This window comes from Oncorhynchus keta, chromosome 17, assembly GCF_023373465.1.
Source record: "Oncorhynchus keta strain PuntledgeMale-10-30-2019 chromosome 17, Oket_V2, whole genome shotgun sequence".
Taxonomy (NCBI): domain Eukaryota; kingdom Metazoa; phylum Chordata; class Actinopteri; order Salmoniformes; family Salmonidae; genus Oncorhynchus; species Oncorhynchus keta.
Window position 1 is genome coordinate 25,220,629 of NC_068437.1, and position 112,892 is coordinate 25,333,520.

Here is a 112,892-nt window from a genome sequence, read left to right on the forward strand (position 1 = left end):
GCTGAGGGCTTTTTTAGAGGGGCTGTTTTAATGAGCCTCAGATAAGTGTTATTTCAGAGCTGCATGGCCAGACCAAGGTCTCTGAAAAATGTGTGACACAGGGAACTTTGTGATGTCCTAATTTACAAAGTAAACATCTATTTCTTTCTTCAATATCATATACCAGATCAAACTGGACTCAAATGTACTGTCTGAGGGGTATTTTCTTCAATCCATTTTTTAATTGGGAGGAAAGTCTCTGGAGCTATTTGTGGTCTGGTGCAAAGTTGGAAATGCCAGCTGTCTCCCATCAGAGCTCTGATGGAACCAGTTGTTATCTTTTGTGTTATTGCGACTTAATATTCATGCCAAATGCATGATTTGATATTAATACATAATTCATGCATATCCATATTTTTTATAGAAATGTAACTTTGTTAACAGACTTTTTTCATACTTCATGATAATATGCTTCCTGTGGAAGAACCGACTGAGTTGAAAGGTGTTGCGTCTACTGCCGTGAGGTAGAGATGAAGGATCTCTTTCCTGAACCTTACATTAAAAGTACTGTAAATCATGTTTATGGGTCATTTTATTGACCAAATAGCCTTTAATCATCAGCTCATGAATACACTAGAGACACTTTTTATCAGGAAAAGTAATTTTTACTTGATAAGTCATGATGTTTGCCTGTTGAGTGTACAACACATTAAGAACACTTTCCTAATATTGAGTTGCACTCCCTTTTGAGAACAGAACAGACTCAATTTGTTGGGGCATGGACTAGAAGGTGTCGAAGGCATTCCACAGGGATGCTGGCCCATATTGACTCAAATTTTTCCCACAGTTGTGTCAAGATGGCTGGATGTCCTGTGGGTGGTGGTCCATTATTGATACACACGGGAAACCGTTGAAGGGGAAAAATCCAGCAGGGTTGCAGGTCTTTACACACACAAACTGGTGTGCCTGCACGTACTACTGTACCATACCCAGTTCAAAGGCAATGAAATCATTTGTCTTGCCCATTCACCCTCTGAATGGCACGTACACAATCCATGTCTCAATTATCCCAAGGCTTAAGAATCCTTTAACATGTCTCCTCCCCTTCATCTACACTGATTGAAGTGGATTTAACAGGTGACATCAATAAGGGATCATAGCTTTCACCTGAATTCACCTGGTCAGTCTATGCCATTGAAAGAGCAATATGTTGTACACTCAGTGTATATGAATCACAATAACACACTAAGGAAAACCTCCTAACACCTTCTGTGCCCATGACTGACAGCTGTGGCTGGTCCAGAGAGCCCCTGAGCCAATCCCTGTCAAACAACGCATGCCTGGCATGTCTGCGTCCATCTGGGGTCCTACCCTTCAAATTGCTGTCGCCCCACTCCCTCCCGGCAGAAAGACCAAGGGACAGGAGGAGGCAGAGGGTGTGAAGTCAGGCCTCTCAGGGGCAAGAAGGAAAGCATCCAAAGCCAGCTGGTCTGGCTTTGAAGTACAAAAGAGAGAACGAGTGATACAAAGAAGAGAGACCGAAAGATAAAGAGAGGAAATATGAGATATAGAAAGTGAATCCTTGCAGGAAAAAAACGGAAGACCCTTTACAGCAGGTTCTGTGAAGGCATTTGTGCAACAACTCAAACAGGTGAGACACGCAGTGACAGGCCTTTGTGTTACACAAAGGTTGGGGGGTGTCATGAGTGGCATCTTTGTCTTGACTTATGGAAGAGGAAGGTTGTATATGAGAAGTGTTACCCAGGCAAGGAGCATTGATGTGGACTCAACAGTACTATTTAGTAGGTGATGAAAGCAATGATGGGTGAGCAACATCTCTTTCTACTGAGAGGTCATTCCCCTGAATCTCTTTAATTCACAAACAAACATGGTGATCATAAGATAATTAATTATATTTATTGTTATGCCTCAATCATGTGTTGAAATGCTGAACAGTGACTTCACACAATGATGTAAATCGTATAACCTGGTTGATGATATTTATATAATCAAAGAAAAAACTATTTGAAATTGGTGATATGCATAGTTAAATCAATTGTTATGACATGTTATTGCATGAGCACACTGTGAAAGTCTATATCATGTTATAGCACAAACACACTCTTATAGAGTACATACAAAAATATACAAATCCACTTCCACAAACTTAGTAAATTATACTGAACAAAAATATGAACACAACATGCAACAATTTCAACGATTGTACAGAGTTACAGTTCAAATAATGAAATCTGTCAATTCAAATAAATTAATCAGGCCCTAATCTATGGATTTCACATGACTGGGCAGGGGCACATCCATGGGTGGGCCTGGGAGGTCATAGGCCCACCCACTTGGAAGCCATACCCACCCACTGGAAGCCAGGCCCAGCCAATCAGAATTTGTTTTTCTCCACTAAAAGGCTTTATTACAGACAGAAATACTCCTCAGTTTCATCAGCTGTCTGGGTGGCTGGTCTCAGACAATTCCGCAGATGAAGAAGATGGATGTGGAGGTCCTGGGCTGGTCCTGGTCTGCGGTTGTGAGGCTGGTTGAAAGTACTGCCAAATTCTCTAAAATGACGTTGGAGGCGGCTTATGGTAAAGAAATGAACAAAAATGATCTGCCAACAGTTCTATATGCTTTCTTATCAAGCTGGGGCCGTGGAGCAATACACTTTTTATTCATTAATATCACCAGTAACTGTGTACATGGTGAGGTTTTCAGGGGTACATGGGAAGGTTTTCAGGGGTACATGGGGAGGTTGACAGGGGTACATGGGTAGGTTGACAGGGGTACATGGGAAGGTTGACAGGGGTACATGGGAAGGTTTTCAGGGGTACGTGTGGAGGTTGACAGGGGTACATGGGGAGGTTGACAGGGGTACATGGGAAGGTTTTCAGGGGTACATGGGGAGGTTGACAGGGGTATATAGGTAGGTTTTCATGGGTACTGTATATGGGGAGGTTTTCAGGTATGGGGAGATTTTCATGGTTATATGGGATGGTTATCAGGGGTACTGTATATGGGGAGGTTTTCAGGGTTATATGGGTAGGATGTCAAGGGTACATGGGGAGGTTTTCAGTGGACCGGGGATAACAAGTGTTTGTGAAACAGATCTACAGAATATGCCTCGCCATGGCAGGACTATTTTTGCAGGTGGCTTGTGCTTTGTCAGGACCAAAGTGGAGCTACCGAAACGGATTAATAAACCCACTATAATCAATGATAGTACTGCCATAGGAACAATCTAATGTGGGATTAAGGAGAGCTTAATTTGAAGGATTCATTACTGTGACACAGTTGCTGGAATTTGGAGATCGAACATGCCTGAGATGTAACTCTGTGTCTGTAGAGGCAGGTCTACTGTGTAATGTACACACCCTGTTTCTATGCAGTCACTTGGTGCTGCTCACTTGTGCTCCTAACACACACACTAGTCTGACATAAGGCCAGTATTTTCCTGATTCCTGTATACAGTCATTTTAAAGAAGAGCAAGAATTTGATACCCCAAATACATTGAGGGTTGTTCTTCTAATGAGTTATAGCAATGGACATCCAAATGTTATTATTATTATTTTATTTTTAACCTCATGGGTAAAACTGTATAACATTCATGAATAGTCTTCAATAAACTATACTAAATATATAAACTATGAATATCCTAACTTACTAATAAATAAGAACTTAATTATTTGTAACTTGTAATCATGTATAAAGGTTTTATAAACATTGAATAATTCATAATGGCTTATGAAACTGATGATAGTATTAACCAGCTCATAACAGTGTGTGCAGACTGTGCACATTGATGAAAATAGTGCCAGATCATTTATTTATTTTATAGGTGTTTCCTAAACCCATTCTTGTAAGGTGCAAATGCAAAATCTCATCACAAATTGTCAAGTTACAATAGCGTTACTTTATTTCCACATGCACCTGTTCCTTTAAATCCTGGTAAAAACAATGTGAGCCCCGCACCACTCCCCTTCCTCAGATCCTGCACTTACACGTGACTTTGCCACATGCCAGCTATTCAGATCCCACCTCCCTTCTGTAATTGGTTACTGACCAGCCGCTGAGTATTTCAATTGGATCAGAAACATGTCCTTTCAAAATCGATGTTCCCGAGTTGCTGTTGTCTTTGAGACATATGACGTCAATCGTAGGGAGTGAAGTGAAAGAAGCCAACAATCATAATTAGAATAATTTTTAAAAATGTATTGCTGAGATTTCCATTTATATCGTCATTTGAATGAATTTGAGTATAATTGCTGCCACATTTACACTGTCAATCAGTGTAAATTGTGTACAGTGTACATTGTTGTATTACACTTCCTATGTCTCACTAACTTACTTGCCTCAAGACACAGATGTAGCAGATTTAAATTTTGACACTGGAATACAAGGGCAGGGGTGCTATGTTGACACCAAGACTTGCAATTATCATGTAGCAAGAATGCAATTACTATGTTATTATCATTGTAAATTTGATACAAATCATATAAAGTTTACCAAACTGTAAATAGCATACATAGGCTCGGCCTACTTGAGTAACATAGAGCACATCTTACTAATCATGTCATCAGATCAGATCATTTGACATTCAATTTCACTGTAAAAGTCACATTTATCGAGGTATATAGGTAGCCTACGATGAAAGTTAAACAAGTTTGGGTATAGTTTTTGTAACGATAGACATGAGCGGGAGGAGGTTGATTTCTAACTCGTCTGGTGTTCGTCAGATAAGGGGAGGAGTCTCACTGACAAGAAACTGGCTCTACTGAGTTTGGCTGCTCCCTAAAATAGCAGTTGTGTGTAAATGTGACTGAAATTACGTTAATGTTCCACGCACACGGTATCCATTGGAGGCTCTGATATAGAGTATCTATATACAGCGAGGGACTTGAGAGACAAGGTGAGTAATAAAAATAGCAACAATATTGCACTCGTGTGAGAGAGAAAGCGCAAGAGGGAGACGTAGAGTGAAAAGCCATCCCATACTGTAGCGCTTTTATATTATGTCAGTTTCTGTGTCTATGCTGGATAAAAACATTTTTATTTGTATGCCTATGAAAAAGGCTACAGTTATTTAATATTCATATCGATCATATGAACGTGCGTCTTTGTACTTATTGACCCAATCGACTCAGTGAAGAGTTCCGCTATCTTTATCTTATTTAATTTGATAGTTTACGGTTAATTTGATAAACTTTTTCGGAGTCTGTCATTTTAAGGATATTTTTTTAGAATAATTAGCTTTTATCAATCGTCTTGAATTACTAATGGCTATGACTTTACTGGAACTAAGTTACAGTGGCTACAATAAGCTCTCATAGAGCGCGCAATAACATTTGACAGTCAGTGTCGGGGACTTCTCATACAACGGGAGGCATACCTTTGCTAATTCAATTTAACTTTGTTTTGTATTACCGACATTACACATGTATTTTACATTCACATAAATGCCTTCACATCATCACTATAGTCTACATGCTATCAAACGACTGTTTGGATTTTGAATACATGGATTGCTTTGAAATCCATTATAATTTTCTGTGCATACTATAACTGCATGACGTACACTATAATGGCCAGCTGATTTAGATGTCTGAACCACTAAAGATTGTGCGATTAAAAGTAAGGATATTGCCTATATCCATTCCATAGGCTTCTTGCTGTCACTGTAAACTCGAATGCATTTTCTTGGTTATGGACCTGTAGATTTTCTTATTTTAATAGGTGACACAATACCAACTGGTAGCCTAAGCATGCAATGACATTGTTAAAATCAAAGAGTATCCATGTTGAAAGTGTCAGTTTATTAGTAATATGCTTTGTATTGAAGTCCTGAAATGTATATGGTTCTGGTCAGCTAATGGCCACTTTGCATTTCCACCTCTGCTGTGGAGAAATGTATGTTTTCCACCATTGTCTCTCTACTCTCCTGATATTGATTGCACGATTAAGGTGAAAATCTATGTTGTGTAGGACATGCCGATACACGTAATCTGAATGTAGGTTTTGTCACTCACTCCTGGCTGAATTAAGCTTCCTCTAAGTGAAGAATAAACTAAATTATACAGCAACACTCCACAATGGAATTAGTCCCTGCACCTGTTTGTAGGTTTTAATATCTAATTACAAGCTTGATGGGAGGCAGTCAGGTCATGGGGAATAGTTAGGAGAATGACCTCAACATGTGTGTCTGCTGTCCTGACAGATTTTTAACAGGTAGGAAGGAGGCATTGATTTGTTTTGATAATTTATCTGCCATTGAAAATGACCATAAATAGTTACCAGTAAGTGAACGTTCAACATTATAATAAATTACACTCTGCTCATTTAACACATTTGTTAAGTCCACATGCCATATTGCACCTGTCAGTGTAAATTGAGATTTTTTTGTTTGTACCAATTGTGCATTTTGAACTTGTTAATGAAACATATTGTTTTGTAAACTCACAAACTGAGAAAGTAAAATAATAATCCTGTCCTTAGTATAGTAGATAATTAACTGTCTCAGTCAGTTTAAGGACAAACGTTTATGGCGTCTTCACTTAACCCCATTGTTTATAAATCCAGATGAAGGTAAAGAGTGTGTTTGGCCGAGACTGACTGATAAATGTCTAACGTTCCCTATGGTCTCCCCAACCATGAGGTATTCCTGGCTTGGCACTAAATGAAAATAGCAAAGTTTTTCAGGGACAGCCGTCTTGGCAGCAATATAAAGGCATATCTGTGTGTATTTTTATTGAGTATCTATTTTGGTCCCCTCTGGAGGAGCCCCCCCGTTGCATTTACATTACTTCCCCAGCAGACCGATAGTGACTATTAATGCAGCAGAGCAAAGCACCCTCCAATCCGCCAACGTTAGGTTCTGAGACGCCCAAGGCTTAACCAATAATGAGGCCCTGTTGCTCCTGATGCACTTCATGTGACCTCTTATGTCTAGGGTGTGGATGAGTTACATATAGCAAGTCAGACAGCTTCCACCCATCTTACAGAAAAGTGTTGTGTTGAAGTAGAGTAAACTTATTTAAGAACATGCAATATGCTACTGCAATCACCCATATCACCCATAACCACCCATTACTTGTCTGTAATCGTCTACTGCAACATGAGCTGCATTTTTACGCTCTAGTGTTATGTCAGGGTGCAGTAGAGCAAATTAATAAAATGAATTTGACCTTTACCAGGTCAAATTAATTTTACTTTTACCACATTACATCATGGGTGTGTATAGGCCTAAATGTATCTTTATAAATTGATAGATGTGTAAATACAGCCTTTGGTTTGAGTGGAGAAAGTTGACCCAGGTAAAAGGGTACGTTCTGAGGTGGTGATTGGTGCGATAAGTGTGGGCCTGGAGGGTCTCCCACAACAGTCCTCTTCATAGCACCAGAATATCACAGTCTGATCTCAGCTCCTTCCAGGAGACACAGGAGAAATGTGGAGTGTGTGGGCGAGTCTGATCTGCAATTAATGCTGGTTGTCAGAAAAAGAATGCTGCCGTTGACACCATGTCTCTGAATCACTGAGCAAAACACTTTCTCTCCTCTCCCCCTCCCAGGACATTTTTCCCAAGGAGGAGAAATCTGCAGGAAGCTTAACGCGAGTGAGGGAAGCATTGAAGGCTAAAAGAAGAGACAGACAGACAGACAGGAGCTGGATATTCTTGGTCCGATAAAGAGGTTATCACTACTTTGATAGTTGGGTGAGCCACATGTTCTTTTCCCCCTCTTTCTTGTTTACCTCTTCATTTACTCTGCTGTTTATTTATGTTTGATATACTTACTTTTGATTGTAATTGACATGTATCTCCATTCATGTTTCATGTTTTATTTGGTCCTTTTGGTTAATCTCTTTATATACGTTGGGGGGAAATCATTAAGACCATCTGGTTACATGAGAGTTTTAGCTATACATGGATTTTGTAGTGTTCACCATGTTACATCAGTGTACTGTAGGCACAGCACTTCCCCTACAGTACACTGGAGAGTTGAACTGTGTCAACTGCAGCTGGCTCACAGGCACAGATTTATAGCAAATGACATAGCCTTTGTTTGAGAGTTCTACAAGACTAGCTAAATGTTTGTTAAAAAGAACCAGTAGCTAACATGATGAGCTATTTTCATCTTCTTTAGATAGATCGATAAAATAACAAAGAAGACAAGCAAAGAAGAAAGGTTGTGTATTACACAACCTCGAGACAAAAAAACAAGTATCTGCAAAGGTCATGATATGAACTTTTTTTCATCAAAGTATGTGTGTATATTAGTAGTTGTTTCACTGTTTCTCTCTCATTATTCCCTAGTGTGACTGTGACCTTATGTAGCAAGTCCTCTCTTCTTCTCAATGTTAGGTGTGAGGGCACTTTGGCTATTACGTTAAAGATATTTCTCAGTTCAACAACGGGGAGAAACTACTCTTGTTCTCTATGTCCACTTTGCTTCGTTTTTTTTGTTACAAAGCAAAGCTCTTTGCGCATGCTTCTCTGCAACATGATTCATTGTTTTTTGGAGCTCCATCATCGAACTGGAGATTCCAGCATTCTCCCGTGAGACCTGGAGGCAGGATGCAGAATCTTGAGCCCTGCGGATAATGTTTTAGGCCATATTTTGCTTGTGTATTCACTAGACTCTCAGTTCTAAAGGAAAGCCTTCTAAGTACCTTTAATAAATAAAAGGGTATAAATGAAGTTCTTCTATCCCAGAATGACCAAACCATGAATAGCTGTGTAACCCAGAGGAATGCGCAGTGTCCTAGCAGGGTTACCCAACCCCACAATCCGACCCAACAGAGAGCTGAGCTCCAAACTCAGAAACCCCTGGCTGCCTCCTGTCTCACCACCAGGCCACAGAGCCTCACCTTTGATGCTAAATGCGTTAGTTACCCCAGGATACCAGCCAGTGACATGTTTGACAAACATACAAAATCATAATTTAAAATGTGTATCAAAATATTTGCTCCTTGTTAGTTTTTTTCTCTCCTTCAATCTCACAAAACTGAGTCTGTGTTATTGTGCAAATACGTTTCTGTGGAGTGTGCCAAATCAAACTGTCTATCATGTTTTAATGCAGCACAGTTATAACTTTATTAGGCAGGCCCTTAACGTGCTGTGATGATGAATTCCAAACCTTTAGCCTGGGGATCAGGGACCAGCCCTGGCACAGGCTAGTATACCACATATACACTTCATAAATATGGCTTACTTTCCTACATGGCAGTGTGGTTTTCAAGTTAATGTAATTACAATATTTATCAAATCATATTCAAGCACTTATTATGCCAAATTCATATATTTTTGAAGAAAAGGCTCATATATATATGTATGTGTGTGTGTGTGTGTGTGTGTGTGTGTGTGTGTGTGTGTGTGTGTGTGTGTGTGTGTGTGTGTGTGTGTGTGTGTGTGTGTGTGTGTATACACAGTACCAGTCAAAATTTTGGACACACCTATTCATTCAAGGGTTTTTCTATATTTTTTTCCCTACATTGTAGAATAATAGTGAAGACATCAAAACTATGAAATAACACATATGGAATCATGTAGTAACCATTAAAAAAAAAATCAAAATCTATTTGAGATTCTTCAAAGTAGCCACCCTTTTGCTTGATGACAGCTTTACACACTCTTGGAATTCTCTCAACCGACTTCACCTGAAATGCTTTTCCAACAGTCTTAAAGGAGGTCCCACATATGCTGAGCACTTGTTGGCTGCTTTTCCTTCACTCTGCGGTCCAACTCATCCCAAACCATCTCAATTGGGGTGAGGAAAAACAGACAGACCCCTTACGGCAGGGTAGCATAGTGGGAAGAGAACCGCACCAAATCTCCCTCTATGCCTGCCAAACTTTAATCAGTCCACTTCCTACTGTACAGTGCTAACAAGGCACTGCAGTTGTGTCTTACGTCAAAGTTGTTCTGTGCTTGTTTGCTTCTGTCACTTCTAAACAAAGCAGAGCACATTGTGAAAAATAGCTAGGACTAAGAATGAAAGTTGGGGAGGTACAATTGAAGTCGGAAGTTTACATACACTTAGGTTGAAGTCATTAAAACTCGTTTTTAAACCACTCCACAAATTTCTTGTTAACAAACTATAGTTTTGGCAAGTAGGTTAGGACATCTACTTTGTGCATGACACAAGTAATTTTTCCAACAAATGTTTACAGACAGATTATTTCACTTATAATTCACTGTATCACAATTCCAGTGGGTCAGAAGTTTACATACACTAAGTTGACTGTGCATTTAAACAGCTTGGACAATTCCAGAAAATTATGGCTTTAGAAGCTTCTAATAGGCTAATTGACATCATGTGAGTCAATTGGAGGTGTACCTGTGGATGTATTTCAAGGCCTACCTTCAAACTCAGTGCCTCTTTGCTTGACATCATGGGAAAATCTAAAGAAATCAGCCAAGACCTCAGAAAAATAATTTTAAACCTGATTAAAAAGTCTGGTTCATGGGTGATTGTGAAGGCCAGGTCATCTGATGCAGCACTCCATCACTCTTCTTCTTCACCTGGCCTCCACAATCACCTGACCTCAACCCAATTGAAATGGTTTTTTTGTCTGGTACTGTATATATACTCATATATAAATATATACATTTACAGTTGAAGTCGGAAGTTTACATGCACTTAGGTTGGAGTCATTAAAACTTGTTTTTCAACCACTCCACGCATTTCTTGTTAACCTGTTAAGTCGACCCTCTACTTTTTCGAACATTCTGTTAAAAATCGCGCAACATTTCAGCGCCCTGCTACTCAGGCCAGGAATATAGTATATGTATATGATTAGTATGTGTGGATAGAAAACACTCAGACGTTTATAAAACTGGTTAAATCACGGCTGTGACTATAACAGAACGTGCGTTTCATCGAAAAGTGCAGGAAAATCTGATCACTGAAAATGGAAATAAATATCCTTGCGCTACTTCCAGGAATTGTTCAAAGTGAACCGAATTAAATGAGGCCGAGGTTGCAGTGCCTACAGCTTCCACACGTTGCATAGAGTCTTGTCATTTGATTCAGCTTTGATTCTTGGTCTAACCGAAACCAAGGGAATCGATTCCCTCCGGTCTCCGACCGGATGTTTTGGTCGAGCTCTCTCCAGACATTTTTTCGAGACGGACACCGATAGAATTGACATCGCCTCCTGATGAATTGTATCGCTTATTAACGTGTACTAATACCTAAAGTTGCATTACAAAAGTATTTCGAAGTGTTTTGTGAAAGTTTATCGTCAACTTTTTAAATTTAATTTAAAAAAATGACGTTACGTTATGAAACGCAATTTTTTTCCGTTTATCACACAGTCTTCATAGATCGATATCTAGGCTATATATGGACCGATTTAATCGAAAAAAAGACCCAAAGATGATGGTCAAAGGTAATGAATGTTTTATATTTTATTTGTGCGGTTTGTGTAGCGACGACTATGCTAATTCTTTTGTTTACGTCCCCTGCGGGTCTTTTGGGGTGTTACATGCTATCAGATAATAGCTTCTCATTCTTTCGCCGAAAAGCATTTTAAAAATCTGACTTGTTGCCTGGTTTCACAACGAGTGTAGCTTTAATTCAATACCCTGCATGTGTATTTTAATGAACGTTTGAGTTTTAACTAATACTATTAGCATTTAGCGTAGCGCATTTGCATTTCCAGAGCTCTAGATGGGACGCCTGCGTGCCAGGTAGGAGCAAGAGGTTAACAAACTATAGTTTTGGCAAGTCGGCTAGGACATCTACATTGTGCATGACACAATTAAGTTTTTCAACAATTGTTAACAGACAGATAATTTCACTTATAATTCACTGTACATACACTAAGTTGACTGTGCCTTTAAACGGCTTGGAAATGTCCATAAAATGATGAGACATCAGACAAAAAAATTGTAGACCTCCACAAGTCTGGTTTATCCTTTGGAGCAATTTCCAAACACCTGAAGGTACCACATTCATCTGTACAAACAATGGTATGCAAGTTTAAACAACCATGGTATTACGCAGCCGTCGTACCGCTCAGGAAGACGAAGTGTTCTGTCTCCTAGAGATGAACGTACTTTGGTGCAAGAAGTGCAAATAAATCCCAGAACAACAGCAAAGGACCTTGTGAAGATGCTGGAGGAAACAGGTACAAAAGTATCTATATCCACAGTAAAACGAGTCCTATATTGACATAACCTGAAAGGCCACTCAGCAAGGAAGAAGCCACTGCTCTAAAACCGCCATAAAAAAAGACAGACTATGGTTTGCAACTGCATGTCGGGACAAAGATCATACTTTTTGGAGAAATGTGCTCTGGTCTGATGAAACAAAAATAGAACTGTTTGGCCATAATGACCATCGTTATGTTTGGAGGAGAAATGGGGAGGCTTGTAAGTCAAAAAACACCATCCCAACCATGAAGAACGGGGGTTACAGAATCATGTTGTCGGGGGTGCTTTGCTGCAGGAGGGACTGGTGCACTTCACAAAACAGATGGCATCATGAGGATGGACAATTATGTGGATATATTGAAGCAACATCCGACGACATCAGTTAGCAAGTTAAAGCTTGGTCGCAAACATTTGACCCAAGTTAAACAAATTAAAGGCAATGCTACCAAATACTAATTGAGTGTATGTAAACTTCTGACCCACTGGGAATGTGATGAAAGAATAGAATAGAATAGATCATTCTCTCAACTATTATTCTGACATTTCACATTCTTAAAATAAAGTGGTGATCCTAACTGACCTAAGACAGGGAATTTTTACTAGAATTAAATGTCAGCAATTGTGAAAGACTGACTTTAAATGTAATTGACTAAGGTGTATGTATACTTCCGACTTCAACTGTATATACTAATAATGTACAGTGGTGCGACCCAGGATTAAAGTGTACTCGGAAAAGGAAATGGAAAAAACACCTTTATTTCCTATAGGCCTATATTTTCTTATCACATCTGCCTGTTATGTCACTGTAGTATATCAGCAAGGCAACTCTGTTGACAATTAGCCCCCTATCATTCTGACCTAGATATCAATATCCTGAACTACAGTGGCTTATAAACCTCTGATGGCCAGAAAAAAAATTCTAACACAGAAGCACTAATGAACCACTCACTAACATACTGTTTGTCTAAGGGAGCAGCTAACAGTGACCTTTCAACTGCCCTGCCCTTGGCTGTGACCTCTGGTAGTAAGCAGCCCCATACGGCCCACTCAGCACATGTGCTGCTGAGCAGGGCAGAGCGGCTTAAGGATCGACAGCCTCTTCCTGTCTTCTTTGCCCTTCCCCTGCGAGCCCTCAGTCAGACGGAGGTGTCCTTACCCCTCAGCTTTCTCTGGCCATACTGGAGAATCAGCAGTAAGATCCTAAACCAAAGTGGCAGCCTCAATCTGCAGTTAATCCTCTTTCACAACTATCATCCCTGTCTCTTTCTCCCCCTCCCCTGTATAAGTGGCCCACACAGGGTTAAGAGTGCAAGTCAACTTTGAATGTATATTTGTATTTTTTAAAGTAAACACTAGAGAAAGTTTGCATAGTGTAAGTTGAGTTAAGGTTTTATAATAACCTTACCCTTTTAAAGCTATTAATCATCACAATTATATATTTGAGAGTTTTAAGTACATTCTGATCCATGTGTCTCTCTATACTGTATTGATTTGGACTGTCTCCTGTAGGCTGGTTTTTCAAAGCATTCTATTCTGATGACAGAAAATCCCACCTCTGATAAGAGCGCTCATATTTGCTTAATTTCATAATTTTCAATCAGTTTGTCCTTTTAAAGGCTCAGCAGTAGCAGAAATAACTTCTTCTCCAAAGCCAAATTGACACAGGCCATATTTTGATTCCCCATGTACAGTAAATGTACGAGCTTCGCTTCTACAAAGCATTGTGTTGGAATGGCTTATGTGAAATGGCCTATGTGAAATTGACTAGAGCTGTTTTCGTGTTGAGTCATGTTGGATCAACAGTGCACTCCTATCTTTAGACGTATTTATTTATGAGTGTTTGTTTGACAGGCTATCTACAGATGAAAAGAAAGCCAACGCAGTGCCACTATGGTACACATGATAAACAAACCAGAGGGCTAAACTGACATTGTGTCATAGAAAGAAATTACTGGCCATGTATCATGTGACACACTTAACTTTCAGGTGTACTATTATGTTACTTAATTGGCGTAGGACAAGAACCACACAATTAAGTTTAATTTATTCACCACTCCCAAGTCAAGTGTAGTGACTTGAGTTATACTGGGGCGGCAGGGTAGCTTAGTGGTTATAGCGGTGGACTAGCAACCGGAAGGCTGCAAGTTCAAACCCCTGAGCTGACAAGGTACATCTTGTCATTCTGCCCCTGAACAGGTTAACCCCCTGAACAGGTTAACCCCCTGAACAGGTTAACCCCCTGAACAGGTTAACCCCCTGAACAGGTTAACCCCCTGAACAGGTTAACCCCCTGAACAGGTTAACCCCCTGAACAGGTTAACCCCCTGAACAGGTTAACCTGTTCACTGTTCCAAGGCCGTCATTGAAAATAAGAATTTGTTCTTAACTGACTTGCCTAGTTAAATAAAGGTACAATTTTAAAAAATCCTGAGGACTGACAGCAGATATAAAGTGAAAAGACAGAAGTTGTAGATACATGCTTCTCTAGCTGCAGTGTGGCTTCTGGGGTTAATCTGTGAAAGCTTCTGCTAGGTGGAGTAGAGATGATGGCTTTGACCAGAGTCACACTGCAGCTGTGAGATGTCTGGTCTCTCATTCTATAATATTTGTGTCACTATTGATATGTTATCAAAAATTAGGGTTACTTGCATAACCCAAGTTATATTAGAACAGTGGTTCCCAAACTGTTTATAGTTCTGTACCCCTTCAAACTTTCAACCTCAATACCCCCTCTAGCACCAGGGTCAGCACACTCTCAAATTATGTTTTTTGCCATCATTGTGAGCCGGCCACACACACAATACAATACATTTATTAAACATAAGAATGAGTGTGAGTTTTTGTCACAACCCGGCTCGTGGGAAGTGACAAAGAGCTCTTATAGGACCAGGGTACAAATAATAATATAATAATCAATAATTTTGCTCTTTAGTTAGCCATCTTACATATTAAACTTTATTTGTTAATCGAACATTGTGAATAACTCACCACAGGTTAATGAAAAGGGTGTGCTTGAAAGGATGCACATAACTCTGCAATGTTGGGTTGTATTGGAGAGAGTCTCAGTCTTAAATCATTTTCCACACACAGTCTGTGCCGGTATTTAGTTTTCATGCTAGTGAGGGCTGAGAATCCACTTTCACATACAGTTGAAGTCAGAAGCTTACATACACTTAGGTTGGAGTCATTAAAACTAATTTTTCAACCACTCCACAAATTTCTTGTTAACAAACTATAGTTTGGGCGAGTTGGTTAGGACATCTGAAGCAAGTAATTTTTCCAACAATTGTTTACAGACAGATTATTTAACTTATAATTCACTGTATCACAATTCCAGTAGGTCAGAAGTTTACATACACTAAGTTGACTGTGCCTTTAAACGGCTTGGAAATTTCCATAAAATTATGTCATAGATTTAGAAGCTTCTGATAGGCTAATTGACATAATTTGAGTCAATTGGAGGTGTACCTGTGGATGAGTTTGAAGGCCTACCTTCAAACTCAGTGCCTCTTTGCTTGACATCATGGGAAAAAAGATATCAGTCAAGACCTCCACAAGTGTGGTTCATCATTGGGAGCAATTTCCAAACGCCTCAAGGTACCACATTCATCTGTACAAACAATAGTATGCAAGTTTTAAAAACCATGGGATCACGTAGCCGTCGTACCGCTCAGGAAGGAGACGCATTCTGTCTCCTAGAGATGAACATACTTTGGTGCGAGAAGTGCAAATCAATCCCAGAACAACAGCAAAGGACCTTGTGAAGATGCTGGAGGAAACAGGTACAAAAGTATCTATATCCACAGTAAAACGAGTCCTATATTGACATAACCTGAAAGGCCACTCAGCAAGGAAGAAGCCACTGCTCCAAACCCGTCATAAAAAAGACAGACTATGGTTTGCAACTGCATGTCGGGACAAAGATCATACTTTTTGGAGAAATGTCCTCTGACTAACTCCTATGACTAATTGGGAATGGGACGCAAGCGTAGGATTGATCACCCTGTCGCTGGCTGCCTTTGGGGAGGGTGTATAGTGTGAAAGGCCGAAACACCCTAGGAACCAAAGGTACACTACTGACGATGCGCTCCCCAAAATTCACCAGGCTCACTGTTCATGTGTTTCTCTTGGAAGTGCTTGCACAAAGGATAGTAACATCTCATCCTGTGTTCTTGGAATCTGGTCTGATGAAACAAAAATAGAACTGTTTGGCCATAATGACCATCGTTATGTTTGGAGGAGATAGGGGGAGGCTTGCAAGTCAAAGAACACCATCCCAACCATGAAGAACGGGGGTTACAGCATCATGTTGTCAGGTGTGCTTTGCTGCAGGAGGGACTGGTGCACTTCACAAAATAGATGGCATCATGAGGATGGACAATTATGTGCATATATTGAAGCAACATCTGATGACATCAGCCAGGAAGTTAAAGCTTGGTCGCAAATGTGTCTTCCAAATGAACAATGACCCCAAGCATACTTCCAAAGTTGTGGCAAAATGGCTTAAGGACAACAAAGTCAAGGTATTGGAGTGTCCATCACAAAGCCCTGACTTCAATCCTAAATTCATTAGGATTGAAGTCAAAACTCCAAAAGTTGTGGGCAGAACTGAAAAAGCGTGTGCGAGCAAGGAGGCCTACAAACCTGATTCAGTTACACCAGCTCTGTCAGCAGGAATGGGCCAACATTCACCCAACTTATTGTGGGAAGCTTGTGGAAGGCTACCTGAAACGTTTGACCCAAGTTAAACAATTTAAAGGCAATGCTACCAAATACTAATTGAGTGTATGTCAACTTTTGACCCACTGGGAATGTGATGAAAGAAATAAAAGTTTGAATAAATCATTCTCTCTACTATTATTCTGATATTTCACATTCTTAAAATAAAGTGCTGATCCTAACTGACCTAAAACAGGGAATATTTACTAGGATTAAATGTCAGGAATTGTGAAAAACTGAGTTTAAATGGTTTTGGCTAAGGTGTATGTAAACTTCCGACTTCAACTGTAGGTGTGTGGTTGCAAAGCACATCAGTGTCTTAACAGTGAGATTTGCAAAGACAGGGTACTCTGAGCACAGCCCAATCCAGAAATCTGTCAGTGGCTTCTGATTAAATTCAATTTTCACAGAACAGCTTGTTGCAATTTCGATGAGGCTCTCTTGTTCCTGTATCGGTAAGTGGACTGGAGGCAGGGCATGAAAGGGATAACGAATCCAGTTGTTTGTGTCATCTGTTTCGAGAAAGTACCTGCATAATTGCGCACCCAACTCACTCAGGTGCTTCACATTTGACATTGTCCTTCTTTTGCACACAAAAAAATCATACAATGATGGAAAGACCTGTGTGTTGTCCTTGTTAATGCAGACAGAGAAGAGCCCCAACTTCTTAATCATAGCCTCAATATTATCCCGCACATTGAATATAGTTGCGGAGAGTCCCTGTAATCCAAGATTCAGAAAACGTCTCCCAGATAGGCCCGTTGTGTGAGAAACTCGTCATCATGCAAGCGGTCAGACAAGTGAAAATTATTGTCTGTAAAGAAAACTTTAAGCAAGTTCTTCAATAAAAAAAAAACATGTCAATACTTATGCCCCTTGATAACCAGCGCACTTCTGTATGTTTTAAAAGCGTTACATGGTCGCTGCCCATATCATTGCATATTGCAAAAAATACACGAGAGTTCAGGGGCACGGCAAGTGGTACCGGAGCGCCAAGTCTAGGGCCAAAAGTCTCCTCAACAGCTTCTACCCCCAAGCCATAAGACTGCTGAATAATTAATCAAATTGCCACCGGACTATTTACATTGACCCCCCTCCATGTTGTACACTGCTGCTACTCGCTGTTTGGTATCTATGCATAGTCACTTCACCCCTACCTACATATACAAATTACCTCAACTAACCTGTACCCCCGCACACTAACTTGGTACCGTATATAGCATTGTTTAAAGCCTTGTTATTGTTATTTACTTTTTATTACAATGATTTACTTTAGTTTATTTGGTAAATATTTTCTTAACTCTTCTTGAACTGCACTGTTGGTTAAGGGCTTGTAAATATTATTATTATTTCACGGTAAGATATACACTTGTTGTATTCTGCGCGTGTGACAAATAACGTTTGATTTGATGAAGCTGGTCGAGAGAATACCGAGAGTGTGCAAAGCTGTCATCAAGTCAAAGGGTGGCTACTTAGAAGAATCTCAAATATAAAATATATTTTGATTTAACACTTTTTTGGTTATTACAGTACTTGATTCCTTATGTGTTATTTCACAGTTTTGATGTCTCCAAAAAATAAAGAAAAACCCTTGAATGGGTAGGTGTGTCCAAACGTTCTACCAGTACTGTATGTGTAACACACACACTACATGTTAATGTTTTTATAATTCTGTACATTGTAAAGTCTCAGGATCTCTGTATTTCTGTACATTGAAATTGCCATTGGTAAAATGCAATTGTGTTCATTGTCCGTAGCTTATGCCTGCCCATACCATAACTCCACCGCCAAACTGGGGCACTCTGTTCACAACGTTGACATCAGCAAACTGCCACACAATTCATAGTTACATATAACTAACTATCATTGGCTAACATATATTAACATTGATTGACATCATGTTTCTGTGGTTTTATTTCTATTTGTCAGTATGGGATTTTGTTAAGGGGCTGATCACTGGCTTGAAGTACCCACCAATACTTGGTTAACCAATACTGCAAGGCTTTAGCTAACTAGGTTAGCCAACGCCTGAAGGCTTTAGCAAATTTGGCTAGCTAGCTGTAAAGCAAGCTAACCACACCAGCATTACACAGAACAAAAACCTGAGCGCAACATGTAAAGTGTTGGTCCCACGTTTCATGAGCTGAAATAAAAGATCCCAGAAATGTTCCATACGTACAAAAAGCTTATTTCTCTCAAATGTTGTGCACAAGTTTTTTACATCAGAGTTAGTGAGCATTTATCCTTTGCCAAGATAATCCATCCACCTGACAGGTGTGGCATTTCAAGAAGCTGATTAAACTGCATGATCATTACACAGGTGCACCTTGTGCTTGGGACAATAAAGGGCCTCTCTAAAATGTGCAGTTTTGTCACACAACACAATGCCACAGATGTCTCAAGTTTTCTAGCAGCGTGCAATTGGCATGCTGACTGCAGGAATGTCCACTAGAGTTTTTGCCAGAGAAGTGAATGTTATTTTCTCTACCATAAGCTGCCTCCAACTTTGTTTTAGAGGATTTGGCAGTCCAACCAGCCTCACAACCGCAGACCACGTGTAACCACAGCATCCCAGGACCTCCACATTCGGCTTCTTCACCTGCAGGTTCGTCTGAGACCAGCCACCCAGACAGCTGATGAAACTGTGGGTTTGCATAACCTAAAAATGTCTGCACAAACGGTCAGATACCGCTTTAGGGAAGCTCATCTATGTGCTCATTGTCCTCACCAGGGTTTTAACCTGACTGCAGTTTGGCTTTCTAACTGAATTTAGTGGCAAATGCTTACCTTCGATTGCCACTGGCATGCTGGAGAAGTGTGCTATTCACCCATGAATCCCGATTTCAAATGTACAAGGCAGATGGCAGACAGAGTGTATGACGTTGTGTGGGCGAACGTTTTGCTGATGCCAACGTTGTGAACAGAGTGCCCCATGGTGGCGGTGGGGTTATGGTATGGGCAGGTGTAAGCTACAGAATGGACAGATATACCGTGACAAGATCCTGAGGCCCATTGTTGTGCCATTCATCTGCCACCATCCCCTCATGTTACAGCATGATAATCCATGGCCCCATGTCGCAAGAATCTGTACGCAATTCCTGGAAGCAGAAAATATCCCAGTTCTTCTATGGCCTGCATACTCACCAGACATGTCCCCCATTGAGTATGTTTGGGATGCTCTGGATTGACGTGTACGACAGCGTGTTCCAGTTCTCACCAATATCCAGCAACTTCTCACAGCTATTGAAGAGGAGTGGGATAACATTTCTGATCCACGCCCGTACCTTTTTTTGGGGGTGTCTCATGTGAAATCCACAGATTAGGGCCTCATACATTTTTTGGAATTGACTGATTTCCTTACATGAACTGTAAGTCAGTAAAATCTTTGACATTTGTGCATGTTGTGTTTCTATCTTTGTTCAGTGGTTGACATAGGTAAAGTTTTCAGAGCAAAGACGTTTAGGGACCGGGGAGGGAAAAGAAACGGGAAAGATTATCTATGCAAAATTTCCAAATCATTTTTACCAGTTTGAAGGTAATAGAAAGCTGTGAAAACGACCTAAAATGTTTCTGATAAGATTTCAGTTTTGCTTGGATGCAAATGTGACTCGTTTCAGGAAACCTGGCATATGTCGCGGGTCACTACTTCACAGGAGAGCGATTTGAACGTAAACTTTAAAATAAATAAATCAAAATGTGTTTTTTTGGAAGAAATGCCTTCTGCAACATGTGAACTTTCATTTGCCTTAACAACAAACTTGTATGGCATCTGTAAATAAAAATAAAATTGTTAAATTAAGCGCCTAGTTGATTTAGCCACAGAAAAAGACACCAATCTTCCCGCTGGCCATGATTGGCTAACATAATGAGTGGGCTGGACATGCCGAGAGATGAGTTCGGATTGGTCTGCCATGTAGAAAGCTTCTGTCTATTTGAGCTGGTCAGTATGTGTAGGTAATCCTTTCTAACACAGCTTTTGTCAATTATATATCACGTAGTAGAACTACATAAGTGTTGCTCTCTACTTTCTGGAGGACCGAGTTTTGAAATCAGTGGAATTAGAGTAGCATAGCTAAGGAGGTGGAGAAAACACCTGTCTCCAGATTACGTCTTCAATCAAACTGAGGGCAAACATGGCATCCGTGAAAGGGAGAAGCATCCATCCATGATCTAGCTAGCTACATTTTCAGATATCACACGTCTCTAATTTTGACAGAAAGTCGTTGTCATTTCAAGTTAACGTGTACTGTTCGCTAGCTTGCTAAAGTTAACTGGCTGGTTCGCTAGCTAATATTACGTGTATAATCTGTTTAGTAATATTATTTGTATCTCAAAGCCATTTGCTTTGCTAGTTGTAGGTAGCTAACATTGAATCTGGTTAGCTATCTGCAGATTCATGCAGGGTAGTAACGTCATGAGTTGGGATTATGGTTTATTGTTTACCTAGCTAGCTACATGTCAACAAAATACTCCACTATGCAAGTAACAATTTCATTAGAATGTCACTGTGACAACTGTTGATAGATGTAGCTGTTAAATTCACTCTAAATTCACTATAAACTCAGAAGGCCGGAATCGTGGTTGCAGGCAATGGTCAAACACAGGTAGGCAGTCAAAACCAAAACAATACCTCACAACCATACAAGCAGAAATAACTTAACTAAATAGGGAGCTGATGAGACCAGGTGAGAAATGAACACAGGTGAAAGAAATGAACAAAAATGAAAGATAGGGCTCCGTTCCAGAACACAAAGAAACAGTGCTACGTTCCAGAACACAAAGAAACAGTGCTACGTTCCAGAACACAAAGAAACATTGCTACGTTCCAGAACACAAAGAAACAGTGCTCCGTTCCAGAACACAAAGACACAGTGCTACGTTCCAGAACACAAAGAAACAGTACTACGTTCCAGAACACAAAGAAACAGTGCTACGTTCCAGAACACAAAGAAACAGTGCTACGTTCCAGAACACAAAGAAACAGTGCTACGTTCCAGAACACAAATAAACAGTGCTACGTTCCAGAACACAAAGAAACAGTGCTACGTTCCAGAACACAAAGAAACAGTGCTACGTTCCAGAACACAAAGAAACAGTGCTACGTTCCAGAACACAAAGAAACAGTGCTACGTTCCAGAACACAAAGAAACAGTGCTACGTTCCAGAACACAAAGAAACAGTGCTCCGTTCCAGAACACAAAGACACAGTGCTTACGTCCCAGAACACAAAGAAACAGTACTACGTTCCAGAACACAAAGAAACAGTGCTACGTTCCAGAACACAAAGAAACAGTGCTCCGTTCCAGAACACAAAGACACAGTGCTACGTTCCAGAACACAAAGAAACAGTACTACGTTCCAGAACACAAAGAAACAGTGCTACGTTCCAGAACACAAAGAAACAGTGCTACGTTCCAGAACACAAAGAAACAGTGCTACGTTCAAGAACACAAAGAAACAGTGCTACGTTCCAGAACACAAAGAAACAGTGCTACGTTCCAGAACACAAAGAAACAGTGCTACGTTCCAGAACACAAAGAAACAGTGCTACGTTCCAGAACACAAAGAAACAGTGCTACGTTCCAGAAGACAAAGAAACAGTGCTACGTTCCAGAACACAAAGAAACAGTGCTACGTTCCAGAACACAAAGAAACAGTGCTCCGTTCCAGAACACAAAGACACAGTGCTTACGTTCCAGAACACAAAGAAACAGTACTACGTTCCAGAACACAAAGAAACAGTGCTACGTTCCAGAACACAAAGAAACAGTGCTCCGTTCCAGAACACAAAGACACAGTGCTACGTTCCAGAACACAAAGAAACAGTACTACGTTCCAGAACACAAAGAAACAGTGCTACGTTCCTGAACACAAAGAAACAGTGCTACGTTCCAGAACACAAAGAAACAGTGCTACGTTCAAGAACACAAAGAAACAGTGCTACGTTCCAGAACACAAAGAAACAGTGCTACGTTCCAGAACACAAAGAAACAGTGCTACGTTCCAGAACACAAAGAAACAGTGCTACGTTCAAGAACACAAAGAAACAGTGCTACGTTCCAGAACACAAAGAAACAGTGCTACGTTCCAGAACACAAAGAAAAAGAACACAAGGTTGACTAAGAAAAGAAAAGCAGAACCTTACAATAGCGCCTCAAAATCATCACACATAGCATAGCCGGCATTGCTATCATCCTCCTTCATCACTTCACCAAATCTTTCCCAAACATGACTTTTCTCGCCATGCATTCTTTTTTTTTAACTCCATTTCGCAGCTTTTCTCTTTTTGAATGATACTTTTTCAATTGCCTCCATGGATAGACATGAACTTTTTCTGTCCCTTCCCAAAAGCATTTTGCGATTGGCTATTTGGCGAGCGTACAGTTAGGCCCTAAAGCTTAGGTTTACGCACTAATGCCAGATAGCCAAAAATAATGAAAGAAAAACTTAAATGTTGCCTATCGATATAAATTGCACAAGAAGGTTACTACTACTACATTATTGGATTTTATAAGGTATTGTTTTCGATTGATTTAACCTGCCGGCCACCCTCCCGCCATTCATCCACACAATATTTCATTACCCTTAACCCGCCCTCCCTGCGGATATAATCGTGGGTACTGCGGGGTATGTGTCAAACTGTGCGTGCAAACTGCGAATCAAATCACTTGCCCACACACACATATTATGCGCACACATGCATACTTATGCCACAAGCACACACATATTATGCGCACACATGCATACTTATGCCACACACACACACACACACACACACACACACACACACACACACACACACACACACACACACACACACACACACACACACACACACACACACACACACACCCTTTTAAAAATCTTTATCTTTAACTCTGCATTGTTGGAAATGGACCCCTAAGAAAGCATTTCACTGTTTGTCTACACTTGTTGTTTACAAAGCATGTGGCAAATAGAATTTGATTTGGATACCTACAGTATCATAGATCAAAATTGTTGTATTCATTTTCCCTTGAAGTACATCAATTTATCAATTTGCTGAGTTGCACTTTGACTGAATTTCAATGAGACTTTGAAAAGCATAGTAGCATAGTACAGTATCAAAGGAATACATTATAATCTAATTTGCCAGATCAAAAGATTTCTTGTGATCGCTAATATGCTCCCCTGTATCACATTTAAGACGCAACCGCTTAATCTTAACATAAAAGTCTGGAGTCCCCATGAAGACCTGATTTCTCTTGCTGAGTTGATGTATTTTGAGAGTACTATATATTTACAGTATGCATAGACAAGCAGCTTATAACGCCTAAAACATTTCCCTCAATCTGAATAGTACACTGTCTTGCACTTTAAGCTCCATGCATGTTATACAGGCAATACAAAGGCAAGGTTGCTATGTGTGTGAACATTTTGTTTCTAATCAATGTCACTGATAAACATAGTGTATGCTGCTCCTGTTGAGAAGGCAATCTGATAATGAGTTCCACAGCTGCACCACTGAGAGCATCTTGACTGGCTGCATCGCCGCTTGTTATGGCAACTGCTTGGCATCCGACCGCAAGGCGCTACAGAGGGTAGTGCGTAAGGCCCAGTGCATCACCATTTAGGACCTCTATACCAGGTGTTGTCAGAGGAAGGACTCCAGCCACCCAAGTCATAGACTGTTCTCTCTGCTACTGCACGGCAAGCAGTACCGGTGCACCAAGTCTGGAACCAACAGGAACCTGAACAGCTTCTACCCCAAAGCCATAAGACTACTAAATAGTTAGTTAAATAGTTAACCAAATAGCTCTCGGACTGCATTGATCCTTTTTGCACAAACTTTTTTGACTCATCACATACGCTGCTACAGTTTATTAGCTATCCTGTTGCCTAGTCACTTTACTCCTAGTTATATGTACACATCTATCTCAATTACCTTGTACCCCTGCACATCGACTCAGTACTGCTACCCTGTCCATGTTATCATTACTCGTGTATTTATTATTACTTGTTTTATTATTTGTTATTACATTTATATTATTTCTATATTGTCTTTCTCTCCGCATTGTTGGGAAGGGCCAGTAAGTAAGCATTTCCTTGTTAGTCTACACCTGTGGTTCACGAAAGTATGTGACAAATAGAAATGTGATGTTAGAGGATCAGCAGGATTATACGGTGGAATCTGTGAGCTATTCTTATAGGCACTAGCCATGGTCACAGGGTTGTGTAAGATATCCCAAAGCATTTGGTAGAAAACTATGGTATTTGCTCAGACAAAAAAATATATACAATAATATAGAATTGAATCCCACCAGGGGTCTTCTGAATAATAAACAGATTTGCAGGTGTTTGTTTGGGGATCTGGAAGTCATAGTCCCTAGTGTGATCCCGTGCAGTCAGTAAGTACAGTAGCTGGTGGTGGGAACAATCAGGCCTCCTGCAGCTGGAGCGAGTCAGGCAATGTGGGCTGGAGGAAGAGCCTTGTTTTTCTGCCTGTCTGTGAAGCACTCTGAACCTGGACAGCTGGAGGGATGTCGTAATTCCCCTTATCCTGCAGCACACAACATGTCTATTACCAGTGAAGGGAAGTGACTTAACACACTCTTCTGGTCTGAAAGGGGTTCGGGTCCACCAAGGGACTCAGCCTAGAGTTCAAGTTCCACCACCACCATCTCTCTGCTGTGAGGGCAGGATGTCTTTACTCACCTTTGCTTTGACACTGTAAAATGATCTAAGCTAGTGTTGGGCGGTATACCGTATGTACCGTATACCGGGGTATTTGGAAATACCGATGGGATGGTTTTCATATACCGACAATATCGTTGAAACTATTTCTTTGAAGTACTTGTAGCTACTTGTTAAGTACTCTGAACAAAAATATAAACGCTACATGCAACAAGTTTTACGATTTTACTGAGTTTCAGTTCATATAAGTAAATGCCTTAAAACATATTACAGATGCCTTAAAAAAATAGGTAGGGGCGTGGATCAGAAAACCAGTCAGTAGCTGGTGTGACCACCATTTGCCTGATGCAGTGCGACACTCTCCTTCGCATGGAGTTGATCAGGGAAAAGATTGTGACCTGTGGAATGTTGTCCCACTCCTTTTAGATGGCTGTGCGAAGTTGCTGGATATTGGCGAGAATTGGAACACGCTGTCGTACACGTCGATCCAGAGCTTCCCAAACCTGCTCAATGGGTGACATGGCTGATGAGTATGCAGGCCATGGAAGAACTGGGACATTTTCAGCTTCCAGGAATTGTGTACAGATCCTTGCGACATGGGACTGTGCATTATCATGCTGAAACGTGAGGTGATGGCAGTGGACGAATGGCTCCACAATGGGTCTCAGGATCTCGTCACAGTATCTCTGTGCATTCCGTAGCTCATGCCTTTACCATAAACCCACCGCCACCATGGGGCTCTCTGTTCACAACATTGACATCAGCAAACCGCTCATCCACACAACGCCATACATGCTGTCTGCCATCTGCCTGGTACATTTGAAACTGGGATTCATCTCTGAAAAGCACACTTATCCAGTATGCCAGTGGCCATCGAAGATGAGCATTTGCCCACTGAAGTCAGTTATGATTCCAAATAGCAGTCAGGTCAAGACCCTGGTGAGGACAACAAGCACGCAGATGAGCTTCCCTGAGACCGTTTCTGACAGTGTGCGAATTCTTAGGTTGTGCAAACCCACAGTTTCATCAGCTGTCCGGGTGGCTGGTCTCAGATGATCCCGCAGGTGAAGAAGCCAGATGTGGAGGTCCTGGGCTGGCATGGTTGCATGTGGTCTGCGGTTGTGAGGCCCGGACGTACTGCTAAATTCTCTCAAACGACGTTGGAGTCGGCTTATGGTAGAGAAAATTCAATTATCTGGCAACAGCTCTGGTGGACATTCCTGCAGTCAGCAGGAAAATTGCGCATTCCTTCATATCTTGAGACATCTGTGGCATTGTGTTGTGTTACAAAACTGCACATTTTAGAGTGGCCTTTTATTTTCCCAAGCACAAGGTGCACTTGTGTAAAGATCATGCTATTTAATCAGCTTTTGGATATTTCACATCTGTCAGGTGGATGAATTTTCTTGGTAAAGGAGAAATACTCACTAACAGGGATGTAAACACATGTGCACAAAATTTGAGAGAAATAAGCTTTTTGTGCATATGGAAAATGTCTTGGATCTTTTATTTCAGCTCATGAAACATGGGACCAACACTTTACATGTTGTGTTTATATTGTTCAGTATCAATACCAACACTCAATGTGTGCAAGGAGATAAAGCAGATTGCATTCTTCGTTTCGCCTGTCACATAATTTTTTAATTATTACCGTAGTTCCCCTGAACATCAGCCAGTCACATGTTTGTTGTAAACAGCACAACAGGAGAAAGCGGGACCTGATATGTCCATAGCATTCTATTGGTGAGTCTCTCTCTGTTGTACGGCTGATATGAAGTTACATGTGTATGCTATCCGATTACACCAAGACAGTTGTGAAGAGGGCACGACTAAACCTATTCCCCCTCAGGAGATTGAAAAGATTTGGCATGGGTCCTCAGATCCTCAAAACGTTTTACAGTTGCACCATCGAGAGCATCCTGCTGGGTTGCATCACTGCCTGATATTGTAACTGCTCGGCCTCCGATCCCAAGGCACTACAGGGAGTACTGCATACGGCCCAGTACATCACCGAAGCTGGATTTGTCTTTATAATTACTTTGTTGGTTTGTGCTTGTTAGCATTCAGCTAAAAGTTTCCTTGACATTTTTTTATTACTTGTGCAAAATTTTTAAGCATTCTGGTAAAAATGCCCAAGGCGCTTTTTTTGAGTTTTTAATGCCCCCTTGTGTGCTATGCCGGTAATACTGTGAATCCTGGGAAGAACAGTATGAAGGTACGAAAAACTGGATACCGCCCAAGCCTAATCTAAGCACTAGGTACAGCCAATATTTCTCCCCATCAATTTCCCCTACGATGTTCCTACGCTAGTGTAATGAAAGAGACTTGACCCCTGCCTTATTAGGAGAAGTGGAAGCCGGGACGGGGACGTATCACTTTTACTGGGCTGGGCATGACATCATCCCTCTGCCTTTACAGCCCTGGCAGCATCCAACCAGGGAAAACATTACACCACTCCTGTATGAAAACATGTAGTCGCACAATCTCGCTGGGAGCAGTAATACAGTACAGGTTATCGCCTGGAATGTAAAACCAAAGTTTTATATTAAGGCACTCATTTTCTTTCTTCATTGCAAAAATATATATTTAATTTCTGTCCTGGCTGCAGTAGTTGTACCCTAATTTCAGTCTCCAGAGCCTGGCTCTCTTAAGCCTCTGTGTGAGAGTTTGTTGAGTCTGCCAGCTGTCTCTGCCCTCCCTCTCTCCTTCTCTCTCCCAGTCCAGTCTGTCTCTGCCTGGGACCAGACTGTGTGCAGTGTGTGGCGCATGTGCGCTGCTGATCCAGGTGAAATAGTAGACTGACTGATCCCACTGGTGTATCAGCTGTTCTCTGGATGTACTCGGCCAGTGTCACACTCTCTGCTCCCCAGCTTGTTCCTAGTCCCCTCCCTCTCTCCCCTCGGCCCCCCTGTCACTGACCAAGCTGCCAACAGTGTTCAGACCATGCATGGGGGGAGAGGCATCCGTCACCAGCAACTGGGCCTCAGTCAGGGCCACAGGCTATCACAAAACAGTCGGGTTGGAAAGATTCCTGGAGAGGCAGGCAGCAGGGCCAGTGGGTTTCTGTGTGTGTGTGTGTGTGTGTGTGTGTGTGTGTGTGTGTGTGTGTGTGTGTGTGTGTGTGTGTGTGTGTGTGTGTGTGTGTGTGTGTGTGTGTGTATGTGTAGCACACTATGTATGTATGGATGGGAGGATATGTTTGTATGATGATCTGTCAAACAGCTTTATTTTGTGTTTGATCCATCTGTCCTATTGACTTTGAAAAGAATGGGTTTCATTTAGTATAATATCGACTCAGAGGACATTTACGCAATTCCAAAAGGCAGAGCTGTGCTTGTAAATCCCAAAGTACAAAACAAAACATGCAAATTGTGTTAAAGATAGATTGTATCAGCTTTACATTCTCATCCATACATAATTCCTTGTTGTTCTCTAGCACTGCTTCTTTATGGAGGTACTGAATCATTATGCAAACTAAGCCAATTCTCTCTGGAATGCCTGGAAATATTCATAATATCGTTTATTTGATGTTGAGCCCGTGGCATAAGAAATACATTCCTGGATCATTTACAATACATTATTCTTGATCTTGGGACATATTTGCTGGAGGAAAGTTCTTATGTTTGGTTCAGATTTGGTGTTCTGAGCAACAAACAACAAGTATTGATAGAGTAGATACTTTAGAATGACACATTTTCTGTTCTTTTTGTCCTGTACAAGCATAAAGCTTCCAAGGATATGCCCCCATTCAAACGCTGGTTGCATAAGCGCCAGTCATGCACCAGGCAGACAGCGTTTATATAAGAGCACATCTATATTTCAAAGTGAAAGTTGTTACTCAGCTTTGGCTTGGCATTGAAGCAAAACAACTCTGAGCATTCTCTCTGGTGCCTATATGATTGTTTAATATTATCGCTACTGTACATCTTTCCTCTTTTCCCTGCCGTTCTTGACAAGCACTCCTTTACAATAAACGGAAGAGTTTTATCATGCCAAAAAACACGAAATAACTAATTGAAACCAGTGAACAGAAAAATGAAAATCAGGGCTTTTGTTGCAATGGAAATAAGTGGTTTCACCTTGCCAAAGTGACATGGATTTATTGGCTGTATATTGAGATCAATCTATTCAAATTGCAATTCTGTTATTTAGCATTATATAATCTTCCAACCTCTGTACCCTTTCCTTACGGGATTAGTGTTCTATTTTGTGATTTCCGCGATCATCCATGTAGGTATGTGTTGAGTCATCCATTTTCTTTGTTAAAAAATCTAATCAATGTTGAACCTTTCACAGTTTTCATGAGTCATAATGGTCCATGCTGCTTGGGTTGCATAAACCTTTTATGTAATGGAACACTGGGAAACAGAGGGATGGAGAGCAAGAGAAACATAGAAAGAGAAAATCTAATATTTATTCTAAGCCATTTTTTGAAGAACAAAAAAATCCATTAAAAGAAGCACCAGTGCTCTGTTGGTCAAGACAGGACTTAACACACTATCAACCAACAGAAACAGTGTGCACATGATGTGTAACACAACATGGTAAACTCAGAGTAGTTTCATTTGTTTATATGGTTAAATCTGCCTGCTGTTGATCAAACAACATATTTGAAGAATTACCTATCTAAACTGTATCAGAATGTTTCATCTGGATGTGCAGTTCGTTTAGGTGGGATGAGAGCTGGTAAATGTAGTGGTGCCGAGACACATTAATTCAATGCGTCCCTAATATCCTTACACAGCGTACTCCCCCAGGAGGAAGATCTTGATTCATCTGTGCTGTTTACCATTTTGGATTTGCGGTCTGTGGAACATCAAAAGGCTGCCATGCCGCTGAACACAGTTTGCAGGGTGCCTTGGGGGCTGAGGGTAGGGGGGTGTCACACCCCTCTGTGTTGGTGTGATTATCCTCCCTGGGGAGAAGTCCCTGTGATGATGGACAACCATGCAAATGGACACATAGCATCACATCACACAGACAACAGGTCCACAGTCCAACAAGGCTGCCATGCTAACCTTTAGGATGCAGGAATCTGGTTGTGGGTGCATGTATGTTAATAGGAGACTCTGAAAATGGGCTCTTCCTGATATCCCTGAAAAGTTCAGATTATGAAGGATGAAGAAAGTGTACAGAAATGTACAGAAAACTTTCTGGAATGTTCGGCTTGTGCATTTCTTTTAGACCTGTGTCATCTGTGACTCTATCAGATTGATTTAGAAAATAAGAACTTGGGTGCGCTGTGACACTTGAAGTGCTCATCCATAGAGAATGTCAGATTCTGATGCTGATTCGTGTCAGGAAATTCACTGGTAAAATTGACATACTGTCATAAGGGATGTTGGTGATTAAATGTTTTTGGAGAGAGGTTTTGGCTCAGAGACAGTGATGTTGAGTGACTGTGTTTGGCCGTTACTCCTAATTTGATGTGAGTGCTTAGACACTTAGTCAGTTTCATTTTGGCAGTAGAATATGACATTTTGGTTGATTAGAAGTGATTTGTGACTGTCACATAACACGGTAATACGTTTTGGGATTCATCCAAAAACAGCAAGATGCTCAAATTAAAATAGTTGCATATCATTTGGATTTAGCTTGTGGGTTGTTCACCAACCAGCGGGTTTCTTTTTTTTCAAATCTGAATAACCGGCAGTATAATTCCTCTAAATGTATATCATGCATTTCTCAACCAGACCTTTTTAATGAAGAAAAAATCATTACTCTAAGCTTGCGTCCTTTTCTTCATGCTAAAGCTTTGTACTACAATTAGGATCTGTAGACAAACCTTGAGAAGGAGAGTGGCCTCTGCACATGAAATGGATACAACAGTTAGGATAGGGTCATCGCTTTATCCTTGAGAAACTGAAAATCCATTCATCGGCTCGGCTCGAAAACCTGACTGACGCAAATGGATCATTGGGAATAGAGGCGCCCCAGCAGTAATTATGTTACAACGCTGCTGCTACCGCACACGGCAAGAGGGCTGGGGCTGGGGGTGGGGGGGGAACTCTTCCATCTCAAGGTTTTATTCCTGTTTCCTCTCTATTCCCTTTAAGTTCACACACAAACACACATGCGCTCACATACTCACACTCATACACCAGCTCCAGCACAACAACATCTGTTTGGACTATGACGCTTATCGAGCTCTGTTGTCTGAACTTCAATGCACTGTTCCATGCCTGTAGAAGATACATGAGCAGTCAGAGTAACTGGCTGTCTGCTAAGCCAGTTAGGTTGTACATGTTGGCAGTGATCACAGTACACTGTGTCTCCTGCTTGTTGCAGGTGACTTACTGGCCTCAGATTCTTCTTTACTGTGCCTTCAAGCCAAAGGGAATATGTGTTAATGCCCTCTTAGTTTCATCATACAAGCTTTTAGGATTTAGGATGGTGATAAGTGAGAAAAATATGCCACAGTCAAGTCAATGTCTTTCTGTCATGGACCCCGGGCATTTAGTCAAAGTCACCTTGCATAGTCCTCTCATCCCCTGACATTACTGTGTGACTGAGAGTGAGGGTGTCTGTCTGCTTGCGCTCAGTTTCACTGTCAGCATCTCATGTTGTGTTTTTCTGTCCTTCTGGATATGTAGTCTATTATACAGACATTACCATACCTTGAAACTTGCTGATTTCAGCATGCAATAGGAATACATTCAAAAGTAACAATAATACTGTATATCCGTCTTGATTGGCAAGGCTGTAAAGCTGTATGTTCTGTTATTGACCTCTCTCCTAAAGAGATTCGTTTTTGCAGTCGTCTATTTCTCCCAGGTTATTGATGGATGTTATATGATGGTGGCCTAAAACTATTTTCACCAAGAGAAGAGCCACTTAATCCACTGGGGTTTTCCTGATGATGTCATTGTGGAGGTGATAAGTAGCTTAGTCCCTGTCTGCAACTCCATCTTCCCATCCAGAGTTAGGTGCTAGCAGGATGGATGATTGTTTGAACTTGCATTGATCCAACGTGGGATTACAGCTGGGTCAGTGGAGAGTTGAAGTGAGGTAGCAGTCATCATTGGGAGAGATTAACCACTCGCAGCCTGGCCTGCTCTGGTCTGCCTCCTCAACACAACCACTCTGTAGTCTGTGAATACTGCATCATTGTCCCCTACACTTCATACTCTCATACATGTCAATTGGAGAAAAAATATATATAAACTTGAGAAAAATAGGCCAACAACTTCAGGCTTCAACTTTTGGTCTGATTAAGATGCGCGCTAAAATAGTTATACAAGTGAAGAAGCTTTGTCATGTCCCAGTAGCCGTAAACTCAATTAACCATTATTATTTGCTATGCAAGCTATACAGAACATGCTTTGGTCACTGTCTAACCCTTGTTGTACTCTAACTTAAATTGCCAATGTACGTCAGGGCCGGATCCACTCAAATCATATTAATGTACGTCAGGGCCGGATCCACTCAAATCATATTAATGTACGTCAGGGCCGGATCCACTCAAATCATATTAATGTACGTCAGGGCCGGATCCACTCAAATCATATTAATGTACGTCAGGGCCGGATCCACTCAGATTTATATCAATGTACGTCAGGACCGGATCCACTCAAATCATATTAATGTACGTCAGGGCCGGATCCACTCAGATTTATATCAATGTACGTCAGGGCCGGATCCACTCAAATCATATTAATGTACGTCAGGGCCGGATCCACTCAAATCATATTAATGTACGTCAGGGCCGGATCCACTCAAATCATATTAATGTACGTCAGGGCCGGATCCACTCAGATTTATATCAATGTACGTCAGGACCGGATCCACTCAAATCATATTAATGTACGTCAGGGCCGGATCCACTCAGATTTATATCAATGTACGTCAGGGCCGGATCCACTCAGATTTACATCAATGTACGTCAGGGTCGGATCCACTCAAATCATATTAATGTACGTCAGGGCCGGATCCACTCAGATTTATATCAATGTACGTCAGGGCCGGATCCACTCAAATCATATTAATGTACGTCAGGGCCGGATCCACTCAAATCATATTAATGTACGTCAGGGCCGGATCCACTCAAATCATATTAATGTACGTCAGGGCCGGATCCACTCAGATTTATATCAATGTACATCAGGGCCGGATCCACTCAGATTTATATCAATGTACGTCAGGGCCGGATCCACTCAAATCATATTAATGTACGTCAGGGCCGGATCCACTCAAATCATATTAATGTACGTCAGGGCCGGATCCACTCAAATCATATCAATGTACGTCAGGGCCGGATCCACTCAAATCATATTAATGTACGTCAGGGCCGGATCCACTCAAATCATATTAATGTACGTCAGGGCCGGATCCACTCAAATCATATCAATGTACGTCAGGGCCGGATCCACTCAAATCATATCAATGTACGTCAGGGCCGGATCCACTCAGATTTATATCAATGTACGTCAGGACCGGATCCACTCAGATTTATATCAATGTACGTCAGGGCCGGATCCACTCAAATCATATCAATGTACGTCTGGGCCGGATCCATTCAAATCATATCAATGTACGTCAGGGCCGGATCCACTCAGATTTATATCAATGTACGTCAGGGCCGGATCCACTCAAATCATATCAATGTACGTCAGGGCCGGATCCACTCAAATCATATCAATGTACGTCAGGGCCGGATCCATTCAGATTTATATCAATGTACGTCAGGGCCGGATTCACTCAGATTTATATCAATGTACGTCAGGGCCGGATCCATTCAAATCATCTCAATGTACGTCAGGGCCGGATCCACTCAAATCATATCAATGTACGTCAGGGCCGGATCCACTCAAATCATATCAATGTACGTCAGGGCCGGATCCACTCAAATCATATCAATGTACGTAAGGACCGGATCCACTCAAATCATATCAATGTACGTCAGGACCGGATCCACTCAAATCATATCAATGTACGTCAGGGCCGGATCCACTCAAATCATATCAATGTACGTCTGGGCTGGATCCATTCAAATCATATCAATGTACGTCAGGGCCGGATCCACTCAGATTTATATCAATGTACGTCAGGGCCGGATCCACTCAAATCATATCAATGTACGTCAGGACCGGATCCACTCAAATCATATCAATGTACGTCAGGGCCGGATCCACTCAGATTTATATCAATGTACGTCAGGGCCGGATCCACTCAGATTTATATCAATGTACGTCAGGGCCGGATCCACTCAGATTTATATCAATGTACGTCAGGGCCGGATCCACTCAAATCATATCAATGTACGTCAGGACCGGATCCACTCAAATCATATCAATGTACGTAAGGACCGGATCCACTCAGATTTATATCAATGTACGTCAGGGCCGGATTCACTCAGATTTATATCAATGTACGTCAGGGCCGGATCCATTCAAATCATCTCAATGTACGTCAGGGCCGGATCCACTCAAATCATATCAATGTACGTCAGGGCCGGATCCACTCAAATCATATCAATGTACGTCAGGGCCGGATCCACTCAAATCATATCAATGTACGTCAGGGCCGGATCCACTCAAATCATATCAATGTACGTCTGGGCCGGATCCATTCAAATCATATCAATGTACGTCAGGGCCGGATCCACTCAGATTTATATCAATGTACGTCAGGGCCGGATCCACTCAAATCATATCAATGTACGTCAGGGCCGGATCCACTCAAATCATATCAATGTACGTCAGGGCCGGATCCACTCAAATCATATCAATGTACGTCAGGGCCGGATCCACTCAAATCATATCAATGTACGTAAGGACCGGATCCACTCGAATCATATCAATGTACGTCAGGACCGGATCCACTCAAATCATATCAATGTACGTCAGGGCCGGATCCACTCAAATCATATCAATGTACGTCAGGGCCGGATCCACTCAAATCATATCAATGTACGTCTGGGCCGGATCCATTCAAATCATATCAATGTACGTCAGGGCCGGATCCACTCAGATTTATATCAATGTACGTCAGGGCCGGATCCACTCAAATCATATCAATGTACGTCAGGGCCGGATCCACTCAAATCATATCAATGTACGTCAGGGCCGGATCCACTCAGATTTATATCAATGTACGTCAGGGCCGGATCCACTCAGATTTATATCAATGTACGTCAGGGCCGGATCCACTCAAATCATATCAATGTACGTCAGGGCCGGATCCACTCAGATTTATATCAATGTACGTCAGGGCCGGATCCACTCAGATTTATATCAATGTACGTCAGGGCCGGATCCACTCAAATCATATCAATGTACGTCAGGGCCGGATCCATTCAAATCATATCAATGTACGTAAGGACCGGATCCACTCAGATTTATATCAATGTACGTCAGGGCCGGATCCACTCAAATCATATCAATGTACGTCAGGGCCGGATCCACTCAAATCATATCAGTGTACGTCAGGACCGGATCCACTCAAATCATATCAATGTACGTCAGGGCCGGATCCATTCAAATCATATCAATGTACATCAGGGCCGGATCCACTCAAATCATATCAATGTACGTAAGGGCCGGATCCACTCAGATTTATATCAATGTACGTCAGGGCCGGATCCACTCAGATTTATATCAATGTACGTCAGGGCCGGATCCACTCAGATTTATATCAATGTACGTCAGGGCCGGATCCACTCAAATCATATCAATGTACGTCAGGGCCGGATCCACTCAGATTTATATCAATGTACGTCAGGGCCGGATCCACTCAGATTTATATCAATGTACGTCAGGACCGGATCCACTCAGATTTATATCAATGTACGTCAGGGCCGGATCCACTCAGATTTATATCAATGTACGTCAGGGCCGGATCCACTCAAATCATATCAATGTACGTCAGGGCCGGATCCACTGCAATCATATCAATGTACGTCAGGACCGGATCCACTCAAATCATATCAATGTACGTCAGGGCCGGATCCATTCAAATCATATCAATGTACGTCAGGGCCGGATCCACTCAAATCATATCAATGTACGTCAGGGCCGGATCCATTCAAATCATATCAATGTACGTCAGGGCCGGATCCACTGCAATCATATCAATGTACGTCAGGACCGGATCCACTCAAATCATATCAATGTACGTCAGGGCCGGATCCATTCAAGTCATATCAATGTACGTCAGGGCCGGATCCATTCAAATCATATCAATGTACGTCAGGGCCGGATCCACTCAAATCATATCAATGTACGTCAGGGCCGGATCCATTCAAATCATATCAATGTACGTCAGGGCCGGATCCACTCAAATCATATCAATGTACGTCAGGGCCGGATCCACTCAGATTTATATCAATGTACGTCAGGGCCGGATCCACTCAAATCATATCAATGTACGTCAGGGCCGGATCCATTCAAATCATATCAATGTACGTCAGGGCCGGATCCACTCAGATTTATATCAATGTACGTCAGGACCGGATCCATTCAAATCATATCAATGTACGTAAGGACCGGATCCATTCAAATCATATCAATGTACGTCAGGGCCGGATCCACTCAAATCATATCAATGTACGTCAGGGCCGGATCCACTCAAATCATATCAATGTACGTCAGGGCCGGATCCACTCAAATCATATCAATGTACGTAAGGACCGGATCCATTCAAATCATATCAATGTACGTAAGGACCGGATCCATTCAAATCATATCAATGTACGTCAGGGCCGGATCCATTCAAATCATATCAAGGTGTATGTCACGTCTGCTCCCTCTCCGGCCTCTAGGTCACCAGGCTGCTCGTTATGGCGCACACCTGTCACCATCGTTACGCGCACCTGTGCATCGTCAGACTCACCTGGACTCCATCACTTCCTTTATTACCTGTCACTCCCTTTGGTTCCTTCCCCAGGCGTCATTGTTTCTGTTTCATGTCTGTGCTTGGGTCGAGGTTCTTGTTTTGTATTATGTTTATTTTATTAAAACACTCCCTGAACTTGCTTCCCGATTCTCAGCGCACATCGTTACAGCGTACTTGAGTATAACTACTGTATTATGTGAAATAAAGGAGGAAGACACTTTCTGTTGTAATCTCAATATCATTAAAAAAAACTAATTTTTAACATCCCATCTGTCAGTAACATAAGGCACTTACTCAATGTAAAATGTTCATTATGAGATTTTTCACTTGGCTTGTAGTGGTTCAAAGTACCCCAGCTATTTCCAAGGGTGTGGTTTATCATGGTGCTAATATAGTAATCGTCTTAAATTCTCATAAATGTTTTTGAAGTCATTGTCTAGGAAGATAATGTCACCCCAAGCAATGATCTACAAAGAAAGTTAACAAGCTGTAGAAAGTCCAATATGCACACACATTTAAAGGAGTTTCTTTAGCTCACTAGGCAAGCAGCTCTCTCTCTTTCTCAAGGCTTCTTTCTCACTCATTTCTGTTCACACACCCCTTTGGTAGATCTTATTAATTATATCTCATTAGTTGCCTTGGAAACAGAGGTGAGGGAATGTACAGAGTTAGAGTGAGAGAGAGAAAGAGAGAGACTGAGGGGTAGGAGGGAGAGGTGGAGGGAGAAAGAGAGGAATGGAGAAAGAGAGAGCTGGAAAGTGGGAGAGAGGAATGGAGAAAGTGGTTGTTGCAGGATCAGCCGTGTGTCAGATTAGCATCAGGAGACATTAACACTAGTGATGCTGCTTCTGGGGCCACAATCCTACCTCTCCCTGCTGGAGTGGGAGATAAGGGTGCTCTCACAAAGGGAAGTGTAGGAGCAGGAGAGAGAGAGGCTGGCTCTCCTCCACTCCCCCCCAGGCCAACAGCCCCATTCCCAGGTACAGCAGAGCATGATGATAGGAAGAACAAAGAGTTGGGGTGTTCATTTCTTAATGCACTTATGTCAGGGTCTCATTGAAACGAAGCAGCAGAATCATGAGGGTTTACTTTGCTCCATGTCCCCACACCGCTTAAAGCCTAACAAACTGGAACTGAGCCATTTCCTTCCACTTTCAAGTTTTGGGATTATATTGCGACCATTTTGCGCTGCTGTTTTCTTGTTAAGTGTGAACTCTGTTTAATCAGTATTTTACTGCTCATTAGTTTAGTGTGTGATGGAGTAGTTATTCATCATTATGTAGCTCCGGAAATGTTTCAAGTCATTATCAGTCCTGGCCAAAACAAGGAAAGGCCTGACATCTAACTGAATAGAAAGTGGTGCAGTGCTTGGTGTGGCAGCATGTGCCTGTCCAGCCTGTCTAATGGCTCTGTACTGTAAACATAATAAACACACAGAAAGAATGAACAGGAGATGGAGTCCTGTTGTTGTTTAGTCTCAGAGTTACAGTCAGGAAGGCAACACGTGGAGGAGATCAGAGAGTAAGGGTGTCCCCAAGGCACACTCCCTCCCTTTTTTCTATCCCTCCCCTGCAGTGGGCATTTAGAAGTGGTCCTAAAAACAGGAAGTGGAGAGGCAGGAAGTTGAGTCTTGTCTGCCCACTCCGTGACCTGGCCCTGTGGTAGGATAGTCAAACTGAGCTCTTCACACACAGGAAGCACAACTGTCATGGCTAAGCTCAGGACTTTGGCTCCTGTCCATGACAGTCAGAGTAATAAGGGAAATGGGTTAGGCTTTCCTCACATTAAACACTCACTTAGACAGTACAGTACACACATTTGAATGTATAGAGTCTTTGAAGAAAGTAAGAGCTAAACATTCAAAGCATTAGATGTTCTTCTTGGCTTTAAGATATATCATTCTAACCACATCATGCTCTGAATGTAGTATGGCCAATAACAGGGTCAACAATAGATGATCTGGTCTCATCCTTTAAATTACATGAACCATATAGGATGTCGTCTTTTGTGTTGGACAGCAGTGTAAGATGTAATATGAGGTTAAGTAATACTAGGCCTACAGCTCTGTGACTACGTGCAGAGCTTATTCAGGCTTACTGACTGAGAGGGAGTGAGGGAGTGAGGCGGATGTGCTGTGTTCAGTAATTACATGGGAGTGGAGCATGTTTTATTGAGTGTGAAAGGGCCGACCCCATCACCAACCCTCCCCATCTCCCAGAGGCCTGTCTCACGGGAGGGAGGAAGGGACAGAGAGACAGAGAGCGGCTGCTACTGGGCCTGTCTCCGTGGCCAGAAATCACTCTTAATTATATTAATTCCAAGAATCTAAGAGGACTTTTTAACCTAAATAACAATGCTCAAAACATCCCACTGTATTTACACTCTTGGTTCGTATGGTTGTAAATGAGGCTTGGTTTGGTCTACACATTCTGTGTGTCATGTAGCTGGTATTGATTTTGATGTCAGCCTGATGTGGTCTCTCCTATAGAGACATATTCTCTGTGCATTGATCTCTGTGGTGCAAATGTTTGGTAAGCACCTTTACGAAGTGCTGGACTGGTTTAAACGAAAGGCTAAGTGGTGCAGGTGTACATTATCAAGTTCTTCTAAAGAGTACATGGTGAGATGTATACATTCTTACAAGCAAGGTGAAATGGACAGAATAATCCTATCAAGTGTGATTAACATAGAGTAAAGCTTTAAATGTATAGCTCAGTTAACATCACCTTTAAAACACCATGGTTGTATGGACCTGGAGAGTCAGTGACAGTTTAATCATCATTTAGTAGAAACTCTTATCCAGAGCAATTAGGGTTAAGTGCCTTACTCAAGGGCACATTTGACAGATTTTTCATATAGTCAACTTGGGGATTCGAACCAGTGACATTTCAGTTACGGCCCAACCCTCTGAACAACTAGGCTACCTGCCGCCCATTGAAATCAGTTATGTTACTTAGCTGCAGTTTACCATTGGCATCATTGAGCGCTAAACAATGGAAGTGTTGACTCATGGTAGCATGCTCTAGTTAGCGAGCCTTGTGGAGGGTTACGTACATCCACCTGTATAGAGGCGTGCCGTGCCGAGGCTGTGACTGGTGACACGCTGCAGTGCTGGCCCGTCTCCACGTGCTGCAGTAATCCACCAGGATTTAGTGTAACTCTGCATCCCCTCTGCTGCCCCGGCACTGCCCTGCTCTCCTCTGTCACCCAACGAGATTAGGACACAACTCACAGCCAGGATTACAACTCTGCTCTCTACATACAGTGGAAGTCGTAAGTTTACATTCAGCTAAGCCAAATACATTTAAACTCCGTTTTTCACATTTCTTGACATTTAATCCTAGTAAAAATTCCCTGTCTTAGGTCAGTTAAGATCACCACTTTATTTAAAAAATGTGAAATGTCAGAATAATAGTAGAGAGAATTATTTATTTCAGCTTTTATTTCTTTCATCCCATTCCCAGTGGGTCAGAAGTTTACATACACTCATTTAGTACTTGGTAGCATTGCCTTTACATTGTTGAACTTGGGTCTAACGTTATCGGGTAGCCTTCCATATGCTTACCACAATAAATTGGGTGAATTTTGTCCCACTCCTCCTGACAGAGTTGGTGTAACTGAGTCAGGTTTGTAGGCCTCCTTGCTCGCACATGCTTTTTCAGTTCTGCCAACACATTTTCTATAGGATTGAGGTCAGAGCTTTGTGATGGCCACTCCAATACCTTGACTTTGTTGCTTAAATATATCCACATCATTTTCCTGCCTCATGAAGCCATCTATTTTGTGAAGTGTACCAGTCCCTCTTGCAGCAAAGCACCCCCACAACATGATGCTGCCACTGCTTCACAGTTGGGATGGTGTTCTTCGGCTTGCAAGCCTCCCCCTTTCTCCTGCAAACATAACAATGGTCACTATGGCCAAACAGTTCTATTTTTGTTTCATCAGACCAGAGGACATTTCTCTAAAAAGAACGATCTTTGTCCCCAGTTTCAAACCGTAAGTTGCAAACCGTAGTCTGGCTTTTTTATGGCGGTTTTGGAGCAGTGGCTTCTTCCTTGCTTTAGCGGCCTTTCAGGTTATGTCAATAACCTGTGGATATAGATACCTGATAGGTACCTGTTTCCTCCAGCATCTTCACAAGGTCCTTTGCTGTTGTTGTGGGATTGATTTGCACTTTTCGCACCAAAATACTTTCATCTCTAGGAGCCAGAACGCGTCTCCTTCCTGTGCGGTATGACGGCTGCGTGGTCCCATGGTGTTTATACTTGCGTACTATTGTTTGTACAGATGAACGTGGTACCTTCATGCGTTTGGAAAAAGCTCCCAAGGATGAACCAGACTTGTGGAGGTCTACAATTTTTTTGTCTGAGGTCTTGGCTGATTTCTTTTGATTTTCCAATGATGTCAAGCAAAGAGGCACTGAGTTGGAAGGTAGGCCTTGAAATACATCCACAGGTACACCTCCAATTGACTCAAATTATGTCAATTAGCCTATCAGAAGCTTCTAAAGCCATGACATCATTTTCTGGAATTTTCCAAGCTGTTTAAAGGCACAGTCAACTTAGTGTATGTCAACTTCTGACCACTGGAATTGTGATACAGTGAATTATAAGTGAAATAATCTGTCTGTAAACAATTGTTGGAAAAATGACTTGTGCCGTGCACACAGTAGATGTCCTAACCGACTTGCCAAAACTAGTTTGTTAACAAGAAATTTGTGGAGTGGTTGAAAAACGAGTTTTAATGACTCCAACCTAAGTGTATGTAACCGATTTAAACTGTAACTCTTACACCTGTGAACAAGTTGACTTCACATCCATCAAGCAGTTAACCCACAAGCATTTATTTTAGTTCAGTTATGGATTTACTTTGACGTACTTTTTACTTAGACTTTTGTTATGTTTAGGCAGCTATGTGAAAAGGTTTAGTAATCGACACATGCTACAGATGTACTGATACATAATGCATCAGTGAAGAAGAAAATAAAAACAGTACAGGTGTTGATTGTCTGTCTCCCATCTGCTGTCTCTTTTGAGAACCATGCTTTAACATTCACCAGTTGTTATGCATAGATTTATAACACCTTTTATTATGCTAAAACTGATCTGAATTTGTGTAATGGAAATCAAACTTTTACTGTGTTAAATGTTATTCCTACCCAACAAAAATGATCCAACTACATCCTGTATATAGCCTGTATATAACCTTAATATTGTTATTTTATTGTGTTTAAAAAAATATATAATAATAATAATAATTGATTTAGTAAATATTTTCTTAACTCTTATTTTTCTTAAAACTGCATTTTGGGATAAGGGCTTATAAGTAAGCATTTCACGGTCTACCCATTGTATATGGTGCATGTGGCAAATAAAATGTGATTTTTGATTTGATTTACAGATAGAATAAGGAAATCTATTTCTGTGTTTTCTTCAGATAGTAGCTGTACCAAGCAGAGTGCGGTAGCAAACCTGGTGTCTGAGGGACCTCAGCTTGTCACCTCATATTTACGTAACAGAAATGTCATGACACAAGGCATTATGCCACAAGAACCTGCACTGTACTAGACTGCTATGACAGATCCTCTCACAGTTTAGAGACGAGGTGGAATGTGTGTGGTTCACTGTCTTCAGATGTAGACCTACAATTGTACAGTAGTGTCAAGAGAAGCAAGTCAACTGCTCTTCAAAGCGAGAGAGACGGACAGAAATACACACTCATACAGACACACCAGTAGAAAAAGTGTCAGTAGGAGTATTTGGAAACAGTGAATGAAAAAGAACACTGTCGTTCTCACCGACTTGTGATGTGGTTTAGGGAAATTCTTCAAGGGGGTTTGCGTAGTTAGTTTCCTTACTGTGGACAGCCGTGCGTGGGTTGGGGGTTGTTGGCTAGGTGATCTCATGTTGAGTTTGCCTAACAGTGGTTAGATTCAGACAGCCAGACACTATAATGCCAGTGTCTCAAAGCCTAAAATTACTGTGTGCCACTGGAACTGGCCATTTCTGGTCCCATGATGTTAGTCAGCTCTCACTGCTTTTTGGTCTATGGTGCTAACTGTATCTCTGCTGGACCGAGGCTGAATACTACAATGTTAACCTTGCCCAGAGGTTCTTTTCTAAAGGAAATATAAGCATTTTTCCATTTGCTTGTAAATGATATCCATGTGTCAGTGATGAATGCTCTTTCAGGGAGATATCTATCTCTCATAGAACAGAGATCAAAGTTCACCGGGCCTGCTGGAGTCTGAACCAGTGACCAGGTTGGCAGGTTACAGAGTACCTCACGTGGGAACTACCTCACCCACCTCAGAGGATTTAAACCTGACTGGGTGTACTCTTAATCATCTGAAGAGCATAGCTGGCAGCGGCCAGGATCAGATGAGGAATTAAAACAAATATGTTTTATTTATTTAACCGTTATTTTTAACTAGGCAAGTCAGTTAAGAACAAATTCTTATTTACAATTACTTCCTACCAAAAGGCAAAAGGCCTCCTGCGGGGACAGGGGCTGGGATTAAAAATAAATCAAATAAAAATAAAGGATAAAACACATCATGACAAGAGAGACAACATAACATTACATAAGGAGAGACCTAAGACAATAACATAGCATGGCAGCAACACATGACAACACATGGTACAAACATGATTGGGCACAGACAACAGCACAAAGGGCAAGAAGGTAGAGACAATAATACATCACGCAAAGCAGCCACAACTGTCAGTAAGAGTTTCCATGATTGAGTTTTGGAATGAAGAGATTGAGATAAAACTGTCCAGTTTGAGTGTTTGTTGCAGCTCGTTCCAGTTGCTAGCTGCAGCGAATTGAAAATACGAGCGACTTAGGGATGTGTGTGCTTTGGGGACCTTTAACAGAATGTGACTGGCAGAATGTGTGTTGTATGTGGAGGATGAGGGCTGCAGTAGATATCTCAGATAGGTGGGAGTGAGGCCTAAGAGGGTTTTCTAAATAAGCATCAACCAATGGGTCTTGCGACGGGTATACAGACATGACCAGTTTACAGAGGAGTATAGAGTGCAGTAAGGTGGCCTATAAGGAGCATTAGTGGCATATCTGATGGCCGAATGCTAAAGACCATCTCGCCGCTCGAGAGCACCCTTACCTGCCGATCTATAAATTACGTCCCCGTTATCTAAAAAGGAGTCGGATGGTCATCTGAATCAGGGTTAGTTTGGCAGCTGGGGTGAAAGTGGAGTGATTACGATAGAGGAAACCAAGTCTAGATTTAACTTTAGCCTGCAGCTTTGATATGTGCTGAGAGAAGGACAGTATACCGTCTAGCCATACTCCCAAGTGCTTGTATGAGGTGACTACCTCAAGCTCTAAACTCTCAGAGGTAGTAATCACACCTGTGGGAAGAGGGACATTCTTCTTACCAAACCACATGACCTTTGTTGTGTTCAGAACAAGGTTAAGGGCAGAGAAAGCTTGTTGGACACTAAGAAAGCTTTGATGTAGAGCGTTTAACACAAAATCCAGAGAGGGGCCAGATGAATATAAAACTGTATCATCTGCATATAAATGGATGAGAGAGCTTTCTGCTGCCTGAGCTATGTTCTTGATGTAAATTGAGAAGAGCGTGGGGTCTAGGATCGAGCCTTGGGGTACACCTTTGGGGAAAGGCAGTGTCTGAGACAGCAGATGTTCTGACTTTAAACACTGCACTCTTTGAGAGAGGTAGTTAGCAAACCAAGCCAAAGACCCCTCAGAGACACCAATACTCCTTAGCCGGCCCACAAGAATGGAATGGTTTACCGTGTCAAAAGCTTTGGCCAAGGAAGAGTGGAGCTCTGTGCTCGATCTTCACAGGCATCTTAGGAATACTTTTGACTGACTACTGGTGTACATATGAGAGTAAGACAGACACAGAGAGCGAGAGAGAATAGGATACATTTTTTGTTGTTAAAGCTCTGTAATTCTGTCATCCTGCTACTGGTTGTTAGGCTTAAAGATCAAAGCCAGATATACCCAGTAGACATTGACTTGGTTGGGAGTCAACACGAGCTCCACATGGCAACTTGTACTTCAGTAAGAGCTTAATGCAGTCATTTCTCACATAAAATGGAAAAGATAATTTCACACTTATGTATGAAAAGCTCTTGAAAGGCACTTTTATCATTGGTTCTGAATCAGGCCTATTCAACACTAAAGAGCAGATGAACTTGTAAATTGCGTTTAGCATTTTCCGAACGGTTTCTCCTTTAAGTCTGAAGTGTTCTGACAGTGGCTCCAGCTGCTGTGGAAGTGCAGGTGAGGAGATAAGGTGCCATCATGTTCTCCTGTCTGTCTCATAACCTCTCTGTATGTGTCAGGGAATGGAACACAGAGCCATTGGGTGCTTTGTTGTGCCTGAGAAGAGATCACTGGGTGTCATGTTAACTCTGTTTCTCTCTCTCTCTCTCTCTCTCTCTCTCTCTCTCTCTCTCTCTCTCTCTCTCTCTCGCTCTCTCTCTCTCTCTCTCCCTGCAGATTGTGGTGTGGTCACGAAAACGACAGAGTCAGAGAGAGAGAAGAGAGAGAGTGTTGTACAATGTGCTAGGAGATAAGGAAGAAGACGAGCTCGGTAGTTTTTCTGATATTCTTGAGGTGTCAGAGAGACCGAACAGAACGCAGAGATGGGACGGAAGAAGATACAGATCACCAGGATCATGGATGAGAGGAACAGGCAGGTCAGTGTCACCCCTCTCCCCTGCCCTCCACTCAGCATAAAGATAAACCTCTCTCCACACACAAGCCAATGGCAGCAGGCTACTCCCACTTGTCTACCTGAGGCCTACAGTGTTGTTCCGCTTGGAGTTGAAAACAGGAGTTGTCTTCTCACCGCTTACCACCTGTGGTGAATTCTTGACAGGGACTCAAAGTGCCCACTGACTTCACAGGATTGTATGTTTTCATATAGCAACCATTTCTATTTGAGGGCGCACTTTTCTCTGGAGTGAATTGGTGACTCAAGTATTTTCAATCCAATAAACACCATTTATTGTTTGTAATAAATTAACATTATCCAGTCCTTTAAGAGAAAGTATATCTCTCCAGTTTAAGGGTTGGAGTAAAATGCCCTTTTTATATTGGGTCATATTTTGGATAGGATACCTGTTCTATGGAACTGAAGCTGCTGTCAGTGACAATATGAATCTGAATAGAAAGTTCCCAGCCGGATAAACAAGAACCATGACATTTTTTTGTCAGTGCAGCGTTATTTACAGACATGATTCCCCCGCTACCCTGCAATTTCAGCAGGAGAAGTTGATGAGGCAGCAGCAGTAGTATAGCAGGCTGCAGTTGGGGCTGCTTGGCGTGGGAGTGAACCCAGAACACTGAGCAGTGAGCGGGGCGAAGTGGGGCGACTGCGGCCTCTCCACACTGGAGGGCTTGTCCCTTGGCCTGACAGGGCCCCTCGCTGGGTTCCGCGCGGCTCCATGCGGTTGCAGCTGCTTGGTAGTAATTAGGAGCAGCCACTGCACCACACCACCCTCTCATTAGTAGGGTGGGTCAGTTAGCCGGACACAGAGCACCCTTCTCTCCCTCAACTCTAACTGCCATGGATCTGGTACTGGCCAGCCACAGAGAGGAGAGGCCTGCCCTGGAATTCACTCTGTTTGCCTGCTCACGCTAAATATAACCCTCTTAAACAGTACAGTACCGTCCTGTCTGCTCAACCACTGTCTGAGGCCGACTGTATCTGTGGAGAACCGAAATCCCTAGAGTTTTCTTATCTTTGCATTACATATGCAGAATATGTAGATATATGTCAGGTAGTAGGTATTCCTGTGAACAGCGATGTGTTTGATATTTTGCATTACCCATGATAAAGTATGGAGATGTGGTCTTTGAGCCCGATCCAATAGGATTTATCCTATTCGCACCCTCTCAAAATATAATTTGCACTCTCTAGTGGGTGAAACAACTTTTATGCCATGCACACAGAAAGCAAATTGAGGTTTTGCTCACCCTCCTGAGGGTGATAACATGAGACCTCATGCCCCTTCTCCTCAATGCTGCTCCCGCTCCCTCCGTTTCTCTTACTGTTACTGTGCAGCTCAGCCAAGTGAGAAACCAAAATCTACATGATGGGCCAATTATCAGCATAACACCTGCTTCTGGGTGGGATCCAAATAGCAGTCCAGGTGAGAGCAGGCTCCTGCCAGAGCTTTATTATCTGCACCATCTGCACTGACCTGTGACATCAGCAAAAAAGGAAAAGGAAGAAAGCGACAACATCAGTTCAGGTTATTTCTGATTGCTAAAGTGGCTGTGAACCCTCAGGATAATCAGTCTAGCTAACCAACGCGATATCTCAGATACCATTGGCTAGATTTTGATGAAACTTGCGTGAATGATCAAAACACATCAAAGTTAATTTGTCACATGCTCCGAATACAACCTTACAGTGAAATGCTTACTTACAGGCTCTAACCAACAGGGCAAAAAAAGGTATTAGGTGAACAATAGGTAAGTAAATAAATAAAAACAACAGTAAAAAGACAGTGAAAAATAACAGTAGAGAGGCTATATACAGGCACCGGTTAGTCAGGCTGATTGAGGTAGTATGTACATGTGGATGTGGTTAAAGGGATTATGCATATATGATGAACAGAGACTAGCAGTGGTGTAAAAGAGGGGTTGGCGGGTGGTGGGTGGCAGGACACAATGCAGATAGCCGGCTAGCCAATGTGCGGGGGCACTGGTTGGTTCGGCCAATTGAGGTAGTATGTACAGTGGTGAGAACAAGTATTTGATTTTGCAGGTTTTCCTACTTACAAAGCATGTAGAGGTCTGTATTTTTTATCATGGGTACACTTCAACTGTGAGAGACAGAATCTAAAACAAAAACAAAACAAAAATCCAGAAAATCACATTGTATGATTTTTAAGTAATTCATTTGCATTTTATTGCATTAAATAATCATTTGATCACCAGTAAGAATTCTGGCTCTCACAGACCTGTTAGTTTTTCTTTAAGAAGCCCTCCAGTTCTCCACTCATTACCTGAATTAACTGCACCTGTTTGAACTCGTTACCTGTATAAAAGACACCTGTCCACACACACACAAAACAGACTCAAACCTCTCCACAATGGCCAAGACCAGAGAGCTGTGTAAGGACATCAGGGATAAAATTGTAGATATGCGCAAGGTTGGGATGGGCTACAGGACAATAGGCAAGCAGCTTGGTGAGAAGGCAACAACTGTTGGCGAATTATAAAAAAATGGAAGAAGTTCAAGATGACGGTCAATCACCCTCGGTCTGGGGCTCCATGCAAGATCTCACCTCGTGGGGCATCAATGATCATGAGGAAGGTGAGGGATCAGCCTATAACTACACGGCAGGACCTGGTCAATGACCTGAAGAGAGCTGGGACCACAGTCTCAAAGAAAACAATTAGGAACACACTACGCCGTTATGGAGGTCCCCCTGCTCAAGCCAGTGCATGTCCAGGCCCGCCTGAAGTTTGCCAATGACCATCTGGATGATCCAGAGGAGGAATGGGAGAAGTTCATGTGGTCTGATCAGACAAAAATATAGTTTTTTGGTCTAAACTCCACTCGCTGTGTTTGGAGGAAGAAGAAGGATGAATACAACCCAAAGAAAACTATCCCAACCGTGAAGCATGGAGGTGGAAACATCATTCTTTGGGGATGCTTTTCTGCAAAGGGGACAGGACGACTGCACCGTATTGAGGGGATGATGGATGATGATGGAGTGGGCCAAAATCCCTGCTGCAGTGTGTGCAAACCTGGTCAAGAACTACAGGAAATGTATGAACTCTATAATTGCAAACAAAGGTTTCTGTACCAAATATTAAGTTCTGCTTTTCTGATGTATCAAATACTTATGTCATGCAATAAAATGCAAATTAATGACTTAAAAATCATACAATGTGATTTTCTGGATTTTAGTTTTAGATTCTGTCTCTCACAGTTGAAGTGTACCTATGATAAAAAATTACAGAATAAGAATAAGCTTTGCCTTGCCCTCTTCACGACTGTCTTGGATGTTTGTACCATTCTAGTTCGTTGGTGATGTGGACACCAAGGAACTTGAAGCTCTCAACCTGCTCCATTACAGCCCCGTCGATGAGAATGGGGGCATGCTCAGTCCTCCTTTTCCTGTAGTCCACAATCATCTCCTTAGTCTTGGTTACGTTGAGGGATAAGTTGTCATTCTGGCACCACCCGGCCAGGTCTCTGACCTCCACCCTATAGGCTGTCTCGTTGTTGTCGGTGATCAGGCCAACCAATGTTGTGTCGTCTGCAAACTTAATGATGGTGTTGGAGTTGTGCCTGGCCATGCAGTTGTGGGTAAACAGGGAGTACAGAAGGGGACTGAGCATGCACCCCTGGGGGGCTCCAGTGTTGAGGATCAGCGTGGCAGATGTGTTGCTACCGATCCTCACCACCTGGGGGCGACCCATCAGGAAGTCCAGGATCCAGTTGCAGAGGGAGGTGTTTAGGATCCTTAGCTTAGTGATGAGCTTTGAGGGTACTATGGTGTTGAACACTGAGCTGTAGTCAATGAATAGCATTCTCACATGATGCGTCTTACCATAGAGATCCATCATTTACAAAATCACACTGATTGGCCTAAGGGGGGCGCTTTATCATTCATGGGGGACGACATGTTTACCGTTTCCTTTTTTGTTTCACAATACGATTTTGAAATGTCACACTTTTTCATCTCCCAGAATGGTTATCAGAAGAGCCCAGGCGCTGCCATTACTCTTCTATGAGAATAGGGCACACTGTGAAAACACTGGGAGTGCTGCTATAATAAAATTTCACCATGATAATGTGATGTGTGTGTATCTTCTCTCTATGGACCATGAAACACACAGTCCCCTTTCCCTGGGGTGTGCTCCTAACCAAGGGGGAATGGCCATTAGCATTCAGGCTCATTATCAGAAGACAGTTAGAATCTTTATCCGCATGGCCAGCAATCCGTATTCATAGCATTAATGGGGAATAACGACGTATTTCTAAAATGTCACTATGTTTCTAAACCCCTCTGACTTGTTGTAGGACTGTCTGTCAAAGTGTGCACCTTTCTCACTCGGAGCTCGGTCACAGGGTTACACAGCCCCCCACTCACTACAGCGCAAATATGCAGAAAATATCAGTTTTGTCACAGCGAAAAAAAACAGTCGATTGTGAGATATGGCATATACATTTTAAATTATACATTTGGGTCACGGGTTCACATTTTTACATTTTCTGAGATCTCTGCCAAGCAAGGAGGAATCAGCAGTCAACTCATGCAACAACACACACTCCTCATAAACACAACACACCGGCAGTTTTCAAAATAGCCTACAGACTTTAGCACATCACCCAACACAACACGCCTTTTACTGTATTGTCAGAAGCATCATCAGACCTTGGTAGTAGTCAATTTCATTTGTTTTTCAATGCACCGGAAACCAAGCAGAAAATGTTGGTCTCTAAAGATGGCTTCGTAGCCACACAAATACATTATAAGGTTATTGTCAGCCTCACGAGTGGCGCAGTGGTCTAAGATACTGCATCGCAGTACCACTTTAGAGTCTGGGTTCGAGTCCAGGCTCTGTCGCGACTGGGAGATCCATGGGGTGGCGCACAATTAGCCCAGCGTCATCCGGGTTAGGGAGGGTTAGGGAGGGTTTGGCCGGCAGGGATGTCCTTGTGCACTAGCAGCTCCAGCGGTGGGCCGGGTGCAGTGCACGCTGACACAGTCGCCAGGTGTACGGTGTTTCCTCCAACACATTGGTGTGGCTGGCTTCTGGGTTAAGTGGGCATTGTGTCACAAAGCAGTGCTGCTTGGTTGTGTTCTGGAGGACTTACGGCTCTCAACATTTGCCTCTCCCGCCTCTCCCTCCTTGCTTGGCAGAGGTCTCAGAAAAGGTCAAATTGCGAACCCGTGACCCAAGTTTATCACATAAAATGTATATGCCATATCTCACAATCGATTAGACTTCCAGAATTTAGTAATTTCTGTGACAGGATGTTTATATTTTTCGTAGATTTGCATTATTCCACAAAGTCCTATCTAGCGCTGCAGTGAGAGTGGGGGGCTGCATAACCTGGTGACGTAGCTTTCGCTCTAGCTCTACCTCGCTCTACCTTGCTCTAGCTCTACCTCGCTCTACCTTGCTCTAGCTCTACCTCGCTCTACCTTGCTCTAGCTCTACCTCGCTCTACCTTGCTCTAGCTCTACCTCGCTCTACCTTGCTCTAGCTCTACCTCGCCCTACCTTGCTCTAGCTCTACCTCGCTCTACCTTGCTCTAGCTCTACCTCGCTCTCCCACTTTGACAGACAGTCCAATAATGCATCAGAGGGGTTTAGGAGCATAGAAACATTTTTGAAATTTGCCGTAATTCCTAATTAAATAGTGTGGTAATACAGGACGCTGCACGGGGACAGCAGCAGGGGTGTTCTCCTAACATCAACACTTGAAGTGCTCTGGAAGGGTTGTGGACCTTTCACGCTTTATGGCAGAAAGATTAGCCTCAAGAGCCCATGCAGAACTCAGGCAGAGCCCATGCAGAGCTCAGGCAGAACTCAGGCAGAGCCCATGCAGAGCTCAGGCAGAGCTCAGGCAGAGCCCATGCAGAGCTCAGGCAGAGCTCAGGCAGAGCCCATGCAGAGCTCAGGCAGAGCTCAGGCAGAGCCCATGCAGAGCTCAGGCAGAGCTCATGCAGAGCCCATGCAGAGCTCAGGCAGAGCTCATGCAGAGCCCATGCAGAGCTCAGGCAGAGCCCATGCAGAGCTCAGGCAGAGCCCATGCAGAGCCCATGCAGAGCTCAGGCAGAGCCCATTCAGAGCCCATGCAGAGCTCAGGCAGAGCCCATGCAGAGCCCATGCAGAGCTCAGGCAGAGCCCATGCAGAGCTCAGGCAGAGCATGTAAACTATGTAATTTCTAGGAAGTTTCTTTGCTTTCCTTTGGATTGACTCATCTGTCAATTCTCTAAAATGTATTAATAACCAAATCACTTTTTCATGAATAGATTTCATGAATTTAGAATTATTTTATGATGCTCACCCTAGGTCCCCCCCCCCCCTTGGCTCTACTGCGTTCCTTCTCTTCATACTCTAGGTGTATGAAAGATGGCGACTGAGATCCTGTCAGGTAGAGACCTCAGCTCAGCCAGTCTCACTGAGCAGAACAGCCTGCCTGACATACTAATTGCAAACCTGTGCAAACGATGAATTCTATAATGGAGCTCGACAACAGAGTCACTATGGATGGATCAATCCTCAGCTCAGCCCAGCCAGTGAAAGGCCTGATTTACCCAAGTGCACCACCCTACAATTAATACTCCAAATGATAACACACACCTGTCTCATTTAGATAATCTGGCTGAATAATTCAAGAGTAGGGGAATGTTCTGAGATGATTCCCTGAGGGGGAATCTGATTTAATAATATAATTTGCCTCACATGACCTGATGAGAAGTGCCTTTCAGACAGAGAAACTCTCTGTTGTGGCCTGATTGTGTTGTGATTGTTATGTTGTACTAGGAGACAAAGACTATGTGAGAGGCCATGGAGGAGACGGTGGGGCTTTTTAGTAGCAGCGTGTGCTGGGGACTCCCTCCCAGTGAAAGGACATTGGAAGGTACAGAGTGACCTTGTTTTGTGGTGGCTCAGTTGGTAGAGCACAGTGCTTGCAAAGGCAGTGTTGTGGGTTTGATTCCCACGGGGGACCAGTTATGATAAAGTATGATAATGTTTGCTCACTACTGTAAGAAAAAAGTGTGATTGGCTGTGTCTGGCCCAGGGAACGCTACGTAGTTAGCTCCTCGTGTCTAATGACGTCCTCTGGATGCCATTAAGCAGGCTCACTGGGGGTAATTGCCCAAGTCATTAAAAGTTTGATGATTTTTCTGCTGGGTGGAGGGTTGCCTGCCCTTGCTGTGGGCACAGTGCTGCTCTCTCTTTCCCTCTCCCTCTCCCTCTCCCTCTCCCTATCTCCCTCTCCCTCTCCCTCTCTCTCCCCCTCTCCCTCTCTCACCAGGGAGCAGCAGAGCACATCTCTATTTTTCATCTCTTTCTCTCCCCACTCTGAAACTCTGAAAGCTCCAGGGCCAATTCCATTATTTATTTAACAGGTAAAAACCTTGTTGGTAGAGAATGGAGAGGGAATAAAGGAAGGTGAAGTGGTGGAAAACAGGGGAGGCTAGGTGGAGTGCATCTATGACGCATGTTTGAAAAAATATCGTGTTTAACTGCCTTACAAATGAGAGGGTAGCAGCTATATGTGAAACAGGGAAAATTATGTTTTGTTTTCCAATGGTGAAGTATTAGCAAGAGGTTAGTGAGGGAAGTATAATGGTCTGCTCCTGTTGTCAGATTGAAAAGCAGAGCCAATGAGATTATTCAACCTTTTCTACCCATCAGGACAGACAGACCGTTATGAATTTAATGATTCAAATTACGACCCATAAGGAATGATAATTACATTATTTTCTAGCACCAGTCCTCTCACCGGCTCAGCCGAGTAAACTCTATACATCCAGTATCAATATAGACCTATCAGAGGAGGTCAGAGTGTTGGACTCTTTTCTTGTGGTCTAATGGGAAGGATTGTCCACTTAGGTTCCAAGGTCAAGCCCAGCTGGTGGGTCAGGCCTCTTGATCCTGCAGTGGTCCATTGGCACAGGGGTCCTGGAGCTGTCCATCCTCCTTGTGAGAGCTGATCCAGCCAGACAGGACAGGATGGAAAGCCTTGTGCCTAGTACTGTACAGCCAAGGAGCCAGGGGGCCCGGGTCACTCTCCCAGCTGGTGTCAGGGCACACATGCTCTGCAGCCAACCAAGCCTACCTATCCTTCCACACCCCTGTCTGCCATGGAGACCATTAGAGTGGACATGGAGTTCCATCTCCCTTTTCCCTCAATGGGTCGGCATCACCTCTATCACCCCAAAGCCAGCCCTGATGGCCTGTTTGTCATGTTGACTCCTGGAAATTGATAGACCTGACGAGTGACAGGTCCCTCCATCATTGTCATTCTCTGAAGACAGGATCATGTAGGTATTCAGTTCATATCATGGCAGAGCAAGATGACCATGCACTCGGCTTGATCTATGGCAACAAATGCTATACAGTATAGTAGTTCAACACATAAAACCACTTGACCAAGCTAAACATTCTATTGAACATCCTCTTCGTTCATCTTCCCACATTTAATTACTGACTACAGTTGTCAATGGAGAATTTCAAAAGCACAATGCCTGAGGCATGTAGTTCATAGATAGGATGGGTGGAGACCTGAAGGAAAAGTATTTGGAGAAAGTTTTTTATGAGAGCAGAATTAGCACCCCCAGCTCGTCACTAGCAGTGAGAGAGAATCTGAAAAGGTCAAGGTTTTCAGCCAGGCACACAATCAGGTGAGAAATGCTAATATAATTACTGTCTGTCTGCTAGGTATTGTGTGGGTTATTATAATGACCTTATCAAAGGCTGCAGAAAGTTGGAGAAATGGATCCATTTTATATTTAGAGTTTAAAATAGTTGAGTCATTAGATGTGTTCTATATTTGCAGTTGATTGCTTGGCAGAGGATAGCAGTAGCACACTAGTAACTTGTGGTACCCGAAAGTCGTTTGTTCCACATGATTTACAGTGGATTCTCCTTTTGCTGTCACTGTCATTGCACGAATTAGACGGTACATTAACTAAACATAATCATTTACACTTGAAGCACCATCCAAATTCGTGAGGAACCCATAGAATGGTGCCTATGTGTGTGGGTGTCTTTGACGCGGTGAGCAAGAGAAAACCCTGCCTACAGACTAGCCCACGTGACCTCAAGCATGTCTGTGGTTTTCCACTGTCTCACCAGGCAGTCACCCCATAGAGGACAGTGGCTGGGGGGTGTCAACCCAAAGGCCCATGCCTCAGCAAGGACTCAACTCTGCGGTGTAGGCTACTGATAGTCATGACACAAAGGGCTTGGTCTCGCTGCATCTAAGTTTTTTTATGATGAAGATATACCTTGTTGTACATTAGTATGAAGCACAGTATGTGGACATATTGTTTGCCATGTCTGTATTCTCTTCTTTGATCAGTGCATACAGAACAGAAACCATGTCAGACACGCGTCCTACAGTGTGTCCAGTCAGTGCAAGGAGACAGACAGTACAATAGAATAGGGAACACGCCTCTTTAAGGGTATGCAGCTGGCTCTGCAGGGGCGATGCGGAACGAAGCAGGGTCTCTGTGCTCCTCTGGGTGAAATGAAGCAGGAGCCTGGGTCAGCACAGCGCTGTGGCCCTGCTCTTTCACTCAGCACACCGAGAGCCAGCCCAGCCAGGTGGAACAAAGTCCCAGCTCACCAGTTCAGTTCATTCACCCAGGGTTAGCTTCCTGCTTCCTGCTGAAAGGTAATGCTCCCTCCCTCCATGGCTTAGCTTAGCAGACATACTCATCTGCTAAAATGCAGTCCATTTGTTAATCATTTCCCCACATGACAGTCGTTGCTTTCCAGCCGATTAAACAAACAAGTAAGCAAGCAAGCAGCTCTGAGAAGGAGTGTGAGTCAAGGGAGGTCATTGTCAGGTGGTTTGACCTGTCACACACAGGTCCATTAACCTGCACCAGGAGCTACTGTAGCCTACTGTACTGTGTTATAGTCAGGTCTGATGAGAACGGAGTGGGGAATGGTCCTCTGTGGACCAAGGATACAAAGACTGCACATACCCTTGTCTGCCCTCATGGAGCGTATTACCTCCACAGCACAAATAAGCACTATGACATGCACAAAACCAATATATAGAGGAGTTGCTCTCCAGCAGGACTCGTATACATCCATATGTCAAACTTACTGTGAATGCAGATGTTTTTACATCAATATCAAATCATTTCTGGGTGACAATTAATAGGCAATTACAAACATTTTCTACATAATTTTCATTATCTCCGTACATTACCAGTGTTTACATATGTGAAAATGGCGCACTATGTTTTGTAGAAAAAAATCTAAAGTAAGAAAGTTCAACCTGATGACATCATCAAAAGCCAAAGCGTGATTTTGAAACACTATGAGATTCACAGTGACGTGGGGAGCAAGACAATACATTCCGTTTGGCTGGAAACTTGTTGCAGGTTTTGAAAATCATTTTCGTACTTTTAGTCCTACCCTGTCAAGTACAAGCATTGTTTAGGACCGTTCTTATCTATTTAACCACAGACCATAGAAACATACCATTTTCACATATGTAGACACTGGTATGGTGCTGGAGATAATGTATATGAGGTTGAAAAGTGGTGGAACTCTCTTTCATTGGTCTATTAACTAATTAACTAATTTACTGCGATGTCTGTGATGTCACCAGGCAAGCCGAAACTCCACGCATGCAAAACCTGCCCATTAGGGCCTCCCGAGTTGTGTGGCGTTCTAAGGCACTGCATCGCAGTGCTAGCTGCGTTACTGCATTTTCTGGTTTGATACCAGGCTGTGCCTCAGCTGGCCGCGACCGGGAGACCCATGAGGCGACTCACAATTGGCCCAGCGTCGTCCGGGTTAGGGGAGGGTTTGGCCAGCCGGGTTGTCCTTGTCTCTTCGTGCTCTAGCGACTCCTGTGGCGGGCCGGGAACAGAGCACACTGACACAGTCTCCAGGTGTACAGTGTTTCATCTGACACATTGGTGCGGCTGGCTTCTGGGTTAAGTGAGCAGAGTGTCTCGACCTTCGCCTCTCCCGAGTCTGTACAGGAGTTGCAGGGATGGGACATGTCTGTAACTAATAATTGGGGAGAAAAAGGGGGTAAAAATAATACTTTTACAGTGTTCGTTTCATCAGCTGTTGTACAATATGTTGTACAGTTGTACAATATAAATAGAATTTCGACGGCACTGGGCCTTTAACATGTTCTAAGACTTCCAACTCATACTATTAAAATATGTCATTTTAGGGAATGTCATTCTGGTATTTGGTTTTGTCATCATGTCCACACCTGACATGGGAGCAGTGACTGTCAAATTACATGTGGAATGGGTCTGTGTGTCTCCCAGATTTATAATGGACCTGTGTAAATACCTGTAGTGTGGAACATTTGAAATTCATTTTTCACAGTTGGAGTGACCCCACTGTCTGAGTGGAGACAGATAAGCTATGCAACTCATAGGACTATATTGCATTATGCCATTTTAAATGAGGGTAGCCGCAAGCTGTGACCAATTAAAGTTGAACAAAGCCAGCTCATCTGCTCAGCTCCTCTTAGTAGGTCAGTGAAATTGGCAGAAGTGAATACAGACACATTCACTCTCCTTTGGCCCGAAGCACAGCTTTCACTGGCATATCCATAGCATAGCTCTCAGTGTACTGTAACTGAATGCACTTTACATGATGCACACTGTGAGGATGATAATCTTGCATAAATGCTATTGAGGAGGTGTTTCACATAAACAACATTACAGAACAGCTTGTACGTTCTCCTTGTTTCCCTGTTTGCCTGGATCAGGTTTTACAATGAAAGAGGGTCATAGCATACAGTACTGCAAAGGCAATAACGCAGTGTTACATAATGACATGTGTATCAGGTACAAGAAACCACAGAGCTGAGAGATGCAGGACAGAAAGTATGCAGAGAAGGTTAGGTGTCACTACCACTGGAGTGATGCATGACCTGCAGTCCCGTCTGTGGGCTCGTGTTACAGGCAGAGTGATGCATGACCTACAGTCCCGTCTGTGGGCTCGTGTTACAAGCAGAGTGATGCAGGGGCAGGGAGGGACCGCTGTCCGTACCGTACATGGAGTCAGGAGCTAATGTAATGTATGGATCCCTGTTCCCAACGCCCTGATTCAGCTTACCTAACCGCTACATGACTTTACACTGCCTGACCTCTGGCCTGCTAACCAGTCACACCAGCCTCATATCCTCACTGTAGTTGTCCTAAAGGGATACACTTATGACTTGTGTATTATGAGAGATGGAGATAGGAAAGTGTCTTATTTTTAGTTCTGAAACTTTGCAGCTGCAGCCTGACCCCTTATCGAAGCAGTAAAAACACCCTCAGGCTGCCGTTCAACATCATTTCCAATTCTGTTTAAGCACCGTCTTTAATACATGCATACTAAATTCTGTGTGGATTTATTTATGCATATTTTCTGGATTTGAATAGTAATTTTTGAATCTGATTTTGTTCTGTGTGTAACTGATGATGTTGGTCTGTGTCTCCTCAGGTTACCTTCACGAAGAGGAAGTTTGGGCTAATGAAGAAGGCCTATGAGCTCAGCGTTCTATGTGACTGTGAGATAGCCCTGATCATATTCAACAGCTCAAACAAACTCTTTCAGTATGCGAGCACAGACATGGACAAGGTCCTGCTCAAATACACTGAGTACAACGAGCCCCACGAGAGCAGAACTAACTCTGACATTGTCGAGGTGAGTGGCTTCACATTTTCACTGTGCCATGGCAGGAAAACCATGTATATGCTTATGTTGGAAAAATACACTGTTTGGTCAATGGAAACTGAAGGGCCGGTAACAGTTTCCTTTTAGTTACCAGTCAGGCAGAGGACGTCTGCAGTCTCTGATAAGCTATGAGAGATGAGTTCAGCACAGGACTACACTCAGTAGCTGTCCAAACAGTATGGAAACCCTGTTTCCCCCAGATACTGTACTGTAGATACATGCATGGATGAATGGCAGAATTATTATACCACCATTTAAGACAAAAAGTCTTTAAATGTTAGGTTTCATTACACAGCATTGTGGAGTGAACATACTTTAGAGATTCATATTGGCTCTAAGAGTGTTGGAGAGAATTCCGGCAGCACTTGGTCTTCCTGGCAGCTAGTATCCGTCTACATGCCCAAACACTCACAGAAGAAGAAGAACCCACTTGTTATGCCAGCCTACCTAATCTGTCGGCCAAGAGCATCACTGAAAAGAAAATGGGGGTGATTATGTGATCCTTCTGGATACAAATACCTCTTACTGACGTACTTGTGGTTTTTCAACCTATTCAGAACCTGTTTTCTGAAGCTGGTGTCTTAATTCTTCACTAAAGGCCTTTGCAGACTGTAAGATTTTAGACGTTTTATGCCACGATTTTGTGCCAGGTGTGCAAAGCTCTTAGAGACTTACCCAGAAAGACTCACAGCTGTCATTGCTGCCAACGGTGATTCTATCAGGTATTGACTTTGGGGGTTGAATACGTATCTAATCAAGATATATTTAAGCAATAAGGCCCAAAGGGGTGTGGTATATGGCCAATATATCACGGCCAAGGGCTGTTCTTAAGCACACACCCAGAGGTGCCTTATTGCTATTATAAACTGGTTACTAACGTAATTAGAGCAGTAAAAATACGTCTTTTGTCATACCCATGGTATATGATCTGAGATACCACAGCTGTCAACCAATCAGCATTCAGAGCTCAAACCACCCAGTTTATAATAATGTTTAATTTTCCATTAAGTAATAGAAACAATATATCATTTTTCTTCCACTTTGACATTACAGAGTCATTTTTATAGATCGTCGACAAAATTTACAATTAAATACATTTTCATCCCACTTTATAATACAACAAAATGTGAAAAAATGCAAGATGTGGGAATACTTTCTGAAGGCACTGTACCTTATTATTACTCTGTCCGACAAAGAGACATCAGGAGTTTAACCTTTTACTGTGATGGGCTAAAGAGTTGAAATGTATTCAATTTTGAGTTTGTATCCCAATATTATTCTTTATATACATCACAGAAGAAATATAACAAAACCGTTTGCATAGAAACACCTAATTATCTGCGTGTATTATGAAATTATGAAAAATATGAATAACATTACACCCATGAGGCCACTAGTCATTTGACTGCAGGAAAGGGATACAGAGAATGATACATCAATTCCAAGAATCCCATGTTTTTAAAAGTCTTTCACTTAGCATCCAATAGCATGAAAGGAGTCAGCTGTGCCTGGTATATTTTATTCATGGTACTGCCGCTAGTAAATTACCTGCTTGGCAGAGCTGCAAAACAGTGCTCTGGCATCCAGCAGCCTCAGTCCCCCACCAGGGGCCCTGATCTCTCTCCCTCTGAGCTAAGCAGGGTCTCACCTGCATTAAAAATACATGGACACACTCCACAATTATGTAAAAGTGACCCTATGATTGTTTTCTGCCGTGACTCGGGAGTCCTTCTTGGATTCATCAGGACCAAAGCACAACAACTAAAACTGTTTCTCACAGATGGAAGAGGATCCATCATTTGCTCTATTTGCTCTTAATAAATAGGCATTTCCTTTTTGTAGAGATTCCCGTACAGATTCTACAGTACAGTAATGTATGCCTTTTGCCATTGTAGTTTATTGATGTATATGTTAGCTGTATCTTGTAAATGTCATGTACTGTACTCTGCAGGGCACACAGTGTCATCTCTAGGGGGCACTGCCACTAACTGAAGTGTAGTGTGTAGTACAAGCTGGTGGCGATCTGTTCATGTCCCTCATAGCCCCTCTAGCTACTCGCAAGGATTCTGCCCTGCTCTTGCGGCGCGATCAAAAGGGGAGAACAATGCAGCGTTGTCCCTGCTCACTCGGCCAGCTTCTGTGCAGATCTGTGCAAATCCCTCTAACCCTGCTGGCTATGTGACCAAGGTTCAGAAGTGAAGAAGCAGAGCAGAAGTAACCAGGCCTGTCCAGGCTCCAATTCTGAACATTTCCACACTACCCACCATTCACTGTTCCAAAAAGTGCTGCGGCACAAGAGCAAATGTCAGAGCCGTTAGATAGAGCTCAGTGTCTGCTGTGGGCTTATCTGATCTAGCCCAGGCTGTTGGCTGCATCCTGTTGTGAAGTGTTTATATAGAGAAAGCCAGGTGGCGTCTTCAATAAAAGACAAATGAAATGTTCAGAATGTCCTTTCGTTCTTACAGAACACAGAGATTGCCAATAGATGTGATCTTTATCATTAAAACACGGACGATCCTTTTGAAATGACAAAAGCACAAATTGTATTTTATGCCATGATCTGAATGTCTATCTGTCAGCTGCTTCCCTATCTGGGTGTAGTCAGTGTCATTGGGATATAGGATGACTGCACGCCTAATGAAGCAATAGTTCCCTTCTTAGTCTAAATGGGTGAGAGAAGCACAGAATGGGTCTATAATGGATAGATCTATCTCACTCCCTCCCTCTCTCTCTCTCTCTGTGTCTTTCACTTTCTCTCTCTCTCTCCCTCTCTCTGTCACAGGAGGTTGGTGGCACCTTAATTGGGGAGGACGGACTCATGGTAATGGCTGGAGTGGAATAAGTGGAATGGTATCAAATACATCAAACACATGGTTTCCATGTGCCATTCCATTTACTCTGTTCCAGACATTATTGTGAGCCGTCCTCCCCTCAGCAGCCTGCACTGGTCTCTGTAGTGATGTGTCTCACATGGAGACACTCACCCTGACACTCCTCTAAATGTAGAAATTGCATTAAACTGATAATTGCCACACAGTCATTTGCTCACCTGCCTCGCTTGAGAGACCAAGCAAATCCTTTCTGAGTTTTCATTGGGCAGCATACGTTCCAATTCCATGTGCGAAGCCAAATCAAAGGTCACATTCCTGCTCAGTAGTACCATCTGTAGATAAAGGCTGGGCCTTGCAGTGTGGGAGAGCAATTGCCATGTTTTCCTCAGATGGAGACATGCCTGGGGCACAGTTTGATAACCCAGTGGAGGGCTATGGATTTTGTCTCAAACTTGGCTCGCTGTGGAGACCAGAGCAGCAGGCTCAGATCGCTGTGCCTGAGCATAAATGTGTGTGCGGTGTGTGTGTGTGTGGTGGTCTGAACTGCAGCAACACTCCGGGCGACAGGTGAACTGTTGCATGAAATCTCCCTTTGTGGATCACGTCCACTTCTCCGTCTGATTAGAAGTCTCCCCGTTCCCATCTGATCTCATCTGCGTCTCACCTTTCAAAGACCCGGCTCTCAGAGCAACCTTTTATTTACTGAGTAGCTATGCTGGATGGATTGATGTACTGTTTCCTTTCCTCAGAGGTTAGGGCAAGCCTGTCTGGGTCTCTAAGGACTTTATAGAACATATATTGCCAGAGAAAACGTAATTCCTTGCCATGCCGTTTTCCTGTGCTGAGTGAACACAGGGGCAAGTAGAGAAGAAAAGCTTGCTTTTACAGGATCATTTTAGTTTCTGGTACCCTTTCTTTACTAGCAGTTTGCAGTGAGAAACCTGTGAACCTTTTATCTGAGAATCTGTATTAAGGCTGATGTACAGAGGATAGATCAAATGCATTTCAACTGGATCAATATCACTGTGATAAAGAAACAGTCAGACCAGCTTGCATATGTCATACTACCCTGTATAGTACATCACTGCTGTTCATGTCTGGATTTGGGTGCTGTCCTACAGTGTTGTTGTGTTTATTATTGCATTCTATTTGTACCTCAAATGAAAATGCTGCTGTAGGTAATTAAAATAATCAAATCATCCCTTCTCCTCTTCCTCCCCAACTAATGAAATCTTCCTTTAGCTATTCTATAACCTTCCACTGCAACTCTGAATACAGACTCCTCACTGTCTAGCTGCAATTCCCTGAAATCAACTTCACAGGAATGTCCATCTGTGCTTTTCTTTAGAGCATTTCAACACAATTACGATTTGCAGCAATGCTTGGATTAATCAAGTTTGCATTTAAACGAAATTGACATTAACTGAACACATTTAAAGTAATCTCATAAAATAGGGGATGTGGATATAATTGCATGGGATTATACAGCTGTACTAGTTTAAACACAACTGGTAGGCTACACTTTAGTCCAGGCTAGTAATAATCCTTAATCAAATTTGGAACTGCAGTTTTACTCAAATAGCTGCCCGAGCTTGTAAAGAGCCGGACTACACTTTTTGTGTTTTGTCTTTTTACATGCCCGTCTTGTGGAGTAAGTAAGAGAAGTCATATGCAAATTCACCTTTATCTTCCAGCAACATTAGAGAGGCCATATTTGTTAAATGTGCTTTTGGAAATAAATAATTTGTCATTGTTGAGTGTTCTAAAGGTAAACAAGTCATTCAGTGGAAGAATGAGCATGTAAATGACTCTAGATTTGCAGTGAGAAACCTGTGAACCTTTTATCTGAGAATCTGTATTGTTACTTTCAATGATCATCTGTTATGATGAATGGCATTCACCATTCAGAATGATAATCCAAAGATATATGTCAATCCTGACCATTTCATAATGTCAGGTCTATTGGGCCTGCTTTTCTCTTTCCTCCACTACGTTTCATTTAAATCACTCCGCTCTTTCACCACTAAGCCTGCTTATAGTAACCACATTGGCCATTGGCAGTGGATCATAAAACAAATGCCATTGCATATAGAAACGACTATTTAAAATATAGAAAAGAGCTATACAAAGCAGTGGTCCCAGGATTTGAGACAGGGGCTGTTTATGTTGTCAATCAAATCCAGTACAGTGATTAAGACTCATCTCTGTCTTAATGAATGCAAATTGGCACATCTGCTATGGTGGGCTAGCCGTCCAGACTGTTCAATTTGCCTGATTGATCAATTATCTTCCTCCCGGTGCTTCTGCGGAGAACGTGAATGTGAAGAAAATTGTCTGCACAGAAAGAGCGAGAGGAAGAGAGGGAAAGGAAAGCCTCTGTTTCAAACCCTTCACTCTACCCATCAAAATACAGATGCTTTATTTGATTAGACACAAATCATGATGGAAATTCTTTCATTTTATTATAGTGGAGCTATCAATTTAACGATGAAGTCCTCAAATAGACAAATACGTTGCTCACTTTGACTCTTGGCACTTGACAAGATGTATTCCTTTCATTTATGGGGATGAATCGTGCTTTTCAGGCAGTGGACACCAGACACCTTGCAACGGCATGACATGCTATGTATTTATGCCCGACAACTGCACTTCAATGGCCCACATAATGCAGTGATGATATGATGGAAACATTTGTACTTTCATTTTAGTTCATCTCTCCAATCCAAGTAACCACACCAAGACTTCCCAGGTAATACGTGTATACACACAACTGTTCCTGAATTGCAGGAATCAATCATAGAAATGAATAGTTGAAAAAGCATTCTACTGTGAGATGGTGCTAGTTTTTGTTGAATATTATGACCATACTCTTGTTGACTTAGGCTTAGTGAGTAAGTACATTGTAATAAACATCAAACGCCTAGTGGCTCCCTCTGTGGCGCATCAGAGACAGATTCAGGCTTGTGTATCTATAGTTGTGACATTCCAAGATAATGGGGACAGTCACATGAGGCTCTGGCTGGCACAGAGAGAAACTGTCACCACTCCTGAATTCTCTCATACAAATCACTCCTCCAGAGGGCTGGCTCTCTGGAACATATAATAATATAATACAAATAATAATCATAATATTAACAACAATCAAAGCTATATACAGGTGTGGCCAGATCCGGAGGACACGAGAACAGAAATAGCATAGGTCCTTGAAGGCTTTCCTGAACAGCACTGCCTTGAGCTGTGTCTTAAAGGAGGCCAGAGACTCTGCAGCCCTAATAGTGTCTGGAAGAGACTCAGCCCTAATAGTGTCTGGAAGTGCGTTCCACAGCCGTGGAGCCGTGCAACTGAAAGCCTTGTTACCCATAGTGTTTAGTCTGCTGCGGGGCTGACAAGGGGGACAGACATGGAGGGGTGAAGGGTGCGTGTGGGGCAGGAGGGTAGAATGAGGTCAGACAGGCACTTGGGTCCAGAGTTGTGGATAGCTTGGTAGGTGTGAAACAGGATTTTGTAGTCGATGTTCAGTAGAAAGTAGTGCATACAATGAAGTATGCTGTAAACATGCACCTAACAGTATTTGTCTCAATAAAACAAGACAAAGGTGTAAAAAAATCCAAGCTTCAGTCTAAATTGAATACTTGGTTTCAATTTCAGACATTTTGTGTGAGTCATGAACAGTCAGTAATCACCATACTGTATCATATTATGACACAGTGTTGCATCCCAGGAGAACATAGAGCTGCCGTGTACTGAGGAGATTCCCCTGCCTTAAAGTTACTGGCATCACACGGATCATGGCACTTACAGATGTAGGATCTTCATTTGATCATTTGATCACTCTTTTGCCGCAGAGAATTTTCCCACCTAGCAGGAAATTCAAACTTGTAGTGTATTTGAGTTTTTAAAAGGCTTCTAAAGTTTGAACTGTCAGACACTTGATTTGCCCTGACGAAAAGTGTATCACTCCCCACAAAAATGTCTATTATAATCCACATAATAATGATAATTTCCTGTTGCTGCAGGATTTTTTTCCTGCTGTAGCAAACTGGCTCAAATTAAGATCCCACATCTGTACCTCACGCTCCAGTGATGTCACTGACTCGCCCAATCCTGGATGATTAACCAAGTTTGAAAGATTAATCTAAAAGGGGTCAGGGGCCTAATTTATGTTTGATATGCACAGATGACAACACAAAAGACAATATTACATTTTAATTGGCAAGTGCTTAACGTAGCGACTTGACTTTGGGTTGGCCAGTGCCCAGAATCCCTCTGTGGTCCACTAAAGCCTTGTTTGACATTTGAGATGGCTGAAGGGTACGCATAGTTAGCTGCACTGGCTCGTCTGCGTAAGGTCGCTTGGAGGGAGAATCTAAAAGCCCACTTCCCCTAATTAACACATGTTTTTACTAAACTTATTCTACATACAATGTCCACACTATACATCAGGGTTACACTGCCTGCAAAGTGATATAATCTGGCAAGATTTCAGAATGCATTGGGCAGTGCTCTTCCCCAGTTTAAGCATACAGTATATCTAACAAAGTAATTTAGGCAGTCTGAGCAGCCTTTTTATCTTTATAGTGCCATCATTTAATTTGATATGTTCCCATAAGTTGTACTTCATCATATGTTGTGACTAGTTTACCTCATGGTCTAAATTCCTCATCTGTTTTCTTCAGCAGCACCTTCTCATCCTTACTGCTATGCAGCTACAGCTCTCTCTCTGAGCATCCATGATATTAGAAATACACCTTAAGCTCAGTCAAATGTTAGTTCTATTGACATAGATGTATTAAAGTAGATTCAGGGCATTCTGATACACCAGCCGACCAACTTTAATATTCCAGCAGAAAAACAAATATGTACTTTTGGGCTCTCAAGCTTTATTAAAATGACATTCATTTGCTTTCCCCTTCACTTTTATAACCTATGATACATTAAATAATTTCTACCTATGCCTGGTTTGTATAATTATATCCATAGGGGGGGTTTGGTAGAGTACTATGCATGGTGAGATATTATAACTGTAATATTTAGTATCTTGATAAGCTGTATTGGCGACTTTATCTCAGAAGCCATCTCTGTATTGATATATTTGTCGCAACAGGATTCTTTATGGGATTGGTCTGTAGTGAGTAGGATATGCATAGAAGTGTCAATTTCTCCCCATACATTCATACTATAAAGACTGAGGCCGTCAGTGTCTGGGAACGTGCTCTGCAAATGTGACTTGAAATGGAAATACAAGGGTCAGCCCTGAACATGTATTTAGGCGTATCTTTAATATTTTTTTATTTTGTTCTAATATTCATATTTAGGTAATGGATTTGATTTGAAAAACGAAGCAAAGGGCTATTTACCTACATCTCTGCTGTCTGTATCCAGTTCAGTATAGGTGCTTGAGTGTTGCTGTTGCTGTGTATTCCAGGAAAGTCCTTTAAAGGTGCAATCCAGGATCTTAAGCACTTACAAATTCGTAATATACTGTATCATACAAAATGCAAAAATACAGTGAGCTCCAAAAGTATTGGGACAGTGACAAATGTTTTGGCTCTGTACTCCAGCACTTTGAATTTGATACAATGACTAGGAGGTTAACGTGCAGTACTTTTTGTACACAGTCCCCCCATTTTAGGGGAGCAAAAGTATTGGGTCAAATTCACTCATATGTTTATTAAAGTAGTCAAAAGTGTAGTATTTAGTCCCATATTCCAAGTACACAATGACTACATCAAGCTTGTGACTCTACCAACTTGTTGGAGCCATTTTCTGTTTGTTTTGGTTGTGTTTCAGATGATTTTGTGTCCAATAGAAACGAAGGGTAAATAATGTATTGTGCCATTTTTACTTTTATTGTAAATAAGAATAGAATGTTTCTAAATACATCTACAGTAATGTGGATGCTACTATGATTAAAGATAATCCTGAATGAATTTTGAATAATGATGAGTGAGAATTACAGACGCACAAATATCATATCCCGAAGACATCCTAATAAAATACCAAAATACCATACCATGCTAACCTCTCCCTATTACAATAACAGGGGGGTATGCTATTTACGCCCCTGTAAAGTCACCAGTTTTGGCTCGTGAGCGAGCACTACTTTCAAAACTGCTGTCTGAAATACAGTTGAAGCATCACTTTAACCTGTACAATCAGTCTGCACCATCAAAACAAACACAGTATTCTGAGCAGGCCAGGGAGCACAGGCATATATATAAGCACCTATAAATAAACAAGGAATCACAAATGTAGAACTTGAAAGCAGAAATAGTGCTGCTATCTTTGCATAAAAGACCAGATAAAACACTGTGATATATTTTTGTTGATTGTGGTTTTATGAAATATGCTTGGCACTGCAATCCTCTTTCACCTGAGTCATTTCATCTGCCTCCACATGTGACTAGGGAGCGATACTAATACGTTTAGTCTGATTTACAGTAACACACACTGTACTTTATCACTACACGATGAAAGAATGGCACACAAACACTACTTCATTTTACTTCCAGTGTCAAGTTGTTGGTCAGGCTTTGTTGTACAAATGTTTTCTGTCATACTCTGAAAGAAGCCAAGCTCCTCATATATTTTTATATCGTTTGATACATTTTTCGGATTTCTTCTTTGTAGTTCTAGGTAACAGAACCGTTACCCTTTCGCATGTACTGAGGTGCAGTACACATGTTGGTTGAAAAGCCTTCCTTTGCATGGCTGAGTGAAGGAGTGCTAATGGTTTTGTAGCCAGTCTCCTACTGGGTTTCAAAGTGCACCTCTTTATAGGACAAGGACTCCTTTTCCTCTGGGCTTTCACTAGAAACAGGGTCACCACTGTCTTAGGAGTTTTTTTCTTCCATGAAAAAAACAATCGTGATAATTTTTATGTAAGTCTTTCATAGAACATCCTATTTCAGTCCACATTTATGTAACAAACCGTGAATGGACTATGATTGTCTCTTCTCCCTCACGTTCACTGTGACTTGGTTGCTGTGGAAACCCATGTTAGTGTTTGAGAAAAACAGAGGACATGAACAGTGAAATATTCCTCAGTTTATCACAACCAGTAGAGTCTCCAATGAAGTGTGAGAGTGTGTGCATGTGTGTTTGTTAGCCATTTGCCCCTGTTCGTCAACAAAGCCTCTGCACTCTTCACTTTGATGCTTGTTACCAGGTTACAGCCAATAGTTTTTTGTTTTCGGGCACATGTCGTGCTTCATTGACGTCAGAGTTTTTTTTCCATCCTTCCCTCTCAAGTGTGATACGTATTTTTCATTTCAAAACTAGGTCTTCTTGGAGAGGGTGGAATAAAAGGAGAGAGAACAACAGCCATGGCGGTCCCCGGTAAACATTACTCTCCAATGACACTAATGAGCCATGCTCTAATCTCAAGTGCTGAAGCTCTGCACTCACAGCTTTGTACAAATAACACTCACACTCATTCACAAAGGGAAAAAAAGAGAGATGACACACGAGTACATGTTTTTTAGACTGAATGACAAATTACACAGCATTCGGGCTCTTTTTGTTATATATATAACATTTTCCTTCTGCTGCTCATCTGAGTAGGATTTGCATTATGTTGCTTCTTTGTCATGTACTGTGTCCGTAGCTTAGGGAAAGGCGCTGTGTGATTGAAAGGTATTACTAGTGTTTCAGTGGTTTATGTCTTCAGACATGTTTGTGATATAACCACTGATGTTTTTGTTGCTGTTAAACTCTCTTGTGTTAGAACTGGTTGGTGTGGGTGCAGTTCACTTCTTGAACCCAGTCTTGGGGCAAGTGAGACAGATCCTAACCTGTCCCTAGGTTACCTGGCACCTGGCAGGGGGACAGAGCCCGCTGGGCTGGATTACCCTCTCATCATGGCCTGAGTCTGAGCAACAGCATGAGCAGCAGCATCTTACACAAGCAACACTACACAGACCTGAATATAGAATATAGTCTAATGATATAGTATAATATAGTATAGATTGCATTTTGATTGCTGTTACATTGCTATTGGGGTTGTTAATTGGATTCATACTGACTTTCCTTTTCCCTTTTTAAAACGTTTGAGTTATTTGTGTACTTATTTGTCATTTTACTGCATTGTTAGGAGCTAGTAGCATAAGCATTCTGCTTATAGCGTTCCGATATAACATCTGCTAAACTGTGTACGTGACCAATAAACTTGGATTTGATTTGAAAAATAAAGCAATCATTTGCACCTTATTACATGTCGACCAACACTTCATTTATGAATCCACAAAGTGAGAAAGATTGAACACTTTCTGTTAGGAAAAGGAACAAGGCATAGAAAATGACAACATGAGTGTTCAATCTAATTATTACACATACACTGAACAAAACTATAAATACAACACACAACCATTTCAAAGATTTTACAGTTCATATAAAGAAAATAGTACATTTAAATAAATAAATGAGGTCCTAATCTATGGATATTAAAACTTTTAGTTGTCGTTGTATCTACCAGGGCCAGACTGACTTGTGTATCAGCCTGACCGTTTAAAGACTAGAGAACTGGAGACGGAGGTTATTTCAGAATGACCAGCAGCTGATCTGTTATGATCTGTTAGCCACGGGTGGGCCTGGGAGGAAATAGGCCTATCCACTTGGGAGCCGAGCCCAGCCAGTCAGAATGAGCTTTTCCCAACAAAAGGTCTTTATTACAGACAGAAATACTCCTCAGATCCCGCAGGTGAAGAATTCAGATGTTGGGGTGGCGCGGTTACACGTGGTCTGTGGTTGTGAGGCCGGTCGGACGTACGGCCAAATTCTCTAAAACAACATTGGAGTCAGCTTATGGTAGAGAAATTAACATTCAATTCTCTGACAACAACTCTGGTGGACATTCCTGCAGTCATCATGCCAAATGCGTGCTCCCTCAAAACTTGAGACATCTGTGGCATTGTGTTGTGTGACAAAACTGCACATTATAGAGTGTTGTTTTATTGTCCCGAGTACAAGGTGCACATGTGTAATGATCATGCTGTTTAGTCAGCTTCTTGATATGCTACACCAGTCAGGTGGATGGATTATCTTGGCAAAGGAAATGCTCACTAACAGGGATGTAAACAAATCTGTGAGAGAAATAAGCTTTTTGTGCGTATAGAACATTTTGGGGATTTTCTTTTCAGCTCATGAAACATGGGATCAACAATTTACATGTTGCGTTTTATATTTTTGTTCAGTATAAAACAATGCATAATACGTTGCATTGCATTCTAACAAGTCTCACCCCCAGCCCTTTGCTAATGCTAACACCAGAGCTCACCCCCAGCCCTTTGCTAATGCTAACACCAGAGCTCATCCCTAGCCCTTTGCTAATGCTAACACATGAGCTCACCCCAGCCCTTTGCTAATGCTAACACCAGAGCTCATCCCTAGCCCTTTGCTAATGCTATCACCAGAGCTCACCCCCAGCCCTTTGCTAATGCTAACACCAGAGCTCATCCCTAGACATCAAACCGTGGCTAATGGAATATTTCTATGATCCTATTGATTCAACTTGAGATCGTGAGGGAGAAAGCATCTCCAACACTCAAATACATGATTGAATGTAATAACTGTAACACCAGGAATGAAGACCTTTACTAATACAATTCTATGCTCTCTACCTCATTGTTCTGGCAAATGTTTGTGGATTACATTTAGCTGACATCATCCCATAAACACTTGAATGATTTCAACATTGCCATGATATATGATTCCTTTGTGTTTTACTTTATTAAAATGTCTTAAGTGATGTATTATTTAGTTTCTAGAGGCATATGGCACTGATTAACTGGCACAGGCCTACCATGGCGTATGGTAAAACTCTTTGTAAAGCAAGGCCTAACTTGTAATGAAAATAATTCATTACATGCAGCTCAGTGGCAACATGCAACACAATGTTCAGAGAATAACCACTTCATTATTCTTTCAGGTTCATATAGGAACAGCCAGATTGACAACCTTAACAGACACGTCATAAACGTCAGAATATGTAAAATAGGTCAGACATGAGCTGCCCTAATTTGGTTTGAACTACTTTAATGACAGACATGCCACCATTAGAGCGCCTTGGTGCCCGCTGTGTAGTGCAGAGCTGACATGAGAGACCACAGTGACCAGAATGGACAGAGGAACAACCACGAGCCCACCCCAATGGGTAGTGTGAGACGCCCCACCCCTCCCCTCTGCCCAGGGGCGAGGGCAGAGCAGAGTTACTTGGAAGGAGGAGGGGGTTAGCTGGCATCATGCCACCCTCCCCGACTAGCCTGCCTGAGTGAGGGGGGGGGTGTCAGGGAGGGCTGCTGATTGATGAGGCCAGGTCTGTGGTCTGGGTATAGAGTGTTGCAGAACAGACGTCCTGCTGGCACATCCTGCCCTTTCCCTCCGCTGTGCGCCCCCAGCCCTCCGTGCCCACACCAGCCCTCCACACCCGCCGTATCGGAACTCCTAATTGTCCTTATGAATATTTTAGAAGCGAGCAGGAATGGGAGTTGAGGGCGGGGGTACGGTTTCAAGGGCTCTGACAGCTAATGATCCACTCTGGGGGTACAGGGAGGAAGAGATGGGGGAGAGAGAGGGGGAGAGAGAGAGAGAGAGAGAGAGAGAGAGAGAGAGAGAGAGAGAGAGAGAGAGAGAGAGAGAGAGAGAGAGAGAGAGAGAGAGAGAGAGAGAGAGAGAGAGAGAGAGAGAGAGAGAGAGAGAGAGAGAGAGAGAGAGAGAGAGAGAGAGAGAGAGAGAGAGAGAGAGAGAGAGAGAGAGAGAGAGAGAGGTCGGGAGGGGAATATGTGAACTTAGTGAATGGTTATTTACTTAAATTGTATACCCTTTTATGTTGAATGTAATCTATTTTCATCTAAAATATACCGACATGGTGCTCTATAGATGTCTAGAGCTAGTTGGATGTAATGGAGCGTGTTCGTCTCATTTGTTCCCAATCTTTTAAAGATGTAGATAATGATGACTTTGAGATGCCTTTATCCTCAATTTGGACTTCAATTCCCAGTTGGCAAAATTTTCTGAAAATATCCAAGCCGCTGATTGAAAGTGTGTTCTCTTTGACTGTGGCAACTAATATCTTTGTCGCGTCCATCAATCAACAGTCTCTGAGCAGCTGTCTCTCTGAGGGAAAAGTATTGCTCGTTGCAGTGCAATGGATTCTTATTCAATAATATAGCGGCTATATTTATCAAAGTGATAATCTAGCCGGTCAACCACAGTAATTATCTGCTTTATTGTATATTGAGCTGAGACGGTGGCTTTCTCTTCCTTGTCTGCCTCCTTTAGACACACGCAGACCACTGCTCAGTTAGGCTCACTCTACTTTTATATGTTTGCATGTGTTAGTCTTTTTGGTGTGTCAGCTTGGAACTGTTGTCTCGCCATTGTCCTGTTTTTGGAGGGGATTGGATTACAGACTGTATATTGTTTCCCAAACAGCTGCAGACCGATAATAATAACTAAACAAAATGCAGTCCGTCCCATCCAACTGAGAAGGAGGCCCTGCTGCTGTAGTTCCTCTGATTTGAGGAGTCAGACAATGGTCTGACAGAGAGGTCATATCCTGATATCACTTAGATCACTGATGATGTGGAATGGTCATGAGATTGAACCAGATATGTCTGGGAATCAAAACCACTCTCCTTATCTAGCCCTCCCTGCTTCCCTACTCCCATACCAGTAACATGACCAGTACCAGGGAGTAGACAGGAAAAGCTTTTAGGGCCCTTGGTAATGGCATACAATACATACAGCCACTAGATAGAGTGCAAACGAGAACAACCAACAGTTCCTTTCCCCCCCTCAAGTGAAATCTACAGCACCAAAGGAAAAATGGGAGCATACTCACACTGAAAGACTTGTCTCTTAAGATGTTATATAAGAGAAATATATTTGTGAGCAGATGAAAGCCTTGCTATCAGCCGCCTCCCCATGCTGATTCTCAACTGCCTTCACACTCAAAGAGGCCCTTTTGATAAGCACATTAGATGGAACGGACTGGACATAATGGTGATGTCATGAGGATTAGCACGCTACCTTGCTTAGTGCGGCAACAGGCACAACAAGATCATTCACAACAGTGCAGAATGAGCAGGGTGGGGATGAACGCTACAGAAGCAGAAGTAGTTCAACTATACATACTTTGTATAGACTATAAACAATAATAATGTCTCTTAAAGTATGATCTTGGTGTATGTTCTGTGTAGCTACCTTTGCACACTGGAATACAGCCTCTACCTGCCTTCTCACCACATTTGAGAAGTTTGGCTTTTATAGCGGCATTCACTGTCTACTTCCAACCTCCCTTTTATTCAGGTACAGTACATGAATAAGTGAAATCTAAAAAGCTCTTGACACAAGTGGGGGGCATTGGAGTGTAATGGTGTTCTATCCAAGGCAGACTGTTTCAGTGAAAGAGCTTCACAAGGAACAGGGAATGTAGGTGGCTTACGCAACAGCTTCACAAACAGCCTCAGCTCCACTTTATTTTTAACTCCTGAAATGATGGTGGCCTCAGTTTTGAATGTGTATGGGGCTATGATATAAACTCTGCGGTTGGCGTTAAACTCAGCCAATTATTAAAAAATAAAAAAATAAAAAAATACCCTGTCAGTCTTTTGAGTGTTACATTCATGTTTATTTTATGTGACATAAACGTGGATCTTTATAGGACACTATACTCTATGCTGGGTGAAATGTAATGTAAAAAATATTTTTTTTTTTAAAGATTACAATTGACAGTACATTTAACACACTGCTCCAAAAACTCCAAATACTCCTGTGTATGTTTGTGAGTTTCAGCTAAATGAACAATTATTGTCACTATGGCGGAGATGAGTGATACAGGTACACTAGATGTTATTGTCAGTATGTCGGTTTGGCATACAATACTGAGAATGGAGAGACACATTTCAAGGCCTTTAAAGCAGAAAGCCTGTTCTCTTACTGCTAAATTCACACACTCACTATGATGTCCAGCTGGTTTGATGTCAGAATCCCCGACTAACATGTTTGGTGTATAGAGACACATTTCTATCAATCCAGGTCTGGATAGCTGTGAGAAAATAGCTGCTGGCCTGGTTCCCACTGAACTTTATGAGCCTCCACGGGCCTTGTGAACAGATTACACAAATTCACTCGTCACTACTCTCTGACTGCAGCCCCGTACACAGACAGACCCACCACCCCCACCCAACCTCCATTATAAATGTTGTTGTTGAAAATCTCTCTGTTCAACTGTATTCATACCCCTCCAACTTTTCTTTCTTAATAAGCATAAAACCACACAGCTTGACATGACTTTTGAAAATTTGAATTTGTTTCAGAGCTAGAATTTGAAAAGCAATAGAAGGGACGCTTGTTTTATTTTGGATTTGTTTACCATACTTCCCACGGGGTAAAAACTGTTTGAATCAACGCTGTTTCCATGTCATTTCAACAACAAAAAATTATTGTGATGACATTGAATCAACATAAGATCATTTAATGTTTTTTTCGACCCAACTCTTATACTAAATGCAGTGACATGGTGAAATGTTTTGTTGATTTCACGTTAGTTGACAACTCAACCAAATGTAAATCAAAACTATACATTGAAATGACATCTGTACCCAATGCGTTCAGAGTTGGTTGGTTTTGTTTTCTAGGTTTTGTGTAAGATTTGAATTGCTTTACCAATACTTTGATGTATTTGTATTATGGAGTAAAATCCTTGGCTGGGGGAAGGTTTGATGGCCTTCAGGGTTCCATGTGGCCCCTTCTAAGGCCATGTCGGTGTGAGACTGTTTGTGATTGGCTGGGCCGGGGAACCAGGGCCTGACAGGTGTTTGGTAGAGAGACACCTGTTTGGCCATGTGCTGATTTAGTGATCCATTTACTGGGAGCTGCGGGCAGCGTCTGTGGGACACCAGAAACATGCCAAGTCATTTAAGGAGGAATAACGGCCATGCTGTCCCAGACCTTCACTCTTGAGCATGCTCAGCTAGGAGCACCTCGGAGGAAATATTCAGTCTTTCTTAGGCGTGCATGATTATGTCCTCATTTTAAGTGATGTTGCATTTCAGGACATCTCTAATCAGAGTGATCAATTTTCACCTATGAATCCATCTCTTATGGACAATGACCTAGATATGAGCACCCGTTGTTAGGCTCTGTGTTGTTTAGTCTCAGTGCAACATGTTCCATGGTTTGTTCTGAATGCTGAGTGTCCCTGGCACTGGATGTTTCCACTGGCCCCTCTCTGAGTGATCACGGCCAAGGGCCAGAGGGGTGCGGCTGGTTGGAGGCTTGTTGTGGAAGTGCTGCCTGCTGCCCTGCCCATCTCACACAGCCATGGCCGACCAGCCCAAACCAGCTATTCACATAATGAGCAGGTCGGGACTTTAATTTGCAGGTCCCGATCAGATCTGTGGCAGTCTGGTGGAGAAAGTGCATAGTTTCCGTAGTAAACACAGCCTTTACAGGAGCCTAACTAAAGAACAGCCTTAGTAAACAGGAAGGTGTTTTTTTCTGTTGAGAAGAATGCCCCTGCTCTGTACCACACCAAACACAAGTGCATCTAACTGCACATTTACACATGTTGTGTATCATTCTCAGGGCCGGCTCTAGGCATAAGCGACATAAGCGGTTGCTTAGGGCCCCCGGCCTATAGGGTAACTCAGTTGGGGTCTCAACTGTTGAGAGTTAGAATAGTAGATTACACAAGGTGCAATTTCAACATTTGATTGTGCATCAGCAGTTTTTCTCATGTTATGTCAGTCACTGACAGTCACTCAATTAATGCATGTCAGCATTTTTGTTTTAGATTGTTAAGTTACTCTAGCCAGCTATCTAAACGTGTAGTAATCATGGTCAAATTATCGACCGGGCACGAAGGGCACTTGCCCAGGGGCCCTGACCTACAGGGAGCCCCCAATGAGTTTATTAGTCAATCTCACTCAGATATCGTATTAACATGGCATAAGTCATGGCTAAATGTGTAGAATTGCAGGAAATTAACTCTGAAACATATTTTTTTCCTATTTGACATTCAAAACGGGGGCCACTAAAAAATGTTGCCTAGGGCCCCCAAAAGGCTAGGGCCGGCTTTGATCATTCATTACTCATGAGACTTTCTCTCTCTCCTCAGCAACACTGTCAGACAGATATGACTGATGAGATTTAGGTACTTTTCAGTTCTCCTGCTTAAGCTTTTATATTCTACACCATTTCATCATGTGCCTAATCTAGAGTAGAGGGTCGTTTGATTCAGTACTGGTCAATTTGCTGGGATCAACTGAGCCTTGGTAGACAGGTACATTGTTTCACAACATTTCAAGCCTAGGAAATCCAACAGTAATGTGTCATACAGAGCTCGTCAGCGTGTTGGTAGCGACTGTAAGCAGGGTTGGGTAAGACACGTTGTTAGATAGAGATCAGTCGAGACACCACTGTACTGTCAGAGAGCTGTCAGCAGACGCCAGCTGCTGCTGCAACAACCATGAACACACACACACACACACACAGCAGCCAGTGCGTTACCTCCAGCACCTCCAGGGTGATGGAGACGGAGGCAGAGACGAAGGGCTCATTAGTGTCTTTGGGCCCAACTACATTCCCTCACACTGTGACCTCTCCATCCAGAGGAGTCAGTGGCCTTGCTGTAGATATCTGGCTCAGACGCAGCCCAGAGACAGGGGAGGTCACAGCTCTGGACCTGCACCAGCGTGCTAGGGGAACCTGAACAACACACATATAAATTAAGCTTGATTTGCTCTGACTGGCTTGATATCACATGCTGTCACGAGCTGTCATCGGCTCATGTCAGCACCGTCATTCAGACTCTTAACGAAGACAAGAGAACCCCTCCTCTGATAGAAAGTTACCACAAACCTTTGTTTTATAGTGTGGGATTCTTTTAAGATGTAAAACAAATCTCATTGGACTTCTATATCACAACACACCATACTGTGTGCTCGTTCCTCTTACAATAATCGCTCCATTTCATGCTCTAATAAGCGTCTTTGACCACATATAATAAACTATTTTATTTGCTACATTACTTAACATTGATAAGATCCTGCGAGTGGCAACCATGCAGAATTAAAGTCTACAACGGTTTGAACTGCTGCTCTGTGGGATCCTCTTATGCCGTGGTGTCTTCCAGCTGGGTGGCTTATGATAACTGAAAGATAAAGAAATATGTATTGAAACACACACATGCAGCGAGAGAGAGGGAGGGAGATAGAGGGGGGAAGATAGAGGAGAGAGAAGGGGGGGGCAAGAGAGACAACGAGAGAGGGCAGAGAAAGGGTCAGAGACAAGAGACAGATAAATATTTAGTTTCTCCCATGCTGAAGATCTCTAAATGATGAAAGGATAAGGAGTGATATTTCAATTTCTCTGTCATTGTCAACCATTGCATAGGAGTACAGTACCTGTAACGTTTACAGCTCACACCAGCACACTGGCAGGCCAAAAAATAAGAAATGAATTCAAGATATGTTTTATTATTTATAAATGTACATGCTAGGGCAGGTTTATTATAATGGTTGCATTATGAATTATTAAATTATTATTGCGTTATTAAATTGATTTGCGTCTTGACTTGAATGATGCCTTATATGTTTATATTTTTGACAATGTTCATGTTTTGTTCTGGGAACAGGTTTGTAGGGGATGTATTTTAACCTAGCTAGACAGAGAGTCATGTGGTAGTAGACTGAGTTTCCTACAGTATACATTGTGTGTGAATTGTGCAATTTTATTTCAGAAATTAAGAAACAAAGGCCATAATGACCTGTGTGCCAGTCCTGATCCAGATGACTGTTTTGGGCACAGCCCCCTCATGGACGACCGTTTCGGCAAACTAAGCGAAGAGAGTGATTTAATGTACAAGCGCTGTGGTGTAAGTACTTCCTCCCTCTCCTGCCATTTTGTGTTGATTCCTGTTTTTATGTTGATGTTCACTACAGGCGCTAAACAAGAAAGAACACAGAGGCTGTGATAGCCCGGACCCTGATGCCTCATATGTCCTCACCCCTCACACAGAAGAAAAGTATAAAAAAATTAATGAGGAGTTTGATAATATGATGAGAAATCATAAAATCGTAAGTAAATGCAATGTTCTTGCTGCTTGGCTTTGTGGCACAAAGGATTTTGACCTTTTGGTTTTTATTTGTTCTTATTTGTTCATTATCCCACCCTGCAACCTCTGTCAACTACTATAAGCAAACATGGACTATTCAAGCATAACCTTTTTTCCATTCATTGGAAGTGTAATTGTTAATTTTGTTTATTTGTACTGCAACTTATTTTTTGGCACAGCCTGATAAGATCACATTGTTGTTGATAGGTTTAACCTTTTCAAAGATCTTTTGGAATTATCACGTTTCTTCACATTATTTGAAACATTTGAAAACTATATGAAAAGGATAGTGCATTTTTTTATTCCAGAGGAGAAGCTTCTTTATTATCAATGTACATTTCCCCCTGGAAAAAAAATAATATTCCCATTCTGGCTTAAATATTGACTTGTTCTCTAGCTTTAGTGATTGATGTGTTTTTTCCCCAAAACTCAATTTTCACCCCCAAGCAAATGTGAAAATTGAATCTCTTTTAGTCCCACAGTGGCCAGATCATGTGACTGGGGAAATAAAATAATGTTTATCTCCCCTTTGCTCATTGTATGGTCTTTCCTGGTTCCCCATCTCCTGGTGGGGCATCCTCCATTTACCTCGGCAAATCATACAAAAAAAAAAGGTGCTATCTAGAACCTAAAATCTTCTTTGGCTGTCCCCATAGGAGAACACTTTGAAGAACCCTTTTGGGCTCCACATAGAACACTCTGTGGAAAGGGTTCCTCATGGAACCCAAAAGGGTTCTTCAAAGGGTTCTCCTATGGGGACAGCTGAATAACCATTTTAGTTTCTAGATGGCATCTTTTTTTCTAAGTGTATTATTTTCCAACGTGAATGGAGGACGCCCCACTAGGAGAGACCGTACAATGAGCAAAGGGGAGATATTTTTTAAAGTGTACAGTCCTCCTAAAGTACAACATCAGTGGACTATCACTGTGTATTTTCCAGTCCTTCATCAAGCTACTACCATTACACAGAGCTTTACCTTGAGACAAGAGTGATCTTATTGCGGGTGGCAATCATAGAATCCTGCATAAAGTATAGTGCTTCAACTGTTGTTTTCTCTAATTCTGACATGGAGGGCACCACTGTTTGCAATTAACACACTAATAATAGCACTAACTGACTGCCTCACTGGACTATGCTGAATGGAGTGGTCTCACTGTCAACAGTCACTCTCACACACTGTGGATAGTTAGCACTGCACAGACATGGAGGAGAGTAATATTAACGTCACGTGATTATAACTCATCATTCTTACTATACGTTATTATCCAAAATGCTTTCACATTGTTGGAAATGACTCAATTACACCATCCTGGTTAAAAGAGAAAACGTTGTTTTGCAGTGCTGACTATTACAGTGCAAGACTGAACACCTGGTACACTGCTAATGGGCATGTTTTGGAATATGTCATGTTTTCAGTGATGTGTAATGATTTTCTATAGCAAAATGATTGTTTTGTGGATTTACAATAACATGGTGTTAATTTATACATTTTTTGCAATATTATTTATAAATATATTATACAAGTTTATGACAGCATCATATGTAGTACAGCAATTTTTCAGATTCCACTTTAAAGCATATTATTCAAGACAGTTATTATTTAATCCCATTACAAACCAAGGGTATATTTATTTGTGGTCATTTCTTGGCCATTCAGACTAAATGCGATGTTAATGGAAGAGAATGTGTAAGAGTGTAAGATACACTTGTATAATAAGCAACCTGGATTAGGAACAGGAACAACTTGCCAGCTGCAGTTGATTTGCCATCCGTTAATAGGACTGCTCTGTTAACCATACCGATATGATTGATGTGGCACCATCACAGATGCCATCTCTGCCGTCTCCTTCCCCCTGTGACCCTCAGCCCAGTGCCAGGTCTTTGATTCTCCCCATGTCTGTGTGTTTCCCTCCTGTAGCCCACAGCGCTGCCCCAGCAGAACTTCTCCATGCATGTGGCAGTGCCAGTCTCCAACCAGAACACCATGTCCTACAACCCAGGAGGCTCCATGAGCAGCCAGGTCCAGGCCGCAGCCTCTCTGAGCGACAGTGGGATGCTCTCTCCCGCTCAGGCCTCCTTACACAGGAATGTGGGCTCCAGTGGGGGCCAGCAGAGGCCACCTAGTCAAGGCAATGCAGGTCATTACTGTTACATTTCACTGTTTTTCTCTCTCTCACTACAACTGACTCTACATCCATGGTGGTAAAGATTCAGATCTTTATCCACCAGTTTCACTCTTGCTCTTCCATATATAACTTTCTCCATATTTGCCTGATATGTGATATGTTTGCAATGGGCCTATTTGCATCTAGTTTATGAAAAAAAGTCCCACTTATTTGAAGGGATCTTTCATGACTCAAGCAAATGTCCAGTGGTGTCAGTGAGCTCATGTTACCACTTGTTTACCGCTCCTGTTTATAGTAATGGCTGCATTATGACTCATGTTTGACACCTTTTTAAGACTTGTATTGCTCACAGGAAGTGGGATGAACTGGTAATGTTTTGACACAATAGCTACATCCTCTGTGTTGTGCGGAGGGACTTGTGCATTCAGCCAGTCCATGCCTCATCAGGATGCAGAGTTCTGTATGGTAAAAATAGCACTATGCTTGAAGTTAATCTGCATTGGAAATAAGTAATGTGTGGCTTTTGTATTCATTTCAGTCACATGAAAAGTGGTAACCACAACTGCAGCATGACCACCTAGCTGGGTAAAATACAATTTCTCTATTCTCTGGGGAGCCACTGAAACAGCAGGGCAGTCTTTAGCCTTACTGCCATCTCATTCACCCAGTTTACAGCTGAATTCATGTGCACTGTGCCTGTAAAGTACCTACTGTACCCAAACACATACAGTACTGCTGTATACCTATTCAGTGGGTAGATTCACAGGTACATAATATTTTGTTGTTCAGTTCCTTGTACTAGGTTATTACCATAATATGTAAACAAAAGCAAGGCTACTGGCTGGCGGTGTTGTGGTCAGAATACTAAAGTGTGGACCTGAACATGTCCCTTTTACAAACTATGGAATACTGGCATAGTTGCCTTAAAGAAAACACTTTGACTTAGGGCCATTCCTTGACATCTTTGACTTGGATGACTGCACAAAGTAAGGACAGGGCCAATGGCCCACTCATCATAGAACCAGAGAGAATGCATTCCCTCTCACTGATAGCTCCCAGTAGTGGTAGAAATGATGGAAGTTGTATGGTGTTGCATGTTGTTTCCATGCATTTCACTATTAAATCCTAAACATTTCCAGACACCTCATATTATGCTCTACGGCAGTGGATAACTGAGAGAATGACCCCAGCCTCTTTGGAGGGATTGAGTGCAGCTCTTCCCTGATCCCTGTGGCTCCCAGCTGAAGGATACAGATGGTTAACCTGTTGCGATGAGCAATGCCGTATCCGGGAGCGTAATTATAGCCTCAAGCTCATTACCATAACTCAACGTTAACTATTCATGAAAATCGCAAATGAAATGAAATAAATATATTGGCTCACAAGCTTAGCCTTTTGTTAACAACACTGTCATCTCAGATTTTCAAAAAATGCTTTTCAACCATAGCTACACAAGCATTTGTGTAAGAGTATTGATAGCTAGCATAGCATTAAGCCTAGCATTCAGCAGGCAACATTTTCACAAAAACAAGAAAAGCATTCAAATAAAATAATTTACCTTTGAAGAACTTCAGATGTTTTCAATGAGGAGACTCTGTTAGATAGCAAATGTTCAGTTTTTCCAAAAATATTATTTGTATAGGAGAAATCGCTCCGTTTTGTTCATCACGTTTGGCTAAGAAACCCCCCCCCCGAAAATTCAGTCATTACAACGCAAACTTTTTTCCAAATTAACTCCATGATATCGACAGAAACATGGCAAACGTTGTTTAGAATCAATCCTCAAGGTGTTTTCCACATATCTATTCGATGATAAGTCACTCGTGGCAGTTTGGTTTCTCCTCTGTTCAAAATAGAAAAATGCACGCACCTGGAGATTACGCAATAGTTTCGACGGAGGACACCGAGCGGACACCTGGTAAATGTAGTCTCTTATGGTCAATTTTCCAATGATATGCCTACAAATACGTCACAATGCTGCAAACACCTTGGGGAAACGACAGAAAGTGTAGGCTCTCTCCTTGCGCATCCACAGCCATATAAGGAGACATTGGAACACAGCGCCTCAAAAATCTGGCTCACTTCCTGTATGAAATTTCATATTGGTTTCGCCTGTAGCATTAGTTCTTTGTCACTCACAGACAATATCTTTGCAGTTTTGGAAACGTTAGAGTGTTTTCTTTCCAAAGCTGTCAATTATATGCATAGTCGAGCATCTTTTCGTGACAAAATATCTTGTTTAAAACGGGAACGTTTTTCATCCAAAAATGAAATACTGCCCCCAGAGGTTCAAGAGGTTAATAATATCATTTAGTGCATTTCATTAGGTGGCATGCTGGGTAGGACAGACCAGCGTGGCGTGAGCCCCAGCCGAGCGGGTACAGTAAGTCCTCCAGGAGGAACTCATTCGGTCTCTGTGGCTCTGCCCAATAGGCCCTCACCTCACTGTCTGTGGCTCTGCCCAATAGGCCCTCACCTCACTGTCTGTGGCTCTGCCCAATAGGCCCTCACCTCACTGTCTGTGGCTCTGCTCAAGCACTGTCTGTGGCTATGCCCAATAGGCCCTCACCTCACTGTCTGTGGCTGTGCCCAATAGGCCCTCACCTCACTGTCTGTGTCTCTGCCCAATAGGCCCTCACCTCACTGTCTGTGTCTCTGCCCAATAGGCCCTCACCTCACTGTCTGTGTATCTGCCCAATAGGCCCTCACCTCACTGTCTGTGTCTCTGCCCAATAGGCCCTCACCTCACTGTCTGTGTCTCTGCCCAATAGGCCCTCACCTCACTGTCTGTGGCTCTGCCCAATAGGCCCTCACCTCACTGTCTGTGTCTCTGCCCAATAGGCCCTCACCTCACTGTCTGTGTCTCTGCCCAATAGGCCCTCACCTCTCTGTCTGTGTCTCTGCCCAATAGGCCCTCACCTCACTGTCTGTGTCTCTGCCCAATAGGCCCTCACCTCACTGTCTGTGGCTCTGCCCAAAAGGCCCTCACCTCACTGTCTGTATACATGTACATGTGCCTGCGACATGGCCTGCGACATCAACGGCTTTTGTCAGGTTCTTGGCCATTTATTGCATGCGAGAGGACTGTATTTGTTGTCTATCTGTGAGTATTGGGAACATTGAAGGCAGTAAGTTAACATGGTCTTCATATACAGTGGGGCAAAAAAGTATATAGTCAGCCACCAATTGTGCAAGTTCTCCGACTCAAAAAGATGAGAGAGGCCTGTAATTTTCATCATAGGTACACTTCAACTATGACAGACAAAATGAGGAAAAAAATCCAGAAAATCACATTGTAGGATTTTTTATGAATTTATTTGCAAATTATGGTGGAGAATAAGTATTTGGTCACCTATAAACAAGCAAGATTTCTGGCTCTCACAGACCTGTAACTTCTTCTTTAAGAGGCTCCTCTGTCCTCCACTCGTTTCCTGTATTAATAGCACCTGTTTGAACTTGTTATCAGTATAAAAGACACCTGTCCACAACCTCAAACAGTCACACTCCAAACTCCACTATGGCCAAGACCAAAGAGCTGTCAAAGGATACCAGAAACAAAATTGTAGACCTGCACCAGGCTGGGAAGACTGAATCTGCAATAGGTAAGCAGCTTGGTTTGAAGAAATCAACTGTGGGAGCAATTATTAGGAAATGGAAGACCACTAATAATCTCCCTCGGTCTGGGGCTCCACGCAAGATCTCACCCCGTGGGGTCAAAATGATCACAAGAACGGTAAGCAAAAATCCCAGAACCACACGGGGGGACCTAGTAAATGACCTGCAGAGAGCTGGGACCAAAGTAGCAAAGCCTACCATCAGCAAGGGCATTGAAGATGAAACGTGTCTGGGTCTTTCAGCATGACAATGATCCCAAACACACCGCTCGGGCAACGAAGGAGTGGCTTCGTAAGAAGCATTTCAAGGTCCTGGAGTGGCCTAGCCAGTCTCCAGATCTCAACCCCATAGAAAATCTTTGGAGGGAGTTGAAAGTCCGTGTTGCCCAGCAACAGCCCCAAAACATCACTGCTCTAGAGGAGATCTGCATGGAGGAATGGGCCAAAATACCAGCAACAATGTGTGAAAACCTTGTGAAGACTTACAGAAAACGGTTGACCTCTGTCATTGCCAACAAAGGGTATATAACAAAGTATTGATAAACTGTTGTTATTGACCAAATACTTATTTTCCACCATCATTTGCAAATAAATAAATTAAAAATCCTACAATGTGATTTTTAATATTTATTTTTCTAATTTTGTCTGTCATAGTTGAAGTGTACCTATGATGAAAATTACAGGCCTCTCATCTTCTTAAGTGGGAGAACTTGCACAATTGGTGGCTGACTAAATACTTTTTTGCCCCACTGTACATGTTAGAGTGATGGTACACTGTCCTTACTGTATAGCAAGACAGCCAAGCTGAGTGTCAGCATGTTCTGTCCTCAGAACCCTGACAGAGATGCTGTATGTTCAGTATATTATTCAGACTGCAGCTAGACAGGTTGGTGAAGTGATTGCATCCAAAGCTCCAAGAGTCAGTCCAAAGGGACAGATCTTTTTTGCCAATGTGTTCCAAAGAAGAGGCGTAGATGGTTGAGTACAGTAACAGAGGAAAATGGCAGCAGCTGCTAATGTCTGGCCAACCGCTATGGTGACACACAATCAAACCACCAAGGACACCAGGAAGGTCACACGTCCATCTGTTCCTCCTGAATAGTAACAGATCAAGAATGCCTCTTGTTCTCAATCGGCTGCTCACTTTGTGTCGCTCCAAACATGTTTGTGGGACAAGTTTTGTTTGGGGTTTATGAATGACAACAGTCACTATATATTTTCTTAGGACTATCCTTTCATTGTGAACTTGTTTGTGCCTGAAAGGGTTAACATATTAAAAGGTAGGGTTCAGACGGCAGATTCTCTTTGGAAGGTAAATAAACACAGTGTTTCCTTTAAGACTGACACCTCCATCCGACCCTCCCTCTAGTTTCCTTCCCTCTATTGACAGGTGCATCTGTTTTTCCCAGTACCATGGCAGCCCTTATAAGGCTGGAGAGAGCCTGCAAGATGCCTAGGCCAGCAGAACCCTGGAGGTATTCCGGCCATGACACCCCTCTAAGTCCTCTGTACACAATGACCGGACAGCCTGTCATGGCTGCTATGTGCTGTGTGAGAGGCAGAGGCAGGTGGACGTTAACCCTCTACCTACCAGACAGGCCACTGTGTCTCATATGATACCGTATTATGATAGTAGTGAAAATACATTATGCAATTAACAGACACTATATTTAAAGCTATAGATTATGCATTTAATTATGTCCTGCTTCGTGAGCATAGATATGCTGGGTATAAGTTTGAGTCTGTGGTTGGTGAGGTGATTCGATGCTCTCAGGCAGGGCTGAGTGAAATATTTGGTCTGTCTGTATTTGGTCTTTGGCCGTGCTCGGAGCCCTGTCCCTGTGCTGGGTAAGCGGTAAAGTTGTGGGGTGCTGTGCCGCCCCCATGCCAAGGGAGGGGTGTCAGCCGTTGGCACACTGGCAGGAGACTGCAGCTGTTGTTTGTACCAAACTGGGTAGAACAGCAGACACAGACTGCTTGGAAGAGAAACCTCTCTCTCTCCAGTGCTGCTGTCAGATGGCCATTCCTTACATAGCTCTGATTTTTCACAAGCAGCAGCTATTGGGAGAGGAGAGGCCTTTTGCACCAGTTCTGTCTTGTTGCTCACTCTCTTTTCTCCTCCGGTGGTGTGGCTTGATATCGCCACTAAGAGGGGCTTACAAGCACGGAGAGTGTCCTGGGAAATGCTCCGGTTCGCTGATTAAGCCTAGGGAATGGTGGCACTGATCCAAACCCTAATCTCATCTGATATGCCAGCACTTGTCCTCAGAAAGAAAACTCTTTCTTCATATTGACATACAGCGGCAAAGTGCAAATGAATCATTTTGTCCATGGACAGGACATGGCATGTCAATGCACCTTTGCTTTTCTCCCCTCCACACTGTGGAAGCATATGAACTGTAGCTTGAAAGCTTTTCGGAGCCGTTTTCATAGTTTCCTTTCTGCAGCAGTGTGAAGGAGGTCTTTACCACATGTGATATGAGTTGACTATATGTGTTCATTAAGAATGAACATGAGTCTGGTTTCAATCTGAGATCATAACAGGATTTGGCAGCTGACAAACTAACACATGAAAGTGTGTTTCTGTTAATACACCACATCTTACGTTGAGCAGAAATTAGATTTTCATACAGTAATTTCACTCCTAGAACATTACAGGCACCTCGGGTAAATGAGGCTCTGCAGAGGGGTGATGTTAATTTAGCACGAGTTGCATAAAAGCCCATGTTTAAGATTAAATAAGGGGGAAGGGCTCCACTATTCTTCCTGCAGTCTTAGGGAAAAAAGGCGCCTAAAAGAGTTATTTGAATGTCCCTATTGGAGAACCCTTTGAAGAACCTTGTTGGTTCCAGGTAGAAAGGCCCATTTGCTTCCAAGTAGCACCCTTTTTGGTTCCAGTCAGAACCCTTTTTGGTTCCATGTAGAGCCCTTTCTACAGAGGGTTATAAGGGTTCTCCTATGGGGATAGCCAAATAACCCTTTTGGAACTTTTTTCTAAGTGTCACGGTTTTCTAATGGTGAAGGAGAGTCGGGACCAAACTGCAGCGCGTATATTGTGACCATGTTTATTTACACAACGTAACACGAATCCAAACCACAAACTCTACAAAACAATAAACGTAGTGAAAACCGAAACAGCCTTAACTGGTGCAAACTAACACAGACTAAGGACATCAAAACACTCAGGACAATCACCCACAATACAACCAAAGAATATGGCCGCCTAAATATGGCTCCCAATCAGAGACAACGATAAACACCTGCCTCTGATTGAGAACCACTTCAGACAGCCATAGACTCTCCTAGAACACCCCACTAAGCTACAATCCCACTAAGCTACACACCACATACAAAAACCCATGTCACACCCTGGCCTGACCAAATACAATACCAAAAACACAAAATACTTCGACCAGGGCGTGACACTAAGTGTGGAGAGTTCTCACAGTGGCTCAGTCCCAGTGCTCTGCAGACATGATTCAGGATCAATACGGAGAGTGGAGAGCAGTGGGCTCCACATGGTAGTCTGGGTCTAAGTGATCATGATTTACGCCTAGTGAGGGTCAGAATATTCACATGCAGTATTCTGGTTTTGCAGGCAAATTGTTGTAGCTGTATTTTAATTCTGTATTTTCAGAGAGCAGTTTTTGATAGCAATTATTTTTCAATTGTTCTGTCTAAAATGAGCCATCTGTTTTGGCTCTCGTTCAAATACCTAAACCTTGGCTCACGAGAAGGCTATGAACTTCTTATGCTTTGCTCAAACATAAATGATATGGATGTAATTAAAGCAACTCTGTGATATCATTTTTTACACCTAATTAGCAATCCAATGTGGAATTCTTTGTGTGATACAGTCACACTCCTCAATGCATGAGAGATGCTTCGCACACAGTTTCACTCTTTCCATGCTCTCTCTCTCACTCTGTTGAGCATTAAGAATGAGAGCTTGTCAGAATGTTAGGGGATGTGACTCTTCTCTCTCTTATGCAATATGCCTGCAAGCGGTGCAGATTCCTTCATTAATACTGGAGAGTTACAGGCTCTTAAAGAGTGATTGCAAGGGCTGTTTGTGTGTCAAAAAGAGTCTATCTGAACATATTATTCCTCTATTTCTTGAGAACCGTGGAAGCCGTTGTTCCCAGTGGATTACCACTTCCAGTGTGTGTTTTGTTCATTAAGAAAGCATTCTAAACTGTATTTGTTTTTATACTAAGGGGCCCTCCAAGTGGAATATGGATTTCTTGGAACAACTAACTAGTGAGTGAGTGACTGCACTGCAGTCTCACAAACTGTGGCCCTGCTCTCGGTTTCCTGAGCCAAAACAATACCAGAGCACCCGCTAAAGAGTTTCTATCCAGGCTCATTAATGGACGCTATTATTAGAATTTGCTCTCTTTTCCACTTAATCTATTAGAGGCTCTTGATTCACATCCATTAATCTTTTCTCATTCATGTATGCATATTCTCTTCCCTCACTGAGACTCAAGTTCCTCTGGTGTTTGCCTAATGACAGTCAGGTCTGGTCAGTTCTGCATCACTTGCTCTTCAATGCATTCTAGTGAAAGCACAATTTAGTCAACAGAGTTTATTTTGTCTTACGTTCAGATGAAAACTAAATGTTTGAGTGGTACATACAGCCTCTTATGTAATCCTGCTCCCATGGTGGGCGGTGTTAATTATTTACAACAAAGAGTATATTTATTTACCCAAACACAGAAACTAAATATTCTACATGTTCTAGGTTCATTCACTGATGATTTGATGGCAGAAGAACCACTGGTTCAGATAACACACAGAAAAACAAATCTGCAAAGATGTTTCTGCCAAAAGGCTTGTGTGATCATGTGATCTCTGCATGTGATCATTTTCTTGTTTTAAAATGTACTTTAAGGTAGAAACAGTTGTTCTGTCTTGTAATGGTGCCCCGTTTTAGTGACTGTTTTAAATGGATACTGGTTTCAATTACGTCTAAGTCTTTTGCTAATCAGCAATTTCAGGCATTATGCTCTGCACAAATGTACTTTACAATTCTGCATGTTGCTTTTGTGCACAACTGGCTGTAGGCTATGTACAACTAGCTTCAAGGAGCATGTTTTTTCTCCATTACGCCATAGTTTCTGCCTGAAATGCCTACACATTCACGTTTGTGAAACAACAGATTTTCATTTTGAACTGATTGACTGTGATGATACCATAGGCCTTGGATCATTATCAGAGCTGTGTTGCTGCACCTTTTACAGTCAGGACCCTCCCCCTCCAAACACCAGCCCAGATATTGCCTCGCTTGATTTGCCCACCCACCCCCACAACTTTTTCTGAGTAGAGCCGAGGAGAGAAGAAACCTCTGTGTGGAAATACACAACCAGGGGTTTGTCTGATCAGAAAATAATACATCTTTCTCAGAAACAAAGAATTATAATTTAGACAGATTTATCACATTTTTGATAGTGAACTTTGCAACTGTTGATGACCCATATGGTACTAGTCCTCCAATTAACCTATATTTATGTTAAAATATTTGATTTAAAAAAATATAAGCAATAACAGTGTCTCCTATTTGTAGAGTTTGGGTAATTTACATAGCTAATTATATGCGTGCACCTTAGTTTTTACTGCAGTATAAGATAAAAGCGAGTAGTGGGAGCGATAGTAGCTTGCTGTTGATTCAGCTGTGACATGCCATTGTATGTCTCATAACTGTTTATTTGGCCGTGTATTGTGGGGGTTCTTATCTGTAGCTAGAGAGGTGATTGTTCCATTATGTCACTAGGTCCTGCTTATCCTGCAGCCTGCTTGTGTTTCACTGGGCTCTATACAACACAATGGAGTGCTCAGTTACTTGTTGAAGTGTGACACTGATCTGTTGATGGAATACTAGATAGCATTGATTCTTTCATCCCTCTGTTTCTCATTATTCTCCAGATTCTGATATCCATTTTTTCAATGTTCTGATACATCAGAATGGTTATAGCTGAATAATGCATCAAAAAGAGATATAAACTGCTAGTGCATTTGCAAATACTCTCACATTGATTTCATAGCATAGCATGTAATTGATTTCATAGCATATATAGCTCACTTCAGCCCCAGTCCAGGCATTGTGCGACATGTACTGTACTGGTCCTTCTCCTGATCAGCTCTGAGATGGTGTCAATGCCCTGTGCCTGCTTTCACTTTGTTTTAGAACAGTTGCCACAGGAAGTGACTCTGGGTGGGGGGTAAACCAGCCTTATGACTGTGTTCTGTAAATCTACCATTAGAGTAAAGAAGAAATGACAGTCCACACATACGTACAGTATATAGTACTACTACTACTACTAATACAGTACAATGAGTACAATGAGTACATAGATAGTCTTGCACACTGTAGCAAGACATAGTATTCTCATATTGTCACACCAAAAAAGTACCATAACAATCCTTAGCAAACAGTTTTACCCAACTGTAATGGATTGCTATTCCCATCTTAAACAGCAGTCACAGTACATTTGTTAAGGGAATTGCTCCTCATCCCAGGATACAAGGAGTTGACTTTGATATCGTCACTCACAGCAAGAATGAAAGGCTCATAAATTCTGAAATGGACGTTTTATTTTGGTAAATGTGCAGGATAATTATCTGAGACTATTAAAACTTCCCAGAGGGTTGGGAACACTTAACGTTGCGTGCCGTGGCAAGCTATGCAGCTTTGAAATGGTGCGTTGGAGATTTGGCAGATGACTGTTGTTGTAGTGTCTCACAGTCCCATGACTGCTTCTGTCTCTGTCTCTCTCTGCAGGGAACGGCTTTGTCAACCCTAGGGGCTCTCCGGGACTCCTGGGCGCAACCAGCGGGAACGGCCTGGGGAAAGTCATGCCCACCAAGTCTCCACCGCCCCCTGGAGGGAACATGGGGATGGGCAACCGCAAGCCAGACCTGAGAGTGCAGATACCCCCGTCCAGCAAAGGCATGATGCCCCCACTGGTGAGTAGCCTACAGTCCCCACTCCTCACTGCACATGAGCTGACTGGTAGAACACTGTGTGTATCTACCTCGGGGATGCACAGATTTTGGCTTCTTTGTACCTCACATGTGTGCAACAGAGGGATTGTGATGGTATTATTGTGGTATAGTGTGCAAGGTTGGAAATGTTTTGGAGCAGGAGAAATGGTCAGTGCTGTCTGAGGACCTCGTGCTTCATTCCTGGTTTACTTGCAGCCTAGATTCATTTATTACATCAACAGAAATCAGCGAGCGGCATTCGTTCTCTTGCTGCATTTGTATTTGATCACCTACAGGAGCTAGACTCTGGACAGTGACAAGAACACAAACAGCACAGCAGCTAGCTAGGCTATACTGTATCTCTGAGGCCCAGAGATACATTTATAACCGTTGCGTACATTTTACAAAAATATTTTGATTTCTAAACTTGGCGCATGCCAAACATACACTCTTCCCGCTATACGGTAAATCAGACCTATCGTAAAACTGTGCAGGTGTGAACGAGCATTTTAACGCCGCCTAAAAAATGACCATTATTAACCTTTTATGGTAACAATAACCCCCTTATTTGCTGCATAATTTGGAAGTATTGGAATTAGGCCAAGAGAGTATCTAAAGGAAATAGCAGAGGCAACGTGATCAAATGTTTTTGGAGGTGTTGGAATTAGGCCAAGAGAGTATCTAAAGGAAATAGCAGAGGCAACGTGATCAAATGTTTTGGAGGTGTTGGAATTAGGCCAAGAGAGTATCTAAAGGAAATAGCAGAGGCAACGTGATCAAATGTTTTTGGAGGTGTTGGAATTAGGCCAAGAGAGTCTCTAAAGGAAATAGCAGAGGCAACGTGATCAAATGTTTTTGGAGGTGTTGGAATTAGGCCAAGAGAGTCTCTAAAGGAAATAGCAGAGGCAACGTGATCAAATGTTTTTGGAGGTGTTGGAATTAGGCCAAGAGAGTCTCTAAAGGAAATAGCAGAGGCAACGTGATCAAATGTTTTTGGAGGTGTTGGAATTAGGCCAAGAGAGTCTCTAAAGGAAATAGCAGAGGCAACGTGATCAAATGTTTTTGGAGGTGTTGGAATTAGGCCAAGAGAGTCTCTAAAGGAAATAGCAGTGGCAAGGTGATCAAATGTTTTTTGAGGTGTTGGCAGAATGTTTCCTTTTGCAGTGACATTTGCTGTATCTGACCGTTTCTGAAACAATGGAAAATTGTTGTGGACCTGTAAACTGATCGTTTGAATTCAATACTGTTTTGCATGTACTTTTTCCCGAACCTAAATATGCGCTGCCCGTGAATTCTGAAACATTGTCTGTTCGGGAAGAAATGTAAACAACAATACTTACAGTGGTAGTCTACACATTTCAATGCGGAAGATCAACTGTCTGTTCACCTGTTCAATTCTACTGTAAGTTATAAACCGCGCTCCCTTTTGGATGATAGAGTAAAAACGATTGAAATTATAATAGCCTATCTAATAGGCCCAATTGTATGAGGGATGCGCATGGTCATTTGTTGTACGGCCACTTTGGGATTATGAACTCATCGTGGCCAGAGAAAGTGAGGAATTTATGCTGCAATGGTTATGATGTAAATAAATGATATACTGTCTACTCAAGAAATTTCACATTACAGTATTCAGGCATCAAATGTCAATGGAAAAGGTGAGCCGTCTGTTCTACCATTAAGTTAAGCTGCACTTCGGATTTTTGTTATGAATAAGAGTGTCATCATACAGTATATTCCCCATTTGCACAAGTATACTATAGGGTCGTTTTTCCTTCTTGCAATGCAATGCAATACTTCAACCACTAGAAACTGTGTAGTCCTACGCATGGCCTAAAGATTGCGGGACGACAAGCACATTCTCAAGTCAAGTTACTTTTTTATAAATGCCAACTTTTGCGTGTTTTGGAGCATATTCTGTGCGTACACAACGTTTATAAATGAGGCCCCAGGTGCCTTAACAGTTACTCAATTATAAATATTGAAATTAGAGGCCCTCTCTAATTCTGATAATGAATGTGCAGAGAGCTCTGACCACATTGAGCATCTGAGGCTGCACTACACTGCCATGGCCATAAATCTAAATGGGAAGAAAAGGTTTCAGACATTAACCAGTCATTGACTCTTTCCAACCTAACTCCCATTGCTGAGAGCTGGAGCTCTCCAAGACAATTGTATGGTAAATATACCTGGGGTTACCATAGCGTGGGTACCCCTGATACATCTACCAGCCTGGAGCAAGGGATCAACATGTGTGTGTTACCATGCCAACATCTGGAAGTGGTAGAGCTCCCAAACCAAACCACAGAGCTTCCAGTGTTGGAGAGTAGTGAACTACATATAGTCATTTAACTACATTTGCTGTAGCTTGGTGGTAGTTGAACTAAATTCAAATCTAGGTAGTGTTTTCAGTAGTTAATAACTGTTTTACCATGTAGCGGTGTAGCTAACTACTGGAACTACACAATACTTTTTTAAAGTAACTTTAGTTAAACTTTTTTTCCATAGGGGTGGCATTAGTGTAGCTTAACTTCTTTCAGTGTGAAGTAATTGGTAGCTTGGTAAACTATCTTCTCAAAGTAGCTTCCACAACACAGAGATTCACACATCACAAGGACAAAGCAATTAAGGCTGCGTTTAGGCAGGCGGCCCAATTCTGATATTTTTTCCACTAATTGGTCTTTTGACCAATCACATCAGATCTTTTCACATCAGATCTTTTTCAGAGCTGATCTGATTGGTCAAAAGACCAATTAGTGAAATAAGGATCATAATTGGGCTGCCTGTCTAAACGCAGTCTTAGTGTTCGTTATTAGAAATATTGAGCAGGATTACAATGTTTCAGACAGAGAGATTCTAGAAGTCCTGAATGTGTCAGTAGTATTGAGACAAAGGGAGGGCCTGCTCGGCTCTGCTCTGTCAGTGTAAACGCAGCGTTCCAGATGGGTTAAGGCAGCGTTGTGGGCTGGCAGGTCTTCAGACAGCCTGTCATTAGGCCATAATGGTATTAAATTAATCACATCTCAGTGTGACAGAGTGGGGATGAAGGCTTAATCAGGGGCCCAGAGTGTGAGCCAGATAATATCTTGTCGCCCTTGTCGTGTCTTCCTGTCGCTATTGATTGAGTGTGGGTATTATTAAGACAGTCCTGGCCAGGGCACAGTCAGTCCCTCAGCACAGGGAAGAAGGAAGATGGGCTTTCAGTTAGCCTCTTGTCTAGCAGAACAGTAAGCCTCACATACAGAGACTCCTATAATCTACTAGGAGAAGCAAAAATGCACAATATGCAGGTATCAATGTATTATATTGACTTGTACCTCATTGACTACTCTACTTTATAGATAGCTACAAATATTTGATGACATTACAGTTAGCATTGAGTTGACCTAACTAGTCCGTTTTAGTTTCTTGAACTCAGTTTTATTTAAAGTAAGTGGAAAGGCTTCCAAATGAGTCAAGCTATAACCTCAGGATTGATGATGTAATTAGATGGATGCATGAGAGGTTAAGCACTTATTCAATGTGAGTCCAAGTCATTAAGTGTGTTTGCTGACTTAAACCATTCTTGCTGGAGTGTCTTTAATAATTGACTCTAAAGTTGACCCATTTTGGTTTTACACCAGTAACCTTCTGAGTAGCAAATAGTTATGGGTTCAAAAACGATAGGTCTTACTCTGAAATGGTCACAAACACAAGCTAAAGTGTTATAAAATGGTCATTTAGTAGGCACTTTTATCCAAAGCATTGTACAGTATTGCCTTTGACAAAGACATTGCATTTGACAAAGAAGGTTTTGCAAGGTAACATGAATAGTAGAGGACAGAGTGAATATTTAAGTCTAGAGGGCAGGCACGTCTAGATGACTTTTACTCGTGGAATACAATCAGGCAATTAGGACGTTGGTTTTCAACATCAAAAGGGTGACTGTAGAAGACATCCTGACCTTCTCTTGTAACCCTGCCTCTCTTCTTCTCTTCTGTTGAGAGCAGTCGGAGGAGGAGGAAATAGATTTGGTGAGTTAAGACAAATGGCTGAATGAACACACTTTCAATTTAATCGTAACAACAACAAGAGGCAAATAGATCAGTAATAACATGTTCAGGAGTGAAGGCTGTTCTTGAACTGTAGATTTGAATACCTTGAGTTTATTGAATTTATTTGATTGAATGGATTTTCTTTTTATAAATACTAAATTGAGAATTGAAGAGCAGCGTTAGTGTTTCACTGCATGTTATGAACCTGGCAAGATGCCTCAACCTGTCTAATGTCCTGTGCCCCACAACACCTCCACTCCCTGTGCACCGCCACTCCCATGTGTTGTTCAGGGAATGCTTTAATGTTTCTGTTTGTTTGTGAGTGAGCACACAATGCACACATTCACTAGAACTATTAGACAGATCGTTATCACTCCTGCGTCTTGTTACTTCAAGAAAGTAGTTTGGACACACATCGTTACATACAGGTGAAGTCGGAAGTTTACATACGCTTAGGTTGGAGTCATTAAAACTTGTTTTTCAACCACTCCACAAATGTCTTGATAACAAACTATAGTTTTTTCGCAAGTCAGTTAGGACATCTACTTTGTGCATGACACAAGTCATTTATCCAACAATTGTTTACAGACAGATCTATTTCACTTATAATTGACTGTATCACAATTCCAGTGGGTCAGAAGTTTACATACACTAAGTGTCACGCCCTGACCTTAGAGAGACTTTTTATTTCTCTATTTGGTTAGGTCAGGGTGTGATTTGGGTGGGCATTCTAGTTTTCTATTTCTTTGTTGGCCGGGTATGGTTCCCAATTAGAGGCAGCTGTCTATCATTGTCTCTGATTGGGAATCATACTTAGGCAGCCTGTTTTCCACCTTAGTTTGTGGGATCTTGTTCTTGCATAGTTGCTGTGGAGCCTGCAGAACTTTACGTCCGTTTGTATTTTGTTGTTTTTTGGTGTCATTTGAAAATAAAGTAAAATGTACGCCTACCACGCTGCACCTTGGTCTCCTTCTAACGACGGACGTAACACTAAGTTGACTGTGCCTTTAAACACCTTGAAAAATTCCAGAAAATTATGTCATAACTTTAGAAGCTTCTGATAGGCTAATTGACATAATTTGAGTCAATTGGAGGTACCTGTGGACCTGTGGATGTGTATTTCAAGGCCTACCTTCAAACTCAGTGCCTCTTTACTTGACATCATGGGAAAATCAAAAGAAATCAGCCAAGACCTCAGAAAAAGATTGTAGACCTCCACAGGTCTGGTTCATCCTTGGGAGCGATACCACGTTCATCTGTACAAACAATTGCATGCAAGTATAAACACCATGGGACCACGCAGCCGTCATACCGCTCAGGAAGGAGACACGTTCTGTCTCCTAGAGATGAATGTACTTTGGTGTGAAAAGTACAAATCAATCCCAGAACAACAGCAAAGGACCTTGTGAAGATGCTGGAGGAAACAGGTACAAAAGTATCTATATCCACAGTAAAACGAGTCCTATATCGACATAACCTGAAAGGCTGCTCGACAAGGAAGAAGCCACTGCTCCAAAACCACCATAAAAAAGTCAGACTACGGTTTGCAACTGCACATGGGGACAAAGATCGTACTTTATGGAGAAATGTGCTCTGGTCTGATGAAACAAAAATAGAACTGTTTGGCCATAATGACCATCATTATGTTTGGAAGAAAAAGGGGTAGGCTTGAAAGCCAAAGAACACCATCCCAACCTAGGATTAAATGTCAGGTATTGGACTAAAGTGTATGTAAACTTCTGACTTCAATAGTATAATGGTTTTAAACAAAAGGTTTTGTAATATGTATGAAATTACAAAGTAATTTCCAAAGAACAGATTTCAAATCTTGGATTGTTCTTCATGGGGAGGGGCAGATTACTTCATTGTGGATTATGTAATTCTTAGAGAAGCTTGTTTTTGGATGATGTTATCTGTTTGGAGAGAGTAGGAGCAGCGGATATTTCCAAGGAAGTTATCAAACTGTCATGATGCAATATTGCCTCAAATGAAACCCTCAACTGCACTATATTACAACCAGAGCTGCTCAGATCACAGAGTAATCATATGATATGACATGCTGTATGTGTTTCCTAGATTGATGCAGTAAAAGGTGTCTCTTGATGTTATTCCCCCCAAGATCACAAACAAGCCCTGCACCTCATGCTAACTCTGCCATTTTGCCTCTGTTAGGTGCTAGCAAAATAGTCTCACTTTCACATCAGAACAAACAAGTGTAGCATTAAACGTTTATATTAGAGGGTACATAATGAACAGAATACTATATTCTCAGAAGATTTGACTAAAGAATCCATAGATCTATAAATGACCCAACATTTGACCAGTAAGTTTGTGGTCCTAATGAGTGACTACCATGATTGGCCTTCTCAGAGCTTGTGTACTCCTGTTGCTGCTGCATGAAGGCACTGTGTTTTGTGACTGTGTGCTTGGGACAGCATGCAGCCACTGCACCCAGGATTGCGTTTTTTTAGGAGATATGTAGTAGCTACTATATGTTATGAAAAATTAAGGACCTGTCTCTCTTTCTGGCAGTAGTTGTAAGAGATCTTTGGTAGTCATTGAATTGACCGTTTTCTTTATTCACAGTCTATAAAAAAATTGAGTGCTGAAGAGCATTTGACTTAGCTTGTAAGGAAATCTGAATACAACAACGAGTGCATGTCAGCACAAAATCCCACTATTGTGTAAAACGGTTTTCTATTTCAAAACGTTATTCCTGTTTCTGATAATCTGTTTACAGATTTACCCACAAACAACATTCAATTGATCAATATTGGACAAAAACAGTCTTTAAGTCTTTATGGGATATCGCTTTTTAAATTATTACACATATTGTCAAACAGTCATCATACAATACAAACATGGCTCAATACGTTATCTGGATTGTAGCTACATGTGACATGAAGCTACAGTGCTACCTCTTGGTGGGAAGTAGTATTGCATTTTTCATTGCTAAATTATTATAGTCTTATCATATTATGACTTTTAAAAAATGCGGTGCAGCTAATTTATACACAACACATCTGTAACATGTTTTTAGCTATATCAATTTACCATCTTGCACTTTGGGTTCACTACAGTAAGCCTTTACAGCACCCTACAGGGTTGTTTTGTTCATTAAACCTGTTTTCTTTGTACTGTTTACAGAACACCCACAGGATAAGCAGCTCCCAGTCCCAGCTACTCGCCACCCCAGTAGTGTCTGTCACCACCCCCAGTCTGCCCCCCCAAGGCCTGGTCTACTCAGGCATGCCCACCAGCTACAACACCGGTGAGTCTACCCCTGTCCCCTGCCACGGCGCTGCCTGTCTGGCTGTTACTGATTGGTCTGGTCTCCTGTGGTGAGAGGTGCCGCTGCAGTAGCAGTGGGAGGGGGAGTGTGTGTAACTCACTGTTCTCTGGTGCTGTTGTTGTTGCAGAGTACTCCCTGAGCAGTGCAGAGATCTCCTCCCTACAGGGCTTCGGCTCTCCAGGGCTCTCTTTGGGCTCCATGTCGGCATGGCAACAACATCAACTGGGCCAGGCAGCTCTCAGCTCTTTGGTGTGAGTAACACACTAGCAAACACACACACATTAATAGAATATTCAGTGCACACATTAAATACACGTTCAAAGTACATAGATTGGACTCTTTCAAATTTCCATTTTCCAACCACCACTCCAAGCACCTGATCTATGTTACTATCCAAATGGCCACTGACCCCGTGCTGTTCCTCTCTACAGGGGTGGTGGTCACCTACCTCAGGGCTCCAACCTCTCTATCAACACCAGCCAGAACATCAACATCAAGTCAGAGCCCATCTCCCCACCGCGGGAGCGCGTCACCTCCTCTGGCTTCCCCCAGCAGCAGCAGCAGCAGCAGCAGCAGCAGCAGGCATCCAGCCGGCAGGACCTGGGCCGCTCGCCTGTGGACAGCCTCAGCTCCTCCTGCAGCTCGTACGATGGCAGCGACCGCGAAGACCACCGGCCGGACTTCCACTCCTCGTCCATGGGGCTGGGCAGACCCCCAGCCGGAACCGAGGACAACAGGGAGAGCCCCTCTGTCAAGCGCATGCGCATGGACACCTGGGTGACATAGAGTCACTCTGTCAGGCCTCCAGTCACCAGCTAGTCAGATGGAGGGAGGGAGGGGGTAGACTTGGGGGAGAGATGGATGGGGTAGGAAAGGTCCTTATAGTTATCATTATTAATATTATTATTTAACTCCATTTCATTTTGTAAGAAGGAGAATGGCAAATAAATTAAATACGTCTCACATTAATAAGAAAAACAATCAAGTAGTTGGACTGAATTATGTACACAAACAGATGTTATCAGGTACTGGGTGCGAATTAGATGTTTGCAGGAGTCTGATGTTCAAAGAAAAAAAAAGAAGAAAAAAACTAATCTAGATTATTGTAGTCACTGGTCTAGTCTGGCACTTGTAGTTGCTGTTTTTGCTGTTGTGGTTGCAAGTTACAAACAATCCAAAAAGTCAAGAGTGTTGCCTGCTGGCTGAGGTCCCCTGCTTGTGGCGTCCACTGTTAGAGCTCATGTTTCACTACATGGTGTAACCTCATATGACTTTAATCTCATACAACTTTGTCTCAATTTGTCTCTTCTATGAATTTATTAAATCAGTAGATGTGGAATCAAATTTTAAAACAATTTCGACCTCAGAGACTAAAAAGAGTTGTATTTCATTTGAAAGAGGTTTCCCTTGTGTGGTTTTAGACAGGAAAAGCTATCCTGTATGGGAAGGACATGGCTCAGAGTCATGTGTTTAGTTCTAAAATAAATAGGAAAAAGTATATTGCAATAATAACATTAATTTTATAATCTGATATATGGGACATTAACATTATGGGAAATTGTCCAGTTGAACTGGTAACATGGTAATAGCAAGGCATCTTCTCATTGCTCCAACAATTCATTGGTAATGTAAGCCAAAGCTGTACTGTACGTTTCTTTCTGTTATTTGTAGCTATGTTTTCCTAGCAATTCTCTCAAACAATTGTTCATTTTAGTTTAGTTTTTACTGTGCTTTGTTACAAATATTATAAAGACATGCAAGCCAGATCTTGAATCAATATCTCAAGCCATGAACACTTGCGGTTCTGTTTGTTAAATTAAACATTTGAGCCAAACACTTTCTTTTGTTATGTAAATAGCAACTTTAATATATATATATCACCTTGGTGTAAGTACGTATGTATTGTACCATCACCAGATTCAAGAAAAAGGTATATTTTTGTGGATTACTGCCATGTTTACAGGGCGAGATCCTTATTAAGTAGATTATTCACTGGTTAATATTTACTATTTTGTTAATTATACTGTACTTTCTTCAAAATTGAATTACTACCATTATAGTCAGTGATTTTCTTTCCAGAGAGTAGTTTTTTGGGTTGTTTTCCCTTTAATAGTGGTGAATGTCTGTCCTTAAGAAATTGTAATAACAGTGATGTAAGGTTAAAGTTCCACTATATCTTATGTTGTGAAGGATAATCTCAACGCTGAGGAAAATATGGTTTAGGGTTAGGCTATTTACCTGTAGCTGCTGAATACACTGCCAACTTTCAAACCCAAGGTTCCATCTCAGCATTGAAAAACCATCCATTGTGATTGTGCTTTGCTCGATTGAAAGACATGCCATTTCATGAACCATGCCAATAAACCTATTTGGGTCGCTCCACGAAAAGAGTGCCTTTTGCGTCACTTTGATATTTGAAGTAGAAATTGTGCACCAATATTGCATTTTAAAAGCCTGTTATGTTAAATTAAGTGCACTTGAATATATACTGAGTGTACAAAACATTAAGAACACCTTCATAATATTGAGTTGCACCCCCTCTCCCCTTTTGCCCTCAGAACTGCCTCAATTTGTCAGGGCATGGACTCCAGAGGGATGCTGGCCCATGTTGACTCCAATGCTTCCCACATTTGTGTCAAGTTGGCTGGATGTCCTTTGAGTGGTGGACCATTCTTGATACACACAGAAAACTGTTGAGCGTGAAAAACCCAGCAGAGTTGCAGTTCTTGACACAAACCTGTGCGCCTGGCACATACTACCATAACCCGTTTAAAGGCACTTAAATCGTTTGTCTTACCCATTCACCCGCTGAATGGCACACATACACAATCCATGTCTCAATTGTCTCAAAATCTGCATGTCTGTCTCTATTGTCTCAAAATCTGCATGTCCCGTGTCATTTCAAGGAAGATTTTAACCCATTTAATCCCAAAATCTGCATGTCCCGTGTCACTTCAAGGAAGATTTGAACCCATTTAATCCCAAAATCTGCATGTCCCGTGTCACTTCAAGGAAGATTTGAACCCATTTAATCCCAAAATCTGCATGTCCCGTGTCACTTCAAGGAAGATTTGAACCCATTTAATCCCAAAATCTGCATGTCCCGTGTCACTTCAAGGAAGATTTGAACCCATTTAATCCCAAAATCTGCATGTCCCGTGTCACTTCAAGGAAGATTTTAACCCATTTAATCACAAAATCTGCATGTCCCGTGTCACTTCAAGGAAGATGTGAACCCATTTAATCCCAAAATCTGCATGTCCCGTGTCACTTCAAGGAAGATTTTAACCCATTTAATCCCAAAATCTGCATGTCCCGTGTCACTTCAAGGAAGATTTGAACCCATTTAATCACAAAATCTGCATGTCCCGTGTCACTTCAAGGAAGATTTTAACCCATTTAATCCCAAAATCTGCATGTCCCGTGTCACTTCAAGGAAGATTTGAACCCATTTAATCCCAAAATTTGCATGTCCCGTGTCACTTCAAGGAAGATTTTAACCCACTTCATCGCAAAATCTCTCCAAGTTTCACCATCATTGTAAAGCACTAGTTATTACATTGCTTTGACAAAGTCATTCCTGGAGATTATTTATTTCATGTGATAATGATTCATTTACATTCATTTAATGTCAACCCAGTTACGGGAACTGAACTCTCATTTTAATATGGTGAAACTATTCTTTTTTAAATATATATTTTTTCAAAATAAATATTGAACATCTAATTGTCAAATCATACAGTAAAAGCAGGTGAGCTGGTTCTACTCTTTTTGGCAATTATCTGGTGTTTTGTGGTGGAAAACTGAGTGGGTTGAGCATTATACGTCAACCTTGTTACTCATAGATAGACAGGCTAGAATTATTATTTTATTTTTTAAATGTGTGAAGCTTGCATTCAATTGCCACTCTCTGTTGCACACAACAAGCTTCCATTCCCCCTGTCACGAGGGGATTTATGGCTGATTAGTTTTTAGTTTTATTCAGATTGTTCAGGGTTGCTGCAGGACCCTCAGCACCCGTATTTCCCACACTTCATTTTTTTATTTAACATCTTGAGATGGGAAAACTAGTTTATGAAGTTGAAAATATGCTCTTTATGACAGAATGTAAAAAGTAGGTGGAAAAGGCACCGAATTGGTGGAACAACCCATTTATGGTTAATTAAATGATCCATTGATGGATCACTCTCTGGTGAAAATGTTCACATTTATGAGTAAATTAAGTTGCAAACATTGTAAATAGCATAGCCTAAATGTAATCCTCAGTCATGATTATGTATAAAATGAATCCGTTTTATAAATTGGCACAGCAAAATACCCTATGTTTGAGGCCCATCACTAGTAGGAAATGAACAACCCTGAAATCATGATCCCATGAGTGTGTAGTACTGGTGAGTGGCAGCAGCCATTTTCTGTTTCACTGTTGTATATTTGGCTGTGTGGGCATATCAGACCATGCAAGCCTGTACGTCATTGTCTGTTACATGTGGCCTTGGCTTGCATTATACCCCATCCCCACAGTGGTAAAGTGTCAGACAATTCAGCAGCTAATACATACTAGAGACAATGCAACAGAATAGACTTGATCCGACACTGCTGGATTGCACACATTTGTATGAGAAGTTTGCTGTACAAAAGGAGTATCTCTTTACATTTGCTATATTTTCCCTTGTGTGTTTCTCCTCCACGCCTGTCTCCGCCCCTTCATTTGATCCATAGCAGTTGGCAATAAGCCAATAGTGATCTATGCAGTTTCCAACTCATACTCTGCCCAGATGCAGACCCTTAAAAAACGTCACTTAAAGGGTCCAATCTACTATTAAATGTTATTGCATGTCCCATAGAGTTAGGGAGCTGGATAACCAGTTGCACATAACATTTTATCAATGTCTACCTTTTTGAACAAATTATTTTCCTCAGTCTTGATAAATTCTGAATTATTTTAGACATGCATAAGAAACACAGCGTAACTGATTTAATATCCATTTGAACACATGTCAGGTTACAGAACAGCAATAATACCATTACACTATTCCAACAAGACTTTAGCAGTCTTTTTTTCTTCATTACAAATGACATGCACACTTTAGCACTTGATAGGACATCAGGGAATTTTTCTAGCTTCACTCTTTATATGCACGGTTAGAAAATAGCCTTATCCCAAAGAATGACTCATGTTATACATGAAGAAAAGCCTCACATAGCTCCAAACTAACGCCGCTAACATACATTACAGAACATAGAGACTGGTTCGTCTTTCCCACTCTGCCCTCCCGTGAAGTAAGATTCACACAAGGAATGTGTATAGAGAACGTAAAGTGATACACTTGCTCTTTTGGTCTATGTGCTGTGTAAAAACCTGCACAACTATTGAATGTGAAAGAACAGGATTATATCAGACAACGGAACTTTGTTGAAAGAGCGTTCTTCACTTTGCTGTGCAAGAGTACACTGCTTTGCTGTATGGCTTTTATAAACAGAACTATGTATTTGGTAATTGTTTGTAGTTAATAGTTCACTTCAAGAAGCTGTTTGCGGTTTGGATGCTCAAACCGTTTGGCGGCACAAGCTGGACTTTGTTGCCATGAATGAAACAAAATCAAGAGAGAATTTTAAGTTGATCTGCATTTTATTTCCCTTGAATGTGTTGTTTTATCTTCATTATACAATAAATATTCTAGTGAACTTTTTATTGAATGACTAAGATACCATGCTAGAGATTGTTGTAAAAATGTGTATTCTACATTCACCAAAGTAACATTATTGGCTTCTACTGTCAATTTTAGGTTCTCTCACTTATTCTGTAAATTAAGTGAACAACTTTCTTACCTAGATTTTGTCCACCTGTGATGTCCCAAACAATAGAGACTGTCAGCATTATTAAACACCTCAATGTGTGCTCAAACACTAACTCCATGTGCCTTCATAAAGGAGTGATGGAGAGGAGTGTTATAATTATTCACATGCATCATTTTATATATATCAGCCCAAGTTGGCTCTCATAATACATAAGTGCAGTAAGTGCATTATGAAACTGAATAGTTCTAATTGCTATTACTGATTTAGTATAACTTTCACTGATATTTTGGGAAAACTATGATGTAGACAGGCAAGAATGTTGAACTTGTGTGGAAGAGTGCAGCACCAATACTGACCAGCAGGTGGTGTAAAAACAATCTATTCACATCCATATCTAACACTGGAACTCCTGCATAGCCTGACCATATTCATTCAATTTATTTACCACCATGAATATGCTAACATTATTACAACCAGTAAATAGTGGACCCTACTGTTAGGGGTGTGTGAATCATAAGGAGTCAGATGGAATCAGGTGCAAAATGCTGTTTATTTACAGTTTTTGGGCTAGAAAGTGAGCTGGATCCATGAGTAGGCATATTTACAAAATGTTTACGAACTCTGTCCTAGAATGAAGACTAAAATAACAGACAATATGCCTAAACTAAATAGCCAATAACTGAAGCTATGACTGGCTTCTGCAGATCGCCTCCAAACAGTGGCGGTGCATGGGGAAATATCAGTTGGGAAGCCAAGCCAAGTCAGCAAACAAGCCATAATTACAACCTGTTGTCATAATTGTGTTGTCCTGCAGCATGGTCAACTACTGATTTAGAACCCCGGAGTTACCGCAATCAGCAGAAAGATAACAGCAGCACTGCCTCAGCTATTCCAGCACCATTTCAAGTTAAACATTTACATCATCATATCAACAAGGTTATATGCTTTGTTTAATACAGTGAAAACAAACTTGAAGATACCTGAAACAATTTAGTCAAATCAATGTTACTAAATATCATGTGGCTGTCCACGGTATTGAATTCTCTGTGTGTGTAGTAAAAACGATTTTTGGGACTCAACCTACTTGTTAGTTGAACGCCCAATGCCATCCTCCTCTCTTTCATGTTGGCAAAACAGTATATGCCTCTTTTTAAAATTGTATTTATTTTATTTCACCTTTATTTAGCCAGGTAGGACAGTTGAGAACAAAGCAAAGCAGTGCGACAAAAATAACAACACAGAGTTAAACATAAACAAACGTATGGTCAATAACACAACAGAAAGATCTTTGTACAGTGTGTGCAAATGTAGAAGAGTAGGGAGGTAGGCAATAAAAAGGCCATGGAGGCGAAATAATTACAATTTAGCATTAACACTTGTGTGATAGATGTGCAGATGATGATGTGCAAGTAGAGATACTGCGGTGCAAAAGAGCAAGAGGTTAAGTAATAATATTGGGATGATGTAGTTGGGTGTGCTATTTACAGATTGGCTGTGTACAGGTACAGTGGATCGGTAAGCTGCTCTGACAGCTGATGCTTAAAGTTAGAGAGGGAAATATAAGACTCCAGCTTCAGTGATTTTTGCAATTTGTTCCAGTCATTGGCAGCAGAGAACTGGAAGGAAAAGCAGCCAAAGGAAGTGTTGGCTTTGGCTCTGTCATACAGTATGCTTTAAGTTTTTGTTGTCATAGGCTGAAATGCTTGCTAGCCTATCTTCCTCACATGGGCAACAATGAACCAGTTAAGTTACATTAAACAAAAATATAAAACGCAGCATGCAACAATTTCAAAGATTTTATTGAGTTACAGTTCATTTAAGGAAATCAGTCAATTGAAATAAATTAATTGGGCCCTATTATATGGATTTCACATGACTGGGAATACAGATATGTATCTGTTGGTCACAGATACTTAAAAAAAGGTAGGGGTGTGGTTAAGAAAACCAGTCAGTATCTGGTGTGACCACCATTTGCCTCATGCAGCGCGACACATCTTCTTCACATAGAGTTGATCAGGCTGTTGATTGTGGAATGTTGTCCCACTCCTCTTCAATGGCTGTGCGAAGTTGCTGGATATTGCCAGGAACTATAACACGCTGTTGTACACGTCCAGAACATCCCAAACATGCTCAATGGGGGACATTTCTGGTGAGGTTCTAGGCCAAGAACTGGAACAATTTCAGCTTCCAGGAATTGTCTACAGATCCTTGCGAAATGGGGCTGTGCATTATCGTGTTGAAACATGAGGTGATGGCGGCGGATGAATGGAACGACAACGGGCCTCAGGATCTCGTCACGTTATCTCTGTGCATTCAAATTGCCATCGATAAAATGCAATTGTGGTTGTTGTCTGCAGTTTATGCCTGTCCATACCATAATCTCACCATGGGGCACTCTGTTCACAACGTTGACATCAGCAAACCGCTCGCCCACACGACGGCATTTGCCCGCTACAGTTGAAACCGGGATTAATCCGTAAAGAGCACACTTCTCCAGCGTGCCAGTGGCCATCGAAGGTGAGCATTTGCCCACTGAAGTTGGGTTACAACGCCAAACAACAGTCAGGACAATAACCTGGTAAGGACGACGAGCACACAGCTTCCCTGAGGCGGTTTCTGACAGTTTGTGCAGAAATTCTTTTGTTGTGCAAACGCACAGTTTCATCAGCTGTCCAGGTGGCTGGCCTCAGACGATCCCGCAGGTGAAGAAGCCAGATGTGGAGATGTGGAAGTCCTGGGCTGGCGTGGATAAATGTGGTCTGCGGTTGTAAGGCCGGTTGGACGTACTGCCAAATTCTCTAAAACTACGTAGAGAAATTAACATTAAATTATCTGGTCACAGCTCTGGTGGTCATTCCTGCAGTCAGCATGCCAAATGCACGCTCCCTCAAAACTGTGGCATTGTGTTGTGTGGCCTTTTATTGTCCCTATCACAAGGTGCACCTGTGTAATGATCATGCTGTTTAATCAGCTTCTTAATATGTCACACCTGTCAGGTGGATGTATTATTTTGGCAAAGGATACGTACTAACAGGGATGTAAATAACCTTGTGCACAAAATTTGACAGAAATAAGCTTTGTGTTTGTATGAAACATTTCTGGGATATTTTACTTCAGCTCATGAAACATGGGACCAACACTTTATATGTTGCGTTTATATTTTTGTTCAGTATAGTTAACGTGAGCATAGTCTACATATAAGTCAAAACAACAAGTCCAAATCCCCATCTCCATCCATGGATTAGGAAAAGGACGATTTAGAAAGCTAGCTTCTGCAGGATAACAACATAAGTAGACCAGAGACCGACACGTTTTTCTGAGAATTACATTTTGCGTTGGATGTGATTTGATTGGCTGGAAGCCAAATCCAAACTGGCCTCCCCTTTGAGGGGGCGTTTTGCTGTGCCAGGACAACCCAGTTGAGCTCAGCTCAATACTGATTGACTAATTTTTTCAGATGTTTTTTTTTTATCAAGGGAGGCCAAATGCTTTCTGGCATCAATCAATCAAATGCTACAGCGGCAACATGTCATACTCTTTTGGTTCAGACAGTGTCAGAAACATGGGCTACACATACTGAGACAGAGGGGCACTGTTTCCCTCATTCGGATGATTTCTCAGGTGAGATTCAGCCACTTGCACATTGAAGGGAAATTATGAAAACACAGAGAGACGAAAGATACATTATTTTATCATTGACATTTTTTATTGGTCAAATATTTGGAGAAGCCTGGCTTCCCTTGGCATCCATGAATACACACCACTGACTCCAAACTAGGCATAGGGCCTAACTGAACAGGAATTTAATCTATAATCATTACTTCTCAAAAGCCAATATACCAATAACAAATACATTATTGTAAGGGTTTTCCTGTGGTGAAGGAGAGTCAGACCAAAATGTGGCGTGGCTATTGCGATCCATGTTTAATGAAACAAAGTAAACACGAATCAAATACAAAAACAACAAACGTACCACGAAAACCGAAACAGCCTAATACTGGTGCAAAGTAACACAGAGACAGTAACAAGGACAATCACCCACAAAACCCAACACCAAACAGGCTACCTAAATATGGTTCCCAATCAGAGACAATGACGAACACCTGCCTCTGATTGAGAACCATATCAGGCCAAACATAGAACTAGACAAACTAGACATGTAACATAGAATGCCCACTCAGCTCACACCCTGACCAACCAAAACATAGAAACATACAAAGCAAACTTTGGTCAGGGTGTGACAATTATACATTTCACACTAACCGGTCATAGCCTAAAATCACAAATATTCAATGGATAAAGATATTAGGAAAACAACCCTCAGCATATAACACAGCACACACCTGCTGGATATATATCTAAGGTGACCAGCGTATGCTTTCCACATCACTCTGTCTACAAACAATCTGCAGTAGTGAAAAACTTGAGTAGGCCGCAGGTTGTTGATACAACGTAACTTTTCTTTGCGTCTCATTGTGTGATAACCGGGGGCATATCTATCAACAGGAATATGTGCTGGTAATCGCATAATAACCGGGGGTATATCTATCAACAGGAATATGTGCTGGTAATCGCATAATAACCGGGGGCATATCTATCAACAGGAATATGTGCTGGTAATCGCATAATAACCGGGGGCATATCTATCAACAGGAATATGTGCTGGTAATCGCATAATAACCGGGGGCATATCTATCAACAGGAATATGTGCTGGTAATCGCATAATAACCGGGGGCATATCTATCAACAGGAATATGTGCTGGTAATCGCATAATAACCGGGGGCATATCTATCAACAGGAATATGTGCTGGTAATCGCATAATAACCGGGGGCATATCTATCAACAGGAATATGTGCTGGTAATCGCATAATAACCGGGGGCATATCTATCAACAGGAATATGTGCTGGTAATCTCATAATAACCGGGGGCATATCTATCAACAGGAATATGTGCTGGTAATCGCAAACCCACTGCACTTCACTCATGTTTGTGCAGATCAAGTATGCATATATTTGCGCAGTCTTGCAAGAATTGGAACATTTTGTTGCTGGCGCTCACTTTGCCTTCCTTGTTGTTTTCCTTACACATAATAACTTTGGACATGTGTGCGTTCCTATCAAAGTAAGCTCCTTATTTTCTGTATATTGTGTTGTCATTTCTAGTGTAGGCGCATACAGTATGTATGTAGCATAATGTATTTACAGTTTTCAAGTAGTTGTGCCAAATAATGCATTCCGATTATTGCATCTATTGTGATGTACACCTATGATGTTTGTAAAATACTTTTGAAGGTTGTACTGAATAATGATATTTGCTAGCTATGTGTGGCACCATGTTTGATTACATTATACAATGCATTCTGGGTGTCACGTAATCTGTCAGACCAAAGATGTTTTACTAAGGTGAAGGAACGGTTCAGTCATCTTTCGGGTAAACTTCTGGAAGTGAATGAAGGGAAGTGTAACGTTCTGGGTGTAGTGGGTGAGAAGTCAGGTGCAGGAAGCAGAGAGTTCAGGGTAGTGCTAATTTAATGCACAAAACGGCGAACATAAACTAATCCCACGAAAACACAGGGCGTACAACAAAACAAACGCCCCAAACACGGGGACTTAAACTGTCCAGCAAAACCTATGAAATGGGAAACACGTAATCCACAGACGTGCACACAATTTACACAAAACAATCCCGCACAAAGAGCAGGCGGGCCGGCTGGCTACTAAAGCCCAACTAATCAGCAAATACACAACAGGTGTAAGACAATAAACAGACAAGGGGGAGAAAAGAATCAGTGCCAGCTAGTAAGCCGGTGACGACAACTGCCGAGCGCCACCCAAACGGGAAGGGGAGCCACCTTCGGTGGGAGTCGTGACAGGAAGTGGATAATCGTAGACTACACACCCCCTTCAACATGCATACAAGCTACCCATCCTCGGATTTCTTTCGATTTCTAGAAAGTGTTTCACTCAATTATTTCAATCAATGGTGAGCTCACCCGTGATGTGATTAATTATATATAGTAGTTGCTATTAGCTATGGATGATTGTGTTATGCTGTAGCTACTTCTGTGAATGTCTTTACATTGCATCCAAAAATAAACTGGTCACAGTCTGGACATAACTTGTAAGGACTGTGTTTGTTTTTTATTTTTTTAATTTCACCTATATTTAACCAGGTAAGCTAGTTGAGAACAAGTTCTCATTTGCAACTGCGACCTGGCCAAGATAAAGCATAGCAATTCGACACATACAACAACACGGAGTTACACATGGAATAAACAAAACATAGTCAATAATACTGTAGAAAAAATAAAACAAAAAGTCTATATACAGTGAGTGCAAATGAGGTTAGATAAGGGAGTTAAGGCAATAAATAGGCCATGGTGGCAAAGTAATTACAATATAGCAATTATACACTGGAATGGTAGATGTGCAGAAGTTGGATGTGCAAGTAGAGATACTGTGGTGCAAAGGAGAAAGATAAGTAAATAAATAAAATATGGGGATGTGGTAGGTAGAAAGATGGGCTCTTTACAGATGGGCTATGTACAAGTGCAGTGATCTGACAGCTGGTGCTTAAAGCTTAGTGAGGGAGATATGAGTCTCCAGCTTCAGAGATTTTTGCAGTTCGTTCCAGTCATTGGCAGCAGAGAACTGGAAGTAAAGACGACCAAAGGAGGAATTTGCTTTGGGGGTGACCAGTGAGATATACCTGCTGGAGCGCGTGCTACGAGTGGGTGCAGCTATGGTGACCAGTGAGCTGAGATAAGGCGGGGCTTTACCTAGCAGAGACTTGTAGATAACCTGTAGCCAGTGGACTTGTGCAAAATGTTTCTATGAAAAAAAAAGTGTGGCCAGCTCAAATGCTGATTGTTGTGTCAATCGAAAAATTCTATATAAGCATTCTAATCAAGCGTTCTAATCACACCGGTTTGATCGTACACAACAGGAACCACTATAGAACGATCACACCCGTTTGTTGGCACTTTCACGCTCCAAATATCTCTAAAGGTCGCCCCAGCCTGAGTTGTTTTATGCAAGTGATGTCAGAATGCACTCACTGTTACAAAATGTGATTGTTACGCAACAGGACAGTTTGCCTACAGATAATTAGCAGGCAGGGCAGGTTATGTTTCAACCTGTACATTTTTAATTATTTTCTAACAAGTTTTATTTTCTAACAACAGTTTGAATTGAGGTGTGTTCCCGGCCTCCTCATTAATTCACATAGAAGTATCCCATTTCGCTGTTGCAGGCAATTTATGTTTGAGGCATTACTGAGTCGGACAAACTTGCCTCTTCAAGGAGAGCCCAAGCACTTTCCCAGTGTTTCCGTAGATCAAGTAAGCAGACATTTCTGTAGTCTTGCACAAACATTTTTCCCCTAACACATTTTCTGGCTGGCGCTCGCATTGCCTTCATTGTTGTTTTCCTAACAAATAATAACAATAATAATGTGTGCGTTCCTATCAAAGTACGTGCCTTATTTTCTGTATATCATGTTGTCGTTTCTACTGTAGCATACAGCATGTATGCATGGAGCATTTATGCACGTTTTCATTTAGTATGGTATGTTACATTTCATTGTTATATATTAATATGTGGATGTCCATAATTAATTTTGTATGATATGTTACTAATTACAATTCGAAAGTTTTGAGATTACGAGTTTGCAAAACACATGATATGGTACAAATTCCACTAAGTTGTGGCTAATGCTAACGTTAGCTAGGCTAGGGGTTAAGGTTAGGAGTTAGGGGAAGGGTTAAGGGACAGGTTAGCTAACTAAGTAGTTGCAAAGTACCTACTGTAACAAGTAGTAAGTAGTTGCAAAGTTGCTAAAGTTGTCTATGACGAGATTTGAACACGCAACCTTTGGGTTGCTAGACATTCGGTTTATACAACCCTCCTTTCGTTTTAAGTAACCTTCTGTCTTATGTAACCATACCAAACTTAACATATCATACTGATATGAGTGTCCGGGTTTGACGTTTACTATGTTACATCTAGTCTATGAGACCAAAGTACCATCTCTGAGACTTCCAGCAGGTTCTAGAATTCACCATGGCATAACAGTAGCAATAACTATGAAAGTGCAGCGGTAGCGTGCGCATACAGGCTCTACAAATAACCAGCTCTAAATGACTTATGTGTAACTGTATTGTAACAGTACTGTTATCTTGCAGCTAAGGTTTGTGTATTTTGGATTGTGCATGTTGTTTACATTGTCTAAGTGCCAGCATTGCCTTAATTGCATGAGTATTTGCACAGTTGGTGTTATTGTTATTGTACTATTGTACTATGCTAGGGCGGC

The 112,892-nt window shown here is 42.0% G+C and overlaps 1 protein-coding gene and 1 long non-coding RNA gene across 5 annotated transcripts; both read left to right on the forward strand.

Moving 5' to 3' along the window:
• Positions 1-1,391: 1,391 nt before the first annotated feature.
• Positions 1,392-104,471, forward strand: LOC118396698 (myocyte-specific enhancer factor 2A-like). Of its 4 annotated transcripts, XM_052465753.1 has the most exons (11): positions 4,730-4,898; positions 7,554-7,697; positions 45,858-46,057; positions 58,548-58,751; positions 78,354-78,488; positions 78,556-78,690; positions 80,648-80,867; positions 91,251-91,435; positions 98,635-98,758; positions 98,907-99,030; positions 99,211-104,471. In XM_052465753.1, the coding sequence occupies exons 3-11, from the start codon at positions 46,004-46,006 to the stop codon at positions 99,563-99,565; spliced, it is 1,536 nt and encodes a 511-aa protein (XP_052321713.1). In that variant the 5' UTR covers positions 4,730-4,898; positions 7,554-7,697; positions 45,858-46,003; the 3' UTR covers positions 99,566-104,471. The 4 variants fall into 4 exon arrangements, with proteins under 4 accessions (XP_052321712.1, XP_052321713.1, XP_035646949.1 ...); XM_052465752.1 differs by lacking the exons at positions 4,730-4,898; positions 78,556-78,690 and adding an exon at positions 1,392-1,630; XM_035791056.2 differs by lacking the exon at positions 78,556-78,690.
• Positions 64,417-69,820, forward strand: LOC127908232 (uncharacterized). The gene is made up of 2 exons (XR_008066424.1): positions 64,417-68,950; positions 69,339-69,820. It is a non-coding gene; the product is annotated as an uncharacterized LOC127908232 (long non-coding RNA).
• Positions 104,472-112,892: the final 8,421 nt, after the last annotated feature.

Bases quoted from the DNA above. Each gene is read 5' to 3' on its own strand.
- LOC118396698 (XM_052465753.1), top strand. From the start codon at position 46,004: ATGGGACGGAAGAAGATACAGATCACCAGGATCATGGATGAGAGGAAC. The intron at 80,868-91,250 runs GTCATTACTGTT...CTCTCTCTGCAG, and splicing joins ACCTAGTCAAGGCAATGCAG to GGAACGGCTTTGTCAACCCT. The intron at 91,436-98,634 runs GTGAGTAGCCTA...TACTGTTTACAG, and splicing joins AAGGCATGATGCCCCCACTG to AACACCCACAGGATAAGCAG.